The 144,179-nt window shown below is 38.6% G+C and overlaps 1 non-coding gene across 1 annotated transcript; it reads right to left on the bottom strand.

Annotated features, from left to right (window-relative positions):
• Positions 1-64,522: 64,522 nt before the first annotated feature.
• LOC111897298 (small nucleolar RNA R71) lies at positions 64,523-64,629 on the bottom strand. The gene has a single exon (XR_002852184.1). It is a non-coding gene; the product is annotated as a small nucleolar RNA R71 (small nucleolar RNA).
• Positions 64,630-144,179: the final 79,550 nt, after the last annotated feature.

Genomic DNA, 144,179 nt, shown 5'->3' with positions numbered 1-144,179 from the left:
TACCAATCATTATGAAACTTCATACAGTGAAAAAAGTTATATATGATGAAATTATCTGGCAATATATTCTATATTAAACAGAGATAAACTGAATCAGACATAGTTTATCTAATAACTTTACATATATCAGTACACGTTAAACAAGAACTAAAGATCCCAAATTATTCCCATAATAATTTGAATGGTATGATTGTTTCCTTTACTGAAATCCATATAGTTATAATTGATAAAACATCCCTTATGCTCAGCATAATACGTAAGGGGTAAAGATATTTATAAGTTTGCCAGATATTTACTGAAATACATCAATTTAAGGTTTTGAATACATTTCTATTTTGCTTGTATTCCCCCCCTGAAAACATTGAAAAACCATTGAAAAAGGGTAGGGGTATGAACTCACCAGATGAGAAAACGCGACGATTTGAATGCTAAGCGTTGGTTCGGGGCTTGATTGCACGCAAGGTTCCGATGTAATATGAAATGATATAAAAATATATCTAATTAGATTTTAAATCACTAATTAGACATGATTATATACTCCAAGACGCGAAAACACTTCAAAATAAGTGTTTGGAGTGACCTAGGTGACATTTAAGGACGTGTGGGACTTGTATAATGTGTTTACTCTTCAGGAGTAAACTCTTTATGGAGTTTTAGGCCCTAAACACTATAACCAAATGAGTTCATGGCTGTGAACTCATGGTTAAGGGTTTTATGGTGCTAAATGGCCTTATATCACTTGGGAAAATTTGCTAGGATCAAATTTAGGACATTGGAATGCATTTAACTCACTTATGGACCATTTATTGGAGTTTACGGCAGTAAACTAGGAGTTTACGGCCGTAAACTCCCCCAAAACCATTCCTTATATATTTTGGTGATACTAGGATAATCACATGTGATTCAAACAATTTCTACAAGCCTTAGAATGAATTTAGAGCACCATTTGACCTATGATTATGAGTTTACGTCCCTGGAACCTATTCTTAGGGGGTTATGTCGTAAACTCTCAAATGGATAGTTTCATCATGTTAAAGGCTTCCAAATCGATTGTGGTTGGTTCTAGAATTTATCCCAAAGCTATTGATGTGTTTAAACGGCTTTTAAACACTTGGAAATGAGTTTACTCTCCATGAGGATGAGTTTATGGCCCAAGCATGTTCTTGGGCATTAAACTCATGTTTACTCCTCAAAAATGATGATTAGGGTGTTCTATGTCCGAATTGGTTAGCCACAAGGTCATATCTAAGTCCCAAAATTGGTTTGGAGGGGTTTTAAGGCTCAAAAACCCACTTTACTTGAGTTTACGACCCAAGCATGTTCCAGGGCCGTAAACTCATTAAGATGGTCCTTTTTCAATGTTTAAGCTGGGATTTGAAGGCAAAGGAGGTTGTATAACAAGTTAGGGAAGTTACCTTGATGAATTTGAGGCCTTAATTTTGTGATTTTGGACCCTTAACTTGATTTGAGGAGAGAGGTTAGAGAGAGAGTAGTGAGAGAGAGAAAAATCTTCAAATGGAAGCTTGATCATCTTTATATAGGGTCTATGATTTGGACACGATGGAATTCTAACCGATACCGACGTTAGACGGGGCTTTTGGTCGCACCCGATTAAGTTGCCGTAACCCGATATGGTTGATTCTAAAAATCTTCCGATTACTAGAATGGGGTGTTAATGCGAGTTCTAAATGTGTTTGGACACCGATTAAGTCATAATAGAAATTTCAATTTAATGACTTAATTTAATGACGTAAACGGAAACGAAAATGAGAACGGCGAATGGATTAACAAAATGGGTTACGAAAATAATATCAAATGATGGTACGAACTTCGGGTTGTTACATTATCCCCCCGTTACAGGGAATTTCTTCCCGAAATTCAGAATTTAGATATAAATTATGGATTTGGAAAGAAATGTGAATACTTCTGTTCTGTAGGGTCATCAAGCTTCCAACTGAATTCAGATTCTCGCATGACATTCTGGGAAACCTTTCACTTTTCGGGATACGGCTTGTTTCATATGTTTAACCTCTTGATCTATGAATTTGGTTGGTTCTACCATGAAGTTCAGACTTTCGCTGATTTCAGTCTCATAAAAGGGATTACTATAGTTTCATCGAGTAGGTGCTTCTTAACGACAGAGACGTGAAGTACCAGATGGATATTACTAAGTTCTGAAGGTAGTTAGAGTTTGAAGGTTACGGAATCGATCCTAACGAGGATCTCGAAGGGTCTAATGTATCACAAGTTAAGTTTTCACCACTTTCTAAGGCGTACCATGTCTTTCAAGAGTAAGACCTCCAACAAGGGGGTATATCTTTCTGTGTCAAAATGGTTGAGGTTTTGGCGGTTCAAGAAAAATTCTGGATGAACCTGCAATAGTAGCCAGCGAGACCCAAGAATTGACGGGTTTCCGTGGATATCTTCGGTGCCGACTAATTCTCTATTGCTTTGATCCTATGAGGATTCCACACGTATGTCTTCATCGTCTACTACATGACCAAGGAAAATGGTTTGCTCAATGGGTATTACTACGAACTTATAGTGACCATATCGAGTCCTGCATACCGTCTAAGAAACATCACTCTCATGGATTTGTAGTTGATGATACCTTGACCTAAGTTTTATCTTCGAGAAGTGGTGGGTTTCCTGAAGTGTATCGAAAAGGTCATCTATTTGAGGAAAGAGGATATCGGTTTTGATGGTCAACTCATCAAGTTGATTGATTAACTCCTGCATTTCTGCTGGAGCTAAGCGATACAGAGATTTGGCTACTGGGATAGTTCCAGGGATTTGGTTGATGCGAAATTCAACCTGACATTCGGAAAGAATTCCCGAAGTTATACAGAAAATACATCAAGAAAGTCACAGACTTCAGGGACGTTCTCAAGGTCTCTAACTCCTTTTTCTCGCGGATCACATGGGCTAGAAATGCATGGCACTCTTTTCGGGGAAAACTCTTGAGTTTTGATGTACGAATGAGACAAAGGTTGGAACTGAACTTATTGTCGTAAATCAAGAGATTCTGATCAGAGAGGAGATTGAGACCGATGGATTTTTCAATACAAGAGTATCAGCACGATTTGGGACTCAACTAGTCCATGCCTCAAATAACATCAAAACTGTTTATGGGACCTAGGATAAGATCAATGGATGAAGAATGATCGTTTAAAGTAAAGGTATAATCTATGAATGTATCGATAAAGTTCTCTTTCCCACTGTTTGCCGTCTCGACGGTGAATGTTACATTTACTAACGGAGGGTTAAGATGAAGGTAATGTCTGAATGAACAGTTAACGGGTTTCTCTTTTAGCACTAGAATCGAAAAGAATTGCAGGAATAAGAGTTGTCAAAGAAGGATATACCTGCGGCGAAAGTGGGATCAACGGCTGTCTCCTCTCGTCCTATTGCTAGAACTCTTTCGGTGTTGTCAGTTGTTGCTGCCTTAGGGCAGTACCACTGGAAGTTTCCAACTTCACCACAATTATAACAGGCCTGACCGACGCCCGCTCTGGAAGATTGATTTGTTGATTTGGCTGGTTTTCTGCAGGTTCGAGCAAGGTGGCCCTTCTTGCCACAATTATCATAGAATCTTTCACGACATGTACCAGGAGTTCGGTGATGGTAGCTGCACTTTGTGCACCAGGAAGGGTACCAGTGTATCCACTGGTAGGAGTCTGGGTCGTGGATCCGACAGCAGAAACAACAACATGGGTAGTAACAGCATGGACTAGGATAATCACATGTGATTAGATTATTCACGGTGTTTTCAAACGTCATCAAACATACCAATCATTATGAAACATAATGCAGTGAAAAAAGTTATATATGATGAAATTATCTGGCAATATATTCTATATTAAACAGAGATAAACTGAATCAGACATAGTTTATCTAATAACTTTACATATATCAGTACGCATTAAACAAGAACTAAAGATCCCAAATTATTCCCATAATAATTTGAATGGTATGATTGTTTCCTTTACTGAAATCCATATAGTTATAATTGATAAAACATCCCTTATGCTCAGCATAATACGTAAGGGGTAAAGATATTTATAAGTTTGCCAGATATTTATTTAAATACATCAATTTAAGGTTTTGAATACATTTCTGTTTTGCTTGTATTCTTCCCCTGAAAACATTGAAAAACCATTGAAAAAGGGTAGGGGTATGAACTCACCAGATGAGAAAACGCGACGATTTGAATGCTAAGCGTTGGTTCGGGGCTTGATTGCACGCGAGGTTCCGATGTAATATGTAATGATATACAAATATATCTAATTAGATTTTAAATCACTAATTAGACATGATTATATACTCCAAGATGCGAAAACACTTCAAAATAAGTGTTTGGAATGACCTAGGTGACATTTAAGGACGTGTGGGACTTGTATAATGTGTTTACTCTTCAAGAGTAAACTCCTTATGGAGTTTTAGGCCCTAAACACTATAACCACATGAGTTCACGGCCGTGAACTCATGGTTGAGGGTTTTATGGTGCTAAATGGCCTTATATCACTTAGGAAAATTTGATAGGATCAAATTTAGGACTTTGGAATGGATTTAACTCACTTATGGACCATTTATTGGAGTTTACGGCAGTAAACTAGGAGTTTACGGTCGTAAACTCCCCCACAGCCATTCCTTATATATTTTGGTGATACTAGGATAATCACATGTGATTAAAACAATTTTTACAAGCCTTAGAATGAATTTAGAGCACCATTTGACCTATGATTATGAGTTTACGGCCCTGGAACCTATTCTTGGGGGGTTATGGCCGTAAAATCTCAAATGGATAGTTTTCATCATGTTAAAGGCTTCCAAATCGATTGTGGTTGGTTCTAGAATTTATCCCAAGGCTATTGATGTGTTTAAATGGCTTTTAAACACTTGGAAATGAGTTTACTCTCCATGAGGATGAGTTTACGACCCAAGCATGTTCTTGGGAAGTAAACTCATGTTTACTCCTCATAAATGATGATCAGGGTGTTCTAAGTCCGAATTGGTTAGCCACAAAGTCATATCTAAGTCCCAAAATTGATTTGGAGGGGTTTTAAGGCTCAAAAACGCATTTTACTTGAGTTTACGGCCCAAGCATGTTCCAGGGCCGTAAACTCATGAAGATGGTCCTTTTTCAATGTTTAGACTCGGATTTGAAGGCTAAGGAGGTTGTATAACAAGTTAGGGAAGTTACCTTGATGAATTTGAGGCCTTAGTTTTGTGATTTTGGACCCATAACTTGATTTGAGGAGAGAGGTTAGAGAGAGTAGTGAGAGAGAGCAAAAGCTTCAAATGGAAGCTTGATCATCTTTATATAGGGTCTACGAGTTGGGCACGATGGAATTCTACCCGATACCGACGTTAGATGGGGCTTTTGGTCGCACCCAATTAAGTTGTCGTAACCCGATATGGTTGATTCTATAAATCTTCCGATTACTAGAATGGGGTGTTAATGTGAGTTCTAAATGCGTTTGGACACCCATTAAGTCATAATAGAAATTTCAATCTAAGGACGTAAACGGAAACGAAAATGAGAACGGCGAATGGATTAACAAAAAGGGCTACGAAAAGGATATCAAATGATGGTACGAACTTCGGGTTGTTACTTGAAACCATGTATGAATTCTAATATGAACTTCAAGATGGAGAACTGTCCAAGAATACGAGTAATCACATCCTCTTGTGAACAAATTTAGAACCCAGTAAGACTTCTGTAAACAAATTGCCCTTCAGTCTAAACACGTACGGAGATACAAGAACAGTCTGGACAACTTAGCGAACTACACAGAAATAGAATTGGCAGACTAGGCTTCTCACCCTGGAGAGCTCCGGTCTTATTCCTACAGAAGTCGACGGATGGCATCATATGTACCTTGGCTATCGAGGACTCCGTCAAGGTTTTCCATTAGAAATCGCTGTCTCTGCCTCGCATAGATGAATCGGTTGAGAAAATGCAAGGAACAAGTTACTTCTCAGAAATGGACCGAGATCCGAATATCAGCAGTTTCGAGTGTTAGCGAAGGATGTCTCGAAGACTACCTTCTAGACTCGATGCGGACACTTCGAGTCCGTAGTGATACCCCTTGGATAGGACCAATACGCTCGAAGCATTCATGAGTTTAATGAATAGAGTCCGACTTTCTTACTTGGATCAGTTCGTCATTCTCCACGTAACGACTTACTTATCTACCCTTGTAGTAAGAAGGAACCCGCGGAAACATTACCCTCAGAGATACTTTTCACAAAGTTCTCTGAACACGAGTTTGGAATTGAAGAGTGAAAATTTCCCTAAGACACACTATTAGTGATGTGGAAATTCTTGAGTACTCTGTCAATTTATCATCATCGTTGAGAATTTGTCGACACCAGAGACGCTGACGGGAATTCGCCAAATTCTAGGTCTTACAGACCTACTGTCATAGATCATCCAGAACTCCTCGCAAATTACAGAAACTTTTACGACTTTGACCCGGCAGGGGGTGGCCCTTGACTGGGAAGTTTAGCAAGAGAAAGAACCTTTGGAGTCCCAAGTGAGAGACCAAATTCTTTAGGAAAACTCACTCTGGGAATGCTTAATGCGCGTCGAAAAGCGTGGAAAGCTAAATCCAAGATAGTGAGGACCCCCGAGATTCTTACCAGAATTGGTCCTCTACCTCGCAAACTAAACCTACTCCGCGAACTCAATAGCATACATTTTACCCTTCGCGTCTCGATTTTGAAACCATACCTTTCGTTAGGACTCTTGTAAGTCCACTCGTCGAGATCCTCGCCTTCGTATTAGAACCATAGTGACCCTCGACAGAGAGGTCAAGTGGACGAAGCAACACCGTTGCCATTTAGTGAAGGTTCGTTGGGATACCAACCAAGGACCTTATTTCATTTAGGAGCGGGAGAACCAATCGATTAGAAAGTTTCCACCTCATGACTCGATCATTCATGCCTACTTCCTTACCTAAATTCTAATTTCGGGATGAAATTCCCTTTAACAGGGGGATGATGTGACAGCCCAGAATTTTCATTTGGTCAAACCCTAAAAGTCAATCACTTCATATTATAAGTCAAGTTCACTTTTACTTGTTTTTAGGAAAAATAAAGTTCGTTTGATTATTTTAATATTATATTTAAACGAACGGGTGAAAGAAAGTGTCGCCTCGGGTTTTGAATTTTAAAAACCGCAAACACCTTGCGTCTTAGAAGTTCCAGGCCAAACTATTTTGTTTGGGTCGAAAAATCATCCCAAAAATCCGTAAACTCATGCTTATCCATCAGTTTACTCCCCAAGACTAGTCATTCTTTAGTTTACTCCCCAAACACCAAAAGAGTAAACTCCAAAATATCCTCTCAAGTATCATCTTAGATTTTATTTAAGATCTTCAATTTAATAAGTGTTTCTAGCCCTTTCAAGTTAGTATATCACTTAATCTAGTGATTGTACATCCTTTAATCCATCCATTTTTGTGTTTTGATTAGTTTTCCAAAAACACCAAGAACACACACTAGTGTTCTTGGACTTTAAGTTCATTTCAAGCTTCCACAATGTAAGTACTTCTATCCTAGAGTCATTTAAAGCTAGATATACATGGTTATACCAAAGAAAAGTCCCAAGAACACCAAGTTAAAGGTGTTCACAGTTTTGGGAGGTCCCAGAACCATAAACACCAAGTTTAGGGCCAAAATGGTGTGTTAAGGTGCCTAGATGCTTCACAATGCCTTAGCGACTTGTCGAGATTCAACCTTGATGAGTTTATCACACAAAAAGCACAAAAATCATACATTTTTATGTGTTTACGGTTTGGGAATCTCCCAAAACCGTAAACACCCCAAAAGATGTGTAAAAGTCCCATAAATGTCCCACGGTTGTTCCTTATGTCTAAATCTAACCTAGACTATTGCCATGTTTGAGCTAAGGACTTGAAAACACCAAATACCAAACTTATGAGTTTAAGGTAGTAAACTCATGAGTTTAAGGTAGTAAAATCATGAGTTTAAGGTAGTAAACTCATGGAGAAATGGTCCTTAGACCGTAAACTCCATTTAGGAGTGTTTTGATGCCACACAACACTTCCTAAGGCTAAATCATGAAGTAGGAATGCTTCGAAAAGCTTTGAAGACTTCAAAACAACAAATGGTCAAAAGGTTAGGAGTTTACGACCGTAAACTCAAGCGTTTACGACCGTAAACTCAAGGGGTGTTGGTCCATAGGGAGTAAAGTCATTTTAAGAGTGTTCCTTGAACCCCAATCATACTAGCCTTTCCCTACAACACTTTGATGCACCCCTTAGCACTTATAAGACTTATACAAAGTGTTTGTCATGTCCTAGAGTGTCTTGGTGTCACACCCCCAAACCAGAACGGCGGAAACGTTCGGGGGCGGAGGACGTCATATTCAGTATCATAACAGTTCATAGAAAGGAAAGTACACACCACCATACATATATAAAGGTTTTAAAAATGTTTACATCATTGTATTCATTACATGTTCACAACATAAAGTCATAAACATCTTTCAAAAGAAATAATTAACGCCAGCGCGTTAATCCCCAAAAGTTGATTTCCAAACCTGCTTAACGGTTCCCTAAGAATACAAGTTATTTCAAAGAAAAAGTGTCAACAATTAAGTTGGTGAGTTCATAAGTGGTATAGGAACATTGAATGCCATTCCAAAATGAGTGTATGTTTTCCAAAAAAAAATCCCTGATTTTCTTATAGAAGTGTGAAATGCATGAGAATATATGTATTGAATAATATAGTGAGTGAATCAAGAAAATCCCTTATTTTCCTATTAGTCGTTTGTTTTGCATACGAGGAAAATCCCATATTTTCCTAAAGTAATAGTTAGCCAAATGTCCCAGCCTAAAAACCGAAAGCAAAGGACATGCTTTAGAAAGTTGAAGCATAGATTTATATAATAAAACCTATTAGAAGATTTCAGTTTAGTAGATGAATAATAGTTTTCATAAACACTCATTCATAAACCAGAAGTACTATAATAATTGTATATCCGATGAGTTTTAAAACCATACTAAACATAATATGTCTGTAGCGACGTTCTTCAGGCGTCGTAGCGTTATGACAAACTGTCACCCCAAAGGACGGACTGTAGCTAACAGTCAGGGCGCGGGATCATGACTTCCTGTATAGATCTATACACATTTGACACGTTCTCCGAACGGGAGACTCTGGTTATAGACAGGACTTGTAGCGATACCTTTTAACAAAAGGCAGTATTTGAAGATGTACACGTCTCATGGATTCTCAACTAAGTCTGTATTAAAGTAATAGTTTTGTATGCGAAGTTTATCCTTTTTCACAATGTTTGACAAAACATAAATCATAAGTTTTTAGAATGTATAAAACGGTTTAGCAACGAAGGATACTTTGGAATTATTAAATACTTTGTATAAATATAGTGCATTAAAAGTATGACAAGAATTTTTGCATAGTAGTACTAAATCACTAGTGATTCATTTGATAAAAACGAGTAAAGTAAAATACACGATAATAATCGTATGTTTACTTATATTCCTCCCCTAAAAGAGTATAAAAGCATTTAAAATGTATTTAACGTGTGTTTGAAGGGGGTATGAACTCACTTGAAAGTTTGAAGATAGCGAGATGGAAAACCGGACAGAGTTTCGTCTCGAGAAACGGATTTCTCTCGGGATTCTCGGGAATCTCGGGAGTAAAATTGATCTTCGGGACTTGAGCAAAATGATCAGGGCTTCGGGGTAGTGCGGGCATGGAAATCGAGGCATTATCGTGAGAGAAATGAGAGAAATGGGGTGAAATTACCGGAACCCTCGCATCTCTATTTATAGTGGTCTGGGAAGCCTCGGTACGCGGGGCGTACGCTCGTACGCGTACGTCATGCATGACCGAGTCCTCGACTGCCTTGGCTTCGGATGGGACTGGAGGGGGTAGCTTCGCATAGGGGCGACGTGGACGGACTGAGACCAAGGCCTTCGCGTAAGCGGGGCGTAAGAGGCTACACAGCGCGTAACCCGGATGAGGACGCTGACTCCTCCTTCGGATATTACCCGATTTTTGATTTAAATTTATATATAATTTATTTAATAAACTTCAAAAAATCATATCTTCTTCATACGAACTCCGTTTTCGATGGTCTTTATATCCACGCGTAGGTGAGACTATGCTCTACAACTTTCGTTTAGACTCCGTTGGCAAATTATGAAATTATTTTTATTATTTATTTATAAAATATCGTGATTAAGGAATTTCTTTAAAAATTCATAACATCTTTATCTGACGTCAGTTTTTGCCAGACTTTTTACCGCTGAAATACCATTGTCGAGACCTTCGATTTTCATTTAGGTTATTCCGGCCAAAAGTCGCTCGAACTCCGATTCGAGTTTTTAGCTGACTGCTGCTAAGCCGAACTTGGAAAAATCTTAACTTCAATATACGAAGCCGGATTTGGGCATTCTTTTTACGTGCGATCCCGGTTTAATGATATTAAACATAGTAGGAATTTAAATATATAATTTTTGGTTATTTTCTTATCAAGGTTAATTTTGTTAACTCCAAGGTGTGACAACCCGATATTTCGAGGCATTATGATGGAACGCAAGTCAAATTTAGGTCAAAATTTAACTTTCCTAAAATCTTATTTGGGTTAAATAAAGTAGAAAGAATCGTATCAAGGTTTCCAAGCATATAAAGAACACTAAAATCCGAGTTATAACGAAGAAGTTATGACCATTCTAAGTTTTTCCGACAAAAAAACGGCAATACGAAGTTACGTAAAAACTCGAATCGGAGATCGAGCGACTTTTGGCCGAAATGACCTAAACGAGAATTGAAGGTCTCGTCAATGGTATTTCAGCGGTAAAAAGTCTGGCAAAAACCGACGTCAGATAAAGATGTTATGAATTTTAGAAGAAATTCCTTAATCACGTCATTTTATTAAATAAATAATAAAAATTATTTCATAATTTGCCAACGGAATCTAAACGAAAGTTGTAGATCTTAGTCTCACCTTCGCGTGGATATAAAGAACGTCAAAAACGGAGTTCGTATGAAGGAGATATGAATTTTAGAAGTTTATTTAAAATAAATATAAATTTAATTATAAACTCCCGGTATTATCCGAAGGGGAGTCATCGGATAGGACCGGAGTACGCCCTGCGTACCCTCGTACGCCCCGCGTACTCAGATCGAAGGCCTCGGATCGTCCACGTCGCCCTATGCGAAGCTACCGACCCGCCCGTCCGACCCGCCGTCCCATCCGAAGTGCGTAAGCGATGACGTCTCGTACGCGCTGCGTACCCTCGTGCGCCCAGTGTACCGAGGCGGTTCAGCACCACTATAAATAGTGATCCGAGGATCTTCTGGAAATTTGCTCAATTCTCCTCTTTTCTCTTGCGTTTTGCCTCGTTTTTCGTGCCCGTTCAAACCCAAAGCTCTGGCCTTTTCACTCAAGTCCCGAGGGTCGATTTTACTCCCGAGATTCCCGAGAATCCCGAGAAAAATCCATTTCCCGAGACGAAACTCTGCCCGGTTTTCCATCTTGCTATCTTCAAACTTTCAGGTGAGTTCATAACCCTATAATCCACACTTTTAAATGTCTTATAAATGTTTTTATATGCTTTTAAGGGGAGGGGGGGAATACAAGTAAAAAAACACGATGATTATCGTATGTTATATAAAGTTTCATTATACACTTTTTATCAACGGAATCACATGTGATTTATAACTATTATGAATAAACTTTCGTATGCAAAATGTATCACGATAACATCATATCTTTTGAAATGAAAAGTGTTGCTACTTATATACAAATCAAACACTCTACTTATATTGTAGGTATATGTGTCCACCTTCGATACTATAAACATACGATTATTTTGGCACGAAAAACATCAATATTTTGGGATACTTGTTGTTAATAAATCAATCATATGGGATTTATAACTAGTATACAAATGGATTTACTACAAGTTTAACAGTTTTACTAAACATATTACTTCAAATGACTTTCTTAAACGTTTTACATGATTATTGCTCGTTATTAAACTGTCTTACACACTGTAAGCTTCCTTTCAAACTCGGTTACAAAGGTGTTTTCAAACAATGGTTTTCCGTGTACTTAAACTGTTTTATCAAACAAAATACTTTCAATCGTTTTATAAACTGACACCAAGTCACAAATGCTTTATTAGACTTTTCAACGGATTTACAAAACTTTCTTATGCTTTGATATTATAAATTGCATGCCTCTATATGTATAGTTATATAAGAAATGTTTAAAAGACTTAGAAAGGCTATCCACCCTATTTCCTTTTCGCGCCTTGAGATGTGGTCTGGTGGGATATTGGGTACTCGTCCGAAAGTCGTTTAAATATTAGTTATATATCATGTATACATATATGGTCATAAATGTTCCATCAGTTAATTTAGTTCCGATACTCTTGGGTAGCAAGAGTGTATAAACCTACTTGGACACTCATCAATTACATTCTAGTAAACTATTATAGGAATAGTTTAGAGTAAACAAAACATTATCCCTACTACAAGAAATTACACCAGGGTCAGTTCATTCATGAGTCCAGACTACATGTTATATGAAAAAATACTCTTACATGAATACTTTTACATAGACATTATATGGCAAATTACTACTACATGTTATATAAAAGAATACTCTTACATGAATACTTATACATGAATACTTTTACATAGACATTATATGGCAAATTACTATTACATGTTATATGTCTAGATACGGTTATAACGTTCGCCTTTCTATCTTTACCTTGTGATTCAATCACATCATCGACGAGATAGATTGGGACTTTATCTCCTAGTACCACATGATACTTTGAGGGACTAACCATTCCGACAACCACTGTTAGCTGCAGAGATAAATGAACAATCTACGGATGTTTTAGGTTGATACCATCGTGGGGATACATAATGGACTAACTATTCCTAAACCCGGCTGTTAGCAACAGAGGTAAATCAACAATCTACGGATGTTTTAGGTTGATACCATTTCAGGTATACTTAAGGGACTACTAATAAGAGTTAAACAGGGAAGAACCGTCACATTTTCAAGAGATGCGTACTTTCAAAACAGTCAGGTCTAGGTAAAAGACTACTTTCAAAACATTCGAGTCTTGGTAGAAGACTATTTTTATACTAGTAGGAAATATGGGATTTTCTAGAGCTTTTCATACTTATACTAAATGTTTCATCACTCATTCACCAGTCTTTCATATCAACTAATCAAAGCAATGACATTAAATACTTATGAACTCACCAGCTTAAATGCTGATCTACTCTTTCAAAATAACTTGTATTCTCAGGTTACAAATAGACAGGTGTCGATGCAAGGTTTAGAGAAGACGGAGCAGTCAAGACTCGTCTTTTATTTTGATCAGTTATCATACTGTCTTGTACTATGAAAGAAAACACTTGTAACTAAAATTATACTATTAATGCAATGGATGATGTTGTTGCTTGTGTACTACTTTACATTTGTTGTCATGCATACATGACGTCCTCCGCCCCAGAACGTTTCCGCCGTTCGTGGTTTTGGGGTGTGACAGATTGGTATCAGAGCATTGTTTATTGTGAATTGAGTATATCAACCCATAAAAGATATGCTAACTATAAATACAACGGGATTTAAAATACTCTGACTTAGAGTTTATACTTTAAATAATAAAATATTTAAGTAAGTATACGTGCCTGCATTCATACTAAAATCAGTGTCACTAGGACAGTACAAAAGAATTACGATTGTTGGGCAACGCAAGTGGGCTTAGAGACATATGGTCAAGACTGGGAAGATATAGCCTGATAAGCTATATTATCCGAGGGTTGACTAGCATGTGCCTAAGTTTAAATTGGGTGGTTGCAACAATGCTAAAATCTTACCAACCCTACCACAATGAGAGCAATAGAACATAACATTTAAATTAAAATACTATAGGAGTATTTGGTGTTACTATAAGTACTTTATACTTGAGAACAAAAACGGGATCTTCATCACTAAGTTGATAGTTGCTAAGTGGATACACTAAGGCTATATGTAATTAGGATGTATAGACTTAGAATCTGTGAAGATTTTACTTCACCCCTATTCTGTGTGAATACGGAGTTAAGGTCACTTATTCGAAGGTCTATCCTGTTAAAATTACCCATAGCTGGTATGCACTTCACAAATAGCGATGTAACTAATGAAGGTTTTCTAAATAATTATCTAGATAGTTCGTCTAATAATTATTCTCTTACCCTTAAAAATCTCTCATAGAAAACATAGTTGGACTCCAACCCCATGACAACCAATACCTTCTGAACGAAGTCATAACTGGTTGGTTTGGAGAAGAACCATAGAATGATCATCCTATTCCTTTGGATGATCACCATGATGAAAACCTTTCAGCCGATGCTAATTCCGAACCAGAGGTTGAGAACCTACCCCGAGCAACTCCCTTTCCAATTCCTAACCCTCATCTGGCTTTTCATGGCCCGACGCCTGTGTCGGTGGAATGCTTGGAAACATGGATCCAAGAACAAGATCAGCCCATGCCATTTATTGGCGACCCAAACTTTTACGACCTGAGCAATGGGGGCTCAGCATGTAGAATCTTGGCAATCTTGGCCCGCAGAGTGGCCCGAAATGAGATTCAAGGCAGGACAGCCCTACATCAGATTGCCGAAGTTGTCGCCGATGCAAGAATGCATACCCTCCGCACCATTCATCTAGAAGATGCTCACAAGAGATCAGAAAGAAACCATGAGAACCTGTTGCAAACACTAGCTAAAAACCCGAGCCAAAGTCATAGAGCTCCAAGTACGCCAGAGAGTGTATGAGAGATACCTTTTTGATATGGAACGTCAACTAACCGAACTAAGGGTTCACCGTGAGGGTGACTGCTGCCAGTAAGAGATACCTTACTTCCTTCCTTGTTTTAAAGAACCGTGTTCTTGTCTATGTTCAGTGTAATACTTTCTATGTCGCTACCTTGCACTGTAAATACTTTGGGTTAGGTCTTTATGATGTCAAGAACTATCTCCTATGGATATGATGTAAGGCCTTTTACAAGGTCATTTTCCCAAATTTTTATGTCGTAAATATCAAAGGTATTGACAGTCGGCTAACTTCTGTGTCATTCTTTATTCAAGTACTCTTATCATGCTTTCATTGGAATCTATCTGAATCATGCTTTAGTCAAGTCATTTGACCATAGTAATTTAACTCCGGAAACATTTCCAAGTCTCTTTTAATGATTGGATCATGTTATTCACCAACCAACGATACCTCAGCTTGAACGACAAGCGTCTTGAGACCATTCTATGAACTTACTTCCACTCATTCTAGGACTACATCCTAGGGATGTAGGTCAACCCTTTATACACACACTTCCAACCAGTACTAGGACTGCATCATAGGGATGTAGGTCAATCCTTCAAGAACATACTTCTATTATTTACATGAACGATCGAACTATGTCTAGGTTCAACCATACTCCCTAACAAATTCATTTTCTTTCCGTGTAACAGAATCATGTCGCCGAAGAAAAACGATCAACCTATCTACCAAACACCAACTCTTCAGGTTGATGCAGCTACCTTTCAAGTTGCAGTCTCGGCTGCTGTGTCAGCTGTTCTGACCCACCTTAACGCTAACAACGCGAATGTTAGCGGGATCGTTAACACTAATTCCAATCCAAGTAACATTCAAGTACCTCAACGAGAAACAAACTACCACGACACCCCGAATCCCAAGCCCAAAAATAACAAACGAAAGTTCTGGGCTAAGGCTAAAGGCAAATCACCCCAAGGGGCGAGCAAAAGACAACAACCTGTGGCAACCTTCGCAGCCACGACTTATGTACCTCCTACTACCATCTCTTCTAGTATCCTAGTTATCCCTAACCCGGCCAGACAGTATGCTGGCAATCTCCCAAAGTGTAACAAATGCAACTATCACCATCATGGATTTTGTCGGAAAATGCAGTGCTTAAACTGCAATAAAAAGGAACACACCGTCCGTTACTGCAAGAGTCGGATCCAACACATTACTTCAACCACCAATGTCGAAATCTCTCGAATATGCCATCTATGTGGCGTAATGGGACACTTCAAGTGGGAATGTCCAACAGAGGAGAATGATAGTGAATCCGGAGGAGTTTGACCTCATAATGGAAAGAGACAACGAAGGACCCTACTATAGTATAGGTTCACTTCCAATCGTCAGTATTATGTATGTTTTTATAAACCATCCAAAACTAGTGCAACTAGAGTCTTATCTTTTGCGGGATCCCGTCGGTATAGGGATGCTCGTGCTGCGTATACTTGCTTTTCGAAGCATACCTTATTCACAGCAATAGTCTTGTAGAAGTCTAAAGTACCGAAACTCTATTGATGATTGCACGGTTGTGTTTTGTCTATAAACATCTTTTGTTCAAATCTAATGCCTTTAAGTTTCTTTATGATTACGACATTATCATACTACTTGATTCAATTCTATTCTCACAAAAGCAGCTTCATGCGTACATCCATTCCTCCGAAATCGTCTTTCTCGCAAAACCTTCATTCCAGAACAACAAAGTACTTGTACATAGAGCACCTCATGTTTCTCATCCTTTCCAAAGAGAAACTTAGAAAACCGCCCGAAGTACCACTCGTGCAATACGTCAAGTTCAATCCAAAGACCCGCAATTTCAAGCTTATTTATATAGGACTCGTATACCCGAGACTACGATTGGTGAACCTGGTATATGTTCTACTATGAGCTTCAGGACGGAGACTGCCCAAGATTTACGAGTGATTATGCTACCATGCGAATAAACTTAGAAGCCAACACGTGCCCTTTCTGTCGGTTGGGACAAGAAAGTCAGATAGAACAAAAGTACCTATCCTTTTTCCTTAATTCCTGAGTAATCATACTTTATTTTAGATCTTCACGACATCTAATCAACCACAAGGTTCTGACTTCATAATCAGTATGAATTGGTTTTGATCTTATACAAGAGGAAAGTTCACTGCCTATACCTCGAGTCAGCTTAAGACGCAGGAAGTTAACTATACAACACATAATCTTGAGTTAGGGACAACAATAATTATTTGGAAGATCTGGAGGCACTACTTGTAGGATACAAGATGTACTATCCTCACAGTCCACAAAAACATTCAACGTACGTTCGACCAAGAAGAGTTGTCATGACAGTAAAGTCAAACAAAAGAAGCAGAGTCGTGCCCCGATAGGGACATGTTCGCTAGAATGCCAAGCGAGGGACTGAGGTCACTTAAGAACATGAGAAGCAAATAAAACTTCTATCCGTGGCATGTTTACCAGTTCTATTTAAACTCTAATTTCGGGACGAAATTCCCTCTAACGGGGGGATGATGTGACAACCCGATATTTCGAGGCATTATGATGGAACGCAAGTCAAATTTAGGTCAAAATTTAATTTTCCTAAAATCTTATTTGGGTTAAATAAAGTAGAAAGAATCGTATCAAGGTTTCCAAGCATATAAAGAACACTAAAATCCGAGTTATAACGAAGAAGTTATGACCATTCTAAGTTTTTCCGACAGAAAAACGGCAATACGAAGTTACGTAAAAATTCGAATCGAAGATTGAGCGACTTTTGGCCGAAATGACCTAAACGAGAATTGAAGGTCTCGTCAATGGTATTTCAGCGGTAAAAAGTCTGGCAAAAACCGACGTCAGATAAAGATGTTATGAATTTTAGAAGAAATTCCTTAATCACGTCATTTTAATAAATAAATAATAAAAATTATTTCATAATTCGCCAACGGAATCTAAACGAAAGTTGTAGATCTTAGTCTCACCTTCGCGTGGATATAAAGAACGTCAAAAACAGAGTTCGTATGAAGGAGATATGAATTTTAGAAGTTTATTTAAAATAAATATAAATTTAATTATAAACTCCCGATATTATCCGAAGGGGAGTCATCGGATAGGACCGGAGTACGCCCTGCGTACCCTCGTACGCCCCGCGTACTCAGATCGAAGGCCTCAGATCGTCCACGTCGCCGTATGCGAAGCTACCGACCCGCCCGTCCGACCCGCCGTCCCATCCGAAGTGTGTAAGCGATGACGTCTCGTACGCGGTGCGTACCCTCGTACGCCCAGCGTACGGAGGCGGTTCAGCACCACTATAAATAGTGATGCGAGGGTCTGCGGGAAATTTGCTCAATTCTCCTCTTTTCTCTTGCATTTTGCCTCGTTTTCCGTGCCCGTTCAAACCCGAAGCTCTGGCCTTTTCGCTCAAGTCCCGAGGGTCGATTTTACTCCCGAGATTCCCGATAATCCCGAGAAATATCCGTTTCCCGAGACGAAACTTTGCCCGGTTTTCCATCTCGCTATCTTCAAACTTTCAGGTGAGTTCATACCCCTATAATCCACACTTTTAAATGTCTTATAAATGTTTTTATATGCTTTTAAGGGGGGGAATACAAGTAAAAAAACACGATGATTATCGTATGTTATATAAAGTTTCATTATACACTTTTTATCAACGGAATCACATGTGATTTATAACTATTATAAATAAACTTTCGTATGCAAAATGTATCACGATAACATCATATCTTTTGAAATGAAAAGTGTTGCTGTTTATATACAAATCAAACACTCTGCTTATACTGTAGGTATATGTGTCCACCTTCGATACTATAAACATACGATTATTTTGGAACGAAAAACATCAATATTTTGGGATACTTGTTGTTAATAAATCAATCATATGGGATTTATAACTAGTATACAAATGGATTTACTACAAGTTTAATAGTTTTACTAAACATATTACTTCAAATGACTTTCTTAAACGTTTTACATGATTATTGCTCGTTATTAAACTGTCTTACACACTGTAAGCTTTTTTTCAAACTCGGTTACAAAGGTGTTTTCAAACAATGGTTTTCCGTGTACTTAAACTGTTTTATCAAACAAAATACTTTCAATCATTTTATAAACTGACACCAAGTCACAAATGCTTTATTAGACTTTTCAACGAATTTACAAAACTTTCTTATGCTTTTATATTATAAATTGCATGCCTCTATATGTATAGTTATATAAGAAATGTTTAAAAGACTTAGAAAGGCTATCCACCCTATTTCCTTTTCGCACCTTGAGATGTGGTCTGGTGGGATATTGGGTACTCGTCCGAAAGTCGTTTAAATATTAGTTATATATCATGTATACATATATGGTCGTAAATGTTCCATCAGTTAATTTAGTTCCGATACTCTTGGGTAGCAAGAGTGTATAAACCTACTTGGACACTCATCAATTACATTGTAGTAAACTATTATAGGAATAGTTTAGAGTAAACAATACATTATCCCTACTACAAGAAATTACACCAGAGTCATTTCATTCATGAGTCCAGACTACATGTTATATGAAAAAATACTCTTACATGAATACGTTTACATAGACATTATATGGCAAATTACTACTACATGTTATATAAAAGAATACTCTTACATGAATACTTATACATGAATACTTTTACATAGACATTATATGGCAAATTACTATTACATGTTATATGTCTAGATACGGTTATAACGTTCGCCTTTCTATCTTTACCTTGTGATTCAATCACATCATCGACGAGATAGATTGGGACTTTATCTCCTAGTACCACATGATATTTTGAGGGACTAACCATTCCGACAACCACTGTTAGCTGCAGAGGTAAATGAACAATCTACGGATGTTTTAGGTTGATACCATCGTGGGTATACATAAGGGACTAACTATTCCTAAAACCGGCTGTTAGCAACAGAGGTAAATGAACAATCTACGGATGTTTTAGGTTGATACCATTTCAGGTATACTTAAGGGACTACTAATAAGAGTTAAACAGGGAAGAACCGTCACATTTTCAAGTGATGCGTACCTTCAAAACAGTCAGGTCTAGGTAAAAGACTACTTTCAAAACATTCGAGTCTTGGTAGAAGACTACTTTTATACTAGTAGGAAATATGGGATTTTCTAGAGCTTTTCATACTTATACTAAATGTTTCATCATTCATTCACCAGTCTTTCATATCAACTAATCAAAGCAATGACATTAAATACTTATGAACACACCAGCTTAAATGCTGATCCACTCTTTCAAAATAACTTATATTCTCAGGTTACAAATAGACAGGTGTCGATGCAAGGTTTAGAGAAGACGGAGCAGTCAAGACTCGTCTTTTATTTTGATCAGTTATCATACTGTCTTGTACTATGAAAGAAAACACTTGTAACTAAAATTATACTATTAATGCAATGGATGATGTTGTTTCTTGTTTACTACTTTACATTTGTTGTGATGCATACATGACGTCCTCCGCTCCATAACGTTTCCGCCGTTCGTGGTTTTGGGGTGTGACACAAGGTGGTTACAATACTTGACTTTTTAGGTCATTACAAAGAGTTGAAATATCGGGTTGTTACATCATCCCCCCGTTAGTGGAATTTCGTCCCGAAATTTTAATACCAAAGAGAAGTCTTAGGGGCTGAGGAAGAGGTGCGGATACTTCTGTTGCGTTTGGTCTTCCCGTTCCCATGTGAACTCGGGTCCTCTCTTAGCATTCCATCGAACCTTTACAATTGGAATGAAACTCTATTTAGTTCGTTTAACTTCCCTATCCATGATCTCGACGGGTTCTTCCACAAACTTTAGATTTTCATTTTGCTCGATTTCATCGAGTGGAATTACAAGTGTTTCGTCGGACAAACACTTTTTCAGGTTCGATACGTGGAATACTGGATGTACTTTGTTAAGCTCGATTGGAAGTCGGAGTTTGTAGGCCACTGGACCAACCCTTGAAATGATTTCGAAGGGTCCAATGTCCATAGGATTTAGTTTCCCACGCTTTCCAAAGCGTATCATGCCCTTCCAGGGTGAGACCTTTAGTAGTACGCGGTCGCCAATCTGGAATTCCAAGGGTTTACGTCTCTTGTCGGCATAGCTCTTTTGCCTATCCCTTGAGGACTTCAGTCGTTCCCGTATTTGCATGATCTTTTCAGTCGTTTCTCTGATGATCTCTGGGCAAGTGAGGGTGCTATTAGGGACTAGACCTTTTGCCAATTGCATGTCGCCCACTTCCGTCCAACATAGAGGTGATCTGCACTTACGGCCATAGAGGGCTTCAAATGGAGTAGTCTTGATACTAGTATGATAACTATTGTTATAAGAGAACTCGACCAAAGGTAAGTGAACATCCCATGCATTACCAAAGTCGATTACACATGCTCGCAACATGTCTTCCAAGGTTTGGATCGTCCTCTCACTATGTCCGTCAGTTTGTGGGTGGTATGTTATACTCATATCCAACCTTGTTCCCATAGATTTTTGCAATGATTGCCAGAAACTGGAAGTGAATCTGCTGTCTCTATCTGAGATGATGGACATCGGTACTCCATGAAGTCGTACGATCTCCCGGATGTAGGATCTTGATAGTTTTTCCATCCTATCAGTTTCCTTGATCGGTAAGAAATGAGCGGACTTGGTTAATCTACCGACGATCACCCAAATAGTGTCTTGGCCACCCTGAGTTTTGGGCAGTTTCGTTATAAATTCCATAGAAATCAGCTCCCATTTCCACTCAGGTATTTCAGGTTGTTGGAGTAGACCTGAGGGTTTCTGGTGTTCTATTTTTATCTTGGCGCAAGTCAAACACTTGCTCACATAGGTAGCAATCTCTGCTTTCATGTTTGGCCACTAGTAGAGTTGCTTGAGATCTAGATTCATCTTGTCTGACCCTGGGTGTACGGAGTATGGAGTCTTGTGTGCCTCGCTCATAACTACCTCTCTGAATCCACCAAACTTGGGTGTCCAGATTTGGTTCATGAAGTAGCGTGCTCCGTCATTCTTGATTTCTAAGTTCTTGTCCATTCCCCTAAGGGCCTCACCTGTCACGTTTTTGGGTTTCAAGGCCTCTATTTGAGCTTCCTTGACTTGCGCTGACAGGTGCGAATGGATCGACATGGCTAATGACTTCACTCTTCGGCCAAAGTACTCCTTTCGACTAAGGGCATCAGCCACGACGTTTGCCTTTCCCGAATGATAGCGAATCTCACATTCGTAGTCATTGAGCAATTCGACCCAACGTCGCTGTCTCATGTTTAACTCCTTCTGGTCGAAGATGTGTTGGAGGCTCTTGTGGTCTGTAAAGATAGTGCACTTGGTACCGTATAGGTAGTGCCTCCAGATTTTAAGAGGGAAGACCACCGCTCCAAGTTCTAAGTCATGAGTGGTGTAATTGACCTCATGCGTTTTCAGTTGTCGTGAGACATATGCAATAACCTTTCCCCTCTGCATTAGCACACAGCCCAGTCCTTGCTTCGAAGCATCGCAATACACCACAAAATCTTCGGTCCCCTCTGGAAGGGAAAGGATGGGTGCACTGCAAAGGGCCCGTTTCAATGTCTGAAATGCAGCATCTTGCTTCTCTCCCCAGTTGTATGTCACACCTTTTTGGGTTAAAGCTGTAAGAGGCTTTGCGATGCTGGAGAAATTCTGGATGAATCTTCGATAATAACCAGCAAGACCTAGAAACTGGCGAATTTCGGTTGGTGTAGTTGGTGCGGACCAGTTTTCGATAGCCTTGATTTTTGCGGGGACCACGTGGATGCCTTCCTTGCTGACCACGTGACCGAGGAAGTCCACCTTTCTAATCCAAAACTCACATTTTGAGAATTTTGCATAAAGTCTCTCAGTCCGTAACGTCTCTAAGACTTGTCTCAGATGTTGACTATGCTCTTCTTTATTCTTTGAATAAATGAGTATATCGTCTATCAATATGATCACAAATTTATCCAAGAATGGACGACATACCCGATTCATTAGATCCATGAATACGGCCGGGGCATTGGTTAGTCCGAACGGCATCACTACGAACTCGTAATGTCCGTATCTCGTTCGGAAGGCCGTTTTGGGAACATCACTCTCCAGCTGGTGATATCCAGACCTCAGATTGATCTTGGAGAAGTAGATGGTTCCTTGGAGTTGGTTGAATAAGTCGTCGATTCGGGGTAGGGGGTATCGGTTCTTGATGGTAAGTTTGTTGAGTTCTCGGTAGTCGATGCACATCCTGAACGATCCATCCTTCTTTTTCACGAACAACACGGGTGCTCCCCATGACGAGAAGCTCGGCCTGATGAATCCTTTTCCAAGTTGTTCATTCAGTTGGCTGGATAGCTCCTGCATCTCTGCCGGGGCTAATCGATAGGGTGCTTTGGCTACTGGGGTAGCTCCGGGAACCAGATCGATTCTGAACTCGACTTGTCTTGCGGGTGGTATTCCCGGAAGATCCTCGGGAAAAACGTCGGGAAAATCGCATACGTCGGGTACATTCTTGACGTCCTGGACTTCGCGCTTCACATCTACAACATGTGCCAAAAACGCGTGACACTCCTTACGTAGGTACTTCTGAGCTTGGATACTTGAGATGATACGAAGAGTGGTACTAGGTTTGTCGCCCAAGACAAGGAATGTTTCGCCGGTTGGCAGATTAAGGTGAACGGCCTTATCGTAACATAAAATGTCCGCATGATGTGAACTCAGCCAATCCATGCCAATGATGACATCGAAACTCTTAATCGAGACTGGCATGAGGTTGATTGGAAAGGGATTATCGTTTAGAGTTAGGGTGCAGTTTAAGTATATCTCCTTAGTGCCTTCGGTTTTCCCGTTGGCCATTTCTACTATGAATGGTTCACTTAATGATTGTGGTATTGGTTTTAGCATGCCTTTAAAGTCGTGACTCACAAAACTCCTCTCCGCTCCACTATCAAACAAAATGCATGCATACGAGTTATCAAGAAGAAACGTACCCGTAACAATAGTAGGGTCCGCAACGGCTTCATCTTGTCCTATTGCGAAAACTCGGCCCCTTCCGCTGGTGTTCCTGTTGTTTGCCTTCGGGCAGTCCCTGTGGTAGTGCCCCGTGTCCCCGCACTCAAAGCAGGCGCGGCTTACTCCGGTATTAGCAGTGGGGGCGGATTGTTGGGTTGGCTCTTTGCAATAGCGGGTCGTATGTCCCTTCTTATTGCACCTGGTGCATTGAAGGTCACGGCAGAGACCGTGGTGGTGGATGTTGCATTGGTTGCACTTTGGAAGTTTTCCATTGTATGAGCTTGTGGGGGCAGAGTTGGTAGGTACAGTAATCGCGTGGGTCGCTACTACTTGTTTCTTGGGGTTCTCCTGGAGGGTTTGTCCCCTCCTCTTGTTCCAAGGACTACTCTGGCCCTGAGCCTCCTTAGGTGGATTTGCGGTTGTTGCGATGGTACCCTGTTTTACTCCGTGGTCGATGAGTCGTTGAGCCAGGCGTTTAGCGCTGTTGTAGGTAATAGGGTTGGAAGCTAGGACATGCCCTTGAATCTGGGGTGACAACCCCTAAATGTACCTTTCGACCTTCTTTGATTCTGGGTTGACCATGGTAGGGCACAAAGCAGCGAGGTCGTTGAACCTAGCTGTGTAGGCGACTAGATCAGACCCAATCATTTTCAGATTCCAGAGCTCCTGCTCAAGCTTTTGCACTTCGCCTCTTGGGCAGTATTCTTCCAGTAGTAGAACCTTCAGCTCTTCCCAACTTATGGCGTTGGCGATAGTGAGCGTCACTGAATTCACATGGCTTTTCCACCAAGTGAGGGTTCGATCTATGAAGGTGCAAGCAGCGAACTTGACCTTGCTTATTTCTTGGCACGAGCAGATCTCGAAGACTGTTTCGGTCTTTTCGAACCATTGCATTAGTGCAATGACTCCTCCCATTCCATTAAAAGTCTTTGGCTTTGAGTTGGAGAACTCCTTGTAGGTACACTCCCTCACTTGACCACGGCCGGTGCCATGATTTGGATGATTCGAGCTGCTTCCTGTACCTCCATTTGCATTGGAGTTTATTTGTGAGAGAGCTGCTGTTACTGCTGCTGTGATAGCCGCCTGGACCATGTCCGGATCATACGTTGGTGGTGGAGGTGGTGGTGGCACCGTGCCTGGTCTGGGCCTTAGGTTTGGACGAGGAGGCATCGCGGTGCCAAAAGAAAATGAGAGATTATAAGTTTTGGTGATTGCGAGTTGAATGATATTAAGTTAACTCCTTTTAATAGTTTAAAAGTTTGGTTTGGCCAACATAGGGTTTTGAGCTTGATTCATAAATAATGTTTGAATAGATGTACTTATGAATTGAACGGACTACGCATAATTAAAACAAGAAAGAGATATGCCCTATATATATTAAACATATAGTTGTGTTACATCTGAGTTTAGACAAAAAATTTTGACCTTTCTAAAGGTCTCCGATTACAGAAAGTTTTTAAAGAAAATTATATTCTTATCCGAAGTCCTAATTTATAACAAAATTTGAAATCCTAGCAAGCACTACTTGCGACGTAGGTTGCGCTTGGAGCTTGACTCCGCATCTGATTTCTTCGACTCCATTAGACGCCTATCAAAAGCGGCTTGTTGTTCCCTTAACTCGGCTAGGGCTGCAATCATTTGTGCCTGAAATGCCTCAGTTTGGAGTTGGGCATGGTCCTGAATGCCATCCAGCCTACAGATGTCAGAAGTGTGAATCTGTACTTCTACGTTGATCTCGCGGATCCGGTTGGCTTGAACTCCGGATTGATAGCATTGGTTGGCTAGTTTGCCAACCATGACCGGAAGTGCTCGGTCTGCCGATCCCCCACCTCTGACATCATAAAAGTCTCGACACATGCCGTAGGGAGGGCGTAAGCTTTGTTGTTGGCTCCAATGGTGGAGGTGACTCCCCCACACAAGAGTGGGTCCTTGGAAGTTCCTCACATGGACAGGAGGTTGTGGGGCCGGTGGATTGATAAACTCTGGCTCTGAATCCGTACCAGAGTCATCTCCTTCATCCAATTCTATCGGCTCTTCGTCCTCTTCGGGATCTTCTTCGACCCATCCTCCATTACCTTGGTTGGGGTAGTGGGGGTCACTAGGGTGGTGGAATCCAGCCATTGAGTCTGTACGAGAAGAGGGTTAAGAATTTACTATAAGCTAGAGTACATGAATTTTACCCTTAAGTTTATTGGTTGTTGATAATCAAATACTCCCTTAGTATTATTTAACGATATATTTTGGTAAGTTTTAAATTTGTTGTCCACTGCAGACACTCCTCGGCACACGTTCGTCGGCTCTCGGACAGATATAGTTGATTAGGCTATATCCTTCCCAGTTCCGATTACATGTTCCAAGGCATACCTGTACTGCCCAACATATTTATAATACTTCTAAAATGGTCTGATGTGAAACTGTTATTAGTACGAAATGAATGCATGCCTACTTTAAAACTAATTAAATTTAATTTCAAAAGTATGACTCTTCTCAGAGTGTTTTTGCCCAGTTGAGTTTATAGTTGTGTACCAAAAAGAAATGGTTTTGATATACTTAATTTCCTATAAACAAAGCTCTGATACCAATCTGTCACACCCCGAAACCAGAACGGCGGAAACGTTCGGGGGTAGAGGACGTCATATTCAGTATCATAACAGTTCATAGAAAGGAAAGTACACACCACCATACATATATAAAGGATTTAAAAATGTTTACATCATTGTATTCATTACATGTTCAAAAGATAAAGGCATAAACATCTTTCAAAAGAAATAATTAACGCCAGCGTGTTAATCCCCAAAAGTTGATTTCCAAACCTGCTTAACGGTTCCCTGAGAATACAAGTTATTTCAAAGAAAAAGTGTCAACAATAAAGTTGGTGAGTTCATAAGTGGTTTAGAAACATTGAATGCCATTCCAAAATGAGTGTATGTTTTCCAAAAAAAAAATCCCTTATTTTCTTATAGAAGTGTGAAATGCATGAGAATATATGTATTGAATAATATAGTGAGTGAATCAAGAAAATCCCTTATTTTCCTATTAGTCGTTTGTTTTGCATACGAGCAAAATCCCATATTTTCCTAAAGTAATAGTTAGCCAAATGTCCCAGCCTAAAAACCGAAAGCAAAGGACATGCTTTAGAAAGTTGAAGCATAAATTTATATAATAAAACCTATTAGAAGATTTCAGTTTAGTAGATGAATAATAGTTTTCATAACCACTCATTCATAAACTAGAAGTACTATAATAATTGTATATACGATGAGTTTTATAACCATACTAAATATAATATGCCTGTAGCGACGTTCTTCAGGCGTCGTAGCGTTATGACAAACTGTCACCCCAAAGGACAGACTGTAGCTAACAGTCAGGGAGCGGGATCATGACTTCCCGTATAGATCTATACATATTTGACACGTTCTCCGAACGGGAGACTCTGGTTATAGACAGGACTTGTAGCGATACCTTTTAACAAAAGGCAGTATTTGAAGATATACACGTCTCATGGATTCTCAACTAAGTCTGTATTAAAGAAATAGTTTTGTATGCGAAGTTTATCCTTTTTCACAATGTTTGACAAAACATAAATCATAAGTTTTTAGAATGTATAAAACGGTTTAGCAACGAAGGATACTTTGGAATTATTAAATAATTTGTATAAATATAGTGCATGCAAAGTATGACAAGAGTTTTCGCATAGTAGTACTAAATCACAAGTGATTCATTTGATAAAAACGAGTAAAGTGAAATACACGATAATAACCGTATGTTTACTTATATTCCTCCCCTAAAAGAGTATAAAGACATTTAAAATGTATTTAAAGTGTGTTTGAAGGGGGTATGAACTCACTTGAAAGTTTGAAGATAGCGAGATGGAAAACCGGGCAGAGTTTCGTCTCGAGAAACGGATTTTTCTTGGGATTCTTGGGAATCTCGGGAGTAAAATCGATATTCGGGACTTGAGCAAAATGATCAGGGCTTCGGGGTAGTGCGGGCACGAAAATCGAGGCAATATCGTGAGAGAAATGAGAGAAATGGGGTGAAATTACCGGAACCCTCGCATCTCTATTTATAGTGGTCTGGGAAGACTCGGTACGCGGGGCATACGCTCGTACGCAGCGCGTACGCGTACGTCATGCATGACCGAGTCCTCGACTGCCTCGGCTTCGGATGGGACTGGAGGGGGTAGCTTCGCATAGGGGCGATGTGGACGGACCGAGACCAAGGCCTTCACGTACGCGGGGCGTATGAGGCTACGCAGCGCGTAACCCAGTTGAGGACGCTGACTCCTCCTTCGGATATTACCCGATTTTTGATTTAAATTTTTATATAATTTATTTAATAAACTTCAAACAATCATATCTTCTTAATACGAACTCCGTTTTCGATGGTCTTTATATCCACGCGTAGATGAGACTATGCTCTACAACTTTCGTTTAGACTCCGTTGGCAAATTATGAAATTATTTTTATTATTTATTTATAAAATATCATGATTATGGAATTTCTTTAAAAATTCATAACTTCTTTATCTGACATCGGTTTTTGCCAGACTTTTTACCGCTAAAATACCATTGTCGAGACCTTCGATTCTCGTTTAGGTTATTCCGGCCAAAAGTCGCTCGAACTCCGATTCGAGTTTTTAGTTGTCTGCTGCTAAGCCGAACTTGGAAAAATCTTAACTTCAATATACGAAGCCGGATTTGGGCATTCTTTTTACGTGCGATCCCGGTTTAATGATATTAAACATAGTAGGAATTTAAATATATACTTTTTGGGTATTTTGTTATCAAGGTTAATTTTATTAACTCCAAGGTGGTTACAATACTTGACTTTTTAGGTCATTACAAAGAGTTGAAATATCGGGTTGTTACACTTGGCTTGTTTATTAGTTGTTTAAAGACTAATTGTTTATATACATATGTCCAAATATATAATTAGGGTCTTCGTGCGTGTCTAAGTCTTCACTTGACACCAAGCACTTATCCAACACTTCCATCTGATCCACTCGCAATAGGTGAGTTCATACCCCTTAATCAATGTTTTAAATGTTTTTAAATACTTTATAGGGGATACAAGTAGAATCATGCTAGTTACTATAGCAATCACATGTGATTAGTAAGCAGCATTCAAATGATTGGCTACTCATTAGCCGTTTTACCAAACAGTTTCCTTCAATTGTTTTTCATAAACACTTATTACGTTTAAAAACTCCTTATTAAACTGTACATTTTACTCTGTATAATTCATTCAAACTCATTTACAATTGTGTTTCAAACAAATGCTTCTTTATACTTAAACTGTTTTATTAAACCCATGCCTTTAAACCGTTTTATAGATTGACATCAAGTCGATCTTTTCTTAGATAATAATTATGTTCAAAGGTTTTACAAAACTTATTTTATGCTTTTATACTATCAATTGGAAACCTATATATGTATAGATATATAAGAAATGTTTAAAAGACTTACGAAGGCTATCCACCCTATTTCCTTTTCGTGCTTGAGATGTGGTCTGGTGGGACATTGGGTATCCGTCCGAAGCTTGTTTAAATATTAGTTATATATCATATGTACATATATAGTCATAAAGGTCCTTCCAGTTCACCCAATGCCCTTGGGTAGCAAGGTTATACATCCATGTTCATACGTACCAGTTACATTACTAGTAAGCTACAATATGGGTAGTTTAGGATGATACTAGAACTACTACTAGAACACGATATCATACAATGAGTCAGTTCATTCATGAGTCAATACTTGCTAGATAGAGACAGAACCCACATTATAGCTAGTACACACATTACATTACTATACATGCTAGATAGAGAGAGAACACATGTTACAACTAGTACACGAAGAACATTACTGTACATTTACATAGATACATCTACATGAGTACATTTACATGAATACGTTTACATATATACACTTACATGAGTACATCTACATAGATACATCTACATGAGTACATCTTCATGAGTACATTTACATGATTACACTTACATGAGTATGTTTACATATACGATGATAGGACAGACATCACTAGGTGCTATAGCATGGAAGAGGTTCAGGATCTAACTATACCGATGAATCACAATGCAATTGTGATAGTTATATCGGGTATACATGATCATAGTAATGTTGATGTGTCACGACATGCATATATGCATGGGCGTGTAAAGGTCTCAAAATCTCTTTGACATGGGAGCATCTAGCCTGGGATCTAGCCATCACATTATACCTTATCCCTCAAATAAGGCAATAGGAGTATAGAAGTAGTTATTTATTACAAATACTACAGTACTTAGAAGAATTACCCTAGACTTGAGGTAATTGGTATGGTTGTAGTTCGACACTACACCATAGTACTATTTCATTTTCCCATTACATTCACTTCGTGAACATTCACACGAAGCATGGTAACGTAGAAACTATATTTTTGGTTAATGATAGTCAGACTTGGGAAAATACACACTCTTACAAGAGACACACACACATACACTAGATGCCTTGGTAGAAGGCTACATTTAGAACAGTTAAGTCTTGGTAGAAGACTCCCTTTTATAATAGTAGGAATCATAGGGATTTCTAGGGTTTTTCAAACGTTTACAGTTGTTTTACAAACATTTTTAATACTTACAGTTCATATACATTTTCAATACTTACAATTCATACACATACAAATACTTACATACAAATTAAGACACTAAAATACTTATGATCTCACCAGATTTAAAGCTGATACTCTCTTTCAAAATAACTTGTATCCTCAGGTCAACCATAGACAGGTACCGATGCAAGGTTTAGAGAAGATGAAGCTCGTTCAAGACTCATCTTTCATTTTGTTTATACTTTAGTGTCTATTATAATCTGACAGAACACTTGTATTAACATTATATTATTAATGCAATGGATGATGTTGTTGCTTGTTTACTGCTTTTCATTGTTGTGATACTGTACATGACGTCCTCCGCCCCCGAACGTTTCCGTCGTTCATGGTTTTGGGGTGTGACAGTTAGGAATGCACCTGACAATTACTATGGTTTCCATATTACTGTAGAAGGTGATACACTTATCAGTGATGAGACACTGGTAAGTCTGGATGAACCTGACAGCTGCATGGAAGCCCTAGCAGGCCCTGAGTCTGCTAAATGGAAAGAGACTATGGACAGCGGGATACAGTCCATGTATGACAATCAAGTGTGGAACTTGGTTGACAATGTACCAGGTTGTAAGATAGTCGGGTGCAAAGGGATCTTCAAGAAGAAGACCGACGTGGATGGTAATGTACACACTTATAAGGGGAGACTGGTTGCAATGGGCTTTTCTCAAACTCCGGGAGTTTATTATGATGAGACCTTTTCACCGGTCACAAAGATTAAGTCTATTAGGGTTATGTTAGCCATTTTTGCATTTCATGAATATGAAATATGGCAAATGGATGCCAAAACTGCTTTCCTTAATGGAAAATTGGTTGAGGATGTTTACATGAGTCGGCCAGAGGGTTTTGTCAACACAGAGTAGCCTAATAGAGTGTGCAAGCTTGAGAAATCCATCTATGGATTGGAACAAGCACCTCACAGATGGAATCTTTGGTTAGATGAGAAAGTCAAAGAGTTTGGCTTTTTTAGGGTCGAAGATGAATGTTTTGTATATGTCAAGGCTAGTGGGAGTATAGTTAGCTTATTGGTATTGTATGTGGGTAACATACTACTCATAGGAAATGACATCCCAACTCTGCAAGAAGTAAAGTCCTGGCTTGGGAAGTGTTTCGCTATCAAGGACCTCGGAGAAGCTGCCTATATCCTAGGGATAAGGATTTTGAGAGACCGGAGTAAAAGACTAATTGGACTTAGTCAGAGTACCTACTTGGATAAGGTGCTGAATAGGTTCAACATGCAGAATTCCAAGAAAGGAGAGTTACCGATCCGGAGTAACGCTGAATTCCAAGAAAGGAGAGTTAACGATCCGGAGTAACGCCAGATTGAGTAAGAGTCACAACCCGAGTACAGAGGTTGAGATAGCATAAATGAGTCGAGTACCTTATGCTTCTGCTGTAGGATCGATCATGTATGCTATGACTTGTACTCGACCTGATGTGGCCTTTGCCTTGATCATGGTGAGCAGATATCAGGGGAACCCTGGCAAGGCTCACTGGACTACGATATAGAATATTCTCAACTACATGCGGACGACTAAGGACTGGGTCCTTACCCTCGGTGGGAGTGATGACTTGAGAGTAGTAGGGTATAGTGATGCTAGCTTCCAGACTGATAGGGATAATTTCCACTCTCAGTCAGGCTGGGTCTTTACCTTAAACGGAGAGGAAATTACTTGGAAAAGTTCCATGTAATTAGTTTTGGAAATTTATGGCAAAGAGGGTATCATCGGATGAGAACCCAACAGATCCCCACACGAAGGGACTGGGTAGGGTTAAGCATCTTCAGCGTGCGAGGCGCATAGGGCTAAAGGATGATATTAGTTTTGGAAATTAGATAGCTTTGAAATTTGTAAAATGTAATTGACATTTGATGATAAATAAAAGTTGTTGTTTATTTATAAGTAAAGTGTTGCTATCTTCTTTCATTCGTTTACTATAATTTCATTTTTGCATCTTTTGACTTCAAGAATAATTATGTTATGGTATTTCATATTATTCAAATTCTCCACAGTCGGTCATATGTTGGAAGTAGATATGAATCAAGATTGTCATGAGGATGGCTTGTAGATGTCTAAGTCGTTAGACATTGCAATAATTGCTAAAACACTTCATGAGTACTCATAAGTTCTGAGTATTGGATTCAACCTGCGCTCACTTGCATCACTTCATGGAATTTATCTCGACTGATCATGTGTAACATCCAAATTTTCAAGGCAAAAAATTTCATTTTTAATTACGTTATTATAAATCGACAGTATAACAAATCATCCATAATATCACGTCATATCAAAACCAAAGTAGGAGTAATCAAAAAATGTTATCATAAAACAATATCAAAGTGTAATCTGAAAGATCTCACGTGCGGTAAACCATAGTGTGATGCGTTATGATCGAGTTGGCTCCTTTCCTTTGAAAAACGAGTACCTGAAACCGAAACTATAAACCGTAAGCATGAAGCTTAGTGAGTTCCCCCATCATACTACATAACATAGAATCACATAGCATACATACTACCGAGATTTTATGGCGTGCCCGACCTACCCAGTAACGGCCATTCTGGGGTGCCGACCTACCCGATACGGCCATTCTGAGGTGCCGACCTACCCGTGTCAAGCCATTATGGGGTGCTGACCTACCTGTGTCGAGCAATTATAGGGTGCTGACCTGCCCATGTCAAGCCGTTCTGGGGTGCTGACCTACCCTTCGGTCCTAACAACCGAACCTCGGGGAGTATTCCACCCCTACTACTGTTATCGCATATATGATAACATAAACTACTGTCAGACATATCTGGGGTGCCTGACCTACTCTTTGGTCCTAACAACCGAACTTGGGGACTATTCCCCTCCTACTACCGCTATCACATTTAACATATCATGCCAGCATATAAACATATCATCACTTACTGTCAGACATATCTGGGGTGCTTGACCTACCCTTCGGTCCTAACAACCGAACTCAACCACTATCACATAAAACATATCATTCTAACAGATAACATATCAGGTAGTAGCAAACCTCGATGATATCACAAAGACAATTATCTAACGTACAACTCCTACTGGTGGGCCGACATTGTGGCCGTAGACCCACTGTTGAAGTCCCGTAGACTCAAACCCACGCTGCTGAAGTCCCACAGACCCAAACACAACTGCTGGATGACAGATTCCCGAACTGTCAACATCAAAACATCACCCAATTAATAATTGGGTTCCAACACATAACCATAAATACATACTTGGGGTAAACACTACTTTACCCCTAACGCAACTTTATTCAAGCCGAAGGCCCAATCCAAAGGCCCAAAAGTTAACTATGAGTCAAAGCCCAACATATGGCCTAATTTTCCAAATTGGGCCCAAATCTTTATAAGGTCTTACCATAAGGGTCAACCATTTATTACAGTCCAACCTTTGACGGTCTAATGGTCAAATATTATATAATCATTAAGGCCTAACTATGGCCCAATTTTCCAAATTGGGACCAACTCCTCATATGGGCCTTACCTCAAAGCCCATTAATTATTCTAGTCCATTTGGTTGATCTTGGATGGCCTATTTAAAATCCAATCATCAAGGCCCAACAATAAACCCAAGTGAAATTAGGGTTTTCACATAAAATGACGATTAGGGTTAAGTGCTTCTCACTTAACCCACTGAGGACTTAATCCATTAAGTCCATCTTTCTTCTAAACAAGTCATATGGTGTAATTGGGCTTAATCACACAATTCCATTCCAATGGCCCATAAGTGGGTCCCGATAAGTCCAAGCCCATAAATCCAATATTTGGGTTTTTAAACCCTAATTAGGGTTTTTGATATGTGCATATTTAGTTCATATTAAGTATAGATTTTTTATCATGTATTAGCTAAATTATTGCATATCATGCACAAAAGGTACTCAAAAGTGTTTGAATTATGTTTTCAGTCCAAAAGTGAAGCTTGGAAGCAAAAGGAAGTTGGAGAAGCGGTTGGGAGCTCGGGAATTGAACAAAGAAGAAAACCACCAAAAACAATACCTACTCGGCGAGTAGGGTCGTCTACTCGGCGAGTCTGATCGAATATTCGAGAAGATAAAGAATTAAAGACCCAGAGACTTATCGCATCTAGGGATTGAGAGATGGACTCGGCGAGTCGGCACCGGACTCGACGAGTCGTTTCGCAAATATAAAGATAACTTCTCAGATCGACAAAGGAGAATTCCGGAACCTTTCTAGAGAGATTAGCAGCGATTGAAGAGCCAGAAGAGCTCTAGAGAACGAAGATACAACCTATAATCCAATTCCGAAGGAGATTTGAGGCAAATTTCATGATTCTACTTAATCTTTTGTTTTCCTTTATGGCTAGACAATTAGAATTCGTTTATTTGTTGTTATTTACTTCAATAATGAGCTAAAACTCTTAAACTTTTGTTTGGGGATACAAAATTGAGACAATGGTTTGATTATTGGTAGGATTAATTCAATCTTGGTGATTTTTGTTAGTTTTAGCTTGCTAAAGAACCTTGTGTGTGAATGATAATTAATTTTCTGTTAATAGGAAGGTAATTAAATAGTATGAACATCTTTTGATTATCAACCTCATATGTTATGTGACCACTTTATCATATGTCTAGGATTAATGAACATGAAACTAGAATTAATACGAAAATTAGGTAAATTCATGTGTGAGCTTGTGTGATGACCATCAACAAGAAGTTAACTAAAGGACCAACTTAGTTAACTATTGCAAGTCTAAATTAACCCGAATAATTAATCTAGTGAATTTAATTAAATTAGACAACTGATCACTGTTTGAGTTAGTTTATTCACTAAGGAGTAGTGTAGTGAACGTGAATCTAATCACTTGAATCGGTAACCAACAAAAGAGTTAATCCATTGCACTAATACCATAATTGAGTCGAACTAAACAGAAGTCCTTCCCATTATTGAATCTAGTTAATTCTTTGCTTTCCTAGCTTTTTAAATTACGTGATAGTTAGTAAGTTCCTAGTCTTGTAAAACTAGAGAAAACCCCTACTTATTAATCAATTTAGACAGAATTAGTTTTTAGTTTTAATTTACCGTTCCCTGTGTTCGATACCCTACTTATTTAGTTATACCACAATTGATAGGTCCACTGCCTTTGTGTGTTTATTTTATAATTAAAAGTAGGTTTAAAATTAAGTGAGTTTGCACACATAAAGTTTTTGGCGCCGTTGCTGGGGAAGTGTTCTAAAATTAACATTAAATTCTAGTTTAATCGATCCTGTGTGTGGGATTTATCTTACACAAAGTTAATTCTTAGGTAATTTAGTAATTAGTATAAGTTTTAATAAAAATCCGTTTTTAAAAGTAATTAGATTTTTTTTTGTTTTTGCCTACAACTCGCCAAGTGCACTCGTGCCGACTTGGCAAATTCATCGCTGATTCACAGTTTTAATTTTTATTTATTTTTTGTTCTTTTTACGCGTTTCTTGTTTTGCTTATAGTTATTTCATGACACGAGTATCTGATACACCTCTGGTCCCTCCTCTCGAAGACTCGGAATCCGCATTACGGAGGAGCAAAGGAAAAGCCGTTGGAGAATCCGCCTCTTCAAAGAATTCGCCACTAAAGAACCTCAAGTCCATTTTCAGCAAGAACAGGAGCAGCAAATCAGGAGCATCCAGTTCCTGTTTGACAATTGAAGACCCAATTAAGAAGACACCGAGTACGAGACCAAGGAAGAAGAAGAACCCACATACGAGCACGAATCTGATTTTGAAGACGATTTAGCTATCACTATGGCTAATATCGATGAAGTCCCCATGGGGGAATGGAAGAAGAGGATGCGCGATGACACTGGCCCGGGACTTGTGCAACCTGCAATTCCTGCTACCGCTACTTTCGAGCTAAAGGGTCATATTCACGCTCAACTCAAGGAGATTCCTTTTTATGGAAAAGACCATGTGTGACACCAGTCAAATTTTGGTCAAAATTTTTTTGAACTATAATCATAATTGGGATGAACCAAGAGATAGAGTTTGTAACAAGGTTTCCAAAAATATAAAGAACACTAAAATCCGAGTTATAACGAAGAAGTTATGACCAATCAAAAATTCGCGATAAAACCGGCAAAACAGTGTTCAGCGTAAAAAGCGAATTTTTGATAAAAGGCTTTTTAGACTTAACAATTTAAATAAAGGTTGTAGAATATGTTAAACCGAGAACGTTCATAAAAAGAACGTCAAAATCTGACTTCGTATGAGGAAGTTATGATTTTTCGAAGTTTCGGTTTAGCAGTAAACAACTAAAAATTCGAAATATAAATCGATCGATATTTAGCCGACGCAACTTAAACAAGACTCGAAGGTCTCGTCAAAAGTAGCACAACGGTAAAAAGACAGACGAAAACGGACGTCGGATGAAGAAGTTATGAATTTTTAACGGATTCCCGTCCCGGTCTGTTTAAAATAATAATATTAAAAATAAATTCAAAATTAGCCAACGAAATCTAAACGAAAGTCGTAGAGTATAATTTTACCTACGCATGCATATAAAGAACGTCAAAAACGGTGTTTGTATGCAAAAGTTATGAATTTTACAAGTTTTGGAAAAAAAATAAAGAAAAATAGCAAAATCAAGAATTTTCACATGAACAGTAATGCCACGTCACCCTCGCATGCGAGGCCTCCACGTGTCATACTCTGGTTGGACCGAAGTTTGCCGTGTCACCATCTGATTGGACCGAGACCGAGGTCCAATAGGCAGCCGACAACCCTCGCAGGAGACACCCCGCGGATGCTCCTCGGACACCCCCTCGCATCGTGGCATCCTCCCATTGGACCGAAGGTTGGTCAAGTCCGAAGCCCCCATCTGTCCGACCCTCGCACATGTACCCTTCACATGAACGATGCGTGGCTACTGACTGCTCGCCCTCGCCAGCTGTCTCCCTTCGGACCGCACCCTCGCACCCCTATATACAGGGTGCGAGACTTCTCGGATTTGAGAGGTTTTTCACCCCAAATTTCACCATCTTTCACCTTTTCACCTCCTAGACTTTCTCACGACCCCCGAAGGCCCCAGTATCACATCCAATGCCCGAAGCACGCCCTGGAGCCCCGTAATTCTCGAGGATTCATCCTCTCTCCTGTCGAAACTTTGCCCGGTTTTAGCCGGTTTTTTGTCAAACAAACTCTTTTCCGGGAATGGAAACGCTTCCCGAATCACCGCTTATCTAGGTGAGTTCAGACCCCTATAATTTACATTTTTAATGGTTTTTAAATGCTTTTTAGGGGGGAACACAAGTTTAACACAATATTAAATTGTGTTAATAACTGTATGTGATAATAATCACGCAAATAGTTTCCGTATGCTTTCAAGAATTACCAAATACATCCAAAATGACTTAAAGCCATGTTAAATCTTTAAAGTCATGTAAACTCCGTTAAATTTTTTGAAAAATGTTTTATAAACTATTTCAAATTATGAATGCCAAAAATCATGTTTATATATATGTATAAATATATAAATAAGATTTGAAGGACTTAGGACTAATGAATTATCTTATTTCCTTTTCCTTGTTTGGATGTGGAGTTAAGGTTGTGTTATTTGTCCGAAGGTCGTTTCCTTCTTAATTATATATATTATAAATATATTAGTATAAAAAGGTCACTCGTTTTGGTATCATTACCTAAGTATCAGGCTGAGCAAATGTGTTCATCCATGAGAAATCATGTTAACCAGATAGAGCATATAAATTATAATAGGTATAATTTATGATTCAAAACTAAATATACGAGTATGATTCACATTCCAAGGAAACTACCAAAACTTATTTAACTATACCAGGATATGTATAATGCCTTTAATATACGAATAACATATTAAAGAAGTAAAGATACATCATACCGGGTTTGCATTAACAAAGGTACGATACAAAGTACCAAGGTTAGCAATCACGGGGTAATAATACATCATACCGGGTTTGCATTAACAAAGGTACGATACAGAGTACTAGGGTTAGCAATCACGGGGTAATAATACATCGTAAATCTCGTTGAAACAATAAATTTGTGATACCCTTCACGGTGTACTTATCTAAGTACGAATTTAAGTCCTGACCTATTAACCAGAATCTCTTGTAGGGAGAGCGTGAATTTGTGTATAGATCTATATGGGACTGACAATCCCACACCTCTTCTGTTCGCTACTGTTTGCCCGGCAGGCCTAGGGTGTCAAATATCATTCCATTCCGACGCCTGCAGAACGTCACCGCAGGCATATCAGTCATATTAGTATGGTTAATAGAACTCACATGGATAAAACAATGAGTGAATTACTAAGTAATATACTTCTCTTAAAAAAGTAAGAAAAGATAATTACATGCCGACCAAATATACCTTCTGTAGTTTTTACTTACAGTAAAAGCTATGTATCATGAAATCAAGTCTAGTAAATATACTTGTACTTCTATTTTTGAACATTTAAAACCACAAGGCAGTATTATGGATAATATAATATTTTCCAAGATTAATACTAAGGTTTTTACCATAGAGCACATATAACTAAGAATACTTTTACAAATGAAACGGTTTATGGAATTAAACCACTTATTCAAAAGAAATGGGTTATGGGATTTAACCACTTATACAAAGGAAACGGTTTATGGGACTAAAACACTTTTACAAATGGAACGGTTTATGGGATTAAACCACTTTTACAAATGGAACGGTTATGGGATTAAACCACTTTTACAAATGGAAAGGTTATGGAATTAAACCACTTTTACAAATGAAACGGGTTATGGAATTAAACCACTTATCAAATGACACTTAGTCATTCAATCTCTGTAAACTAGTATAACATAAAAGACCTTTAGTGGTTAATTCTATAAGTCCTTAGTTATTACATTAGAGTTATATATCTGATTGACAGTGAAATGTATGACTTCCTCCTTACTTCATGTTCCTTGTTTGGTTGTGGGCTTAGGGCATATACACCCATTTCACTGTCAGTTCGATATTAGGTTATACATAATTAATATAAACTAAGTAATTACAGAGGGAAACTGTTGAGGTTATCAGTTTACCACCTCAGGAAATATAGGATTTTCTGGAGGAACCAGTGAACTTTTCCAAAGAACCTAGAGTATACTTTATAGAACTAAAATACTTATGAACTCACCAGCTTAAATGCTGATCTACTCTTTTCAAATAACTTGTATTCTCAGGAATCCAGTAGAAAGGTACACTCCCGAAGCTCTTGAGAAGACTACCTAGTACCATACCGCGACTCTTGTCTTCTACTGTACCTACTTTGGTGTTTGAATATATAATGTTTAAACACTTATGTAAAACTTATACTTATTAATGAAATGGTTGTTTGTACTTGGATTACTATATTGCATGTGTTGCGATACTTACATGAAGTCCTCCGCCCCCGAACGTTTTTGCCGTACTGGTTTGGGGGTGTGAAGGATTGGTATCAGAGCATTGTTTATAGTGAACTCAGTATATCAGTCATAAAAGATATACAACTATAAACCCATTGGGATAAAAACACTCTGACCAAGAGTTATACTTTAAATATATAACAATATTTTATGAAAGTATAAGTACATGCAGAATATATATACTAGAATGAGTATCACAAGAGGAACAAAATAAAAGTATTTGGATGTTGAACATTACAGGTAAACCTAGACAGTTATGTAATAATATTTGGGATCAATATAGCCTAATCAACTATATTCATTTGAGATATGACCAACATGTGTTTGGGAGTGATTGTATTGTTGCAACAAGTCTAAAACTGACCTAGGTACCAGATGAATTGTAGAACCAAACACAAAGGTTAAAATACTATATGAATATTTTAGGATGCTATAACAAGAAAACTGAAAACTTATCAACTTATAATAACTGGAAGTCCAAGAATCAAATACCATGGAAGTATTTTAAATAAACTTTTGGGAAATGTTAAAAAGATCTTTTCTGATAAGTCTATAAGTACTAAGTGGATATGTTAAGGTTATATATAGCCGAGATTTTATGGACTTAGAATAGGTGATTTTCACTCTACTTCCTTTTCCTTGTTTGGATGTGGTTTTAGAGTAGGATTACTTATTCGAAGGTCTATTTGATCTGGATTATATATAATCGGTACACCCCATGTGATTATAGGAGGACCAGGAAGGATCACCTTTGTAAAAATTTAAATTTTCTCATAGATTCTTTAGACATTCCCATTCTCGTATAAACCCCTTAGATAAATACTGTGGAAATCAATAGAAGAGTCAAGGAGGATCCAACAGAATTTCATTAGGGGAATCCCAAGAAAGAAACATATGAGAAGTACATAAACTATAGAAATCAGTTAGTGCCCTTACCCTATTAAGGACACCAATGAGAGATTCGCATGAACTTCAGAGATTCAAAATCTTCATTATGAAGCAATGCGGACCAGGGTCAAAATCGGAAGTAAGACAGCCCGAGAATTCAATATAGCTATAGAGGAGAAAAACACCGTATAGATACCAGGAGAGAATAAAATGGAGAACAAAGGAAAACCACGCATGATTCATGTGAAGAGTTTGAACACCATTTCATCTAAGTAATAACTAGTAAATCGGTTCAACCTAGTGAGTTAGTGATTTCATTACTCACATTAGGTTTGGAGCTTATCCTCTTTTCCTGTCATAGCTAATGACCATAAATCAGATCACGGAATCTTAATTGATGGTGATTACTTCTCAAATTTATAAGTATGTTCTATGTAGACACTGTTATGAATTGTTTTCGAATATTTTCGAAAATTGGGAAACGATATCTACCAAGCGAAGGTAACTTAGTTCAGATGATACTTGGTTCCTAACCATTCTAGAAACTTAACTATATTCCTTAGCATGACTGCATCATAGGGATGTCGGTCGAATCATTAAGAAAAATATAACAAAACGAAAGATTAATACATTGATACAAATGGTTAGAATACATCTAGAGACACGATAGTCGCTCACGAACTCATTTTCTTATCATATAACAGAATCATGCCTCCAAAGAAGTGTAACCAACCCACCAACAAAACACCAATCCTTCAGATAGATGCAGCTACGTTTCAAGCTGCGGTCACATCATCTGTAACAGTTCTCATGGCACACCTTAATGCTAACAATGCAAATGTTAGTAGTAATGCTACCAGTAACCCCGATAGTGGTGATGACCAAGTACAGCCACAAGCACCTACTTATAAGGACACCTCGAACCTTAAGCCTAATATCCTTAAACGAAAATTCGAGAACTTGAAAAGGAGTTGTTCAACTCAAGAACCTAACAGAGGGCAACGAACTGGGGCAGTCAATACCCCCATCAGCCCTGTTATTCTAGCGCCAACCAAACCGTACTTATGAAACCTCCCACACTGCAGCAAGTGCAACTACCATCATCATGGAATTTGCCGAGACCTGCATTGGAATAGATGCAACATAAAGGGGCATACCGCCCACATCTGTAGAACTCCGGTCGAGTTCATCACTTCAACTACTGATGTTAGAACCATTCCCATATGTCACCTTTGTTGTGAAACAGGACATTACAAGAGGGACTGTCCAACAGAGAAGAACTACGGAGGAGTAGGATGATTTTGATCCCAATACATGGGAAAGCATCAAAGAACCCTGCTATATTTTGGTACGCTTCCAAACCCTGATAACTATTTATAATTATGATTACTCTTCCGTTCAAAGTAAATCATAACACTTATATAAAAATTTGAAACCCTAACAGGTAAGCTATGATAACTTAGTGTATACATAAGGGTCATTTATAATTATGATTTGTAGAGTGAGAGTGAGTAATCCCGCCTCATTTTCTATTCCTTGTTTGGTTGTGGATTTAGGGCAGGGTTGCTCAGTGTAAGGTCTAACCAATCTTAATTTTATATGACTTGTATGCACCAAGCAATTATAGAGAGTCCTAGTAAGGATCATTTCATGGAAGTTCATAATTTTAAATTATCAGGACCCTCGTATTGGTAGTACCCGCCATCTTCGAATCAAAAAGGGGTTCGTAGTGATAATAACAGAATAAAACCAGAAGCGTGGAAAACTTAGATACTTAGGATATCATTCTAGTAATCATTCATCTCAGAATGACTTAATATCTATTTCATCGAGAAAATTCTGACATCCTCATTCGACATGGTTTGGCCTGGCCCTTACCATGTGAAAATTCTTAAGTTGTATAAGAGAACTTTTACTTAATCAACCGTAAGATGAAATTCTTTCAATCCATAACACAAAACCCTTAGGTTTCCTCTCGTTTCAAAACTTCAGAAGTACCCATGAGAAGAGTACCACGCCATTCTAGCCTACTTAGTAGACAGGAAACTTTAAACGAAAAGCACATAAGTAGTCTTAGAAGTCAGTAACTACTGAAATACCTCAATAGATCTCATAGGAAAATCATTGTACCACAGGTCAAGTTCAAGAATAGAGACTAAGAACTCATTAACTTGATCTATCGTTGCTAAGTGTATACACGAGGGTGGTATATAAGTTAGACTTAACAAGATTAAGGATGTGTGCTTCCGCCCTATCTCCTGTTCCTTGTTTGGTTGTGGACCTGGGGCAGAGACACCCATCTAAACGTTTTGGGAAATCTAAATTATATACGACTTGTATACACGAGGTGATGATGGATAAGCCAAGTATGAGCCTGATCAGGAACTTCGGAGCAAAAGCCAACGTCATGTATTCTACCAGGTAGAATTCAACATGAGACCACGGCAGTGTGTCGAGCTACTAAATGAATACGAATTTGAGATTCGTTATCATCTCAACAAAGCCAATATGGTAACTAACACCCTAAGTCGAAAAGAGTACCTAGGTCATAGTTCCAATCATTGACTATGGTAACCCATTCAAATCTCTCCACATAAAGTAAGGAGGCTCAACAGCAAGCCGTGAGACCTGAAAATGTGGCTAGTAAAGAAGATAACTAGAACATGTGAGAGCACGGTATGCGAATATTTGTTATCTCCACTGACATAATAGAATCATCTTCTAGTTCAGGCCGTCACTCAAAAATCTCTAGGAACTAGAGTAGTCATGATTCGATGGGATCAACTATGGTAAAGAATGGGATACCCATTTACCAATTAGTCGAGACCATTATCACACTAGCATTCAAGTTGCTCCATCCAAAACCTTATGTGGTCACAAGTACAGATCCCATCTACACTAGACTAAATTAGGTAATACGCAATCCAATTTCAACACATCACCCTCGCTGATCTGGAATTCATCCGAGAAACTACCAAAAACAAAATATGAATCGAGAAGCTCCATAAAGCTTCCAGAGTTAACCAAAGAAACTACGGCTTCGATAAATGAAAACCCTTGGAATTCCAAGATTGATGATCTTTTCATATGAAGGTCTCACTTAGGAAGACAAGATGCGCTTTATAAAGCGTGAAATACAAGACTCAGAGTACATAAGACCATTTGAGGTTATTACCAGAATCGGTCTTGTACCTTACAACTAAGACTACCACAAAAACTTAATAACATTCATCCCATCTTTCGCATATCTAATTTTAAGAGGTGTCTATCCGATAAAACACTTGTTATTTCACTTGATGAAATCAAGTTATATAAAAGTCTACACTCTGTAGAAGAACCAATAAAACAATGGATAGGGAAATCTAAAGAACCATGCAAAGTCTTATCCCGTTAGTGAAGGTTCGCTGGATTACAAACTGGGGACCTAAATTCACTTGGGAAAGGGAAGATTAGACCTAGTCCATGAGTATCACTTTAGACTTAATTTTGGGACGAAATTCCCTCTAATAGGGGGATAATGTGACACCAGTCTAATTTTGGTCAAAAATTTATTGATCTCTAATCATAATTGGGATGAAACAAGTGGTAGATTTTGTAACAAGGTTTCCAAAAATATAAAGAACACTGAAATCCGAGTTATAACAAAGAAGTTATGACCAATCGAAAATCCGCGATAAAACCGGCAAAACACTGTTCAGTGTAAAAAGCAAATTTTCGATAAAAGGCTTTTCAGACTTAACAATCTAAATAAAAGTTGTAGAGTATTTTAAACCGAGAACGTTCATAAAAAGAACGTCAAAATCTGACTCCGTATGAGGAAGTTATCATTTTTCGAAGTTTCGGTTTAGCAGTAGACAACTAAAAATTCGAAATATAAATCGATCGATATTTAGCCGACGAAACTTAAACGAGAATCGAAGGTCTCGTCAAAAGTAGCACAACGGTAAAAAGACAGACGAAAACGGACGTCGGATGAAGAAGTTATTAATTTTTAACGGATTCTCGTCCCGGTCTGTTTAAAATAATAATATTAAAAACAAAGTCAAAATTAGCCGACGTAGTCGAAACGAAAGTCGTAGAGTATAATTTTACCTACGCGTGAATATAAAGAACGTCAAAAACGGAGTTCGTATGCAAAAGTTATGAATATTACAAGTTTTGGCAAAAAAATAAAGAAAAATAGCAAAAATCGGGAATTTTCGCATCAACAGTAATGCCAAGTCACCCTCGCATGCGAGGCCTCCACGTGTCATCCTCTGGTTGGACCGGAGTTCGCCGTGTCACCATCTGATTGGACCGAGACCGAGATCCAATAGGCAGCCGACAACCCTCGCATGAGACACCCCGCGGATGCTCCTCGGACACCCCCCTCGCATCGTGGCATCCTCCCATTGGACCGAAGGTTGGTCAAGTCCGAAGCCCCCATCTATCCGACCCTCGCACGTGTACCCTTCGCATGAACGATGCGTGGCTGCTGACTCCTCGCCCTAGCCAGATGTCTCCCTTCGGACCGCACCCTCGCACTCTATATAAAGGGTGCGAGACTTCTCGGATTTGAGAGGTTTTTCACCCCAAATTTCACCATCTTTCATCTTTTCACCTCATAGAATTTCTCACGACCCCCGTAGGCCCTGGTATCACATCCAAAGCCCGAAGCAAGCCCCAGAGCCCCGTAATTCTCGAGAATTCATCCTCTCTCATGTCGAAACTCTGCCCGGTTTTAGCCAGTTTTTCATCGAACAAACTCTTTTCCGGGAAACGAAACGCTGCCCGAATCACCGCTTATCAAGGTGAGTTCATACCCCTATAATTTACATTTTTAATGGTTTCTAAATGCTTTTTAGGGGGGAATACAAGTTTAACACAGTATTAAATTGTGTTAATAACTGTATGTGATAATAATCACGCAAATAGTTTCCGTATGCTTTCAAAAGTTACCAAATACATCCAAAATGACTTAAAGCCATGTTAAATCTTTAAAGTCATGTAAACTCCGTTAAATTCTTTGAAAAATGTTTTATAAACTATTTCAAATTATAAATGCGAAAAATCATGTTTATATATATATATATATATATATATATATATATATATATATATGTGTGTGTACAAATATATAAATAAGATTTGATGGACTTAGGACTAATGAATTATCTTATTTCCTTTTCCTTATTTGGATGTGGAGTTAAGGTTGTGTTATTTGTCCGAAGGTTGTTTCCTTCTTAATTATATATACCATACATATATTAGTATAAAAAGGTCACTCATTTTGGTATCATTACCTATGTATCAGGCTGAGCAAAGATGTTCATCCATGAGAAATCATGTTAACTAGATAGAGCATATAAATTATAATAGGTATAATTTATGATTCAAAACTAAATATACGAGTATGATTCACATTCCAAGGAAAGTACCAAAACTTATTTAACTATACCAGGATATGTATAATGCCTTTAATATACGAATAACATGATAAAGAAGTAAATATACATCATACCAGGTTTGCATTAACAAAGGTACGATACAAAGTACCAGGGTTAGCAATCACGGGGTAATAATACATCATACCGGGTTTGCATTAACAAAGGTACGATACAGAGTACCAGGATTAGCAATCACGGGGTAATAATACATCGTAAATCTTGTTGAAACAATAAATTTGTGATACCCTTCGCGATGTACTTATCTAAGTACGACTTTAAGTCCTGACCTATTAACCAAAATCTCTTGTAGGGAGAGCGTGAATTTGTGTATAGATCTATATGGGACTGACAATCCCGCACCTCTACTGTTCACTACAGTTTGGCCGGCAGGCCTAGAGTGTCAAATATCATTCCATTCCGATGCCTGAAGAAGGTCGCCACAGGCATATCAGTCATATTAGTATGGTTAATAGAACTCACATGGATAAAACAATGAGTGAATTACTAAGTGATATACTTCTCTTCAAACAGTAAGAAAAGATAATTACATCCCGACCAAATATACCTTCTGTAGTTTTTACTTACAGTAAAAGCTACGTATCATGAAATCAAGTATAGTAAATATACTTGTACTTCTGTTTTTGAACATTTAAAACCACAAGGCAGTATTATGGATAATATAATATTTTCCATGATTAATACTAAGGTTTTTACCATAGAGCACATATAACTAAGAATAGTTTTACAAATTAAACGGTTTATGGAACTAAACCACTTATTTAAAAGAAACGGGTTATGGGATTTAACCACTTATACAAAGGAAACGATTTATGGGACTAAACCACTTTTACAAATGGAACGGTTTATGGGATGAAACCACTTCTACAAATGGAACGGTTATGGGATTAAACCACTTTTACCAATGGAAAGGTTATGGGATTAAACCACTTTTACAAATGAAACAGGTTATGGAATTAAACCACTCATCAAATGAAACTTAGTCATTCAATCTCTGTAAACTAGTATAACATAAAAAACCTTTAGTGGTTAATTCTATAAGTCCTTAGTTGTTTAATGAGATTTGGAATCGAGTTTGAATGTAATTCGAGTATGAATTGAATAAATGATTTCAAAAGAAGAAAAGAGAAGTAAATAGAATATTTGATCAGCTCGTATTATGCTTTTCAGTTTACAGAATACAATGACTAAACTGTAAATCTTCGTTCTAGACTCCGTTGAATACTATTACAGACCCCTATTTATAGGAGAACAAAAGCATAACAATACTAAGGACTAAGAGTTAAGACTTGACTTTATAATGCCTTAGTAAAATAACAATACATCTGAAGACCTATATATACGAAGACAATAGATACTTCATAACAATCAAACTGACCCTTCGACTATTACAACATTATAGCCCTTACAATCTCCCCTTTGGAATCAAGGTCGAAGTCTTCAAGACGTCAGTGATTGAACAACATACATCAACACTCTTCGGATTTCCATATACCATGAGATAACTTTCTTTATCTCTTTCTTGTCTCCTTCATTGTTTTTCTTAATCTGATTCATACGAACAATTAAATTTGTATATTGCGAATTTGAGTATCTCTCTACTTCACAAGTTTGAAATAAAAATCTTTTAGCTCTTCCAGCTTTATCTTTTCCTGCAAAAACAATCCCCAGTGGCTTTAAACAAATTTCACCATCTTCATACTTGTTCAGCTCAGTCTGTTTCTTCGTTGGTGCCATTGGTGCAGTTATGTCGAAGCCTTTGACAGTAGCAAGTTCGACATCTGTTTGAGCCAAACAGTTAAAGTAATTCTCCAAAAATATTTTGATGTGCTTGCACCCAATATTAAAAACATCTGGCTCAGTGTCTTGAAGAAAAGAAAATGATTTGTGTTTGAGCATCAAGGCGATATTGATTAGATCATACGTATTCATCAAAGGAAAGTCCGCCACTGTAAATTCTTTCATCTTTCCACTTGCTCTTGGCACAATATACTTGAGATTTTCAAACATCCCTTCGAATACAACATCCCTTTTGATGGATATCACCTTTTTAATCTTCTCTAAAAACCACACTTCTTCATGAGCTTTAGCCAACACTGCATGAAATCTTATTTTCATCTTCTTTCCCTCTTCAGTTTCCAATGATTTCATTTCAGCTTTGAATTGTGGCATAACAAACATCATTTCATTAACAGAAAAATCAAGTTGACCAAAATCTGTGTTTGTAACCACATAGCTCTTTTTAGGGACCTTCTCAAAAGAATACATGTGATCAAACATCACCCTAGATTCTATTATTTCGTAGTTGTAAACTTTCGAAGGATCATCCTTGTCAACTTTTGAATTATCCAAAGCTCTTTGTCTCATTATACTTTGAACATGTCTCATTCTTTCAACCTCGGCTGCCACCTCAGCTTTCTTGTCTTTATTTGACTTCTTAATTATAATTCCTTTTCCCTTGTATTTAATGTTTAACGAAGCCATATTCTTTGAAGAAGAGACATCAATTTGTTTCTCAATTACAATACCTTTTGATATAGGTTTTGAAATTGGAACTGTTGTGATCACAGTCGAAATGACTGGATCAGCTGAAACAACAGTTGGCTTTACTACCACTTTCGAAGGGTATACTTTTCCGACTACCTTCGTATCTTTGGTTGTCTTTATTTGTTCCCCAGCCTTTGTATGATCAATCTTTTCTCCCCCTTGCACCCCTGTGAAAGCAGGTGGGGCATCTGATACGTTTGGTAAAAGGCTCGAAATGCGAAGTAGTGGAGCCGAATTCTTGTGTAAGATGGCTTCGAATTGAGAAAATTTTTGAGACAGAAATTCTTGAGAAATAATCGAAGAGACATTCTTCGAAGAAAAGTCTTGTAATTCTTTCAGTAACCTGACCAATTCTCCAAAACTATGTTCTTCTTTGGCAGAAATAGTTGTCAGTTGTGGATTTATCTGCTCAAACATTTTGACACATTTGACAACAGCATCACAAATGATGTCAATTTTCTTATTTGCTAAAGCATAATCCTGCTGAGCAGTCTGAATTTCCTTCTGCATGTCTTCGCGAAGTTCTCTGATCTGTAAGTTGACATCTTCTCGTACTTTCTTGACTTCTTGTACGAAGAGCACATGACGCTCCTTCGTAACCATTTTAAGATCTTCCAACTCTCGTACAAATTCAGATCTCTGAGAATTAATACGATTCTCATTCGAAACATCATGCTGATCAACTTTTTCAAGAACACGACTATCTGAATCCCGAATGAGCCCAGATGCCTTCGAAATCACACGGCCTTCCATCATTTTGATTAAGGAATCAACTTCCAAACTTGTAACCCCACCACTACCCACATCAGCTTGTGATTGCAAGATTGAATTCAATTTTGAATTCAAGATCTTGAATTGCTTCATTGTCATCAACATGTGGTCTGGAAAATCTTCTTCGGCATGATCAAAATGAAGAGCTTCGAATGTACATCCAAAGCCTTCAGTATCACTTTCATCATCAGCAGCCATAGTTTCATCAATTGGGGATGATGGGTTTGGTGGACCAGTTGATTGTGTTGAAAATATGGTAGTGAATGGTTGATCCATGATAGATTGAAAAGTAGGAGAATCAGTAGTCGATGTAACCTGAGGTAATGAAACAACAGGACTTTGTTCAGTAGGCTTCGAAAGACCAACACACACACTGGTCTTTGCTTCTTCATGAATTCGAATCTCCGGTGTTTCAGGAACTTGCTGTACATATTCTATTCTTTGATTCTTCTTTAGAAACTTTGCAAGATCTTCATCCCTTCGCTTTTTGGATGATGGAGACACCGGAGCTGGAATTTCCCTAACAATTACACCCTGATGTGTAACTTGTGTTTTCTTAACAAGCTGAGACGAAGACTTTCGCTTTATTTTCACTCGACGAAAAACTCCTGTCTTTGATGGAATAGTTTCTTTCGAAGGGGATGCTTCAATAACAGGTGTATCAGCAACTGTTGTTAAAATGAGAGAAACACCTTCACTTGTAGCAGATTTACTTTGTGGAGATTTCTTCTTCTTCTCATCCTTCACCACTTTTTCCGAAGACCCAACATCTGTCTTCTTCGATTTCTTGGATTTCCTCTTCTCTTCTTCATACAACATTCCTGTCACAACTGTTGTGTCAATTGATTGCAAATATGACACCAAAACTTCATTTGTTGGATCCACCTTCTTTGTCACAACCCAAAACCGAGAACGGCGGAAACGTTCTGGGGCGGAGGACGTCATGTATGCATCACAACAAATGTAAAGTAGTAAACAAGCAACAACATCATCCATTGCATTAATAGTATAATTTTAGTTACAAGTGTTTTCTTTCATAGTACAAGACATGATGATAACTTATCAAAATAAAAGACGAGTCTTGACTGCTCCGTCTTCTCTAAACCTTGTATCGGCACCTGTCTATTTGTAACCTGAGAATACAAGTTATTTTGAAAGAGTAGATCAGCATTTAAGCTGGTGAGTTCATAAGTATTTAATGTCATTGCTTTGATTAGTTGATATGAAAGACTGGTGAATGAATGATGAAACATTTAACATAAGTATGAAAAACTCTAGAAAATCCCATATTTCCTACTAGTATAAAAGTAGTCTTCTACCAAGAGTCGAATGTTTTGAAAATAGTCTTTTACCTAGACCTGACTGTTTTGAAAGTATGCATCTCTTGAAAATGTGACGGTTTTTCCCTGTTTAACTCTTATTAGTAGTCCCTTAAGTATACCTGAAATGGTATCAACCTAAAACATCCGTAGATTGTTCATTTACCTCTGTTGCTAACAACCGGGTTTAGGAATAGTTAGTCCTTATTTATACCCACAATGGTATCAACCTAAAACATCCGTAGATTGTTCATTTACCTCTGTAGCTAACAGTGGTTGTCGGAATGGTTAGTCCCTCAAAGTATCATGTGGTACTAGGAGATAAAGTCGCAATCTATCTCGTCGATGATGTGATTGAATCACAAGGTAAAGATAGAAAGGCGAACGATATAACCGTATCTAGACATACAACATGTAATACTAATTTGCCATATAATGTCTATGTAAAACTATTCATGTATAAGTATTCATGTAAGAGTATTCTTTCATATAACATGTAGTAGTAATTTGCCATATAATGTCTATGTAAAAGTATTCATGTATAAGTATTCATGTAAGAGTATCCTTTCATATAACATGTAGTCTAGACTCATGAATGAACTGACTCCGGTGTAATTTCTTGTAGTAGGGAAAATGTTTTCTTTACTCTAAACTATTCCTATAATAGTTTACTAGAATGTAATTGATGAGTGTCCAAGTAGGTTTATACACCATTGCTACCCAAGAGTATCGGAACTAAATTAACTGATGGAACATTTATGACCATATATGTATAGATGATATATAACTGATATTTAAACGACTTTTGGACGAATACCCAATATCCAACCAGACCACATCTCAAGGCGCGAAAAGAAAATAGGGTGGATAGCCTTCCTAAGTCTTTTAAACATTTCTTATATAACTATACATATAGAGGCATGCAATTTATAATATAAAAGCATAAAGAAGTTTTGTAAAACCGTTGAAAAGTCCAATAAAGAATTTGTGACTTGATGTCAGTTTATAAAATGATTGAAAGTATTTTGTTTGATAAGACAGTTTAAGTACACGGAAAACCACTGTTTTGAAAACACCTTTGTAACCGAGTTTGAAAGGAAGCTTACAGTATGTAAGACAGTTTGATAACGAGCTTTAATCATGTAAAAACGATTAAGAAAGTCATTTGAAGTAATATGTTTACTGAAACTGTTAAACTTGTAGTAAATCCATTTGTATACTAGTTATAAATCACATAAGGTTGATTTATTAACAAGAAGTATCCCAAAATATTGACATTTTTCGTGCCAAAATAATCGTATGTTTGTAGTATGAAAGGTGGATACATATACATACAATATAAGCAGAGTGCTTGATTTATATATAGATAACAACACTTTTCATTTCAAAAGATATGATGTTATCGTGATACATTTTGCATACGAAAGTTTCTTTATAATAATTATAAATCAAATGTGATTCCGTTGATAAAAAGTGTATAATGAAACTTTATATAACATACGATAATCATCGTGTGTTTACTTGTATTCCCCACCTTAAAATCATATAAAAGTATTTATAAAACATTTGAAAGTGTGGATTATAGGGGTATGAACTCACTTGATTGAAGTGGTTGATTTGAAGTAGTCGAGAGAGGAATCGAGCAGAACTTCAACATGAAGAGTTGAAAACGCGGGAAATCTCGGGATTCTCGGGAATATCGCGAATCTCAGGAACACAAAACCTTCCTTCGGGACTTGAAGGTGAAAACCGGGGCTTTGGGAGGGTCTCGGGGGCTTAAACGCAGAGTTTCGGCGCGAGAAAGACAGGAACTGAGCAATGGAACTCGGAGCCCTTGAAATCTATTTATACGACATTTTTTGGGTGTGCCACGTCCTGGCAAGTGATGGCCACGTCGTGGGGAGTCAAACCTATCCTCTTCCATTGATTGGACGCCCTCAGTCACTTGCCGGGTCGCGGCAAGCTTGTGCCACGTCGTGGGGGCCTGATAGCCTCGGATTTTGGACCCCGACCTTGTAAAATCCATAACTTTCGCGTACGAGCTCCGTTTTCGACGTTCATTATATGCACGCGTAGCTAAAAACATGATCTATAGCTCTCGTTTAGACTTCATCGGCAAATTCTGACTTTATTTTTAATTATTTATTTTTAACGGGCCGGAACACGAAAAGTCCGTTAAAATTCCATAACTTCTTCATCCGATGTCCGTTTTCGTCAGACTTTTCGCCATTGCGCTACTAATGTTGAGACCTTAGATTCTCATTTAGTTTGTTTTGGCCAAAAGTATCTCGAGCTCTATTTCGAGTTTTTAGCTGTCTACTGCTATACCCGAATCTTGGAAAAATCATAACTTCCTCATACGAAGTCAGATTTGGACGCTCTTTTTATGTACGCTCACGGTTTGAGGTTATCTATAACTTTCATTTAGATACTTAAGGGTATAAACTATTGTATTGAAACTTCGCGTTTTTCGTTTAATCGGTGTTGCCGGTTTTGCCGAGAATTTTCGGTTGGTCATAACTTCTTCGTTATAACTCGGATTTTAGGGTTCTTTATATGTACGAAAACCTTGATACGATTCCTACTACTTTATTTAACCCAAATAAGATTTTAGGAAAGTTATATTTTGACCTAAATTTGATTGGTTTTACATTACATTGTCTCGAAATATCGGGTTGTCACATTCTTGAGCATCGCATCCAGAATACGAGCTATGGATGTAAAAACCTCAGGATCATCAACAACTTCCTTCGGACTTCCATACATGTGAAACACTGCTTTTTCTTCAAAATCAGGAACTTCGATCTTCTCCTTGTTGTAAACATATTGAATAATCATACTCTAATATCGAGCACATGAGATTCCCTGCTTGGCACTTGTCTTGGAAATACTTGTTAAAAACTCTGTCCACAACTGTTTAGAGTAATCAACATTCAGATCATAATAAATCCCTGCCACCATTGCATAAACTTCCATTCGTCCTTTGTCAAGACCTACGTTTCTTCCAGTAAGACATCGAAGAAAAATGTAGAACAAGAAATTCCATACCGTAGGTAATCCAGACTTCTTAAAGTCACTGATACACGTCAATGGAGGTTGATGTCCCATTTCGTTGAACATGAACACTACTTGGGAAGATGAAATTTCGTCATACGTACCAGTATTCGGAATCCCCAAAATTTTTCAAAATAACCACTTAGATACCCTAATACGAGTATCATTCACCATTGTAAATTCCACGCAACCAGTCTCCTTTTTGTACGATGCAGTAGAAGTAGCCTTTGATAACCACGACATAGGAACATCAAAGAAATCAAACATAGCTTTGGACAGAACTGAATTCTGTAAAGCAACCACCAACATTTTGAGTTAATCCGGATATTTGGATAAATCCGACTCCACTTGGTAATTTGAACCTTGGATCTTCAAGATTGGAACACTAACGACTTCTTAAGTTGTTGGTGATGACGTAACATTGTCTTGTTTGTGAGTCGCCATTGATGATTATGATGAAGATGATTGAAGAAGATAAGTGTTTGACAGATAAATTGTAAAGAGAACTTGTATGACTGATAATTTTTGATCGCGTAAAGTGTTATAGCCCTCTGAGTTCCCTTTTTATATGTAACCCTAGAATTTTGAATTTGAAGCGGGATTCATTAAATGCTTGCTGACATGGCGCCTTGAAAGACGGGTCGTACTCATCAAAAAGTAACAATCGTAAATGTCAGCACGCCTAAAACTCGTATCGTATACCATACGTCACCAAGAGACAAGACTGTTTGATATTCCCCAAAAGAAGTGTAACCGTCGGATTCCTTCGAATAGAGGTAAGGCTCTTTCGCTTTTGGGTTGAAAAAACGAAGTCATATGCCAGAGATTTGAAATCATCAGATTGAGTTGGTAATACTCAAACCTCAAGGATTTCGTGTGTGTTGTGTTCCAAAAAAAAATTAGAGAAGAAACAAATAAATTTATTTTTGAAACCTGTGATGTCAAAAATTTAATTTGACACAAAACAATTGAATCCCGGGCAAAGATTTCTTCGAAAAATATCAAGAGAGATAATTAACAGCTTGCTTGGTTTCCCGTGAATTACAATCGATAACTTGTAGAGAAGTTTCGAAGGGTTTCTTTTATAAGGCATAAGAGTGGCTTCGAAAATTTCGTTACATATCAACCTTAACATAAGATGATAAATTGTAACCGAAATTATTTGTGTGACCAATGTAGTCAGTGACAAATTGGTTTCGAATGATATTCAAAGTAACTAGGATTTTCGAATTATACTCACACAGAAACCATATTCATACAAAAAAAAATTTATGCTGGATCTTGTTGGGAACAAACATCGTAGGTTTCGAATGTTTGATTAAGATCACTCAAAAGAAATGAATATGATTTTGAGTATAAAAGGTACTGAAACAAATGTGTCGTAAGATCTGGAACATAGTTCCCCGTCAATTCCTTAAGGTTTATGATATTTGGCTTTCACCTCCATCACGGACTCATGATGTTAGATCATAAACACAGACTTGTAATTTGTCTAAGTTTTGATTTGTTTGATCAAAGACCTCAAGGACAAATCTCTTCAAAAATTTGGATTAAAAGAATTGTTTGGTATAAAAAGATTGGATAAGAATCGAAATGTACCTCTGTTATAATGGACAAAACAGAAAACTCTTAACTCATGTGAGAAGAGTAAGGTAGCTCTTGTTGACTTATGCGAATACAAGCCTTGTTGGGAAGAAATTTTCATGAGATAATTTCATCAAGGCTTTCATTTCCCACACATAGAGTCATATGAGGCTTGAGGCAACATGCAGCAGCATGCTTCTAGGGACGTCCTAACTAGTACACAATTTATCAAAATCATACCTTCCCATAGAAGACACAAATATGAGCTCTTCGCATTTTAGCCCTGTATTAAATTCTCAGCACACAAAGAACAAAGAAAACAAAAATATTTTTGTGATTTTTGATTTTTGACTTTTTTTTTAAAATTAAAAAACATAACAAAATAAAATCTTTTTGGATTTTGATTTTTCAAAAAAAATTAATCAAAAGAAAATATTTTTGACTTTTCAGGTTTTTTTTTTCGAAAGCGAAGAAAATAAAAAAAACGAGAATTCTAATCTTAGTTGAGATATGTATTATCTTCTAAACATACGAACACGAAGCATCCGAAACGTTGACTTGGAACATTAGTCTCTGAATATGAACTGCAACATTGAATAAATCATACGAATGCGAACCATTCGAAGCGTTGACCATGAACACTTAATCACCCAGTCCGTCAGTTCACCAAATCATTCAGACCCATCACTCTTCACTTTTATCACATGTAAGTGAATTTCCATCAATCATACCCAATCCTTCTAAGATACGAAGAAATGATTTTTCATCCAATGCCTTTGTAAAAATATCTGCCAACTGTTCCGTTGTTTTCACAAAATGAACTTCAATATTCCCTTCTTCCACATGATCTTTTATGAAATGATATCTGAGATCAATGTGCTTAGTCTTCGAATGCTGCACAGGATTATGAAAAATTCTTATTGCACTTTGTGAATCACAATATAAAGGAATCTTTTTCATATTTATAGCATAATCACGTAATTGACTTTGAATCCAAATAATTTATGATGTACACGCAACTGCAGCAACATATTCAGCCTCGGCCGTAGATATCGAAACACATGTTTGCTTCTTCGATTGCCAACTGACCAATTTTCCATCAAGTAATTGACATCCACCAGTTGTGCTTTTTTGATCAAGACTGCATCCTCCAAGATCCGCATCTGAATAAGCTTGTACAAAGAAACCTGTTTTCGAAGGGTACCACAAACCTAACGAAGTAGTGCCTTTCAAATATCAAAAAATATTTGTCACTGCTGTTAGATGTGGTTCACATGGATTCGATTGATACCTTGCACAATTACAAATAGAAAACATAATATCAGGTCGACTTGCAGATTTATCTAGCGAAGAAGTTAGCTTTATGCCCGTTGCCATTGGTATTCGTAACCTTGTGCTATTCGTCATTCCAAACTTTTGTAACAAATTCTTCGTATATTTCTCCTGATTTATGAATATGCCTTCTCTGTTTTGACGTATATTCAAACCCAAAAAATTATTGATTTTGCCCATCATACTCATTTCGAATTTGCTTTTCATCAAGTCTTCAAATTCTTTAGATAAAGTAGGGTCAGTAGAGGCAAAAATTATATCATCAACATAAATTTGAACAAGCATCAGATGAGTCCCAACTTTCTTTCGAAATAAAGTGGGATCAACTGATCCTTCTTTAAATTTAGATTGTTTCAAAAATGATGTTAATGTTGCATACCATGCTCGTGGTGCTTGTTTCAACCCATACACAACTTTATCTAAAATATAAACATGATCAGGATGTTCGTTATTTATAAAACCTAGTGGTTGTTCAACATAAACCGTTTCTTCGAGTTCACCATTTAAGAATGCACATTTGACATCCATTTGATAAACGTCGAAATCTTTATGAGCTGCATAAGCTAGAAAAATACGAACAACCTCGAGTCTCGCGACAGGGGCAAATGTTTCTTCATAATCAATTCCTTCTTGTTGAGAATATCCTTTAACAACAAGTCTGGCCTTATTTCGAATAATGTTTCCATCTTTGTCAGTTTTGTTTTTAAAATTCCATTTAAGTCCAACAATTGAAACATCAACAGGTTTAGGAATTAATCTCCAAACTTTGTTTCTTTCAAATTCAGACAATTCAGCTTGCATTGCAACAACCCAATCAGAATGTTCGATTGCAACCTTAACTGTCTTTGGTTCGATTTTGGAAATAAAAACATTAAACATGCACAACTCTTGGTGAGTATTTAATACCTCATTTCTTGCATGAAGTTGAGCCCTTGTCAATACTCCCGCTTGTGGATCTCCAAGAATTTGTTCTTTTGGATGATTTCTTGTCCATTTATCTAATGGTGGATAATCAGGATCAAAATCCAAAGGTGCATCTTCAAACATAGCATCATTTTTTGATCCATTTATTGAACATGCATCCTCAGCATCATCAAAATATTCTTCTTCAAGAATTGGATCCTTCTCAAGTATGGGCTCCCCCTCGATGATTGGCTCCCCCTCGATTATTGGCTCCGCTTCGATGTTTGGCTCCGCTTCGATGATTGGCTCCGCTTCGATGATTAGCTCCGCTTCGATGATTGGCTCCCCCTCAACATTAACATTGGTTGACATTACTTCTGCTTCGTAAGAATGTTCCCCTTCAACAAAAGTATTCGAATCCAAGTGCTCCCCCTCCATTGGACCATCATATATTGCATTTCTGTTTTGATTCGAACACGAAATTGAGTCATTATCAAGCTTCGAATTTTCTGATTGTTTATTATCTATCGCATTTCTCTCTGCATCAATTGCTTGATCTGAAGTACCAAAAATCGATTCATAATTAACATCATCCATTTCAATTGGTTCATTATCATTCAAAGAATTTTGCAAAATACGATAATTTGCAAATTGATGATTAGTCTTTTTAATGTAATTATCATCAAATGTCAAATTGAATGTTTCTTCCACTTTGCGAGTTCGCTTATTTAACACTCTATAAGCAATAGAATTATGTGAATATCCCAAGAAATTCCTTCATCAGCTTTTGTTTGAAACTTCGAAAGATTATCCTTAAGATTCATTATGAAACACCTGCGTCCAAAAACATGAAAAAAATTGACATTAGGTTTTCGATTATTGATGATTTCATAAGGAGTAGCATTAAACCGTCTATGAATGAATGATCTATTCTGAGTAAAACAAGCAGTTGAAACAACTTCGGCCCAAAGATATTAAGGTAAATTTGAATATGCCAACATTGTTCTTGCAGCTTCGCATAATGATCGATTTCTTCGTTCAACTACACCATTTTGTTGTGGCGTATATGGAGATGAAAAATTATGCGAAATACCTTTTTCCACCAAAAATGAATCTAAAGCCCGATTTTTGAATTCAGTTCCATGATCACTTTTAATTTTTCGAACTGGCTTCTTCAACGAAATTTCCATTTTCTTGATAAAGTCAATCATCATTTGTGAAACTTCGGATTTTAACCTGAGAAAATAAACCCAAGTAAATCTTGAAAAATCATCTACAATTACTAGAATGTACCTTTTCTTGTTAAGAGTAGCAATTGTTGAAGGACCACATAAATCAATATGCAAAAGTTCGAGGGGTTCAACAATCTTCGAATCTATTGTGATTGGATGATCTTGTTTGTGTTGTTTTCTTACTTCACAGGCTGCACACAAACTGTCGTTATCATATTTAAGAATGGGTAAACCTCTTACCAGATCTTGTACGACAAGTTTGTTGATGTTTCGAAAATTGAGATGTGATAACCTCCTTTTTCGTTTTAACTTGAGTAAAACTTCATTTGTCTCAACATTCGAAATAACACTGGCTTCGTCATTAAAAAGAACTTGATTTACCGTGCCCACAACAAGTTGTGAAACACTTATCAAATTATGTTGTAAGCCTTCGACAAATGCAACTCGATTGACAATGAATCTTCCATTCGTTATCTTTCCATAACCTTTGACTTTGCACTTGTGATTATTGCCAAACTTAACCACTCCACCATTCTCTAGACTTCGAAAATCTCTTAAGTTTTCCTTCTTCCCAGTCATGTGACGTGAGCAACCACTATCAATATACCACTTGTTATCATATTGCTCGTCACAAAGTACCTGCAATTATTGAAAAAATTTAGGTACCCAAAACTTGTTGGGTCCATTCATATTAGATGTATTTTTCAATTGTAAAGTACAACCATTAACCCAATCACAAACTCTTGTTTTGAAACTGTCAAATTTAACATTTTCATTCAAAGGGTCAGATATATGAGTTTTTATTGTTTTCAAATCTTCACTGATATACCCCTTCGCATGCTGAGTTTGTGATATGTTGCTTTTTTCTTTTGAGACTGGTTTCCAGGCTTTAACTGTAATGTTGGATTCCTTGGATGATGAACTGCCATTCATTGAAGGATTTGCATACTTGTCATACGCCTCATGTATCTGTTCTTTTGAAAACTTACTTGATTGATACATTTTTCCCTTTCCTTCCAACCAATGATCAATATTTCTTTTAGTTGTTATACCCTTCGCATATGATACTTTGTCAGCTTGTTTCTTCGAAGGATTATAACATTTTGCTGAACTTGGATCATAATCCACTTTTGGTTTTAAAAGATATGATTCATGATAAGACGTATTGAATTGTGATTTTGAAATCTGTTTTTCAACCTTTTCCTAAAAACTTTTTCTTGGAAGTATTGTTTTTGTTTCATTAGAAAAGTTTGTTTGAATATTTGAAAATGAAGTATTTTTTTTTCAAAATTTCGAGTCTTTGATTTTCCTCTAAAAACTTTTCCTCCTTTTGAAAAATTTAATGATTTCTTATTTAATGACTCAATAGTTTGCCAAAAAAATTTTGTTCTTGCTTGACGTTTAGAAATATTATTTTCTTTTGAGAATTTTTCAACTTGTGCTTTAAAATCTTTTGAATTTAATTTTATAGCTTTGTTGACTTCTTTAATTTCTGGTTTAGCATTGTCGTGCTTTGTGAACACATTTTCAATTGTGTTAACTATCTTCTTTTCAAGTTTCGACTTTTCAACCCATATTCGTTTTGGTTTTTGACGGTGAAAGATATATGAATTCTTTGTTAGATTGTTTTCAACTGTGCTTTGATTCGAAAAGAAACCCTCATCAGAAGTTTTCTTATTGTCTTCCTCTACCAAATTTTTGAATTCAGGCTTAATATTTTCAACATTACCTGTTGTTACGAAGATTTGGTTTGGGAATACAATATCATCAGTGCATTTGAAGATTGGATAAACCACAGTATTCGTTTCAAGATAATGAGCACCTTTTTCACTAAGAATTTGCTCAAACTCTTGTGAATCCATATAAACTTGATCAACAACCACTCGAGGAATTTCAACTTCTTTCGAACTTTTATTTGTCTTCGAATTTGTACTTTCTTCCTCATTATCACTATCATCTGTTTGACTATCATGTATTTCCACAAATTCCATATCACAAACTTTCGAAGTTGAAGGTTGATCAGTGTCAATTTTTACCAATAAATCTTCACATTTATCTTTCCCTTTAAAAGAATTTGCTACATTTATTACAGACAATGGAGAACAATCTACATCCTCTAAATCACTAATTTCACTAATATTATCAAAATTATCTTCAATATCAACGAAATTAGATTCTGAATTAGATGTATAATTCTCAGTCTTTTTCAAAATTTGAATCTGTTCAGATTTAGTTAAGGTTTCATTCACAATGTTTACTAAATCATTAGCATCAAGACAATTTTCGACTTTAGCAATTCCATATCTAAACCTATCATCTGGAACTTTGTTAAAATCAGAAATTTCTTTTTCACAATCATATGAAATACTATCTACCTTAGCTCTGTCATAAGCTAAAAATGGTAGCAATTTTCTATGTTGTTCCTTACTTATCTCACTTGAATGGTGTAATTCAGTTAATTTTCCATATAATCTTTTTGCAGAATTACAAAAAATATTTCTTTGAGCTAACAACAAATTTATTTCTTTTGAAAAGTTATCCCTATCTGCTATAATATTCGATACTTGCAATTCTAAGTAATCAATCCTAGTGACTTTTGAATCTAACTTCTTTCTTGTCTCTAGTAATTGATCACTTAACTTTTTCGCTTCATTGCTAGCAGACACAACAATTGAATCAAAATAAGTAACAGTTTCATCAAAAGATATTAATTCAGAATTATATGCAGAAACAGGAATATTAAAGGATTCAAGAATATTACGTACCTTTGTTGTCATCGGCGACCTGTCAGTAGACTTTGATACGAAGCATTGCCCACACACTTCGTAAGTCTGTTCTTCGTCTGAATCGTCTTCCATCTTTGCAAACATGGCTCCATGTGATGGATTTTTCATCTCTTCATCATCAGAACCTGAAGACCAAATTTAATATGTACCATCCGATTCAGTTTCTCCATGAGTTAACAGAGATAAATTCTTTGCCTTTAATTTCACTTCCTCCAGCTTCTCTGTATAATAAGCTTCATCCTTTGTTTTATTTTTCTTTTCTTCCTTCTTTCTTAACAAGCAATCTACTGCCAAGTGATTAGCACCATTGCAATAATGGCAATTAATCCCCGTATCACCTTTTAACATCTTTTCCATTTTCTCCATTTCGCTCTTCGAATCCTTCTTTACTTCTTTTACCTTTTCATCCACTCTGTTTTTGTTTTCAAAATTACCCCTCGAATCCGATGACTTGTTCTTTGTATTAAATGGTTTCTTAAAAAATTTCTTTACTCGATTGTTTGAGTAAAATGCAACAGCCTCATCTTCAGAATTCATCAGAAAACCTTCTTCTTCATCAGACTTTAATTTTTCACTCTCTCTTTCTGAAACCTTCGAAATGAGTGCCAATGGTCCACCAAGACTTGCCATTGTTTCCTCAGCTATTTCATTAACCTCATTTTCATGAGATTTCAACTGATTGTACAAGTCATTTAATGTCGAAGTGTCAAAACTCTGCTGATTTTTCACCATCATACTTACACTTCTCCATTCCTTTCGAAGTTCCATTACAAAAATCAAGTTGAACTCCATTGATGACCTTATGATACCATAACGATTACAACAGTAGATTAACTCGTTGAGTCGATGATAGTAAACTTCAATGGATTCAGATTCCTTCTGTTTGAAATCCTTGAGTTCCACTAGACATTGTTTCACATATGTGATCTTTGTCTTTTCACTGCCTTGAAATTTGTCTTTCAGATTGTTCTAGATTTCTTTAGCTGTTGTACACGTCCTGACATAATTGTACACAATAGGAGGCAAAGCACCTCTTAATTCCCTCATGCATTTCTTCTCCAGTTGTTTTAAACGATTAGATTGATTTTCAACCTCTAAACTGCTTGAAGATGCACTGATTGACTGAACTGTTGCAGGTGGATTTATTTCACCTGAAATGCAATTCCATAAATCCTTATCCAGTCCGTTCAAGTAGTCTTGCATACGATCTGCCCACTGATCGTAATATTCTGGAATTAGCATCGGAATCTTTGTGGACGATCCAAGTAAATGAGAAAATGATGTCATTGAGTTAAGATTGAATGACGCCATTGTTGTATGGAATAAAACTTCAACAATAATATGAAAACTTTGAGAATTTGAAATCAAATTGTATATTTCAGATTAGAATCACACTACAAACAATCGATTCACAAAAATATTCGCAGAATCAGATCCTAGACCTACATCAAGAAGAATTTTCACATATAGAAAGAATGGAAACTTTTTGAATCAAACAATAGATTCAAAAATCTTTTTGAACATATGAAAATTAGATCACAGAAAGGATTCCTGCTCTGATACCAATTGATGAGATTTGGAATCGAGTTTGAATGTAATTCGAGTATGAATTGAGTAAATGATTTCAAAAGAAGAACAGAGAAGTAAATAGAATATTTGATCAGCTCGTATTATGCTTTTCAGTTTACAGAATACAATGAGTAAACTGTAAATCTCCGTTCTAGACTCTGTTGAATTCTATTACAAACCCCTATTTATAGGAGAACAAAAGCATAACAATACTAAGGACTAAGAGTTAAGACTTGACTTTATAATGCCTTAGTAAAATAACAATACATCCGAAGACCTATATATACGAAGACAACAGATACTTCATAAAAATCAAACTGACCCTTCGACTATTACAACATTCTAGCCCTTACATTATTACATCAGAGTTATATATCCGATTGACAATGAAATGTGGGACTTCCGCCTTACTTCATGTTCCTTGTTTGGTTGTGGGCTTAGGACAGATACACCCATTTCACTGTCAGTTCAATATTAGGTTATACATAATTAATATAAACTAAGTAATTATAGAGGAAAACTATTGAGGTTATCAGTTTATCACCTCAGGAAATATAGGATTTTCTGGAGGAACCAATGAACTTTTCCAAAGAACTTAGAGTATACTTTACAGAACTAAAATACTTATGAACTCACCAGCTTAAATGTTGATCTACTCTTTTCAAATAACTTGTATTCTCAAGAATCCAGTAGACAGGTACACTCCCGAAGCTCTTGAGAAGACTACCTAGTACCGTACCGCGACTCTTGTCTTCTACTGTACCTACTTTGGTGTTTGAATATGTAATGTTTAAACACTTATGTAAGACTTATACTTGTTAATGAAATGGTTGTTTGTACTTGGATTATTATATTGCATGTGTTGTGATACTTACATGAAGTCCTCCGCCCCCGAACGTTTCCACCGTTCTGGTTTGGGGGTGTGACACAACGAGGACGCCTACAAGCACTTGGATGAAGTAAATGATGTGGCTGATTACGTCAATGTACCAAATGTGCCACGTGAGACCCAACTACTTCGCACGCTTCCAATCACATTTAAGGGTGCTGCAAGGGATTGGCTCAAGTCACTTCCTCCCGGATCCGTCACCACATGGGCCAAGATGAAAGAAGAGTTTATAGACCACTTTTGCCCGCCTTCCAAAATAGCTAAGTTGAATAAAGCCATCGCCAACTTCGAACAACTACCCGGGGAGTCTCTTTATGAAGCTTGGGAAAGATACAAAGGTCTTCTTAGAAATTGCCCACACCATGACCTCAATAGCCAACAAGAGGTCTCCATGTTCTATGATGGAGTCAATGTCACCACAAGGCAATTGCTCGATTCACAAGGCCTACTCACGAAGAAGGCACCCCCAGTAATCAAGGAGTTAATTGAAGAATTCCCTAAGCATTCTAGAGAATACCACGATCCAAAAAATGAAGTAAGTCGGGGTGTAGTGAACTCGACACATGTGACAACCCTATATTTTTCCAAAGCAGTGTAACGCTCAAATGTCAAATATAACCAAAACTATTTGGAACCAACTAAATTAACCTCGAAAATGAAGTGTTCAAATATCTAAGTTAGGATGCATCAAATTTTAGATAACGTGCCAAGGTTTCCAGAAACATGAAGAACGTTCAAAACCAGGTTATATTGAAGAAATTATAACCACTCATATATTTACGACACGCCGTTAAAACGCTATTTAACGTAAAAAGTGAAATTTCGATAAATGCATTTTTGCCATAAAGTATCTAAACAAAAGATGTAGAGTCCGCTAAACTGTAAATATACATAAAAAGATCGCACAATTTGGACCTCGTATGAAGAAGTTACAAATTTTCAAAGTTTTGTAACAGTAGTAGAGGGCTAAAAACTCGAATTGAAGATCGAGTGTTAATTAGCTAACGCAACCTAAATGAGAGTTGAAGATCTCCATAATAGGAGCAAATTGGTAAAAAGACAAACGAAAACTGACGTCGAATAAAGAAACTATGAATTTTTAACGGACTTTAGGAGTCCCGGTCTATTAAAAATATATCATTAAAAATAAAGTCAAAACTAGCCGACAAAGTCTAAATGAAAGTTGTAGAGCATAATCTCACCTACGCGTGGATATAAAGAACGCGAAAAACGGAGCCCGTACGCGAAACTTACGGAATTTAGAAGACGGGAGCCGGGATTAAGCCCCGCGTAATATGGGAGTACGCCCCGCGTACTAGACCCAGAGTCGAGTCCCATCGGTTGCACCTCTACGCTTAGCTAGACTGGAGTCGTAAGCCATGACACATTGTTACGCCCTGCGTAACCGAAGTACGCCCCACATACCGAGTACGCCCAGCGTACTCCGGTAGTACGCACCACGTACGAGGAATTTCCAGCCTATAAATAGAGAGGTTAAGCTTCGAGTTTTTGCACACATTCTCAAATCCTCAGTCACTCTCCCATACTTCTAAGCCCCAGAGATCATCTCGACGCCCTCAATTTCTGCACTCGAGCCCCCGACGAAAGATCTACGCTGCAGAGATCCCCGAAGAGCCTGAAGACGCAACTTTCCGTGATCGAAGTTCTGCTCAACTCTAGCCTCTCTCTCTTCAAACCAAACGAGTGAGTTCATACCCCTACCTTTCAATTCTTTTCATGTTTTAGGGGGGAAATACAAGTACATTACAAGTCAAAGTATCATTTTATAAACACAAGTATAATATCTATCTTATAGAGTATTGATACAAACATCTTTATGTTTAAAGGGCTATTATATCACTAAGTTATTCTTACTAAATGGAAACATACTTTTTGAGAAACTATAATGAGTATAGTTAACAAGTTATTCATACATTTTACATATACATCTTGACAAATGAAATACTTTAAAATGAAGTAAAGTCTTTATTATCGTAAATCTGTTTATACCAAGCAATGTGAGATAATCAAACTTCGATGTACTCGTATGTATGCATTTCAAGTCCTGTTTTATATACCATAATCTCTTGGAGAGAGAGCGTGATACTTGTGTATGGATCTATACGGGATTGACAACCCCGCACCTAAACTATTAGCTATAGTTAGACCGGCAGGTCTGGGGTGACAAATGTCATAACACTACAACACCTGAAGAATGTTGTTACAGGCCGTCAGTGTCAATAGTATGGTTATAAAACTCACATAAAAGTATAAAAAAAAAGTTTTATTTACGAGATTCATATATGCATTAGTTTTCCACATTATTTTTAGCACAAAGTTTATCATTATTATTCAAGTATGGAATATACTAATGCACTCTAACTCTGGAAAGTTTTCAAACCATTTATAGAAAATATTGGATTTTCTGAAAACCTCGTTCATCGATTTACTACCAAAAGGACATACTTTTCAATGCAAAACACTTATTAACTCACCAACTTAATTGTTGACACTTTTTCGAAACCACTTGTATTTCTTAGGGAATCAGTAATACAGGTAACCACCGGCTTTTGAAGAAGGAACGCTAAGGACGTTTATCATTAAACATTTATATCATCATATTGTAATATTCTTTTGCAAATATGTATAACGCAACAAGATACGTTTTTATTATATATATGATGGTTGTATTACTTTCTTTACAATATTCAATTGTTGTGATACTACGTGAAGTCATCCACCCCTGAATGTTTCCGCCATTCTGGTTTGGGGGTGTGATAGATTGGTATCAGAGCATTGTTTATAGTGAAATAAGTATATCGAACCACATAAGATATACAAACTATAAATGCAATGGTATCAGAGCATTGTTTATAGTGAAATAAGTATATCGAACCACATAAGATATACAAACTATAAATGCAAAAGGGACCAAAAACCCTATGACAAAACGTTTTCATGAACAATATACTTCCTTTTAAAAATATACATTTTACTAGCATGCATAAATCTCGTATCATGACAAGTTTTCTAAAAAGTATTAAGGCAAGTTACGACACTACGATTGAGCCTCGGGGTATATAATCAGGTCGAGAATAAATATAGCCTGATCAACTATATTTATCCTAGATTTGACCAACGTACGTCGAGGAATGGTCATAGTGGACAACAAGCCAAAAACTTACCAAATACAAGTTATTTTAGATTCGCCAATTTGAAATACTATAGGAGTGTTGTTAAAAATAGTTGTACAATAAAATATTTGTGCTCCGTAAAAATATAGTTAAAAATAGTAAGTCGTTAAATAAAAAATTCTTATAAAATTCTCATACCTCTATCCTAGTACAGACAAACGGCCGGATTCCATTTACCAGGAGATCCTTACTACCTAAACCAAGGCAACGACAGTTGGATAGAAGAAGACCCACAGGAAGACCCATTGGAAATCGAAGAAGAGGCCGAGGAAGAACCCGAAGGGGTTATTGAAGAAGAATTCGAAGTCGAAGTCAGAGAGGAATTCGATGTCGATGAAGAGGTCGAGGAAATTTCTAGTGGAACAGACTCCGAGCCGGAAGTAATCCACCCTCCCATCCCTTATCCTCCCGAAATCAGACCATATCAACCGGGACCCATTCCCATGTGGGGAAGTCACCTCTACTACAGGAACCGCCAGCAAGGTGTACGCCCTCCCTTCGGCATGTGCCGAGATTTTTACAATGTCAGTGGGGGAGGCTCAGCTGATCGAGCACTTCCTGTTATTGTGAACGCTATAGCTACCCAGAACTACGAAACAGACAGGCAAGCAGCCAGAGTTCGCGAGGTCAATGCTGCTACTCAAGGTAACGACGCAGACATCCGTCGTTTGGAAGGACTACATGAGAGTACCCAAATCTACACAGGAACGCTTCAGAATCAAATGATAACGGCACTAGCAGAAATAAAAGAGATGAAGGAACAACAAGCAGATCTCGAGAGGCGCCTGATGGGAGTCAAACAGTCGGATGCCGAATCTAGCTCCAAACGTGCAACACGCCGCAAGTAGAGCTTGTTCAAACCCCAACAATTTTGTTATAAAATAGGATTTCGGATAAAAGTTTTTCCCTTATTTCCTTTTGTATCTGTAATAGAAGACCTCTTGGTAGGTCAAATTTTCCAAACAAGAAGCGTAATGTAACACACCTCAGGTGTGACCTATATATATGAATATGAAGTACTTGTTTATACCTCTCGGAACTTATGGGTGTTAACAAAAATTACTATGCCTACCTTGGAACCATAAACTAAAGTCAAAACAAATTACAAGATACAACTAACACACGATTATCAAAACATTAGAAACTTATAGTATTCATTCTTATTTTTCTCTACCAGAACATGCCTCCTCGTAGATCAACACGCAGAAACTCAACTTCAACACCACCTCCACCACCTCCTCAAGCTATGGATTCCGTTATGTTCCAGACTGCTGTAACCGCTGCTGTAACCGCAGCGATGGCTCAAATGAGCAACAACGGATCGGGGGGAGGAACAAACAGCTTTACAAATGGCCAAGGTCAAGTCCGTTCAGGAGTATGCACTTACAAAGACTTCACCAACAGAAAACCTATTCCCTTTTATGGGACTGGGGGAGTATTGGCTCTATCTCAATGGATAGAGAAAATGGAAGCTGTATTCGAAATCTGTGCATGCCCTGAAGAAAGCAAAGTAAAGTTTGCTGCTTTTACTTTCTCTGAACGCGCCCTGACATGGTGGAACGGCCACGTCCAAACACTAACCCTAGTGGTGGCGAACTCCATGGGTTGGGAAAACTTGAAACGAATGCTCCTTCGAGAATACTGCCCAACAGGCGAGATTCAGAAGCTTGAATAGGAACTACGGAGCCTTTCAATGGTAGGCTCGGACATAGGAGGTTACACCAACAGGTTCAGTGACTTAATAACACTTTGCCCAGGGATGTTAATGATGGGTTTTGAGCATTCTAACACTTCCTAAGTGTACATGCAACCCTAATAAACCTTGGATCTATGTTTGTCTAAGATACATGCAAATAATTATTTTTCCAAGGCTTATATCCTAACTAGCATGGCATGGGGAACTTGAATCAAATAAATCTAGTAAAGCTAGTAGAAACACTTACCTTGTAGTTGTAGTTGATTCCTTGGAGTTTTAGAGCCTAGCGCCAATAATGTGGATGCCTCAAATGAAAGTCACAAATCACCACAAACTTGGAACTTTGAGAGAATAGTCACACTTCTCTTGAAATCGGCCCTCACCTCAACATGTGTCAACTAGTGTTCACTAGCTTGATTTCTAGAGCCAAAGCCTCCTTTATATAGTGTGGTGGATTAGGGTTACATCCATGTAAACCCTAATACCCATGTCTCTTCATTTCCATGAGATCCATGGGTTAAAGCTCCATGGAGTATCCATGGACTTCTCCATCCAAGCCTAGCCCATTCCAAATAAGCATAAGCCCACACTATATAAATATAGAAGCCCATATTTAATTAGTAATATCTTTGATCACTAAATTAATCCTAGATTAATTATAGATCACTACTAATTAAATAATATGATCTTATATTAATATATTAGAACTTATAATATATTAATAAATCATAACTTGTACTATTCTCAAATATTATCCATAAATTGTTCGGGTGTAGTGCAACCCAAATGGACCATGCCGGGTCGGGTCAAGTATATACCAAATATAGTTATGGGCTTAGACACTATATCCAACAGTCTCCCACTTGGATAAGTCTAGTAACTATATTTGCAAGTATAACTTCAGGAACCGATCCGCAATCGTAGCTCTTTAAACTCTGTTGAACTAGAACAAGCCATTTAGATAAGTGATCATATAATCCTCTGTTCTAGATATCAGCCGGACAAACACATGGAACATTGTCTTGCTTATTGTCCAGCATTTGTTTCCCGATTTCCGATTTGTTTGACATAGAACTCAACTGAACACATCAATTTAGTTCTGACCGGGCCCGGTACATAGGTCAAAACAAAATCATCGAGGGGCCCAGATATCAGCTTCTAATCCAAGAGGGAACAGATAAACTTCGACTCATATGTTTGTTCTACCACTCATTGAATTACACACAAAGGCACGTTTTATAACATCGAGTTACCAATGCGTTTACGTACAATCAATGCATAACCAACTCGTAAGTAACAAATCATATCTCTAGGTTTGAAGACTTATATGATATTACCGTCTCACGATCACTCGAGATAAAATTCCATGAAGTGATTCTAGTGAGCGTGGGTTGAGTCCAATGCTCAGAACTTATGAGCACTCATGATTGTTGTAGCCATGTCCAACACCTTAGACCTCTGCAACCAATCATGACAGTCTTGATTCATACCTACTTCCGACATATGACCGACTGTGGAGGTTTGAATAATATGATATACCAAACATAATTATTCTGGAAGTCAAAACATGCAAAAGAAATATAGTAAAAGATCGACAAGAGATAGCAACACTTTACTCATAAATAAAACACCTTTTATTCATCATCAAATGTCAATTACACTTTACAAATTTCTGGGTTATCTAACTACTAAAACTTATATCATCCTTCAGCCCTATGCTCCGAGCATGCTGGAGATGCTTAACCCTACTCAGTCCCTTCGTGAGGGGATCTGCCGGGTTCTCATCCGATGATACCCTCTTCGCCATGAGGAGTCCTTCTTCAATTCGATGTCTGATAAAATGGTATTTTCTGTCGATGTGTCTGGATCTCCTGTGATCCCTTGGTTCCTTGGCTAAGGCAACCGCACTATTGCTGTCACAGAAAATCTCCATTGGCTCTTTTACAGCTGGAACAACTCCAAGGTCTCCGATGAAGTTCTTTAGCCATATCGCCTCCTTTGCTGCCTCGCTTGCTGCTATATACTCTGATTCACAAGTGGAATCAGCCACTGTCTCCTGCTTGGAACTCTTCCAAGAAATTGCTCCTCCGTTTAGGGTAAAGACCCAGCCTGACTGAGAGCGGAAATTATCCCTATCAGTCTGGAAACTAGCATCACTATACCCTACAACTCTCAAGTCATCACTCCCACCGAAGGTAAGGACCCAGTCCTTAGTCCTTCGCAGGTACTTGAGGATATTCTTTACCGCAGTCCAGTGTTCCTTTCCAGGGTTCGCCTGATACCTGCTAACCATGCTCAAAGCAAAGGCTACATCAGGTCGAGTACACGTCATAGCATACATGATCGATCCTACAGCTGAAGCATAAGGAAATCGACTCATTTCTGCTATCTCTGCCTCAGTACTAGGGCTTTGTGTCTTACTCAATCTAGCGTTACACGGAATGGGTAACTCACCTTTCTTGGAGTTATGCATGTTGAATCTTTTCAACACTTTGTCCAAGTAGGTACTTTGACTAAGTCCGATTAGACTTTTACTCCTGTTTCTCAAAATCTCTATCCCTAGGATATAGGCAGCTTCACCAAGGTCCTTCATAGCGAAACACTTCCCAAGCCAGGACTTTACTTCCTGCAGGGTTGGGATGTCATTTCCTATGAGTAGTATGTCATCCACATACAGTACCAAAAAACTGACTATGCTCCCACTAGCCTTGATAGAGACGCAAGATTCATCTTCACTCCTCGAAAAGCCAAATTCCTTGACTTTCTCATCAAAGCAAAGATTCCACCTGCGAGGTGCCTGTTTCAATCCATAAATGGATTTCTTGAGTTTACACACTCTATTAGGGTACTCGTTGCTGACAAAACCCTCTGGCTGACTCATGTAAACATCTTCAGCCAACTTTCCATTAAGGAAAGCGGTTTTGACATCCATTTGCCATATTTCATAGTCATGAAATGCAGCTATGGCTAACAGAACCCGAATAGACTTAATCTTGGCTACTGGAGAAAAGGTCTCATCATAGTCCAGTCCAGGAATTTGAGAGAAGCCCTTTGCAACCAGTCTCGCCTTATAAGTGTGTACTTTACCATCCATGTCGGTCTTCTTCTTGAAGACCCACTTGCACCCTACAGTCTTACGACCAGGTACATTCTTAACCAAGTTCCAAACTTGATTGTCATACATGGATTGTATCTCGCTATCCATGGCCTCTTTCCATTTAGCAGCCTCAGGGCCTGCCACGGCTTCCATGTAGCTGTTAGGTTCTTCCAGACCTACTAGTGTCTCACCACTAATAAGTGTCTCACCTTCCGCAGTAATATGGAAACCATAGTAATGCTCAGGTGCATTCCTAACTCTCGTGGAACGCCTCAGAGGTACAGGCTCATCAATTGGCTCAACAGGAGTTTCCTCCTCAAGTTGAGGGCTAGTGTTTGAAGTTCCTTCACCGCTTGATTCTTGAATTTCTTCAAGATCAATTTGCCTCCCACTGTCTCCTTGGCTTATAAATTCTCTCTCTCGAAAGACTCCTCTTCTTGCTACAAAGACCACATTGTCACTAGGTCTGTAGAAGAGGTAACCAAAGGATTGCTGTGGGTAGCCGATGAAAATACACCTCTCGCTTCGAGGTTCGAGCTTATCATGAGTCTCGCGTCTCACGAAAGCCTCACAACCCCAAATCTTGATGTGGTCTAGCTTAGGTACTTTGCCAGTCCACATCTCGTGAGGAGTTTTTGCAACTTTCTTTGTAGGGACAAGATTAAGAATATGGGCGGCAGTCTCTAAGGCATACCCCCATAATGAGATTGGTAGCATAGCTCGACTCATCATGGAACGAACCATATCCAACAAGGTTCGATTATGCCTCTCAGCCACACCATTCAACTGTGGTGTCCTGGGAGGTGTCAATTGTGAGACAATCCCACATTCCCTAAGATAGTCGAGGAACTCTGAACTAAGATACTCACCTCCTCGATCGGATAGAAGCATCTTAATGTTCCTGCCCAATTGATTCTCAAATTCCTGTTTAAATTCCTTAAACCTCTCGAAAGTCTCTGACTTATGCTTGATTAAGTAGACATATCCATATCTACTGTAATCATCAGTAAAAGTCAAATAATAACGATTAGCATCCCTTGTGGCATGTTTGAATGGTCCACACACATCCGTGTGTATAAGGTCCAACAAACCTTCACCCCTCTCACACGAGCCTGTGAAGGGTGACTTTGGCATTTTTCCAAGTAAGCATGATTCGCAACTATTATCTGACTTTAGGTCAAACGACTCCAAGACTCCATCCTTTTGGAGTTGGCCTATGCGTTTCTTGCTTATATGTCCAAGACGACAATGCCATAATGATGCTTTATCCAAGTTATTATTATTAGTAGAATCAATACACAAAACATTATTTCCCAAGTTATCTACAACAGATACAGCTTCATACACACCATCACAAGGTAATGCTTTAAAATAAAAAACATTATTATAGAAAACATCTATAGAACCAACTTCATTATTAAATGAAAAGGTAAACCCTTGTTTGTACAAAGCATGAAAGGAAATAATATTTCTTGCCATTCCTGGCGAATAACAACACTTATTCAAATCTAAATTAAACCCACTACTTAGCGATAAAGTATAAACTCCAATCTTGGTAACAGGTAAAGCTTTCCTATTCCCCATGATCAAGTTTATTCTTCCTTGCTCCACATTCTCTGTGACAACCTGAAATTTCCAATTGTATAAACATCATCTATTCAATAGAAGCTAGTTCAGTTTCTGTGATTTTTCAAGCTTTTCCGATCAAGTTTGTGTACATTAGGGTTTATGTTTTAGATGATATCAGGAGAGTGGATACTCCTGGTTTTGTGAAACTTGGGCATTTCAAGTTTCATAATGTTACAGTCCAACGTCAGGAATAAAAATATTTTCTGCCAAAATATTCCAGGACTATAAATAGTTTCTGAATGAAATTAATTCATTATTTACAATTCCAAATAGAGAAAAGCCATATTCTCTCTGACGGATCTTCGGGTTTTCATCCCAGATTGTGAGTCTACTTTTCTATATGTGTTTCAATACTTGTTTAATGCTTATTAACAACAATAACATGTTTAGATTTCAAGATCCGGGAGTTTACCGCCCAAGAACGTTCTTGGGGAGTAAACTCCAAAATGGAACTTTAATGCTTTCTAGACCCATCCACATGTTAGGGGACTTATCAAGGACATTGTGTATGATCTTTATAGCCTAGAAATCATCCAAGAAACATAAGTTCTAGGAGTTTACGGCCAAGGAACTCCCTTGGGCCGTAAACCCCTTTTCAAGGGCTTAAATGCCCTAAAACTATCCCCAAATGCTTAAGGAACTTAACCACTAGTGCTTGTGCTTGTTTAGAACATCAAAAGACCATAAAAACCATAAGTTTCTAGGAGTTTACGGCCAAGGAACTCCCTTGGGCCGTAAACCCCTTTTTATGGGACAAAAATCATTTCAAGCTACCCTTAAGCCTTTAGACAATTTACCTTGCACCTTTGGGACTAGAATGGAGAGTAGAACACATAGAACTCACTCTTTGGAAGGAGTTTACGGCCAAGGAACATGACTTGGGCCGTAAACTCCAAGTGAAGGCACCAAAGTGTGCCTCTTGTCCCCATTAGCCTTAGATAAATTCATGGATGCCATTCTTGATGTTTAAGTGCCTCAAATCAATTAAATTCCTAGAGTTTACGGCCGTAAACTCTAAGGTGAAGGACCTTAGGCCGTAAACTCCCTTATGGAGTGTTCTAGAGCCTTAAAACTACTTCATGCATTATTCCAATAAAGATAGGAGTGTCCTAGATGCAAGATAACACCACAAAACATCCAAAAACACCATTTGAGGAGTTCACGGCCATAAACCTATGAGTTTACGGCCGTAAACTCCAAGGTGTGGGGTTTGTTGGGTGGTGAACTCCTATACAAGGCTATTTGATGTTTCAAACCCTTTTGCCTTGTCCCGTAGCAACTTAGATGCAACCATTTGAACCCTAAACACTCATAAAAGTGTTTAAATGTTTTCTAAGTATCTTAACTTATTTATTTAAGTTATTATATGTCTAATTAGTTATATATATGCTTATTATATGATAACTAGGCTCGTGCGTGCAAACCAGTCTCCGTTTGTCACCTAGCACGGTAGCCGACACTGCAATTCAAACGACTCACCACAAGTGAGTTCATACCCCTTGAATCAACCTTTGAAATGATTTTAAGTGTTTTAAATACTTTATGGGGGGGATGTAAGTCAAATACTTATAGTTATTGCTTCAATCACATGTGATTGCATTTAATCACATGTGATTAATAACTAGGAAAACAACGATTTTTACCACTGTTCAAACTGCTTTTCAAACTGCTTTACTATTGAAACATTTTACAAACTGTTTTACTATCCAAACATACTTATAGACTGTGATTCAACAAATGCTTCTTATACTTAAACTGTTTTATCAACTTATGCCTTCGAAATGCTTTATAGATCGACATCAAGTCGATCTTCTCTTGAAATTATATTACTGCTTCAAATGTTTTATGAAAACTTATTTATGCTTTTATATATCCAATTGCATGCCCATATATGTATAGATATATAAATAATGTTTAAAGGGCTTAGGAAGGCCATCCGCCCTATTTCCTTTTCCTCGATTTGGATGTGGTATGGTGGGACTTCGGGTGACCATCCGAAGGTCGTTTCCATATTACTTATATATCATATATACATGTATAGACATAAAAGTACTTCCATATTCATATTCATCAGTACATCATTAACTGGTTACCATCGGGGTAACGCAGAAACAATACATATACAGATATACTAGAAACAATACATATACAGATATACGAGAAACAATACATATATAGATATACTAGAAACAATACATATACAGAAATACGAGAAACAATACATATACAGATATACGAGAAACAATACATATACAGATATACGAGAAACAATACATATACATGAATACTTAACAATTGTGATCCACTGTATCGGGCATGCCTTAAATGTCATGGCCCGAGTTGTAGCCAGAATTCTCTTGGAGGGAGAGCGTGAGTTTGCGTATAGATCTATACTGGATTGACTATCCTACACCTTGCTGCTAGCTACAGCCGGACCTGCAGGTCTGCGGGTGCCAAACGTTATTTCTTTATTACGACCATTCATTATGTCGTTGTTACCAGTCGATAGCATGGTGCAATTTATCACAATATACCTTAATATAAATCCGGTTTAAGGTAGTAGTATTTAGTACAGCAGTAGTCTTATTATACAAAGCTACAGTACTACAATGATTTACCCATTACATATTTTAGTGATAACATCACTTAAACATTAATGTACAAACTATATTTTTAACAAATGATAGTTATACTTGGGCAATTACACACTTTACAACAGACAAGTTTACAAAACAGTCTAGCCTTGTTAGAAGGTTACTTTTATAGAAAATATAGGATTTTCTGAGAGATTCAAACTTTTACAAACACTTTCAAACATTTACTTACATTTTCACAAACTTATACATTGAGACAGGTTCAAACGTTTTTACAAGAAACATTGACACTAAAATACTTATGAACTCACCAGCTTAATGCTGATAAACTCTTTCAAAATAACTTGTATTCTCAGGTCATCAGTAGACAGGTACCGAGGCCAGCTTTTGAGAAGATGGAGTGCATTCAAGACTCACCTCATATTATTTTGTGTTTCATTATTTTTGGTGTCTATAACTGTACAGAACACACTTGTATTAAAATTATATATATTTAATGCAATGGATGATGTTGTTTCCTTATTTACATTTACTGTGTTGTGATACTGTACATGACGTCCTCCGCCCCGGAACGATTCCGCCGTTCTTGGTTTTGGGGTGTGACAGATTGGTATCAGAGCATTGTTTATAGTGAATCAAGTATATCAACCCATAAAAGATATACTAATCTATAAACCCAAAAGGGACTAAAACACTCTGACCAAGAGTCTATACTTTAAATAATAAAATATTTAATTAAGTATACTAGTCCGCATTCATACTAAAATCAGTGTCACAATGACAAGAACAAAAGTGTTACGATTGTTGAATATCACAAGTGAGCAAGGGGATGTATGGTCAGTCCTGGGAATGGCATAGCCTGATCAACTATGCTGGTCCTAGGAGTGATTAGCATATGCCCTAGAATGGTTGTGATATGTTAACAAGTCAAAAAACTTACCAACAATACCACAAGAAGATCAGTAGAACTTAATACTTAAAATACTATAGGAGTATTTTGTGCTACTAGTTACACGTATACTATATTCTTATACCTCTCTTCTCGCGTAGATCTAAATGGCTGGATTCCATCATGGCGACCCGTACTTTCCCAATGAAGGTAATGTCGGGTGGATCGATGAAGAGCCCGAAGATGATCATCCAATCCCTTTGGATGATCACCTCGCAGAAGGCTTTTCGGATGGATCCGACTCTGAGCCTGAAGTCAACAACCTACCGCTTGTAGGTCAAGCCCCGAACAACAACCCTCGACCAGCGTTTCCAGGTCCTACACCCATGTGGGCAAACAATCTGAATCGCTGGAGTGATGACCAGGGTTAGCCCTTACCATACTTTGGGGACCGAACCTTCTACAACATCAGCGATGGTGGCTCTGCTGACAGAGCTCTGCCGGTGATCATCCGCAGAATAGCTCGTAATGTCGAGCAAGGTCGAGCAGCCATCGACCGGGTCATGCAGATTGATGCCAATTCAGGTGTCAATACAGTCCGCATTCGCCGTCTCGAAGAGGACATGGAACGGACCCGGAGAACCAACGAAACTCTGCAGCAACAGCCGGCTGCCTCCCGTGCTGAAGTCTTAGAACTTAGAGCTCGTCAGAGAGCTCTGGACCGACACCTTCAAGAGGTGTTTCGTCAAATGTTCGACCTCAGGGCTCGCCCGAGGAATTCCCATCGCCATTAGATGATGTCTAGTACATCTCTGTCTTTTGATTTACGGATAGCCTTGAACCTATGTGCTCTAAGTAGCACTTGTCTGTAAAATATTCCTAACTTTTGGTACTCTAATTAGGAATCTAGGACTGTCAGTATTGTCCTTATGGTATGATGTAAGACCTATTGTTAGGTCGATTTTTCCTTGAACTTAATACATCAGTAATACCCGTACTATTGAAATCTATATAATCTGTGGAAAAATTTGTACACTTATGTATTCCTACTAATATTTCTTATGTGATTTCAAACACTCGTTCAAACTGTTGGGCTATGGTTAGTTAGTCCATGGATCACTCTCACGTTGCTTACCAAATTGATTCTTAACATCCTTCTTGTCTTTATAAACTTATAGCTGAAGGATGCCTCCTCGCAAAGCTCCCAGGAATAGGAATAATCCTGTACCTCCACCGCCTCCTCCACCTGCGGTCATCGATACTGCAGCTCTGAATGCTGCTGTAGCTGCAGCAGTGGCTACTGCCATGGCTCAGTATCACTCATCGGATGCTAGCAGAGGTGGAACCCCTGTGGAATCTATCCCAGTTGAAATCCCTGTGCGCTCGAGGGAGTGCTCTTACAAGGATTTTACAAACTGCAAGCTGAAGCCTTTCTATGGCACCGACGGAGTCATTGCTCTCTCGCAATGGTTCGAGAAGACTGAATCAGTCTTCGAAATCTGTTCGTGCCCTGCAGCATTCAAGGTGAAATATGTCGCGTGCACCTTCGAGGATAAAGCCCTAACGTGGTGGAACGGCCACGTCAAAGCCCTAACTCTTTTTATGGCTAAAGCCATGGGCTGGGAAACAATGAAGGACCTCATGACTGAGGAGTACTGCCCTAGGGGCGAAGTCCAGAAGTTGGAACATGAACTCTGGAATCTGACCATGAAGGGCACCAACGTGATCGCTTACACTGCCCGCTTTAGCGAACTGGTGGCCCTATGCCCCAACATGGTTCCCACTGAAGGGAAAAAGATTGAGCGGTTTTATATGGGGGCTAGTGCCTCCGTACCAGGGGAACGTCTTAGCATCCAACCCTGCTACTTTCGATAGTGCCAAGCGATTGGCACAAAGACTTATTGACCATGGAGTCAAGACCCCTGCAACTACAACCACCCTAGCCATCCCAGAACCCTCTAAACCCGCTGGCAACAAGCGGAAGTTCTGGGATGAGAAGAAGAAGCAGCGTACTTCAAAGAAACAACAAATCGTAGCAGTACATGCTGCGGTAGCCCCCACTGCTGTTACTGCTCCGGGGAAGCAGTATTCTGGAAGTTTGCCGAAGTGCAATAAATGCAACTTCCACCATAACGGCGCCTGCCGTGAAATGCAGTGTAGCAACTGCCACAGAAAAGGACACACTGTCCGATTCTGTAAGTTCCCGGCGCAACCGATCTCCCAAGTTCCTGGCACAGGCGCGAGCCCAACTTGTTATGGATGTGGCGAAACAGGCCACTTTAAAAAGGGACTGCCCTAAGGCGAGGAATAGTGGAGGAGCAGGGAGGGTACTAGCAATAGGCCACGGGGAAGCAGTTGCTGACCCAACAGTGGTGACCGGTACGTTCCTCCTTGATAACTCCTATGCATGCATTCTGTTCGATAGTGGAGCGGAGCGAAGCTTCGTAAACCACAAATTTGCTCGCATGCTTAAGCAACAACCACACGCACTTAATGAACAATTCACAGTAGAAATGGCCAATGGGAAGACTGAAAGTACTAATAGCATATACTTAGGTTGTCTTCTAACCTTAGATAACCATTCATTTCCAATCGACCTTATGCCGGTCTCAATAAAAAGTTTCGACGTTATTATCGGCATGGATTGGTTAAGTCTTCATCGAGCCGACATCATGTGCTATGAGAAAGCAGTCCGTTTAAACCTCCCATCTAACGAAACCCTTATAGTCTACGGCGACAAACCTGGTGCGAGTCTTCGCATTATTTCTAGTATTCAGGCACAGAAATATCTGCGCAAAGAATACCACGCATTCCTTGCTCACGTCGTCGACACGAACCTGGAAGCGAAAGAACTAAAGGACCTCCCAGTAGTGAGCGACTTCCCTGACATTTTTCCAGAAGAGTTACCCGGGTTACCTCCACAACGACAAGTCGAGTTCAGAATCGACTTGGTCCCAGGAGCTACCCCAGTAGCCAAGTCGCCCTACCGTTTAGCACCAGCCGAGATGCAAGAACTCTCTAGTCAATTTAACGAACTGCTCAGCAAGGGCTTTATAAGACCAAGTTTCTCACCTTGGGGAGCACCGGTCTTGTTCGTTAAGAAGAAAGACGGATCATTCCGTATGTCTATTGACTACAGAGAACTCAACAAGTTGACGATCAAAAATCGTTACCCTCTGCCGCGCATAGATGATCTACTCGACCAACTGCAAGGGGCAAACTATTTTCCCAAGATTGATCTGAGATCCGGATATCACCAGTTACGAGTGCTCGAGGAGGATGTGCCAAAGACAGCCTTCCGAACTTGTTACGGACACTACGAGTTCGTGGTGATGCCATTCGGATTGACCAATGCGCCCGCAGTCTTCATGGATCTGATAAATAGAGTATGCCGACCTTACTTAGATCAGTTCTTCATCGTTTTCATTGACGACATCCTGATCTACTCCCGAAGTAAGAAAGAGCATGATGATCATCTGCGACAAATTCTAGATACATTACGAAAAGAGAAACTTTATGCGAAGTTCTCGAAATGTGAATTTTGGATCCGAAGAGTCGAATTCTTAGGACACGTGGTAAGCGAAGAGGTAATCCACGTGGACCCATCCAAAATAAAAGCCATTGAGAACTGGTCAGCACCAAAGGCACCTACAGAAATTCGTCAATTTCTAGGTCTCGCTGGCTACTATCGCAGGTTCATTCAGAACTTCTCCCGAATAGCGAAGCCTCTTACGACCCTGACCCAGAAAGGCGTGGCCTTTGACTGGGAAGAGAAGCAAGAAAGAGCGTTCCAAACGCTCAAACGAGCCTTGTGCACCGCACCGATACTATCCCTTCCAGAAGGAATAGAAGACTTCGTAGTCTATTGCGATGCATCCAATCAAGGACTCGGATGTGTTCTGATGCAACGAGGTAAGGTCATCGCCTACGCCTCGAGACAGTTGAAGACACATGAGGTTAACTACACGACCCACGATCTTGAACTAGGAGCAGTAGTGTTTGCTCTGAAGATCTGGAGACATTACTTGTATGGAACGAAGAGCACTATCTTTACCGACCACAAGAGCTTACAGCACATTTTCGATCAGAAGGAACTCAACATGAGACAACGACGGTGGGTCGAGCTACTCAGTGATTACGAATGCGATATTCGTTATCATCCGGGTAAAGCCAACGTAGTAGCAGACGCCCTAAGTCGGAAGGAATATTCTGGTCGCAGAGTCAAGTCATTATCAATAACCATCCATTCACACCTGACTAAGCAAATTCAGGCGGCTCAACTTGAGGCCATGAAACCTGAAAATGTGTCGAGTGAATCCCTTAGGGGAATGGACAAGAACTTCGAAGCCAAGGGTGACGGAACTTTATATTTCATGGACCGGATCTGGACACCGAAACATGGTGGTTTCCGAGACGTAGTCATGACCGAGGCTCATAACACTCGGTATTCCGTCCACCCAGGTTCAGATAAGATGTATCTGGATCTGAAAAAGCTATACTGGTGGCCTAATATGAAAGCAGAGATTGCTACCTTCGTAAGTAAATGCCTTACTTGCGCAAAGGTCAAGGTCGAGTACCAGAAGCCCTCTGGTTTACTGCAACAACCAGAGATCCCAGAATGGAAGTGGGAGCGGATCACTATGGATTTCATAACCAAGTTACCCAAGACAACGGGTGGACTTGACACCATATGGGTCATCGTTGATAGATTGACCAAGTCTGCACACTTCCTGCATATCAAAGAAACCGACAAGATGGAGAAACTTACGAGAACATACATTAGGGAAATTGTACGGTTGCATGGTGTACCTATTTCCATTATCTCCGATAGAGATAGTAGGTTCACTTCAAGATTTTGGCAATCCCTACAACATTCCCTGGGAAAAAGGCTGGACATGAGCACAGCCTACCATCCACAGACCGACGGACAGAGTGAGAGAACCATTCAAACATTGGAAGACATGTTGCGAGCCTGTGTGATTGATTTTGGGAAGGCATGGGATACTCATTTACCCCTTGTCGAATTTTCTTATAATAACAGTTATCACACGAGCATCAAGGCTGCTCCATTCGAAGCTCTCTACGGCCGCAAGTGCAGATCCCCTCTGTGCTGGGCTGAGGTTGGTGATACCCAATTAGCAAGAGGGCAAGCTTCCGACAGTACTCTCACTGGTCCGGAAATCATTCGGGAAACGACAGAGAAGATCGTTCAAATCCGTGAACGATTGAAAGCCTCTAGAGACCGACAGAAGAGCTACGCCGATAAACGAAGAAAACCTTTGGAGTTTCAGGTGGGAGACCGAGTCCTTCTCACAGTCTCACCCTGGAAAGGCTTAATACGCTTCGGCAAGCGTGGGAAGCTTAATCCGAGGTACATAGGGCCTTTCGAGATTCTTGCCAGAGTCGGCCCCGTAGCTTACAAACTTGATCTACCCGACACACTGCGTAACGTGCATTCTACATTCCACGTATCTAACTTGAAAAAGTGTCTGTCCGACGAGACTCTTGTAATCCCACTCGACGAGATCGAGATCAACGAGAGCCTCAACTTCGTGGAAGAACCTGTAGAGATCATGGACCATGAGGTCAAGCAGACGAAGCAAAGCCGTATCCCTATCGTGAAGGTTCGCTGGAACGCCAAGCGAGGACCGGAATTCACTTGGGAACGCGAGGATCAGATGAAGTTGAAATACCCTCATCTTTTCGCTTAATTGTTTGTAACTTTTATTTGCTTAAATTCTAATTTCGGGACGAAATTCCCTCTAATAGGGGGATGATGTGACAACCTGAAATTTCCAATTGTATAAACATCATCTATTCAATAGAAGCTAGTTCAGTTTCTGTGACTTTTCAAGCTTTTCCGATCAAGTTTGTGTACATTAGGGTTTATGTTTTAGATGATATCAGGAGAGTGGATACTCCTGGTTTTGTGAAACTTGGGCATTTCAAGTTTCATAATGTTACAGTCCAATGTCAGGAATAAAAATATTTTCTGCCAAAATATTCCAGGACTATAAATAGTTTCTGAATGAAATTAATTCATTATTTACAATTCCAAATAGAGAAAAGCCATATTGTCTCTGACAGATCTTCGGGTTTTCATCCCAGATTGTGAGTCTACTTTTCTATATGTGTTTCAATACTTGTTTAATGCTTATTAACAACAATAACATGTTTAGATTTCAAGATCCAGGAGTTTACCGCCCAAGAACGTTCTTGGGGAGTAAACTCCAAAATGGAACTTTAATGCTTTCTAGACCCATCCACATGTTAGGGGACTTATCAAGGACAATTTGTATGATCTTTATAGCCTAGAAATCATCCAAGAAACATAAGTTCTAGGAGTTTACGGCCAAGGAACTCCCTTGGGCCGTAAACCCCTTTTCAAGGGCTTAAATGCCCTAAAACTTTCCCCAAATGCTTAAGGAACTTAACCACTAGTGCTTGTGCTTGTTTAGAACATCAAAAGACCATAAAAACCATAAGTTTCTAGGAGTTTACGGCCAAGGAACTCCCTTGGGCCGTAAACCCCTTTTTGTGGGACAAAAATCATTCCAAGCTACCCTTAAGCCTTTAGACAATTTACCTTGCACCTTTGGGACTAGAATGGAGAGTAGAACACATAGAAATCACTCCTTGGAAGGAGTTTACGGCCAAGGAACATGACTTGGGCCGTAAACTCCAAGTGAAGGCACCAAAGTGTGCCTCTTGTCCCCATTAGCCTTAGATAAATTCATGTATGCCATTCTTGATGTTTAAGTGCCTCAAATCAATTAAATTCCTAGAGTTTACGGCCGTAAACTCTAAGGTGAAGGACCTTAGGCCGTAAACTCCCTTATGGAGTGTTCTAGAGCCTTAAAACTACTTCATGCATTATTCCAATAAAGATAGGAGTGTCCTAGATGCAAGATAACACCACAAAACACCCAAAAACACCATTTGAGGAGTTCACGGCCATAAACCTATGAGTTTACGGCCGTAAACTCCAAGGTGTGGGGTTTGTTGGGTGGTGAACTCCTATACAAGGCTATTTGATGTTTCAAACCCTTTTGCCTTGTCCCGTAGCAACTTAGATGCAACCATTTGAACCCTATACACTCATAAAAGTGTTTAAATGTTTTCTAAGTGTCTTAACTTATTTATTTAAGTTATTATATGTCTAATTAGTTATATATATGCTTATTATATGATAACTAGGCTCGTGCGTGTAAACCAGTCTCCGTTTGTCACCTAGCACGGTAGCCGACACTGCAATTCAAACGACTCACCACAAGTGAGTTCATACCCCTTGAATCAACCTTTGAAATGATTTTAAGTGTTTTAAATACTTTATGGGGGGGGATGCAAGTCAAATACTTATAGTTATTGCTTCAATCACATGTGATTGCATTTAATCACATGTGATTAATAACTAGGAAAACAACGATTTTTACCACTGTTCAAACTGCTTTTCAAACTGCTTTACTATTGAAACGTTTTACAAACTGTTTTACTATCCAAACATACTTATAGACTGTGACTCAACAAATGCTTCTTATACTTAAACTGTTTTATCAACTTATGCCTTCGAAATGTTTTATAGATCGACATCAAGTCGATCTTCTCTTGAAATTATATTAATGCTTCAGGTGACCATCCGATCCTCGCGTTCCATAGATCGACATCAACCTATTTCCTTTTCCTCGATTTGGATGTGGTCTGGTGGGACTTCGGGTGACCATCCGAAGGTCGTTTCCATATTACTTATATATCATATATACATGTATAGACATAAAAGTACTTCCATATTCATATTCATCAGTACATCATTAGCTGGTTACCATCGGGGTAACGCAGAAACAATACATATACATATATACTAGAAACGATACATATACAGATATACGAGAAACAATACATATACAGATATACTAGAAACAATACATATACAGAAATACGAGAAACAATACATATACAGATATACGAGAAACAATACATATACAGATATACGAGAAACAATACATATACATGAATACTTAACAATTGTGATCCACTGTATCGGGCATGCCTTAAATGTCATGGCCCGAGTTCTAGCCAGAATTCTCTTGGAGGGAGAGCATGAGTTTGCGTATAGATCTATACTGGATTGACTATCCTACACCTTGCTGCTAGCTACAGCCGGACCTGCAGGTCTGCGGGTGCCAAACGTCATTTCTTTATTACGACCATTCATTATGTCGTTGTTACCAGTCGATAGCATGGTGCAATTTATCACAATATACCTTAATATAAATCCGGTTTAAGGTAGTAGTATTTAGTACAGCAGTAGTCTTATTATACAAAGCTACAGTACTACAATGATTTACCCATTACATATTTTAGTGATAACATCACTTAAACATTAATGTACAAACTATATTTTTAACAAATGATAGTTATACTTGGGTAATTACACACTTTACAACAGACAAGTTTACAAAACAGTCTAGCCTTGTTAGAAGGTTACTTTTATAGAAAATATAGGATTTTTTGAGAGATTCAAACTTTTACAAACACTTTCAAACATTTACTTACATTTTCACAAACTTATACATTGAGACAGGTTCAAACGTTTTTACAAGAAACATTGACACTAAAATACTTATGAACTCACCAGCTTAATGCTGATAAACTCTTTCAAAATAACTTGTATTCTCAGGTCATCAGTAGACAGGTACCGAGGCCAGCTTTTGAGAAGATGGAGTGCGTTCAAGACTCACCTCATATTATTTTGTGTTTCATTATTTTTGGTGTCTATAACTGTACAGAACACACTTGTATTAAAATTATATATATTTAATGCAATGGATGATGTTGTTTGCATATTTACATTTACTATGTTGTGATACTGTACATGACGTCCTCCGCCTCGGAACGATTCCGCCGTTCTTGCTTTTGGGGTTTGACATTCTCACTTCTTCTTAGTCCCTGCAAGTCACAACAAATATGAATACCACAACCGGTATCAAGGACCCAAGACTTAGAATGGGGTGAGTTATTAGAAATGATAGTGTAAGTACCTGCATGGTTGGGTTTGACTTTCCCATCCTTCACATCCTGCTGGTACTTTGGGCATTTCCGCTTCCAATGAGATTTTTCATGACAATAGAAGCATTCAGCCTCTTTTGGGTCAAAAGAAGGAGTGACGAAACCTTTCTTGGTTCCACTTGAAGAAGAGCCATCAAGGGTCCGAGCCTTGGTACCCTTCGAGGATCTCTTTCTCTTCCTCCATCGATTTTTCCCAATTGCCAAAACGGGAGTTGAGTTTGGAGTAGGAGTGATAGCAACCGACTTCCCCTTAAGACCTGATTCTGCGGTCTTGAGAAGTCCCTGAAGTTTGCTGAGTGTGACCTCTTCCTTATTCATGTGATATGTCATGCGGAATTGATCATAGCACGATGGTAAGGAGTGCAAAATGATATCTATTGCAAGATCCTCAGGGAAGTTCACATTAAGCTTCAGCAAACGATCCACATACCTTTGCATTCTCTGCATGTGGCTCGTGACGGATTCCCCGTCCTTTATCATGGTTGTTATCATGGAGCAGATGATTTCATACCTCTCTTGTCTTGCACTTTGATGGTCTCTTTCCATCAAATCTTGGTGCATTTCATAAGGGTAGAAATCCTCATAAGACTTTTGGAGTTCCGCTGTCATCGTGGCCATCATGATGCAAGCCACTTTCGTAGCATCCCTTTCATGTGCCCAAAATTCAGCGATCTCCTGAGGAGTTGCAGTGGTCTCATCAATCTCCTTCAACTCCTTGTCAAGAACATATTCTTTGTCCTCGTAGCGGGTAATCATCCTGATGTTTCTGATCCACTCATTGAAGTTGGATCCATCAAAGGTGACTTTCCCACACAAGTTCATAAGGGTAAAGGAGCCATTAGGATTAGAGCCAGAAGCAGCTTTGTTTGAAGACATCTAAAAAGAAGAGAACAAGATTAGTTTAGATATAAGAGAGTCCTTAATAAAACACCCAAATGTAATATTAAGGCTAGGATCCAATCACAATATAATATAACTTAGAAGAGGTATGCCGTAATCTAAGCTATACCATATTTGAAAGGTAGGTGAATGACGATTCACCAATTTCCACCACGAAAACCGAAATATTTAAGTATTAGGCTTTGATTGATTCTTAGAAATTCCTAGATTCTTTGAGATTCAATGAACTTTTCAAAGGCATGTTTCAATCTCGAGTGTGCCCTCCAGGTTTTGTTACTGGGATGCCGAGGATCACAAAACGAGGTGTGAAGTAACCATGCAAATCACTTGGTACCCTTTAAAGTTTATCACTCAATCGATGTGCCGGTAAACCACACACGCTCCATCGATACTATAATAAACCTTTAAGTCACCCTTTACCTACCTTGTTAAGTCCAAGTTAGTGTGCCGGTTAACCACACACGCTCCACCAACGACTTAAACAAAGTGTAAAGTGTAATTTCATGGATTAGCACCTTATTCACATTTTTCCTAAAGTAACTAAGATTGGGAATTTAATAAAACATTTAGTTACTTTATAATATTCATCATACTTTGAATGAGAATTTATAAGTCCTTGTCTTACCCGTTCGGCTAACGACCCTCCACCAGTCAAGCAAGCGGTGGGTGAGACTGGACACCCATTAAGTCACCATTTTATAGGCAACAACCTTATACCCACCTTATAGATCGGCTTCGTGAATGAGGCGTACTAGCGGTAAGACGACTTTGTTCTTATACATATATATATATATATATATATATATATATATATATATATATATATATATATATATATATATAATTATTAAATCATAATAATATAAGTATAAGGGTTGAATTTTAACTTTTAAAATTCTAAGGGTTGGAACTAAAGTTTTAACTTGACTTTACTTGTTCCAAAACTTGAGGGCAAGTTTTGTAAACTTTCAAAACTTTTCATCTCTTGTAACTTATGAGTTTAATAGAGTAATAAAATGAGGACTTTTCATTTTTCTAACTCTTGTGTTCTTTTAATGGTTTTTTTAATCCAAGAGACTTTTGGTTTTCCATAACTTGAGGACAAGTTATGGACTCCATTAAAACACATTATGATCAAGAATTAAACTACCACATAGGTTACAAATAATTCCTATGATCTTCTAAACTTCATAAGAACAAGAACATAAATATGAACACTTTCAAGAATCAAAATCACATTAAACTTTGTAATTTTGATAACTAGTTGTTGTAAATGAATTAGCAAAAACATTACACCAGCTAAAACAAGTTTTCAAGTACCAAAACAGTTTAGGGTAATGTTTCCAATCCATTTCCAGCAACTAAAGTCGAAAATCTGCACTCTGTCGACCCTACTCGCCGAGTGCATAAACCCACTCGCCGAGTAGGTTGAAGATACAAGTGAACTCGACGAGTCCCCCCATGGACTCGCCAAGTCCGTTCGTCAGACAGCAAGTTTTTCGACTTTTTTTCCAACTTTTAATCACAAGTATCAAACAAACAGACCTAGGCTCTGATACCACTGATGGGTTTTGCGCATTTTAACACTTCCTAAGTGTACATGCAACCCTAATAAACCTTGGATCTATGTTTGTCTAAGATACATGCAAATAATTATTTTTCCAAGGCTTATATCCTAACTAGCATGGCATGGGGAACTTGAATCAAATAAAGCTAGTAAAGCTAGTAGAAACACTTACCTTGTAGTTGTAGTTGATTCCTTGGAGTTTTAGAGCCTACACCAATAATGTGGATGCCTCAAATGAAAGTCACAAATCACCACAAACTTGGAACTTTGAGAGAATAGTCACACTTCTCTTGAAATCGGCCCTCACCTCAACATGTGTCAACTAGTGTTCACTAGCTTGATTTCAAAAGCCAAAGCCTCCTTTATATAGTGTGGTGGATTAGGGTTACATCCATGTAAACCCTAATACCCATGTCTCTTCATTTCCATGAGATCCATGGGTTAAAGCTCCATGGAGTATCCATGGACTTCTCCATCCAAGCCTAGCCCATTCCAAATAAGCATAAGCCCACACTATATAAATATAGAAGCCCATATTTAATTAGTAATATCTTTGATCACTAAATTAATCCTAGATTAATTATAGATCACTACTAATTAAATAATATGATCTTATATTAATATATTAGAACTTATAATATATTAATAAATCATAACTTGTACTATTCTCAAATATTATCCATAAATTGTTCGGGTGAAGTGCAACCCAAATGGACCATGCCGGGTCGGGTCAAGTATATACCAAATATAGTTATGGGCTTAGACACTATATCCAACAGTTAATCCTAGAAAGCCAAAAGGTCAAGAGATACATCTGGGGACTATCACCCCAACTTCGAGGAAGTGTGTTAGCTTCCAAACCCATGACCTTCGCTAGCGCCAAGGAACTAGCGCAATCTCTCGTTGATCATGGTGTCTGTCAAGGAGTCACGGCTATCATGGTTGAACCAACCAAAGGGAACAGCAACAACGAGATCAATGCCAACAACAACAAGAAGACGAAATTCTGGAACAAGAGAAAGGGGCAAACTTTGCAAGAACCTTCAAAGAAACAAATGGTTGCGGTTCATGCTGCTACTACCCCCCACCACAAATCCTGCTACCCCTGCGCCAACAAAACCATATGCGGGGAATCTGCCCAAGTGCAACAAGTGCAACTACCATCACCACGGTAATTGCCGCGAGATGCACTCTAAGAAATGCGACAAGAAAGGGCACACAGCTTGTTTCTGTAAGGCGCCAGCACGACCAATCACTCAAGTTCCTGGTACAGGGATAAGCCAGGCATGTTATGGGTGTGGAGAAACTGGGCACTTCAAAAGGGACTGCCCCAAGACAAGGAACGTTGGCAGCATGGGGAGAGTGCTGGCAATAGGGCAGAATGAAGCGATAGCAGACCCCACGGTGGTTACGGGTATGTTTCTACTCAACAACATTTATGCATGCATACTCTTTGACTGCGGTGCGGAGAGAAGTTTTATGAGTCATAAATTCAAACACCCCAACCACTCAATAAAATATTCACTATAGAAATGGCAAACGGTAAAACAGAAAACGCGAGTGATTTGTACGTAGGGTGCACACTAAATTTAAACGAGTACTTGTTTCGAGTAGATCTTATGCCCATCTCCATAAGAAGTTTTGATGTCATCATCGGTATGGACTGGTTGAGCCTTCACCATGCCGATATACTTTTTCACGAAAGGGCCGTTCGCCTAAATCTTCCAAACGGCGAAACCCTTGCCATTTATGGTGACAAACCTAGTTCAAGTTTACAAATCATCTCCTGTGTTAAGGCACAAAAATATCTTCGTAAGGAATACCATGCCTTTCTAGCCCACGTAGTAGACCAGAAACAAGAACCAAAGGACATTAAAGACATTCCAGAAGTATGCAACTTCCCAGATATTTTCCCAGAAGATCTTTCAGGAATTCCACCAGAGCGCCAAGTTGAGTTCAGAATCGACTTAATCCCCGGAGCTACCCCAGTAGCAAAGTCGCCTTACCGATTAGCCCCAGCCGAGATGCACGAACTGTCCAGTCAATTAAACGAGCTGCTAAGAAAGGGATTCATCAAACCGAGCTTCTCACCATGGGGAGCACCAGTCCTATTCGTGAAAAAGAAGGACGGATCCTTTCGTATGTGCATCGATTATCGGGAGCTGAACAAACTGACGATCAAGAACCGATATCCCCTACCGCGCATAGACGATCTGTTCGACCAACTACAGGGAGCAAGCTACTTCTCGAAGATCGATCTAAGATCTGGTTATCACCAACTGCGAGTGCTGGAAGGAGACATCCCCAAAACAGCTTTTCGAACACGTTATGGTCACTACGAGTTTGTAGTAATGCCCTTCGGATTGACAAATGCTACAATGATGTTCATGGACTTGATGACCCGAGTATGTCATCCCTTCCTGGATAAATTTGTGATCGTGTTCATAGATGATATACTCATCTATTCTAGAAGCCAGGAAGAACCCAGCCAACACCTCCGCCAAGTTTTTGAAACGTTGAGGGTAGAGAAGCTTTACGCAAAATTTTCCAAGTGCGAATTTTGGATTCGGAAAGTGGATTTCCTAGGACATGTAGTAGGCAAGGAGGGGATACACGTGGATCCTTCTAAGATCAAGGCAATAGAAAGTTGGACGACACCAAGGACCCCTACGGAAATCCGACAATTTTTGGGACTTGCCGGGTATTACCGAAGGTTCATACAGAATTTTTCGAAGATTGCCAAACCACTTACCACCCTAACGCAGAAGAGTGTGACCTTCGAATGGGGAAAAAAACAAGACGCCTCGTTTCAAACGCTAAAGCGAGCCTTATGTAGTGCGCCCATCCTAACCTTGCCCGAAGGAACGGAGGACTTCGTGGTCTATTGCGATGCATCAAACCAAGGACTTGGGTGTATCCTAATGCAACGAGGGAAGGTCATCGCCTACGCCTCAAGGCAACTAAATACGCACGAAGTAAACTACACAACGCACGATCTTGAGCTAGGAGCAGTCATCTTTGCTCTGAAGATATGGAGACACTATCTCTACGGCACGAAATGTACGATATTCACCAACCATAAAAGCCTCCAACATATCCTCAACCATAAAGAACTCAACATGAGACAAAGACGGTGGGTAGAACTACTAAATGATTATGAATGCGAGATTTGATATCATCCCGGAAAGGCTAACGTGGTGGCCGATGCACTCAGCCGAAAGGAATACTTGGGCCGCAGAGTGAAGTCTTTAGCCATGACAATCCATTCACACCTGTCCACACAAATCAAGGAAGCCCAGATAGAAGCCTTAACATCGGTAAATGTGGCATGGGAAGCCTTAATGGGAATGGATAAGAAGTTTGAGGTCAAGAATGAGTTCTAAACGCATTGAGACACCCATTAAGTCATAATAATAATTTCAAATTAATGACTTAATTTAATTATGAAATCAGAAACGAATTGCTAAAAACGGGTCTTACGGACGAATTGGGTTTCGGCGATGGATAACTTCGGGTTGTCACAATTTTTGAAGCCAAGAATTTGTCAAGGCCTAAAACTCGATGAGTTTTGGTACAAAACTCGACGAGTTCATGTATTAGAGCATGAACTTGACGAGTTCCATGAAGAACTCGGCGAGTTTGGCCTCCAGACAGCATATCTTCGTGTTTTTTGGCTGGAATTGGACTAGGAACATTACCATAAGCTGTTTTTGAACTTATAAACTTGTTTTTGATATGGTAATGTTCATGCTAATCCAATTTTAAAGATAATTGTCAATAGATTCATGTTTTGTATTAGTTTAAAAGTTATGCTAATTACATGAAAAAGTTTGATGTGAATTATCTTTGTTCATATGAGTTGCTTAGATTAATAGATAAGTTAATTGATTATGTGTTTTCAATCCATTTTAATCTAAGAGATGATTCTAAAAGGTGTTTGTGTAACTTGTCCTCAAGTTACATGAAAGGTCATATTTAAGTATCTTAAAACACATAAAAGATGGCAAAGGTTACAAAATGGAGAGTCTTATTCTCATTAAATGGTTTTATGACTCCATAACTTGTCCTCAAGAGTCACTTCATTAATTAATAAAATGTGTAACCTTAATTAAATCCATAAGTTACAAAATATAGAAAAGTTACATTCTTTTATTAGTTTAAAGTCTTCCAGAACTTGTCCTCAAGTTATGGAATGTGACAACCCGATATTTCAACTCTTTGTAACGACCAAAATGGGTCAAGTATTGTAACCACTTCTGAATAATAAAAATTTACTTTCATAATAAAATGTACAAATAAGTTCTATTTAATTTCCTTCTATGATTAAATGTCTTTGAACCATGATCGTACGTGAAAAGAACGCCCAAATCCGACTTCATATAGCGAAGTTATGATTTTTCCAAGTTCGGCTTAGCAACAGACAGCTAAAAACTCGAATCGGAGATCGAGCGACTTTTGGCCGGAATGACCTAAACGAGAATCGAAGGTCTCGACAATGGTATTCCAGCGGTAAAGAGTCTGGCAAAAACCGACATCAGATAAAGAAGTTATGAATTTTCTAAGAAATTCCTTAAACATGATGGGTTTTTAATAAATAATAAAAAAAATAATAATTTCGGAATTTGCCGACGGAGTCTAAACGAAATTTGTAGGGCGTAGTCTCACCTACGCGAGGATATAAAGACCATCAAAAACGGAGTTCGTATGAAGAAGATATAAATTTTTGAAGTTTATTAAATAAATTAATTATTTATTTTATTCAAAATTCGGATATTATCCGAAGGGGAGTCAGCGTCCTCCTCCGAGGTACGCGCTGCGTACACCTGTACGCCCCGCGTAACCGAGAGGATTGGCCTCTGATCGTCCTTGTCGCTCTATCCGAAGAAACCGACCCGTCCGAAGCCCCGACCCGTCCGACCCGCCGTCCCATCCGACTCGCGTACCCAGCAACCCGTCCCATCCGAACCGAGGCAGTCGAGGCTTCGGTCATGCATGACGTACACGTAGGCGCTGCGTACGAGCGTATGCCCCGCGTACCGAGGCAGACCAGCCTTACTATAAATAGGATGCGAGGGTTTCCAAAGAAAGGGCTCATTTCTCTTCTCTCTCTCTCAACTTTGCCTCGTTTTCCGTGTCCGTTCAAACCCGAAGCTCTGGTATTTTGGCTCAAGTCCCGAAGGTCGAGTTTACTCCCGAGATTCCCGAGAATCCCGAGGAAAATCCGTTTCCCGAGACGAAACTCTGCCCGGTTTTCCATCTCGCTATCTCCAACACTTTCAAGTGAGTTTCATACCCCTTAATCAACCGTTTTAATTATTCTAAATACTTTTATATGCTTTCAAGGGGGGGATTACAAGTAAAACACACGAGTATTATCGTGTGTTACATAAAGAAACTCTTTTATATATTGTTATATATTCAAATCACATGTGATTTATAAACCTTTAAGGAACTTTTATATATATATAACATATGTTACAATAGCATTCGAACTTTTAAAATATAAAGTTGTTGTAATGCCTGTATAAAACTAAACTGTTCTTAGATTATTCTTTTCTATCTTAGACTCTACACCAAAAATCTATGCTTTCATAAACAAGTGATTCTTTTTCTAGGTATTTCTAAACAAACAAGACACACTTTTTGAAACCTATAATAGGTATAGTTTACGAACAGATTTCTAACTCTTATGTACTAAAAAACATATATTTCAAGAAGTTTACTTTCGTATACAAGAACAAACGTAACATTTTAACAAGTAAATCTGTTTTTATACCACGGTTTTGTGAGACACTAACTTCATGTACGTTCGAGTACACATTTCAAGTCCTGTATTATATACCAGAATCCCTTGGAGGGGGAGCATGGTGTTTGTGTATAGATCTATACGGGCTTGACAACCCGCGCCCTGACTGTTAGCTGCAGTCCACCGTTTGGGGTGACAAACGTCATAACATTCCAACGCCTGAAGAACGTTGTGTATAGGCATTCAGAGTCAATAGTATGGTTATAAAACTCACAAGGGGTATTAAAAATGCATTGATTTACAAGGTTTTCAAACTCATTGGTTATTTTACATTTACATACATTTTGGAAACAAACATTGGTCTTGAGTGAAGGCTACTTTTATACTAGTAGAAAATATAGGATTTTCTAAACACAAACAAACAAAGATAAAACATTTCATTTCATTCAAACATTGTCACTTAAATACTTATGAAATTCACCAGCTTAAATGCTGATCTACTCTTTCAAAATTACTTGTATGTCCCAGGAAATCAGTAATTTCAGGTATTCATTTCGCTTTTGATGAAGGGATGCTGCGGCGCCAGTTTAATCTCGTATTTTGACATCATACTGTAATTGGGTTTTGAACATGTAACTTTTGACAAATGTAAACTTTCAATTATATATATGATGGTTGTATTGCTTTCTTTACTATGTATTCATTTGTTACGTTACCACATGAAGTCATCCGCCCCCGAACGTTTCCGCCGTTCAGGTTTGGGGGTGTGACAGATTGGTATCAGAGCAATGTTTATAGTGAACTAAGTATATCGAACCACATAAGATATACAAACTATAAATGCTTAAGGGACTAATACTCTCTGACAAAACAAATTTTCTTTTTACACTTAAACAGTATTTCGTTCAACTTAAATTGATAGTTCATTTAAGTACAATTACATGCATACCACAAACTATTTTCATGTTATACAACTATACAAGTATTTAGACAAGTTGACACTACGATTGAGACTCGATATATGTAATCAGATTTTGGACAAATATAGCATGATCAACTATATTTGCCCAAGATTGGACCAACGTATATCGAGGAATGATCGTAGTAAGCAACAAGTCAAAACTTACCAAACCATTACAAGAATCAAACACAAGAATTTAAATACTATAGGAGTATTTGCTATCTAAACTAGTTTAACTTACATGTTTTACATGTTCCGACTTTATTCAATTCTTATAACCCTATTTCTCGTACAGTCAAATGGCTGGATTTCACCACCCTGGCGACCCCTACTTTCCCAACCAAGGCTACGGAGGATGGATCGAAGATGATCCCGAAGAGGACGAGGAACCCATAGAAGTGGGTGATGACTCCGGTACCGACTCAGAGCCGGAAGTTATCGATCCACCACCCATTCAACCTCCCGTCTTCGTAAGGAACTTTCAAGGACCGACTCCCGTCTGGGGAAGTCACCTTCACCATTGGAGCCAACAGCAAAACCTACGCCCTCCCTACGGCATGTGCCGGGACTTCTATGATGTCCGCGGCGGAGGTTCGGCTGATCGAGCACTCACGGTAATGGTGGGAAAGTTAGCCAATCAGTCCTATCAGTCTGGAGTACAAGCTAGTCGACTCCGGGATATCAACGTGGAAGTGCAGGTTCACACTTCTGACATCCGTAGGCTGGACAAGATGCAAGACAACGCTCAATTCCAAACCGAAGCGTTTCAAGCGCAAATGATTGCAGCCCTCGCCGAACTAAGGGAACAACAAGCCGCTTTCGATAGGCGTCTAATGGAGTCAAAGCAATCAGATACGGAGTCAAGCTCCAAGCGCAACCTTCGACGCAAGTAGTGCTTGTCAAGGACTCAAATTTTGTTATAGCTTAGGACCTCGGCTAAAAGTCTTTAAATTTCTCGAACTTTGTAATCGGAGACCCTTATAGGGGTCAAATTTTCATGATCGTTGTAACAACTTTTATATTAATATAAGTGGCACTATTACTACTATGTTGAGTATTTCGTTCGAACCTTGAATGGTCTTTGTGAACCCAAATACTTGTTTCATACCTTCAGTCTTACAAATAACTTTCATTCTTCTATTTTAAGACTCATACTATCATCTGTTGTTGAACTATAGCGATTTAGTTCATGAGACACATACATTTTCCATTCTATGAAATTCTTATCCTTGTCTTTTCAATCTATAGTTGAAGGATGCCTCCGCGTAGGAATCCAAGGCGAAACAACGGTGAGGAAGCACCTATACCACCACCACCTCCACCACCCCAATTTGATGTTGTAATGTTTCAAGCAGCAGTCACCGCAGCGGTGGCAGCTGCCATGTCACAGATCAATAACTCAAGTGCTAATGGCTCGGGATCTAGCACACACCCATCCAACCATGGCGAGAGTCATGGACCACCTCGAGAATGAACCTATAAGGACTTCACTAATGCCAAGCCTCGGATGTTTTATGGTACTGGTGGTGTGATGGCCCTAAGGCAGTGGACTGAAAGAACGGAGGCAGTCTTTGAAATCTGCTCTTGCCCCGAGCATAGCAAGGTCAAATTTGCAACTTTCACCCTTCTCGATAAAGCTTTAACTTGGTGGAATGGCCACGTTAAAGTAATTACCCTAATCGTGGCAAACTCCATAAGCTGGGAGAGCTTGAAGGCCATGATGATGAGAGAATACTGCCCACGGGGAGAAATTCAAAAGCTTGAACATGAGCTATGGACTCTCGGAATGGTGGGTACCGACATCGCTACTTATACCAATAGATTCTGCGAACTGGCAATCCTTTGTCCAGATATGATTGCTCCCGAGAGCAAGAAGATAGAAAGGTACATCTGGGGACTGACGCCCCAAATGCGATCAAGCGTGTTAGCTGCTAAACCTGACACCTTTGAAAGTGCTAAGGAACTGGCACAATCTCTGATCGACTACGGAGGTCATCAGAACTCAACCACTTCTGCACCAGCACCACAGAAAGCAAACAACAACAACTACAACAACAACAACAACAACAACTACAACAACAACAACAACAACAACAACAACAACAATGGCAGGAAGAGAGTGTGGATTAAAGGGAAGGGTGGGTCTTCCCAAGAATCCGCAAAGAAACAACTGGTGTCAGTAAATGCTGCCATTGTACCTGCTACAGCCCCTACAAATACCTACCCAACAAAGCCCTATATAGGCAACCTTCCAAAATGCACCAAATGCAATTACCACCACCATGGACCTTGTCGAGATATGCAGTGCGCCAACTGCAGCAGGAAAGGACACACAGCCCGTTTCTGCAAGGAACCCGCAAAGCCGATCACTCAAGTTCCCGGTGCGGGTGTAGGGCAGGCTTGCTATGGTTGTGGCGAGGTGGGCCACTACAAGAGAAGTTGTCCTAAGGCAGCAGGCACCGGAGGTGTGGGACGAGTTTTGGCAATAGGCCATGACGAAGCTGTAGCTGACCCAACTATAGTTGCTGGTACGTTCCTTCTCGATAATTCATACGCATGCATATTATTCGATAGTGGAGCGGAGAGAAGCTTCGTGAGTCAAAACTTTATTCATTTACTTAAACCTAAACCTAGCAAGTTAGAAAATTCATTCACTATAGAGATGGCCAATGGAAAAACCGAAAACACAAATTGCATATACATGGACTGTACGTTAACATTAGACGGCCATTCTTTCCCAATCAATCTCATGCCGGTTTAAATTAAAAGTTTCGACGTCATAGTCGGCATGGATTGGTTGAGTCTTCTTCGCGCCGACATCATGTGCTTTGAGAAAGCAGTCCGTCTTAACCTCCCTAACAACGAAATATTAGTTATCTACGGCGACAAATCTAGTGCAAACCTTCGCATCATTTCGTGCATCCAAGCTCGAAAGTGCTTGCGGAAGGATTGTCGAGCATTCCTTGCGCACATCGTCGATACAAGTCAAGAACTGAAGGACATCAAGAGCATCTCAGTAGTACGCGACTTTCCCGATATCTTTCCAGAAGAACTACCAGGATTACCACCGCAACGCCAAGTCGAGTTCAGAATCGACTTAATTCCAGGAGCTACCCCAGTAGCGAAGTCGCCTTATCGTCTTGCACCAGCAGAGATGCAGGAACTTTCCAGTCATCTTAATGAACTCCTTCACAAAGGATTCATAAGACCAAGTTTCTCACCTTGGGGAGCACCGGTCTTGTTTGTAAAGAAGAAAGACGGATCGTTCCGCATGTGCATCGACTACAGAGAGCTGAACAAACTTACTGTCAAGAACCGCTATCCTCTACCCCGTATTGACGACCTATTCGATCAACTTCAAGGGGCAAACTACTTCTCCAAAATAGACCTGCGATCCGGATATCACCAATTACGAGTTCTAGAGGGGGACATTCCAAAGACAGCCTTCCGAACTCGTTATGGACACTACAAATTCGTGGTGATGCCGTTCGGATTAACCAATGCACCAGCAGTATTTATGGACCTAATGAATAGGGTATGCCGCCCTTACTTGGATCAGTTCGTCATCGTCTTTATCGATGATATACTTATCTACTCTCGAAGTGAGGAAGAGCATAGTCAGCACCTACGAAAAGTCCTAGAAACACCGCGAACGGAGAAACTCTATGCGAAGTTCTCTAAATGCGAATTTTGGATTCGAAGTGTCGAATTTTTAGGTCACGTTGTTAGCGAGAAAGATATACACGTGGACCCCTCCAAAATTAAGGCTATTGAGAACTGGTCGGCACCAAAGACACCTACAGAAATTCGTCAATTTCTAGGTCTAGCTGGCTACTATCACAGATTCATAAAGAACTTTTCGAGCATTGCAAAACCTCTTACTTCATTAACCCAGAAAGGTGTGGCCTTTGACTGGGAAGCGAAACAAGAGAAGGCATTCCTGACACTAAAGCAGGCCTTGTGCACCGCACCGATACTATCCCTCCCCGAAGGGATAGAAGACTTCGTAGTGTATTGCGTTGCTTCAAATCAAGGACTTGGTTGTGTTCTTATGTAGAGAGGGAAGGTTATCGCTTATGCCTCCCGACAGCTTAAGACACACGAAGTGAACTATACGACACACGACCTCAAGTTAGGAGTAGTGGTATTTGCTCTGAAGATCTGGAGGCACTACTTATACGGAACAAAGAGTACGATATTCACCGATCACAAGAGCCTTCAACACATTTTCGATCAGAAGGAACTCAACATGCGACAACGACGATGGGTTTAGTTACTGAATGACTACGAATGCGAAATTCGTTATCATCCTGGCAAGGCCAACGTAGTAGCCGACGCCCTCAGTCGAAAGGAATACATTGGTCGGAGGGTCAAATCTCTGACCATGACTATCCATTCCCACTTATCCACACAAATTAAGGAAGCACAAATGGAAGCTTTGCAACCTAAAAATGTGGTGGGTGAATCCCTGCGAGGAATGGAGAAGAATTTAGAAGTCAAGGGTGGTGGAGCCTACTATCTCATGGACCGAATCTGGACCCCAAATCATGGTGGTTTCAGAAACGTAGTCATGACCGAGGCTCACAACTCAAGATATTCCGTTCACCCAGGTTCAGATAAAATGTATCTGGATCTTAAGAAACTGTACTGGTGGCCTAACATGAAAGCAGAAATTGCTACCTTCGTGAGTAAATGTCTTACTTGCGCTAAGGTTAAGGTCGGGTATCAGAAACCGTCAGGACTACTACAACAACTAGAGATATCGGAATGGAAATGGGAGCGGATTACTATGGACTTCATAACCAAGTTACCCAAGACGACAAGTGGACTCGATACCATATGGGTCATTGTCGACAGATTAACCAAATCCACACATTTCCTACCCATCAAGGAGACTGACAAAATGGAGAAGCTTACAAGAACTTACTTAAGGGAAGTAGTGCGACTGCATGGTGTTCCGATATCCATTATCTCCGATCGAGATAGTAGATTCACTTCAAGATTCTGGCAGTCACTACAAAGTTCCCTGGGAACTAGGCTAGACATGAGTACAGCCTACCACCCACAGACAGACGGACAAAGTGAGAGAACAATACAAACTTTAGAAGACATGCTGAGAGCCTGCGTGATTGACTTTGGAAAGGCATGGGATATTCATTACCCCTTGTCGAATTTTCATACAACAATAGTTATCATACAAGCATAAAGGCTGCTCCGTTTGAAGCTCTCTACGGTCGAAAGTGCAGATCCCCTCTGTGCTGGACTGAAGTTGGCGATACCCAGTTAGCTAGAGGAAGAGTTCCTGAAAGCACTCTCACAGGTCCAGAAATCATACGTGAAACAACAGAGAAGATCGTTCAGATTCGTGAACGATTGAAAGCCTCAAGAGACCGACAGAAAAGCTACGCTGACCAAAGGAGGAAACCTTTGGAATTCCAGGTAGGAGACCACGTCTTATTAAAGGTGTCACCATGGAAGGGTTTAATACGATTTGGAAAGCGTGGGAAACTAAATCCAAGATACATAGGGCCTTTCGAGATTCTTGCCAAAATCGGCCCTGTGGCTTACAAGGTTAACCTACCGCGCGAACTTAGTAACATCCATCCAACCTTCCACGTCTCAAACTTGAAAAAGTGTCTGTCCGACGAGACTCTTGTTATTCCACTCGACGAGATCGAGATCAACGAGAGCCTCAAATTTGTGGAAGAACCAGTAGAAGTCATGGAGCGAGAGGTCAAACAAACAAAACAAAGTAGCATACCCATCGTGAAGGTTCGCTGGAACGCCAAGCGGGGACCCGAATTCACATGGGAACGCGAGGATCAGATGAAACAAAAGTACCCTCATCTCTTTCTTATTCACTAGTATCTTTACTACTTTAAATTTCGGGACGAAATTCTCTCTAACGGGGGGATGATGTGACAACCCGATATTTCAACTCTTTGTAACGACCAAAATGGGTCAAGTATTGTAACCACTTCTGAATAATAAAAATTTACTTTCATAATAAAATGTACAAATAAGTTCTATTTAATTTCCTTCTATGATTAAATGTCTTTGAACCATGATCGTACGTGAAAAGAACGCCCAAATCCGACTTCATATAGCGAAGTTATGATTTTTCCAAGTTCGGCTTAGCAACAGACAGCTAAAAACTCGAATCGGAGATCGAGCGACTTTTGGCCAGAATGACCTAAACGAGAATCGAAGGTCTCGACAATGGTATTCCAGCGGTAAAGAGTCTGGCAAAAACCGACATCAGATAAAGAAGTTATGAATTTTCAAAGAAATTCCTTAAACACGATGGGTTTTTAATAAATAATAAAAAAAATAATAATTTCGGAATTTGCCGACGGAGTCTAAACGAAAGTTGTAGAGCGTAGTCTCACCTACGCGAGGATATAAAGACCATCAAAAACGGAGTTCGTATGAAGAAGATATAATTTTTTGAAGTTTATTAAATAAATTAATTATTTATTTTATTCAAAATTCGGATATTATCCGAAGGGGAGTCAGCGTCCTCCTCCGAGGTACGCGCTGCGTACTCCTGTACGCCCCGCGTAACCGAGAGGATTGGCCTCTGATCGTCCACGTCGCGCTATCCGAAGAAACCGACCCGTCCGACCCGTCCGAAGCCCCGACCCGTCCGACTCGCCGTCCCATCCGACCCGCCGTCCCATCCGACCCGCGTACCCAGCAACCCGTCCCATCCGAACCGAGGCAGTCGAGGCTTCGGTCATGCATGACTTACGCGTATGCGCTGCGTACGAGCGTACGCCCCGCGTACCGAGGCAGACCAGCCTTACTATAAATAGGATGCGAGGGTTTCCAAAGAAAGGGCTCATTTCTCTTCTCTCTCTCTCAACTTTGCCTCGTTTTCCGTGTCCGTTCAAACCCGAAGCTCTGGTATTTTGGCTCAAGTCCCGAAGGTCGAGTTTACTCCTGAGATTCCCGAGAATCCCGAGGAAAATCCGTTTCCTGAGACGAAACTCTGCCCGGTTTTCCATCTCGCTATCTCCAACACTTTCAAGTGAGTTTCATACCCCTTAATCAACCGTTTTAATTATTCTAAATACTTTTATATGCTTTCAAGGGGGGGGGGATTACAAGTAAAACACACGAGTATTATCGTGTGTTACATAAAGAAACTCTTTTATATATTGTTATATATTCAAATCACATGCGATTTATAAAACCTTTAAGGAACTTTTATATATATATATATATATATATATATATATATATATATATATATATATATATATATATATATATATATAACATATGTTACAATAGCATTCGAACTTTTAAAATATAAAGTTGTTGTAATGCCTGTATAAAACTAAACTGTTCTTAGATTATTCTTTTCTATCTTAGACTCTACACCAAAAATCTATGCTTTCATAAACAAGTGATTCTTTTTCTAGGTATTTCTAAACAAACAAGACACACTTTTTGAAAACTATAATAGGTATAGTTTACGAACAGATTTCTAACTCTTATGTACTAAGAAACATATATTTCAAGAAGTTTACTTTCGTATACAAGAACAAACGTAACATTTTAACAAGTAGATATGTTTTTATACCACGGTTTTGTGAGACACTAACTTCATGTACGTTCGAGTACACATTTCAAGTCCTGTATTATATACCATAATCCCTTGGAGGGGGAGCATGGTGTTTGTGTATAGATCTATACGGGCTTGACAACCCGCGCCCTGACTGTTAGCTGCAGTCCACCGTTTGGGGTGACAAACGTCATAACATTCCAACGCCTGAAGAACGTTGTGTATAGGCATTCAGAGTCAATAGTATGGTTATAAAACTCACAAGGGGTATTAAAAATGCATTGATTTACAAGGTTTTCAAACTCATTGGTTATTTTACATTTACATACTTTTTGGAAACAAACATTGGTCTTGAGTGAAGGCTACTTTTATACTAGTAGAAAATATAGGATTTTCTAAACACAAACAAACAAAGATAAAACATTTCATTTCATTCAAACATTGTCACTTAAATACTTATGAAATTCACCAGCTTAAATGCTGATCTACTCTTTCAAAATTACTTGTATGTCCCAGGAAATCAGTAATTTCAGGTATTCATTTCGCTTTTGATGAAGGGATGCTGCGGTGCCAGTTTAATCTCGTATTTTGACATCATATTGTAATTGGGTTTTGAACATGTAACTTTTGACAAATGTAAACTTTCAATTATATATATGATGGTTGTATTGCTTTCTTTACTATGTATTCATTTGTTACGTTACCACATGAAGTCATCCGCCCCCGAACGTTTCCGCCGTTCAGGTTTGGGGGTGTGACATGGAACTTGAAGAGTTGTTTAAATAAAACTACTTTAAACACCTAAGTTATAGAATTAATTAGTTTTGAATAGTTTCAAAACTTGCCCTCAAGTTTTGGAATTTGAAAAGTTTTCAGTTATGAATACTTTAATTCCAAGTTAGCTCTTAGAATTTTAAAAGTTCAAATTCAACCCTTATGCTATATAATATTATAAGTTAATAATATATATATATATATATATATATATATATATATATATATATATATATATATATATATATATATATATATATATGTATAAGAGTAAAGTTAGTCTTACCGTTAGTAGGCCTCATTCACGAAGCCGATCTATAAGGGGGGTATAAGGTTACTGCCTATAAAATGGCAGTTTAATGGGTGTCCACTCTCACCCACCGCTTCCTTGACCGGTGGAGGGTCGTTATCCGAACGGGTAGGACAAGGACTAGAATGCTCCCTTCATTAAAAGTATTAATGATAAATACTAAGTAACTAAACTCTTATTAATACCCAATCTTAGTTACTTAGGAAAATGTGAATAAGGTGCTAATCCATTAAATTACACTTTGCACTTTGTTTAAGTTGGTTAGTGGAGCGTGTGTGGTTAACCGACACACTAACTCGTATTTAACAAGGTAGGCAAAGGGTAAATTAATGCTTATCATAGTATCGATGAAGCGTGTGTGGTTAACCGGCACATCTATTGAGGGGTAAACACTTAAGAGTACCAAGTAATTTGCATGGTGACTTCACACCTTGTTTTGTGATCCTCGGCATCCCATTCAAAAAACCTGAAGGGCACACTCGAGATTGAAACCTGCCATTGAAATGTTCAATGAATCTCAAAAGAATGTAGGAGTTTCAAAAACCAATTAAAACCTAATAATATATTTCGTTTATCTTGGTGGAAATTGGTGAATCGTCATTCACCTACCTTCAAATATTTTTTTTAGCTTGGATTACGGCATCCCTCTTACGAGTTATAAAAGTATTGTGTTGGGTCCTAGCCTTAATATTTCATATTGGGTGTTATATTAGGGACGTTAAATCAACTATCTTGAATATCTCCCAAAAGATGTTTGCTTTAGACATTTATGATCTTCCCAAATATCTTGAAACAACCTTTCCTAAATGAAGATGGTGTCCCATGGAAATCATACTTCTTTCACCTCTTCCAAATTATCCTCCCTAACCCACAAGTTCTTGAAAAGTTTAAGGTCACTCAAGCCCTATTGGCAAGCAATGGTCTATGTGTTATCAGATATTGGAGATGTAGTCACATATCGACAAGCCAAGAGTGTTGGGTGTCAAAGTCTATAGGAAGTTGATGATCAATTACTTTCTAAGTCACATAGTGATTTCCTTTGGGACTCCTATGAAACAGACTATGACAAGACCCTGAATGATCTTATCTATTTGCTAAGATCAACTTCCTGAAACTTTATGGACATTCATAATGATGACATTGGATATCCAGTAAAGCTCTTTCTTCCCAATGGAAAGGGATCGGCCATTGTCAACTCGGTTGACCAAATGGTAAAGAGAGAGGCTAAGTATGAGATAGTCTCATTATCAAGGGTCCATAAGTAACTATTGCCAAAGGAAGGGGCATTGGTTGCGAAGCTGCCAAATTTACCTAAGGATGTTAAAGTCAATAAGTTTGACTCTACTTCAGGTAAAGTCCATTGTCTAACTCTATTAAGTTCCTACTTGGAGATTCTTATTACATGATGTGACTGGGTCACATGTTGGTGGTTAAGAATCAATGGAAAAGTGTAGAAACTTAAAAGAAGTATATGCAGATTCTAATCGCGAAGATGGATTTCACTCGCATGGTTCGGTGATCATAATTTTTTGGCTGTTACTTAAGAGTTATGATATATATTGCTTAGGAATAGATAACAACAAGTTTCATATGGATTGTAAGGACAAGTTTTTCCAAAAAGTTTTAAAATAAATTTTTGATTTTATTTATTTTAAGTATCCTTACAATGGCATTTGTGGAAAAATTGTTGCTTATATGATTCCATTGCTAGCAATATTGGAAAGTGAATTTGATTCTTTCATTTGTGGTAATGTCTAAATTTACAAAATAAGGAAAGATTCTCGTCACCCAAGGTTTCAATTGGACCGAGACATGGAATCATGCAAGTTGTATAGCATGATGATGAGAAATTTCAAGCATTGGAAAAATTAAGACTAACTGCTTGTTCACATGGATGTGTGAGTCAAATAAAGTACTAAGAGATCGAGTACACATTCTTGTGCACTGGTTAAGTCCACCATCAAAGATCGATAAAACCATTCGTCATAATTTACTATAGCTCAGTAAATATGGTTATATTTACAAGCTTAAGTGTAATTCTGAGAAATTGGAAAAGGTTCCAATGTATGGCAGAGCGAATAAGAAGAATCAACATAGGCAGAAAGATAAAAGTTTCTCAAATCTTAAAAGATGGGAGAGTACTTTAGTATCTTGTTTTAAGACCATCTTAATGATTGTGAGAACTTATCACAATTCATCCTCTAAGTGCATTCTACTAGTTAAGAAGAGGAGTTATGAATTGTTGAAGTGGTTAAATCAAGAAGATGATTCATACTTTCTTCCGAAAACAATTCTTAAAGTTATACTCTAAGATTTTAACTTATGTGACATGTCTTAAAGAAGGTTTAAAACACTTGTCAAATGTAAGAGTAAAAGTTTTCTACTCCTGTACATTTGAAATTGGTAAGTTGTGATGTTTTGGATAAAACAAAGACCAACTAAGGCCAATTGTGTGAAGTGGTTATCTTGATAAAGAATCCGCACTATCTCTTGAATATCTGACAAGAAAGTCTTATATGTCAAGAGGATAGTGGGAGTCTTAAAGGTCTTGAAAGTCTCATGAACTAATCAATTATAAAACCAGAAGTTCTTCACTAGCACACGACTTGAGGTTTATAACCTACCGTGTTGACATATTCTGTCACACCCCAAAACCACGAACAGCGGAAACGTTCTGGGGCGGAGGACGTCATGTATGCATCACAACAAATGTAAAGTAGTAAACAAGCAACAACATCATCCATTGCATTAATAGTATAATTTTAGTTACAAGTGTTTTCTTTCATAGTACAAGACAGTATGATAACTGATCAAAATAAAAGACGAGTCTTGACTCCTCCGTCTTCTCTAAACCTTGCATCGACACCTGTCTATTTGTAACCTGAGAATACAAGTTATTTTGAAAGAGTAGATCAGCATTTAAGCTGGTGAGTTCATAAGTATTTAATGTCATTGCTTTGATTAGTTGATATGAAAGACTGGTGAATGAATGATGAAACATTTAGTATAAGTATGAAAAGCTCTAGAAAATCCCATATTTCCTACTAGTATAAAAGTAGTCTTCTACCAAGACTCGAATGTTTTGAAAGTAGTCTTTTACCTAGACCTGACTGTGTTGAAAGTACGCATCTCTTGAAAATGTGACGGTTCTTCCCTGTTTAACTCTTATTAGTAGTCCCTTAAGTATACCTGAAATGGTATCAACCTAAAACATCCGTAGATTGTTCATTTACCTCTGTTGCTAACAGTCGGGTTTAGGAATAGTTAGTCCCTTATGTATACCCACGATGGTATCAACCTAAAACATCCGTAGATTGTTCATTTACCTCTGCAGCTAACAGTGGTTGTCGGAATGGTTAGTCCCTCAAAGTATCATGTGGTACTAGGAGATAAAGTCCCAATCTATCTCGTCGATGATGTGATTGAATCACAAGGTAAAGATAGAAAGGCGAACGTTATAACCGTATCTAGACATATAACATGTAATAGTAATTTGCCATATAATGTCGATGTAAAAGTATTCATGTAAGAGTATTCTTTTATATAACATGTAGTAGTAATTTGCCATATAATGTCTATGTAAAAGTATTCATGTATAAGTATTCATGTAAGAGTATTTTTTTTATATAACATGTAGTAGTAATTTGCCATATAATGTCTATGTAAAAGTATTCAAGTATAAGTATTCATGTAAGAGTATTCTTTTATATAACATGTAGTAGTAATTTGCCATATAATGTCTATGTAAAAGTATTCATGTATAAGTATTCATGTAAGAGTATTCTTTCATATAACATGTAGTCTGGACTCATGAATGAACTGACTCTGGTGTAATTTCTTGTAGTAGGGATAATGTTTTGTTTACTCTAAACTATTCCTATAATAGTTTACTAGAATGTAATTGATGAGTGTCCAAGTAGGTTTATACACTCTTGCTACCCAAGAGTATCGGAACTAAATTAACTGATGGAACATTTATGACCATATATGTATACATGATATATAACTAATATTTAAACGACTTTCGGACGAGTACCCAATATCCCACCAGACCACATCTCAAGGCGCGAAAAGGAAATAGGGTGGATAGCCTTTCTAAGTCTTTTAAACATTTCTTATATAACTATACATATAGAGGCATGCAATTTATAAAGCATTTGTGACTTGGTGTCAGTTTATAAAATGATTGAAAATATTTTGTTTGATAAAACAGTTTAAGTACACGGAAAACCATTGTTTGAAAACACCTTTGTAACCGAGTTTGAAAGGAAGCTTACAGTGTGTAAGACAGTTTAATAACAAGCAATAATCATGTAAAACGTTTAAGAAAGTCATTTGAAGTAATATGTTTAGTAAAACTGTTAAACTTGTAGTAAATCCATTTGTATACTAGTTATAAATCTCATATGATTGATTTATTAACAACAAGTATCCCAAAATATTGATGTTTTTCGTGCCAAAATAATCGTATGTTTATAGTATCGAAGGTGGACACATATACCTACAGTATAAGTAGAGTGTTTGATTTGTATATAAATAGCAACACTTTTCATTTCAAAAGATATGATGTTATCGTGATACATTTTGCATACGAAAGTTTATTTATAATAGTTATAAATCACATGTGATTCCATTGATAAAAAATGTATAATGAAACTTTATATAACATACGATAATCATCGTTTTTTTTTACTTGTATTCCCCCCTTAAAAGCATATAAAAACATTTATAAGACATTTAAAAGTGTGGATTATAGGGGTATGAACTCACCTAAAAGTTTGAAGATAGCGAGATGGAAAACCGGGCAGAGTTTCGTCTCAGGAAACGGATTTTCTCGGGATTCTCGGGAATCTCGGGAGTAAAATCGACCCTCGGGACTTGAGCGAAAAGGCCAGAGCTTCGGGTTTGAACGGGCACGGAAAACGAGGCAAAACGCAAGAGAAAAGAGGAGAATTGAGCAAATTTCCTGGAGACCCTCGCATCACTATTTATAGTGGTGTTGAACCGCCTTGGTACGCTGGGCGTACGAGGGTACGCAGCACGTACGAGACGTCATCGCTTACGCACTTCGGATGGGACGGCGGGTTGGACGGGCGGGTCGGTAGCTTCGCATAGGGCGACGTGGACGATCCGAGGCCTTCGATCTGAGTACGCGGGGCGTACGAGGGTACGCAGGGCGTACTCCGGTCCTATCCGATGACTCTCCTTCGGATAATACCAGGAGTTTATAATTAAATTTATATTTATTTTAAATAAACTTCTAAAATTCATATCTCCTTCATACGAACTCCGTTTTTGACGTTCTTTATATCCACGCGAAGGTGAGACTAAGATCTACAACTTTCGTTTAGATTCCGTTGGCAAATTATGAAATAATTTTTATTATTTATTTATTAAAATGACGTGATTAAGGAATTTCTTCTAAAATTCATAACATCTTTATCTGACGTCGGTTTTTGCCAGACTTTTTACCACTGAAATACCATTGACGAGACCTTCAATTTTCGTTTAGGTCATTTCGGCCAAAAGTCGCTCGATCTCTGATTCGAGTTTTTACGTAACTTCGTATTGCCGTTTTTCTGTCTGAAAAACTTAGAATGATCATAACTTCTTCGTTATAACTCGGATTTTAGTGTTCTTTATATGCTTGGAAACCTTGATACGGTTCTTTCTACTTTATTTAACCCAAATAAGATTTTAGGAAAGTTAAATTTTGACCTAAATTTGACTTGCGTTCCATCATAATGCCTCGAAATATCGGGTTGTCACATATTCTGTAACCATTCCAATTAAACTTGGCTTTGCATATGAGTTCTTAGAGTTCTCAACTGGTTGCACAACAACTTGGAAGCAATGGTAGGCCCTTGAGCTGCCAGATGGCAAGAAATTAAGATTGAGTTCAGTCCATATAAGTTTGAATTTTTCATTATCCTTGTCTTGTGATTATGGTTTTGACAATTCACATGGATAAGAACACATACACCATTAAATCTAAGTATCATACGGTTTCTCTCCGATTCATGAAAATGATGGTGAGGAAATACTTTCACTAAGTAGATTTTAGCTAGATAGCAATTGTGATATTTCCATTCTTAAAGTCCTTAGTGGAGCATGTGCGGTTAACCAGCACACTAACATGGACTTGTGAGAAGTGGCAAAGGTCTAAACAGTCGAGACTATGATTACTTCATCCCTCTTCATTGTTCTTAAAATTGTTTAGACACACCTGTGAGCTATCTAAGATAAGGTGTATCATATTGATAAAGTTTTATCAAAGCAATCTAGTATAAGAAATCTGAACTTTGGTAAGAAAGTCAATAAAGTATTGATTTCTAGAAATCTAGATGATTTCTGAGAACATGTCAAGGCTAGTGGGAGCATAAGTGTTATGCTAATAATTATCATGTAAGTGGGAGCATGATAATTAGGATAAAGGTTGCAAGTTAGCAATGTTAATTATAGAAAAAAAAAGGTTTCAATTGGGAAAGAGTTGTTTTGCTATAATTAAGGGAGGTGAAATTATACTTCATTTCAATTGTAAAAGCTTATACTGAGATTTTAATCAAATTTAGTCAAGAATATATATGAATTTCATGTTGGAATGGCTCAACATAAGGAAATTCTATATATGGGCTCATTATTTGCGTTCTTAAATTCGATTATGATTACGACATCCTTTTTCATAATCTGAATTATGAGAACTTGGCAAATAGAAATAGAAATATTATATAAAAAGACTGGTCTAGTATCATGTCTTTATGTGAAACATCATGAATCGTGTCCCATTTGCTTTGGGTACAGGATCGATTGCATGTGCTATAATATTTATCAATTCTAAAATTTTCCAAATGCCTGGAGCATTAAGGAGGGAAAAGGTCTAGAATTGGATATGACTAAAGTGATTAAGCAATTGTCGAGGGCAATCTAAGGTTTACCAAAGATTGGTTGCTCAGGGACAGTTGGAAGTATAGTGTTAATTTTGAGAGGATCTTATTGACATATTCTAAAAAAGAGGGAACTGTTGTTCAGAAATGATAGTAAAAAATGGGAATATGGAAATGTTTCCATAGGTGGAAGCTATTAACTTTGTGTTACATTAGAAAAACATAATGTAAGAAAGATGTTTCCATGGAGTTGATCTCCATTGGAATACTCTGTATTGTATGTTGACAAGTCGTTGTGACTTTGTGCGTATTCATTACAAGAGGATCAATGCATATAAGTTTAAAATCTAACAGATTTCGGTAATGATAGGAATTTGGAATTCTTACATTTTTTGATAAGGACTTGGGAGTGTGAAAAGAGAATCATTGAAGTTATGTTCAATCGATCTAGTTCACAAAGTAAAGATCATAGAAAAACATAGAGTGCATACTTGGTGTATGGCAAAGCTATTGTTTAGAAGAACGTAGTGTACATGCTTGGAGCATGGGACAACTAGTGTTTTTAATACAAGTACAAAGTTGATAAAACCAAAACAATGAATAATGAGTAATCAGTATGGTGATAAATAAAAGGTGTTTTATTTATATTCATAGGTTTTGAGACCATATTGGATTCAACTATTCTTGTGTTTCATTTTGCATGTTTTGACTTCCTGAATAAACTAGGTCATTCTTCCCGAATGACTAAGTTATTAAAACCATCCACAGTAGGTCATATGTTGGAAGTAGATATGAAGCAAGACTGTCATGGGTTGGCTTGTAGAGGTCTAAGATGTTGGACAAAGGGGCTACAACACTCATGAGTTCTCATAAGTTCTGAGTATTGGATTCAACCCGCGCTCATTTGAATCATTTCATGGATTTTATCACGAGTGGTCATGAGACGATAATATCTTATATTCTTCAAAGCTAGAGATATGAGTTGTTACTATGAGTTAGTTGTACATTGATTGCATGAAATCGCATTGGTAACTCGATGTTATAACACGTGCCTTTGTGTATTATTTAACAAGTAGTAGAACAAGCCATATGAGTCGAAGTTTATCCATTCCTTTTACCTTCGGGATAAAAGCGATATCTGTGGGCCCTTAGATGATTTGGTGATGAAAAATGTAAGTGCTCGGTCGGGCCTGGACTGATTTGATTTGTTCAATTAGTCAGTCGTCATAAATCGGAAATCGGGAAACAACAAATGGACAGAGAGAATGATTATAATCCATGTCTCAGTCCATATGATATCTATAATGGAGGAATATATAATCCCATGTCTAATGGTCAAGTCACTGACAAAGGTCAGAGATCATCGGCAAGGTCGGAGTTCGACAAAAGCTTTTGAGAGCTACGATTGCCAGTCAGTTCTTGAAGTCATACTTGCAATAATAGTTATAGGCTTATCCAGGTGGGAGACTGTTGGATTAATGTCTAAGTCCATAACTATAATTGGTAGGACTTGACCCGACCCTACGTGGTCCATTTGGGTTGCATGGCATCATGCATTTGGATAGACTATAATGAGAGAAATAACACTTAAGGTTTGTTAATATATTATAAGTTCTAACATCTTAATAAAATTATTTAATTAGTATTGATCTAGAATTAATCTAGGATTAGTTAAGTGATCAAAAGAAGACTAATTAAATATATGGGTTGATTGTGTAAATCATCCATACTTGTATAGTAGGCTAAGACTCCATGGATTATCAAGTTAGGCTAAAACCCATATGATGCTCCATGGATGCTACATGGTGTATTTGAACCCATGGATCCAAGGAAATGGAAAGCCATGAAAATTAGGGTTTACCCTAATTGTGACAGTATATAAAGATCTTATTGGTGTCGAAATCGGCACTGGAGGATATGTGAAAGGGCTAGCCGATTTTTATGAAGTGAGGATTTCTCTCTAATCTATTCCAAGTGTATTTGGTGTTGTGTGAACCATTTGAGGTGTCACACTTGGGGCACTAGGCACTCAAGCTTCATGAAGACATTCTACATCAAAGAGGTATGTAATTCTAACTTTATATATTCATATGAATCAATGATATTATGCTAGTTAGGATGAATACCTTGGAAAGTTCATTTTTGCATGTATAATAGAGAAAACATAGAACCAAGGTATTTAGGGTTGCATGTACACTTAGGAGTGTTAGAATGCTTTAAACCCAACAAGTGGCAGCCACCACCTCATGATGGTGGTAGGGTTGTTCCTTGGTTTTCCGACTTCACACCCATAAAACACGACTCTTGCTTGGAATTGGAAACCAACCACCTATTTGATGGCGTATAGCAGCGACAATGGTTCCTAGTGGTTCCTAGTCAAACAGTCGTACCCACACACGAGCATTGGAGCCAAAACACACCCATACAAACTCAGGGCCAATCCTATGGTAGCTGGTGGTGACGATACAAGGCAGTGATGATGGAAATGGAAAGAAACAGCAGCAGGAGGTGGTTTTGTCATGACAACCACCACCTCATGGTGGTGGCGAAGGCTCTTCTTGGTCTATTCCCATCAGCCAGTCAACACATGCACTGATGGAGCACACCTGAATCTCCGGCGACATCACCTTCAATGGAAACGGGCGGCAGTGTCGAGAAAATGCGGCTGAGGTGGCGAAGGATGATGGTGGTGATTACTCACAATTGCTCCGACCTTAGAGACGTCTGTTGCAGCGCTGGTCGTCTTCGATCATCTCGGTCCTTCGGTGGTTTGGTCAATCGGAGAAACAAGGGAGAATGGGGGGGGGGGGGGGGGTGGGGGTGGCGGCTGGTCCCTCCTTCCCGTTTTCTTTTCTAGATAAATCCGAATTTTACCCTTTAAACCCTCAACAAAAAAATCCATTACAAGTTAGGTACAAAAATTTACCCATTACATCTCTATTTCCATAATTCCTCTCAAATTAAATCCCTAGTTTACCAAACAGCCTCTTAGCCTCCAAAATCTCCTCAAATGAAGTCCCATAAATTACCATTTAGTCCCTGAATTCAATAATGCTTACAAATTAAGTCTGGATTTTACACTTTTCACCTCCAACTTCTAAATTCTTCACAAATTAGTCCAGGACTTACATTTATTAATTTATTTAAATAAATGGTGCGTTAGAACTTGTTGGATTAATGTCTAAGTCTATAACTATAATTGGTAAGACTTGACCCGACCCGACATGGTCCATTTGAGTTGCATGGCATCATGCATTTGGATAGACTAAAATGAGAGAAATAACACTTAAGGTTTGTTAATATATTATATGTTCTAATATATTAATAAGGTTATTTAATTAGTATTGATCAAGAATTAATTTGGAATTAATTAAGTGGTCAAAAGGAGACTAATTAAATATATGGGTTGATTGTGTAAATCATTTATTCTTATATATCTGGGCTTGTGATCCAAGATTCCTTATGTTGGACTAAGTCCATGGGGGTGACCCATGGATGCTCCATGGAGGTTAAAATCCATGGAGCATAAGGAATAGGTAAAGTCATGAGTTACATGGTGTAACCCTAATAGCCACCATATAAAAGAATCCCATGGCTCAAGAAATCGTACACTATGTGTGAGTGTGAGGGCTAGACGAATTCAAGGGGTGTTAAAGTTTCTCTCAAGTTATTCCAAGTGTATTTGGTGTTGTGTGAACCATTTGAGGTGTCACACTTGGGGCACTAGGCACTCAAGCTTCATGAAGACTTTCTACATCAAAGAGGTATGTATTCTATCTTGTTATATTCATTGTTTTGTATGCTAGACTAGGATAATACCTTGGAAGTTCATATTTGCATGTATAATAGAGAAAACATAGATCTAAGGTATTTAGGGTTGCATGTACACTTAGGAGTGTTAGAATGCTCAAAACCCAACAGTGGTATCAGAGCCACGGGTTGTTTTCTGTTATATTGATGCAAATATTTTATTTTCAAAGTTGAAAAAAAAGGAAAAAAAAACATGAAGTTTGTCAAAATTTAAGATAATTACTTGTTCTTGTGAAAAACTAATTATTTGTAAAATTTGAATAATTTGCTTTATGAGTTGAATTAGATCAAATTTAATAAAAGATAAAATGATATGATTATTTTATTAGTTTAAAAGTTTGATCTAAAGAGTTTTATTTTTTGAAACCTCCATAAGTTATGGATATGAAAAGGTTTTAAAAAAAATTGATTCAATTTTTTTATGGAGTTACAAAATTTGGTGTTAATGTTTTAAAGGATTCCATAACATAAGAATAAGTTATGGATCACCAAAAGTTTTTTGTGTTACCTTGTTTTATGAGTGAATTTAGATTAATGAATAAAATTATGTGATAGTTTGTCACACCCCAAAACCGGAATGGTGGAAACGTTCTGGGGTGGATGACGTCATGTCAAGTATCACAACACATATATTATAGTAATCGAAGTACAAAAAAAATTTGCATTAATAATAATAATTTTACATGATTACATTACAACAATTCAAAGTATACAAGTAATAGAATAAATACAGCGTGGTACTAAGCTATCTTCATCAACAGCTCCGGGGTGTACCTGTCTAATGCTAACCTGAGAATACAAGTTATTTGAAAAAGCGAGTATCAGCATTTTTACAAATGCTGGTGAGTTCATAAGCATTTAGTGACGTTTTTATACAAATAACTTTAATAAAAGTAGTAGTTTAAGTGTTTACTGTGTATTAGAGTTCTTTCTAGAAAATCCTATATTTTCTTTAATAAAGCAGCCTTCTACCAAGACTGGTCAATGTTATGTGGTAAAAAGTGGTTTTCCCTAAATTGCTATCATTATCAAAATACTGAATTTGATTATTAAAGAAAGCAAGAGACAACATGAAAATAACATATGCCTCAGCAGTGAGGACTGCTGACTAAGGCAAAGGAATCATAGACTCCAGGAGAGTATCAAACCAACGACACGCCTGGTTCAGTCTATCAAGTGGAGACGTAGACCCTAGAAGGTACCAAATGAAAGGTACAGATGGTAAGGTTTAAAACAGTGAAAGACAGACCCCAGACAGTATCAAATGAAAGATACGTCTTGTAAGGTCAAAACAGAGAAAACAGACCCCAGACAGTATCAAATGAAAGATACGTCTTGTAAGGTCAAAACTAAGAAAACAGATCCCAGACAGTATCAAATGAAAGATATGTCTTGTAAGGTCAAAATAGTGTGACTCTGAAAATGAACTACCAGCATACAGTGTAAATTGCTGGCGAAATACCATTACCTTAAAGCCATTAATTATAAGGTAACCCAGGATACTCGTAACCATATTGACTAGAGTACCAGACGCCCTACAAGCGTCTAAAATGTGACATTTGTCACCCGTTGGCTTGGTAGGCCGGGACTGTAGCTAGCAGTCTGGGTGCGGGGTTGTCAATCCCGTATAGATCTATACACACAATGTCCTCTCTCCCTATAGGAGATTCTGGTTACCAACTAGATGACGAAGAATGCCGTGTCCTGAAGATGCATCCCAAATAGTGGGTAGAGACGTCCAAATAGTGGGTAGTGTGTAAGTATTGAACTAGAGGTAGAGACTTCCCAATAGTGGGTTTCTAATGTAAGTGTAGACTAGATGTAGGGACTTTTAACTGAACTGACTAGAGAATTCCTATATGTCCCTACTCATATACATAATATATAACTAATGAATCAAACGACCTTCGGACGACCATCCGATCCCACCAGACCTCATCTCAACGAAGAAAAGGAAATAGGGCGGACGAGCCTTCCTAAGTCTTTCAATCATTACTTATATGTACCAATATAAGCACCGACATACATCTAACTACGACTGAGTGTGTATCAAGTAGAAGTGATTCTTGTGAAGTAGGAGTGTCTAATAAGTGAAGTAGGAGCGGTCGCAAGTGAAGTACGAGTGTCGAACAAGTATAAGCGTATCACGAAGTAGAGACGACAATAAGTGAAGTAAGAGCGTATCGAGTATAAGTGAAGTAGAGGCGATATCAAGTATAAGTGAAGTAGAATTATATCACTAAGTAAGAGTGTGGATAAGTATAAGCGTCCATCAGGTATAAGTGTATCACGAAAGAATTGTGTTATCAACTAGGAGTTTTAAATAAGTAAAAGCGAAGTAGCAGTAATAAACAAGTAAAAGTATACATCGTGAAAGGAACTTTGATGAAAACCTTGGAAACCTTTATATTTAGGAAAATCGCATTTGGTGTTCTTGGTAAAAGAAGTTTGAAAGCCTTTAAAATCCTTTGAACCTTTATAAACCAGTTTAAAATGAATTTAGATAAAACTGCATAAGTAAGAGTTTTGAAACAATTGAAATCCCTTTTGAAATCCTACTCGGTAAAACAGTGTACAGTGTGGTAAAATCTTGAGCATGCGGGTTATCAATCACATGTGATTGATATGATAACTGGCATGTTTAACTTGTATTCCCCCCTATAAAACATGTAAAAACATTAAAAGGTTCATTCAGGGGTATGAACTCACCTGGTGTAAGTAGGTCCGACGAAGGTGCCGTTTGGGCGTTCGGTGCCACGCAAGGACTCGAACACACACAATGACCTATTTAACATATGATAACACATGTTCACATACAATTAGTATATTTAATACTAATTTAACAAATATACGTGCTCAAAGGAGCGGAAAACACTTTGGATAAGTGTTTGGGTGTCCCGGGTAGCGTCTAAAGGTGTGTGTGGCTTAGGAATGGAGTTTACTCTCCAAGAGTAAGCCCTTAACATGTTTTTTACAGCCAAGGGACTACTCACCACGAGTTTACGGCCGTAAACTCATGGTGAAGGGTTCTAGTGTGTTTAAGGCTTCTAGCTTGTTCATGGTATTTTTCTAAGTACATTTCCAAAAAGGCAAGAGTGGGTTTATGGCTTCTAAGGTCATCATATTGGAGTTTACTGCCTAGGGACAACTCTCAAGGGATTTTACAGCCGTAAACTGTCATATCATGGATTTAATTAAGTTTTAAGCCCCTAACTCACTTCTAGTAATTATTCAAGGCTATAGGGGTGTTTGGGGTTCCAAAAGGGCACCCCTTTAGAGTTTATGGTCCAAAAGACCAATCCTTGAGAGTTTACGGCTATAAGCTCTATGGCTTGGCTGTGAACTCTCATACACCCACCATTCTTTGAGTTTAAGCCCTTGTTTCAATCCTAGCTATTTATGGTAAATGTCTAAGGCCATTTGGGGCGTGAAAACCAACATTTGGGCATGTTTTGGGGAGTTTACGGCCTAGGCACTTGCTTGGACCGTAAACTCCATGTTACCCCATATTTCCTTGTGTTTAAATGTTCCAAACCTTAAATAGCATGTCCTTATTTTATGTCTTAAGCCTATGGGTGGTTTGGGAGTGTTTGGAACTTGATTTAACAAGTTTAGAGGGTGTTTACGGCCTAAGCATGTGCTTAGGCCGTAAACCCTCTTTTATGCCACAAATCTTGTTGTTTTGGGGTTCAAACACTCCTAGGCTAAATCCCCTAATAGTTTCTAAGCTTAAGGGTGAGTTTATTGCCGAGTTTGGCATCATTTTAGGGGTGTACGGCCCTAGAGTGTTCTTGGGCCGTAAACTCCTTACTCCTTGCCTTCTTGGATGATTTTTGGGGTATAACTACAGCTAGTAATGTTTAGAACAAGCTAGGGTAAGCGGACTTACAATTTGGAAGCGTTTGGTTGCGGATTCGGGGCGAAAACGAGTCTAGAGAGAGAGTATAGAGAGAGAGGGTGGAAAGAGCTCAAATGGAGTTTACTCCCCCTTATATATGGGTGGGAGTTGGAGCTCAGTGAAATTCTACCCGATACTGCCGTCATACGGGGCTTTTGGTCGCACCCGATTTAGTGGTAGTAATAATAAAACTTAACATTTTCCAAATAAATGGAAATGTGTGTTATGTGTTTTTATTCCCATTTATCATGACTTAACGACATATTAAATGTAAACAAATGAAATTTTTATTAAATTGACGACCTCTAATTAACGGAACTTTCATAAACTGGAATATTCCGTTAACAGTAACGGGGAAATGTAACGGAACAACTTGGGTTGTCACATCATCCCCCCGTTAGAGGGAATTTCGTCCCGAAATTCAGGTCTAGGCAAGGAAGTAGGTATGAATGGCCAGGTAGAGGTAAGAGAGTACTTCCTATACGGTTGTCCTCGCCTTCCTAAGTGATCTCTGGTCTGTGTTTGTCATTCCGACAGACCTTCACGTACAGGTTGCGGATTCCGTCTAGTGTAGCTAGTGGGTTCCAACTGGTGTATCTACAAGATTAGGGTTCTCAATGGATTCTATCAAGATGAGTGAGGCACAAAGAGTGTTGTCGGGAAATCACATATCAAGTCTAAGAAGTGGATCGATCGAGTGTGAATCTTGTGGTATATCCGAAAGTAGTAGCGGCCTGAAAAGGGTTGGACCAAGTCTTCATGGGGATCCTCATATGGTCCTAAGCTCTCAGAATGGTAGAGGTTTTCAGCACTTGGAGCATAGTGTACTTCTATGGCAAGATCATCACTGGCATGATCGCTATTCCAAAGTTCCTAACGTTCTCTACCGTACTGGTAGTGTAGTCCTTCAGGTTGGTTCTTAGAAAGCTCGGGTGGTCTTTGGTTTCGTGTTTCCTGTCAACTTGGCTGATAAAGACTTTCTAGATCGTCCAGTGGGTTGCGTGACTATGGTTATTCGTTTGCTATAGAGTGTCTATCTCAAGCTTGTGCAAAATGAATATGCACTAAGGGATCTTGAGATACGGAAACCTTAAGGGTCGGGGAGATAGGGTTTCACCAGACGAGTGTTGGACTATCTCAGGAGGTGGTTCTACTATTTCTGGGTGAGATAGTATTCGTGGAACACCTAATAGTCCAATGAATCTCTAAGACTTTGGTTTATTCTAGCGTGGACAGTGCATGCTCCTGCATAACCCTTCGACTAACACCAGGGCTGGTGTCAAGTCTATAACCTCTTCGGGATCCAGATCATGAGGCTTAACGCAACTACTTTCGCACTTTGATAAAGTATTCTTAGCTGCGAAGGTTATCCTGTGGTTCTCGGTATCCTAGTGTTCACTTTAGAGAGTGAAGTCTATCGTCTACAGGGCGACGACGATTTCCTCCATGCAAGAGGGTGGAGGATGATAGGCACTACCTGTTTACAACAGGGTGGGTAAGGTGCCTGAGTAGTGCGAGCATATACTGCAACTACTCTTCCCAAGGTTCTGAGTGTCTTCGGTCTAGGTCAACTCAAGTGAGTATAGGGAATCATCACTCGGAACTTTACTAGCTCAACCCGCAGTGATTCTCTTGACTCCGGCTCCTATTTTAGGGAATAGGGTGAAGATTTTTTTTTCTAAGAGGTTCGTGGTAGAGCTCATGCTTCGTCTAACCACAAATATCGAGTGTACGCAGGCAGTATACAATTGAGGTCGGTAGGATGTTCAGCTGTGCGACTCCACCCCAAACCCACAACCCAACAAGGAACAGGGAATAGGCAGGAAACACACACCTTGAATCTTTTTTATCTCAATTATATGCCACCTTTACGCATATACCTAGTTATAGTGGTCAGTCTCATGAGTTCTAATCTCTATGCTTACGAACCTGACGTGCGAGGTGCGAAGGGTCTCCCGGGGAAATCTACGAAGTATGCTTCGGTTGGTTATCATCTTCTGGAGTATGTACAGTATCTTTCACCTCGGCTTCCATCTAACTACAAGGGGTCGGTCAACGGCGCGGGGTACCCTCTCCTGGGTACTTCGGAAGGGTTGAGATAAGAGGGACGATTGACGGATCACATTAGGCTTAATCATTTGTTTTATGTTTAGGTTCGGAAGAACCTTTATTTGCCGACGAGGCTACGGAGAAAGTTCTATTTACACAGCACTAAGGATGTACGCATGGTTGCACGAAGTCGAACCATGATCAATAGATTCGTCGAAGTTGGCATACTCCGACATGATATATAATGAAGATCGATAGAGTCATGTGCCGAACATGCACACAAGTTCTAGGCGTCTCAGGTTTTGTCCTGTGTATCACTACCGCGGATACTTGGACCGATAGAGTCGACGCGGAACTATGGAAAGTCCTAAGTGGTTCCGAATAGAGTACCTTTTAAGGAGTGGATTCTCACAAGGCATTTCTATAATCGCCTCACATATACTAGTTATGTATATTTAAGGTGGGGAGGACTGTTGACTGAGCGACCCCGCCCTAAATCCACAACCAAACGAGGAACAGGAAATGAGGCGGCATTCACTCACTCTAGGGCTATCCATCTTAAATATACATGGTCATAACGTATATGTTTAGCCATTATAGTTTTACCTGATGAATCTTTAAATTTTATAATAGTGCTGCGACTTTCGCCTTACTGGGAAGAATTTACATTTGAATTAGTCTTTTATTTTTCTTAGTTTAGTTATCCGAGATCAAGAGACGTACCAAAATCTAACGAGTTCCTTGCCGCTTCTCCCTAAGCAGTAGTGTCAGGCTCCTTCTGTGTCTTTTTCTTTCCCTTCGGTTGGGCAGTCCTTCTTGAAGTGTCCCATTTCACCACACAGGTGGCAAACTGTACGGGTCGCCACATTGGTGGTTGATGTAATGAACTCAACCGGGGTTCTGCAGACGCGAGCAGTATGCCCCAACATGTGGCACCTAGCATAATAGAGCTCTCGGCAGACACCATGATGATGGTAGCTGCACTTGCTGTAGTGGGGAAGGTCTCCTAAGTATGGTCTTCTTGGAGTCGGGAGGGAAGGATTGACAGGGGTATAGACTGCCTCAGCTCGTTGCCCTTCGAAAGGTCCTTGAGCTGAGGTACTTCCCTCCTCAATCTTGAGTTTTCTCTTTAGTGGGTTCGGTGAAGGTTCTCGGGTGACTGGGTATGAAAGTGTTGGTTGCTGTTGTCCATCGCCAGGATTGGAAATCCCGATAGCGCCCTTGCTAACATTGGCGGTGTTAGCATTCAGGTGAGCCATGACAGCTGCTACGGCTGCTGAGACTGCAGCTTGGAACGTAGCTTCATCGAATAAGAGAGTAGGTTTCTTGCTTGTGGATTGGTTACGCTTCTTCGATGGCATGGTTTTCCTACACGGAAAGGAATACAAGGTAATGAGAGACGATGGTTAACCCTGGACATTTCTGTCCTGAACGTATTAGGCATAAATTTTTCCCGTACCTTGGGTACTGGTCGTCTGAGTGTCGACCTACATCCCTATGATGTAGTCCTGGTAATCGAAGTGGGTGTATGAGTATCGGAAAAAGGCCATAAGATGCGAGTCGTTCCTACTAAGTTACCTTTATACTGGGAAACGTTTCACTCTCCGGCCTGGAGAGATGTGAGAACGGTTCGGAACGAAACTGCGGAAAGAGAGGCTCACAAGGGCAGATGGCTAAAATTCTCTCCATAGAGATGCGGGGATCTGCCCTAATCGTGTATCTGGCAACGGGAAACGATGATTTACCTAACACATAGCGTGAGTAGTGTAGCCACTAACTCAGTAAATTGTATTATTTTATGGGTGTATTAGCGTGACACACACGAGGAAAAGACAATTCCCGGGTTCCATGTACTGGCTCCCTCGGTCTGCCTCGTATCTTTGACTGGAGTCGGTGTTGGTTTCCTTCGGGTATTTACCTAGGGTTCTTTTCTCATGAAGACACATTGAATTTCTACTCCGCCTTACTTCCGAATCCGTTTCCAGATGTCATCACTTCATGATGGATGACGGGAATCTCGGAAGTTTAGGCGAATTTCTCACCGATGTCCCTAAAAAGACTTAAACACTTGGTGAATTCAATAGTCTCGACCCAGTTCATTTATTTCCGAATAGGAAATCTTCTCGATGAATCTCTTCGAGGTCGGAATCAACTCTTCTGTCAAGCACTGAAGTGGGTAGGATTTTCTACAGGGTTCGTGCGAGAATGGAAATGTCTAAAGAATCCTAAGAGAGTATTAACATTTCACTGTATGATCCATATCTAGTCCTGCTACGCTTACATAGGGTATACAAATCATATATAGCTTAGATCCGATAGGCCTTCGAATATGTGATACTACTCTAGAACCACATCCCAACGAGGAAAAGGAAATAGAGCGAAACCACACATTCTTAGCCTATGGGATCCTTATTATATATAACATTGGGAGTACACCCTCTGTAGTTGTAGGTATATCAATAAGGATCTTTTTAGTTCTTCACACAAGGTTAGTTATTGATCCTAGAATACCCCTATGGTATTTTAATTCGTGTTTGTTTCTTATCTTCTGAGTTTCATTCTGGGATAAGTGTGCATCTTTTAGTGTTCTAAAATACTCCTATAGTATTTTAACTTTATGTTTGGCTCTAGCACTCCTAGTTAGTAAGTTTCAGACCTGCTCCACACCACTATCACTCCCGAGCACACGTTCATCGCATCTCGGATAAATGTAGTTGATCAGGTTACATTTATCCCAGCTTACGATTACATAACTGCCCAGGTTTGACGGAAATGTTCAACATCCGAAGACTTATTCTTGTTCTTTTTGTGATACTTTTGTTCGGGTATTTAGATTCTGGATGTTATTATACTTTGCTAATATATGGTTATATTTTAAAGTATAATTCTTGGTCAGAGTGTTTTATCCATTTGTGTTTACAGGTTGTATATCTTTTATGAATTGATATACTTAGCTCACTATAAACATTCTCTGATACCAATCTGTCACACCCCAAAACCGGAACGGCGGAAACGTTCTTGGGTGGATGACGTCATGTCAAGTATCACAACACATGTATTATAGTAATCGAAGTACAAAAAAACATTGCATTAATAATAATAATTTTACATGAATACATTACAACAATTCAAAGAATACAAGTAATAGAATAAATACAGCGTGGTACTAAGCTATATTCATCAACAGCTCCGGGGTGTACCTGTCTAATGCTAACCTGAGAATACAAGTTATTTGAAAAAGCGAGTATCAGCATTTTTACAAATGCTGGTGAGTTCATAAGCATTTAGTGACGTTTTTATTCAAATAACTTTAATAAAAGTAGTAGTTTAAGTGTTTACTGTGTAATAGAGTTCTTTCCAGAAAATCCTATATTTTCTTTAATAAAGCAGCCTTCTACCAAGACTGGTCAGTGTTATGTGGCGAAAAATGGTTTTCCCTTAATCGCTATCATTATCAAAATACTGAATTTGATTATTAAAGAAAGCAATAGACGACAGGGATATAACATATGCCTCAGCAGTGAGGACTGCTGACTAAGGCAAAGGAATCATAGACTCCAGGAGAGTATCGAACCAACGACGCGCCTGGTTCAGTCTATCAAGTGGGGACTAAGACCCTAGAAGGTAACAAATGAAAGGTACAGCTGGTAAGGTTTAAAATACTGAAAGACAGACCCCAGACAGTATCAAATGAAAGATACGTCTTGTAAGGTCAAAACAGAGAAAACAGACCCCAGACAGTATCAAATGAAAGATACGTCTTGTAAGGTCAAAACAGTGTGACTCTGAAAATGAATTACCAGCATACAATGTAAATTGCTGGCGAAATACCATTACCTTAAAGCCATGAATTATAAGGTAACCCAGGATACTCGTAACCATACTGACTAAAGTACCAGACGCCCTACAAGCGTCTAAAATGTGACATTTGTCACACGTTGGCTTGGTAGGCCGGGACTGTAGCTAGCAGTCTGGGTGCGGGGTTGTCAATCCCGTATAGATCTATACACACAATGTCCGCTCTCCCTACAGGAGATTCTGTTTACCAAATCGACAACGGAGAAGGCCGCGTCCTGAAGATGCATCCCAAATAGTGGGTAGAGACGTCCAAATAGTGGGTAGTGTGTAAGCGCTGAACTAGAGGTAGAGACTTCCCAATAGTGGGTTTCTAATGTAAGTGTAGACTAGAGGTAGAGACTTTTAACTGAACTGGCTAGAGAATTCCTATATGTCCATACTCATATACATAATATATAACTAATGAATCAAACAACCCTCGGTCGGCGATCCGATCTCACCAGACCACATCTCAACGAAGAAAAGGAAATAGGGCAGACGAGCCTTCCTAAGTCTTTCAATCATTACTTATATGTGCCTATATAAGCACCGACATGCATCTAACTACGACTGAGTGTGTATCAAGTGGAAGTGATTCTTGTGAAGTAGGAGTGTCTAATAAGTGAAGTAGAAGCGGTCGCCAGTGAAGTAAGAGTGTCGAGTAAGTATAAGCGTATCACGAAGTAGAGACGACAATAAGTGAAGTAAGAGCGTATCGAGTATAAGTGAAGTAGAGGCGATATCAAGTATAAGTGAAGTAGAATTGTGTCACTAAGTAAGAGTTTGAATAAGTATAAGCGTCCATCAGGTATAAGTGTATCACGAAAGAATTGCGTTATCAAGTAGGAGTTTTAAATAAGTAAAAGCGAAGCAGCAGTAACAAACAAGTAAAAGTATACATCGTGAAAGGAACTTTGATGAAAACCTTGGAAACCTTTATACTTAGGAAAATCGCATTTGGTGTTCTTGGTAAAATAAGTTTGAAAGCCTTTAAAATCCTTGGAACCTTTATAAGCCAGTTTAAAATGAATTTAGATAAAACTGCATAAGTAAGAGTTTTGAAACAATTGAAATCCCTTTTGAAAACTATTATAGTGTCCTACTCGGTAAAACAGTGTACATTGTGGTAAAATTTTGAGCATGCGGGTTATCAATCACATGTGATTGATATGATAACTGGCATGTTTAACTTGTATTCCACCCTATAAAACATGTAAAATACATTAAAAGGTTTATTCAAGGGTATGAACTCACCTGGTGTAAGTAGATCCGACGAAGGTGCCGTTTGGGTGTTCGGTGCCATGCAAGGACTCGAACACACACACAATGACCTATTTAACATATGATAATAGATGTTCACATACAATCAGTATATTTATTACTAATTAAACAAATATACGCGCTCAAAGGAGCGGAAAACACTTTGGATAAGTGTTTGGGTGTCTCGGGTAGCGTCTAAAGGTGTGTGTGCCTTAGGAATGGAGTTTACTCTACAAGAGTAAGCCCTTAATATGTTTTTTACGGCCCAAGGACTACTCACCACGAGTTTACGGTCGTAAACTCATGGTGAAGGGTTCTAGTGTGTTTAAGGCTTCTAGCTTGTTCATGGGATTTTTCTAAGTACATTTCCAAAAAGGCAAGAGTGGGTTTAAGGCTTCTAAGGGCATCATATTGGAGTTTACGGCCTAGGGACAACTCCCAAGGGATTTTACGGCCGTAAACTCTCATATCATGGATTTAATGAAATTTTAAGCCCCTAACTCACTTCTAGTAATTATTCAAGGCTATAGGGGTGTTTGGGGTTCCAAAAGGGCACCCCTTTAGAGTTTATGGTCCAAAAGACCAATCCTTGAGAGTTTACAGCCGTAAGCTATATGGCTTGGCCGTGAACTCTCATACACCCACCATTCTGTGAGTTTAAGCCCTTGTTTCAATCCTAGCTTTTTATGGTAAATGTCTAAGGCCATTTGGGGGGTGAAAACAACCATTTGGGCATGTTTTGGGGAGTTTACAGCTAGGCACTTGCTTGGGCCGTAAACTCCATGTTACCCCATATTTCCTTGTGTTTAAATGTTCCAAACCTTAAATAGCATGTCCTTATTTTATGTCTTAAGCCTATGGGTGGTTTGGGAGTGTTTGGAACTTGAGTTAACAAGTTTAGAGGGTGTTTATGGCGTAAGCATGTGCTTGGGCCGTAAACCCTCTTTTATGCCACAAATCTTGTTGTTTTGGGGTTCAAACACTCCTAGGCTAAATCCCCTAATAGTTTCTAAGCTTAAGGGTGAGTTTAAAGGCAAGTTTGGCATCATTTTAGGGTTTTACGGCCCTAGATTGTTCTTGGGCCGTAAACTCCTTACTCCTTGCCTTCTTGGACGATTTTTGGGGTATAACTACAGCTAGTAATGTTTAGAACAAGCTAGGGTAAGCGGACTTACAATTTGGAAGCGTTTGGGTGCGGATTCGGGTTGAAAACGAGTCTAGAGAGAGAGAGGGTGGAAAGAGATCAAATGGAGTTTACTCCCCCTTATATATGGGTTGGAGTTGGAGCTCAGTGGAATTCTAGCCGATACTGCCGTCATACGGGGCTTTTGGTTGCACCCGATTTAGTGGTAGTAATAATAAAACTTAACATTTTCCAAATAAATGGAAATGTGTGTTATGTGTTTTTATTCCCATTTATCACGACTTAACGGCATATTAAATGTAAACAAATGAAATTTTTATTAAATTGACGACCTCTAATTAACGGAACTTTTATAAACTGGAATATTCCGTTAACAGTAACGGGGAAATGTAACGGAACAACTTGGGTTGTCACATAGTTGGTTTTAATCCAAATTAATCTAAAAGAAGTTCATAAAATGTGTTTATATAACTTATAAGTCACATTTATGAATCTTAAAACTCATAAAAGTTGCCATAGGTTACAAAATGAAGAGTCTTTTTCCTCATTAAATTGTTTTATGACTCCATAACTTGTCCTCAAGTTATGGATGTTCAAGAGTCACTTCATTAAAGTTTTTAAAACTTTAATTAAACTCATAAGTTTGGAAAATCCAAGAGTTTTGAATAGTTTCAAAACTTGCCCTCAAGTTTTGGAATTTGTAAAGTTTTCCCCATGAATACTTTAATTCCATGTTAGCCCTTAGAATTTTAAAAGTTAAAATTCAACCCTTATACTTTATAATATTATAAGTTAATAATATTTATATATATGTATAAGAGTAAAGTCAGTCTTACCGTTAGTAGGCCTCATTCACGAAGCCATTCTATAAGGGGGTATAAGGTTACTGCCTACAAAATGGCAGTTTAAGGGGGGTCCACTCTCACCCACCGCTTCCTTGACCGGTGGAGGGTCGTTAGCCAAACGGGTAGGACAAGGACTAGAATTCTCCCTTCATTAAAAGTATTAATGATAAATACTAAGTAACTAAACTCTTATAAATACCCAATCTTAGTTAGTTAGGAAAATGTGAATAAGGTGCTAAGCCATGAAATTACACTTTGTACTTTGTTTAAGTCGGTTAATGGAGCGTGTGTGGTTAACCGGCACACTAACTCGTATTTAACAAGGTACGCAAAGGGTAACTTAATGTTTATCATAGTATCGATGGAGCGTGTGTGGTTAACCAGCACAGCGATTGAGGGGTAAACACTTAAGGGTACCAAGTAATTTGCATGGTTACTTCACACCTTGTTTTGCGATCCTCAGCATCCCAGTCACAAAACCTGAAGGGCACACTCGAGATTGAAACATGTCATTGAAAAGTTCAATGAATCTCAAAGATCTAGGAGTTTCAAAAGCCAATTAAAACCTAATAATACATTTTGTTTATCTTGGTGGAAATTAGTGAATCGTTATTCACCTACCTTCAAATATTTTATAGCTTGGATTACGGCATCCTTCTTCTAAGTTAGAAAATAGTGTGTTGGGTCCTGGCCTTAATATTTCATATTGGGTGTCATATTAAGGACATTAAATCAACTATCTTGAATATCTCCCAAAAAGATGTCTAGTTTAGACATTTATGATCTTCCTAAATGTGACAACCCGAAATTTCCATTTGTACGAACAATATCTATTCAATAGAAGTCAGTCCAATTTCAGTGATTTTCAGACTTTTCCGAACAAGTTAGTGTACATTAGGGTTTACACTTTAGGAGATATCAGGAGAGTGGATGCTCCTGGGTTTGTAAAATTTGAACATTTCAAGTTTCATAATGTTACAGTCCAAGTTCGAGAATAAAAATATTTTCTGTCAAAATATTTCAGGACTATAAATAGTTTTCTGAATTAAATTAGTTCATTATTCACAATTCCAGCTAGAGAAAAGCCATTTTCTCTCTGACAGATCTTCGGGTTTTTATCCCAGATTGTGAGTAACTCTTTCTAGTAGTGTTAGAATACATATTAGATTCTTAAAACATCATTTAGATGGCTAAATCATGAGATCTAGGAGTTTACTCCCCAAGGTGTTCTTGGGCGGTAAACTCCCGAAACAAAGCCAAAACTGACATTGGTGCTAGGATAAGGCCTTAGAACATTAGGTATACATGTTAGGGACATGAAAACACACACAAAACCACCCAAGATTGGGAGTTTACGGCCCAAAACTCTCTTAGGCCGTAAACTCCATTTTCTAGCCCTAAATGGTGATTTGAGGACTTAAGGACTTTAAGGCTTGCATCTAGGTTATTTTCCCAAGTAGCTTAAGGTCTTAAACACATCAAATGACACAAATGAAAGTGAGTTTACGGCCCAAAACTCTCCTAGGCCGTAAACTCCATGTAAATGATCACAAAGGGTGTTTTCATGACACCTAAGGCCTTAGACCTTTACAAGAAATTGTACCCACTAAATGGAAGGACCAAACCACACCAAAATCACTTAAACAAGTGAGTTTACGGCCAAGACATGGTTCTTGGGCCGTAAACTCCTAAAAAGGGCACTAAGTGGTGCCTAATGCCTTCATATGCTAGGAATAAAAGTCTAGAACATATCCCACAAGTGCAAGAGGCTTGAAAGCAACCAAGGAATCACCCCAAGGGAGTTTACGGCCGTAAACTCCAAGGGGAAATGTCCTTAAGGCCGTAAACTCCTAATTGGAGTACTTCTAGACCTTAAACCCTTCCAAGGACATAGCCACTAGGCTAGAATAATTCTAGAAAGCATTTGGGACTTCAAAACACACCAAACACACATGTTTGGGAGTTTACGGCCGAAAACTCAAGAGTTTACAACCGTAAACTCCATGTGTGATGGTTTATGGAGAGTAAGCTCTCATATAGGGTCCTTTGGAAACCCTAAACACAAGTACCTTGTCCCACAATAGCTTAGATGAAGTCCTTACGGCTTAAAACACTTATATAAAGTGTTAACTATGTCTAGGATGTCTTAAATATTATCAGTTAGTCTTTTGTGTCTAATTGAGTGCATATATGTGTGATTATATGTTCATTAGGATCGTAGTGTGTGTACAAGTCCTCGCTTGACACCTAGCAATCCGATACCATCCAATTCATCCCAATCACCAACTACAGGTGAGTTCATACCCCTAATGAATGTTTCATATGATTTTAAATGCTTTAATGGGGGGAATACAAGTAGAAAAAAACATGTTATTAAATCATTGATATGTATTTTATAACTGTGTTTGTCAGTTAACAGATTTCACATGCTACAAAATGTGATGCATGAAATGGTTTTACATCTTAAAAGCACATTGTTACCAAATGTTTTACTTTTGAAGTGTTTATTCAAATGACATCAAGTCATTGTTATTTATTGTTCAAAACCCATAAGATGTCTTACAAAACCATTTTTACATTCTTGAATTAAACTATGCATATACACTTATATTCTTATATATGTATTGATGTTATAGTTTGCATCTTTCATTTAGTTTCTCACACCCTTGAGTAGTAAGAGTGTGTAAACTTACATGATCAACTAGTTATATTACAGTAGATTATCATAGGGATAATGCGAAAATATCAAACATTACTTCTATTACAAGGAGTCACAAAAGAGTCAGTTCATTCATGAGTCTATACTAGTACATTACCTGATACATGAGTACTTATAGATGTTTACTTGATACATGAATATGTTTACATATACTTACCTGTTACATGGACACACATACATGAACACCATACAGGAACACTTTTACATAGGTGCATTATCCTGTATTCACTTACCTGGATACTTGTACTTAGGACTATGAGGATGATTTTGTAGTACTTACTGTGTAAATTGTCTTTCTTATCCCGGTTCAATGGGAATAACTAGACGGGACTTACCATTCCGAACCCCACTGTTTAGCACCAGTGGTCGATGACCATCTTCGGAGGTCTAAGGTTACTACTTATATTTGGAAATCGATTTGGGACTAACCCTTCCACCCACCTGCTGCTGCTACAGAGGACAATTGGACTATCTTCGGATGTTCATTAGGTTATACATTTCGCTTAATGCGATGTAGTGTTGGTCATAGTACCCAGTGACAACACTTACAATATTATATTTTTCCTGTTTACCTTATTTTGTGACACATTCACATAAACAATGAGTTAGACTAAGCACTTTTAGTACTAGTCTACACAAAGGAAAAACTATCATTTTTCAAACAGAACATTCGGGTCTTGGTAGAAGACTACACTTCATACTTACAAAACATTCGGGTCTTGGTAGAAGACTACACTTCATACGTACAGAACATTCGGGTCTTGGTAGAAGACTACATTTCATACTTATAGAAAATAAGGGTTTTTCTAGGGATTTCATACTTACATCAACATTTTCATTTAAACGATTTACATGGCCTTCATAACAGATTTTCACAAACAAGGCAATGACACTTATATACTTATGAATTCACCAGCTTTAAAGCTGATACTTGCTTTCAAAATAACTTGTATTCTCAGGTCACCAGTAGACAGGTACGGAGGCCAGGTTTTGAGAAGACGGAGCAGACAAGTCTCGTCTTTTATTTTTTATTGTATATTTTTGGTGTCTTACTACAATTAAAGAACACACATGTATTAAAACTTTACTTATAATGCAATGGATGATGTTGTTACTTGTTTATTATATTACACTGTTGTGATACTGTACATGACGTCCTCCACCCCTGAACGTTTCCGCCGTTCGTGGTTTTGGGGTGTGACACTAAATCTCTTGAAACAAGCTTTCCTAAATGAAGATGATGTCCCATGGAAATCATACTTCTTTCACCTCCTCCAATTATTATCCCTAACCACAAGTTCTTGAAAATTTTAAGGTCACTCAAGCCCTATTGGCAAACAAAGGTCTATGTGTGATCACATCTTGGAGATGTAGTCACATATTGACAAGCCGGGAGAGTTGGGTGTCAAAGTGTTGAGAAAGTTGGTGCCTCAACTACTTTGTAAGTCCCATACTGATATCCAGTAAAGCTCTCTCTTTCCAATGGAAAGGGATTGGCCATAGTCAACTCGGTTGACCAAATGGTAAAGAGAGAGGCTAAGTCTGAGATAGTCCCATTATCAAGGGTCCATAGGTAACTCTTGCCAAAGGAAGGGGCATTGGTTGTGACGCTGCCAAATTTACCTAAGGATGTTAAAGTCAATAAGTTTGGCTCTACTTCAGGTAAAGTCCATTGTCTAACTCTATTAAGTGCATGCTGATTCTGATCGCGAAGATGGATTTCAATCGCATGGTTTGGTGATCAGAATTTTGGGCTATTACTTAAGAGTTATGATATTTATATTGCTTAGGAATAGATAACTACAAGGTTTTCATATGGATTGTAAGGATAAGTTTTCTGCAAAGTTTTAAAATAAAAGAAAAAGGTTTTGATTTTACTTATTTTAAGTATCCTTACAATGGCATTTGTGAAAAGTTGTTGCTTATAAGATTCCACTGATAGCAATATTGGAAAGTGAATTTGATTCTTTCATTTATGGTAGTGTCTAAATTTACTAAATAAGGAAAGATTCTCATCACCCAAGTTTCAATTGGATAGAAACTTAGAATCATGCAAGTTGTATAGCATGATGAATGAGAACTTTCAAGCATTGAAAAAAATTAAGACTAACTACTTGTTCACATGGATGTGTGAGTCAAGTGAAGGACTAAGGGATCGAGTACACAATCTTGTGCACTGGTCAATTCCACCACAAAATATCGATAAGACTATTCGTCATGGTTTACTAAAGCTTAGTAAATATGATTATACTTACAAGCTTAAGTGTAACTCTGAGACATTGGAAAAGGTTCCAATGTATGGCAGAGCGAATAAGAAGAATCAAATTAGGCAGAAGGATAAAAGTTTCTCAAATCTGAAAAGATGGGAGAGTACTTTAGTATCAGTTTTGTGATCATCTTAATGATTAAGAAACCATAGCACAATTAGTTCTCTAAGGAAATCTTAGTGCATTCTTATGACTAAGAAAAGGAATCTTGAATTATTGAAATGGTTAAATCAAGAAGATGAGTCATAGTTCGTTCCAATACAAGTCTTAGAGTCATAATCTAAGATTGTAATTCGAGTGACATGTCTTAAAGAAGGTTTAAAATACTTGTCAAATGTAAGAGTAAAAGTTTCCTACTCTTGTACATTTGAAATTGGTAAGTTGTGATGTTTTGGATAAATCAAAGACCAACTAAGGCCAATTATATGAAGTGTTTGTCTTGATTAGAATCCACACTGTCTCTTGGATGTTTGACATGGGAGTCTTATAGGTCAAGAGGACAGTGGAAGTCTTAAAGGTATTGAAAGTCTCAAGAACTAATCAAGAATAAAACCTGAAGTTCTTCACTAGCACACGACTTGAGGTTTATACCCTATCATGTTGACATATTATGTGCCCATTCCAGTTAAAGTTGGCTTTGCATATGAGTTTTTAGAGTTCTCAATTGGTTGCACAACAACTTGGAAGCAATAGCAGGCCCTTGAGCTGCCAGGTGGCAAGAAATTAAGATTGAGTTCAATCCATATGAGTTTAGATTTGTCATTATCCTTGTCTTGTGATTATGGTTTTGACAAATTCATATGGGTAGGAACTCATACACCATACAAATCTAAGTGTCATAAGGTTTCTCTCCGATTCATGAAAATGATGGTGAGGAAACACTTTCACTGAGTAGATTTTAGCTAGACAACAATTGCGATATTTTCATTCTCAAAGTCGTTGGTGGAGCGTGTGTGGTTAACTGGCAATCTAACCTGGACTTGTGAGAATTGGAAAAAAGGTCTAACCATTATGATTACGACATCCCTCTTCATAATTGTTTAGACACACCTATGAGCTATCTAAGGGAAGGTGTATGATTTTGATAAATTTTTATCAAAACAATCTAGTATCAGAAATCTGAACTTCGGTAAGAAAGTCAGCTGATTTCTGAGTACATGTCAAAGCTAGTGGGAGCATAAGTGTCATGCTAATAATCATCATGCTAGTGGGAGCATGATAATTATGATAAGTATTATAAGTAAGCAATGTTAATTATAGAAAACAAAAGTTTCAATTGGGAAATACTTGTTTTGCTATAATTAAGGGAGAGGAAATTATACTTCATCTCAAATCTAAAAGCTTAGACTGAGGTTTTAATCGTATTTAGTCAAGGATATATATATGAATTTCATGTTGGAATGGCTCAACATAAGAAAATTATGTATATGGGTCCATTATTTGCGTTCTAAAATTCAATTATGATTACGGCATCCCTTTTCATAATCTGAATTATGAGAACTTGGGAAATAGAAATTGAAATGTTATAGCAAAAGACTGGTTTAGTCATTATGTGAGACATCATGAATCGTGTCCCATATGCTTCGGATATAGGATCGATTACATGTGTTATATTCATCCTTTCTAAAATTTTCCAAATGCCTGGGGCATTAAGAAGGGAAAAGGTCTAGAATTGGATATGACTAAAAGGATTAATCAATTGCCGAGGACAATCTAAGGTTAACCAAAGATTGGGTGCTCAAGGACAGTTGGAAGTATAGTGATAATTCTGGAAGGACCATATAGACATAATCTATAAGGAGGTAACTCTTGTTCAGAAGTGATAGTCAAAATGAATCTAGAAATGTTTCAAAGTTAGAATTTTCAATCTATGTAAGATTAAGGAAACTTAATGCAAGAAGGATGTTTCCAAGGAGTTGATCTCCTTTGGAATACTTTGCAATGTTTGTTGTCAAGTCCTTGTGACTTTGTGCATAATCATTACAAGAGGATCAATGCATATAAGTTTAGAATCTAACAGATTTTAGTAAATCGCATGAATTTGGAATTTTTGCATTTGCAGTTAGGATTTGGGACTGTGAAAAGACGATCATTGGAGTTATGTTCAATTGATCTATTTCACAAAGTAAAGATCATAGACAAACATAGTATGCATACTTGGTGTATGACATGACTAGTGTTTAGAAAACATAGTGTACATGCTTGGAGCATGGGACAACTATTGTTTTAAATTCAAGAATAAAGTTGATAGCTGAAACAATATACAATGAATAATGTGTAATCATATGGTGATAAATAAAAGGTGTTTTATTTATGTTCATAGGTGTTGATACCATATTGGATTCAATTATTCTTGTGTTTCATTTTGCATGTTTTGACTTCCAGAATAAACTAGGTTATTCTTCCGAAATGACTAAGTTATTCAAACCATCCACAGTCGGTCATATGCTGGAAGTAGATATGAATCAAGACTATCATGGGTTGGCTTGTAGAGGTCTAAGATGTAGGACAAAGGGCTACAACACTCATGAGTGCTCAGAAGTTCTGAGTATTGGATTCAACCTGCGCTCATTGGAATCACTTCATGGATTTTATCACGAGTGATCATGATACGATAATATCTTATATTCTTCAAACCTAGAGATATGAGTTGTTACTATGAGTTAGTTGTACATTGATTGCACGAAAACACATTCAGTAACTCGGTGTTATAAAACGTGCCTTTGTGTATGATTCACAAGTAGTAGAACAAGCCATATGAGTCGAAGTTTATCCATTCCTTTTACCTTCGGGATAAAAGCGATATCTGTGGGCCCCTAGATGATTTGATGTTGACAAATGGAAGTGCTCGGCCGGGCCATGACCAATTTGATTTGTTCAATTAGTCAGTTGTCATAAATCGGAAATCGGGAAACAACAAATGGACAGAGAGATTGATTATAATCCATGTCTCAGTCCATATGATATCTAGAATGGAGGAATATATGATCCCTTATCTAATGGACAAGTCATTGACAAAGGTCAGAGTTCATATACAATGTCAGAGTTCGACAGAAGCTTTTGAGAGCTATGATTGCCAGTCAGTTCTTGAAGTCATACGCAATAATAGTTTTAGACTTATCCAAGTGGGAGACTGTTGGATTAATGTCTAAGTCCATAACTATAACTGGGAAGACTTGACCCGACCCAACATGGTCCATTTGGGTTGCATGGCATCATGCATTTGGATAGACTAAAATGAGAGAAATAACACTTAAGGTTTGTTAATATATTATAACTTCTAATATATTAATAAGGTTATTTAATTAGTATTGATCAAGAATTAATTTGGAATTAATTAAGCGATCAAAAAGAGACTAATTAAATATATGGGTTGATTGTGTAAATCATTCATTCTTATATATGTGGGCTTGTGATCCAAGATTCCTTATGTTGGACTAAGTCCATGGGGTGACCCATGGATGCTCCATGGTGGTTAAAATCCATGGAGCATAAGGAATGGGTAAAGTCATGAGTTACATGGTGTAACCGTAATAGCCGCCATATAAAAGAATCCCATGGCTCAAGAAATCGTGCACTATGTGTGAGTCTGAGGGCTAGACGATTTCAAGGAGTGTTCAAGTTTCTCTCAAGTTATTCCAAGTGTATTTGGTGTTGTGTGAACCATTTGAGGTGTCACACTTGGGGCACTAAGCACTAAAGCTTCATGAAGACTTTCTACATCAAAGAGGTATGTATTCTATCTTGTTATATTCAATGTTTTGTTTGCTAGATTAGGATAATACCTTGGAAGTTCATATTTGCATGTATAATAGAGAAAACATACATCCAAGGTATTTAGGGTTGCATGTACACTTAGGAGTGTTAGAATGCTCAAAACCCAACAAAACTCTCCCCCACTTAAATTACATTTCATCCTCAAAATCATTTCTTACCATTCCTTACACGCCCAACCACTCTAGTATCATGGTTACCATCTTAGGCACACCCTAGCCTTCCCAGTGCAACCAAAGCTATCCCTCACAAAGTTCTAGAACCCTAAGATGAGCGAATTTTTCACATTACAATCACATTACTCACTCTGAAATTTGTAGTCCCGAGATCTTCTAACTCCCTGACAGATTGCACACACTGAATCATTATTGCGGAACCCATTTCACTTGTCTCACAGCTGCCTACTCATCTCCTGATAACTCAAGGTTCCCACTATAAAACAGGGTCACAGATCCAGTTATCCTTGTAGACCACCTATACTTGGCCAAGGCTCAGATCTAATCCATCTGGGAAATTACGAAATCCAATCTGTGGATTTCCATATCTTCATTACTACACCCAAACTGGAGGGTACTACTGTTCCATCCACGTCCTAACAACGCGCTCAAGCAATCTACAAATCTAGTGAATGCTACGACTACACCCGCAGGCTTACAACACTCTATCGCTATCTGGATGCTAATGAATGCTATGGCTACACACGTAGACTTACAACACTCTAATACTAACTGAATGCTAGTGAATGCTACGGCTACACCCGTAGCCTGAGAACACTAACACTATCTGCCTGCTAGTGAATGCTACGGCTGTACCCGCAGACTTACAACACTCTAATACTATCTGACTGCTAGTGAATGCTACGGCTACACCCGCAGACTTATATAACTAACACTATCTGGATGATAGTGAATGCTACGGCTACACCCACAGACTTATAACACTCTAACACTATCTGGCTACTAGTGAATGCTACAGATACACCCGCAGACTTACAACACTTTCCATACTGGGTCGAACACACACTAAACTGAACTTGAATTCTAACCGGAACTCTAACATGGTTCCCAAGACCTGCTATCACGTGACCCCACTATATCAGTACCGCCCCAATGCTCGTGATCGAAGCGTCACGATAAACCACGAAATCATCTATACCCTCTGGCAGGGTGAGAATCGGTGCCTCGTACAACCGCTGTCTGAGATTCTCGAAGGCTGCATGCTGCTCAAGCCCCCGTCGAAAGGCCATCGACTTTTTGGTCAGTCTGGTCAAAGGAACCAGAATCTCGGAAAAGTCCCGTATAAATCTCCGGTAATAACCTGCTAGACCCGGGAAACTCCGAATCTCAGATGGAGACCTAGAAATCTCCCACTACACCACAGCCTCTATCTTGGCCGGATCGACTAGAATACCCTTATAGTTGACAAGGTACCCAAGAGATTGCACCCGCACAATCAGAACTCACATTTGGAGGACTTTATAAAAAGTCTCTCCCCCACTTAGATTCAACCAATTCTTCACAGCACGTGAGAATTGAAGGATTCCCAATCCTTCTCGCTCTCTAGTATCCCACTGATGACAACCTGTGCTCACCAATTCTAGCGATCAATCACCGGTTAAACCTTAAGATCGCCCATACTCGGAAATCTTGATGAGTACTCTTGAAATCTGGTCCAGTATGACACCTCAATCCACCTCCCATGCTGACAAGTAAAGGCTCAAATCTTCACGTTGGCTGACGAGTCCTTGTTCACACTTCCAATCTCGCAGCATCACTGAACCCTATCCGTACACAGCCCATGCGAAAATACAACTCTCTTGAACATCCGATGACCAACCACTTATACATCTATAACCCGCAACTGACACTACCTCCTTCATGATAGCAATCCTATCCTGGAAAGGGTAGTGCCTTGAACTCCAAAATTCATCCATAGACAATTGTCGACCACACCTAAATAATGATAGAACCCGTAACGTTGTTCACGGGAGAACTATCACTCTAACCCTTACCGAGGATCTTCCAAACAATACTCCTGCACAGATCTCGAAAAAGATCCAAAATGGTAATGGTACACGTGGAACCTACTCTGCAAGGTAGGTCCCTCTGTGGGTTCATCAAGGACCTTTCGACATGCAGGATGGCCTATATGATCCTTGATAACCCAAACACTAGCAGTAAAACAATCTGAGATCTAACTTACCCAAACTCACTCACAATCCCAAAGCGATACGTATCCCGAACATTCATCTGTCAACAGAAGAAGATGACATACCCACAACATTTGGAGGAATATTGATCACCTTCAGCTGATTTAATCAACCCTGCCACACCTGTAGTAGCCTAAACACTTGGAGCGACCAACTCCCTTGTGCACTTTCTCGTACGTGCTACACTGACTCCGGCCCTGATGGCCTTTCACCTGATGATCAAAAGTCATGGGTCTCTTCCCGGGACCCCTTACTATACACACCTAGCACAAACCCCTCTTCTGAAAGTGCTCCAAATCGATCTCGCATCTACAACTTCTTGGAAATCACATCCCTCGGGGTCTGACACCCTGCCACGCTCACTAAATCACTTGCCAATGGCTAAGGTGCAACAACTGGAACATCCTCTGAACCTAAACCAGGTCACAAACTCTTCCCTGAAGCTTCTCAGATTCGCCAAGACTCTCACTGATTCGAGTATGGATCCTGTGCTTTCAGTAGTACGGGCCCAATACCACTTTCCACACCTATCCATAGTTTCTTCAACATTCCTCCCGAATCCTCCAAGTCACTTCCTCAATCTGGTACACATAAATCTCATTGAACCTCACTACTAACCCACTGAATCATATCCTAGGCTTTCCTAGGCTCCCGTACCCACCTAGTCCTCAGCTGCTGAAAGATTCCTAACAATGTTAACAAGTTACCTCATGAATATAGCCACATGCAACATAGATCAGATAATCCTTCGAGTAAGAGATCCATCCCTAGAACGGTTGGACTCAAACAAGAGCTACGTAATAGGGTCAAGTCCATCACTATGAGATTATCCGGACTGTGTCCCATGTGACTTAGCATATTCAGTTAGTAGCTAACTCACATCACAAAGAGTCCCACAAAGCGCAAAGCAAACATCATTAAGACAATGGAAAATCTAACCATCATAATCCAATCAAACCATTATATCCTCTAATCAGGAATCTGTACATGTAATTCAAAGGCTCATCCAATCAGGCATAACCTAAACAGGCTATCCTATCACTGACTTATCAGTACTAGCATGCAAGTGTACAAGAACATATAATTGGCATATAAGGCATCCCCCTAGATCCTTAGCTCTAATCTGGCATGCAGTTCTCATAATCATATCATAACATAACATAACATATCGTAACATGTATGTGTATCTTGGGGAAAACTTACTTGACCTCTGCTGATTGCACACATCACACACCTTGTTCTTTTCAAAGTTCTTTTCACTTTTCAAATTCTTTCCAAGCTTGTTTTTATAAAAGGGTTTTACTTTGAAAATTTTCATACCAAGTCCTTACTTTGAGTTCAGACACACCCGGGAGTGTGCCCGAATCCCTCAAACCAACGCTTTGATACCAACATGTAACATCCTAATTTTCAAGGCAAAAAATTTCATTTTTAATTACCTTATTATAAACCAACAGTATAATAAATCATCCATAATATCACGTCATGTCAAAACCAAAGTAGAAGTAATCAAAACATGTTATCATAGAACAATATCAGAGTGTAATACCAAATATCTCATGTGCGGAAAACCATAGTGTGATGCACTGTGATCGAGCCGACTTCTTTCCTTTGAAAACGAGTACCTGAAACCAAAACTGTAAACCGTAAGCACGAAGCTTAGTGAGTTCCCCCATCACACAACATACCATACAATCACATAGCATACATACTGCTGGGCAATTCTGGGGTGTCCAACCTACCCGGTATGACCATTCTGGAGTGCTGACCTACCCGTGTCAAGACATTATGGGGTACTGACCTACCCGTGTCGAGCCATTCTGGGGTGCTGACCTGCCTGTTTCAAGTCGTTCTGGGGTGCTGACCTACCCTTCGGTCCTAACAACCGAACCTCAAGGACTATTCCACCTCCTACTACTGCTACCACATATATCATAACATAAACTACTATCAGACAAATTTGGGGTGCTTCACCTACTCTTCGGTCCTAACAACTGAAATTCGGGTCTATTTCCCTCCTACTACCGCTATCACATATAAGATATCATGCCAGCATATAAACATATCATCACATACTGTCAGACAAATCTGGGGTGCCTGACCTACCCTTCAGTCCTAACAACCGTACTCTACTACTATGACATAAAACATATCATGCCGGCATATAACATATCAGGTAGTAGCAAACCTAGATGATATCACAAAGACAATCATCTAACGTACAACTCCTACTGGTGGGCCTGCATTGTGGCTGTAGACCCACCGCTACTAGAAGGTAATTCACCTCACACTGCTGAAGTCCCGTAGACTCAACCCCACACTACTGAAGTCCCGCAGACCCAACCTCAGCTGCTGGATGACAGATTCCCGAACCGTCAACATCAAAACATCACCCAATTAATAATTGGGTTCCAACACATAACCATAAATACATACTTGGGGTAAATACTAATTTACCCCTAACTCAGCTTTATTCAAGCCCAAGGCCCATCCAAAGGCCTAAAAGTCAACTATGAGGTAAAGCCCAACATATGGCCCAATTTTCCAAATTGGGCCCAAACCTGTACAAGGACTTACCATAAGGGCCAACCATTTATTCTATTCCAACCTTTGACAGTCTAATGGTCCAATATTATATAATCATTAAGTCCCAACTATGGCCCATCTATGGCCAAATTTTCCAAATTGGACTCAACTCCTCATATGGGCCTTACCTCAAAGCCCATTAATTATTCTAGTCCATTTGTTTGATCTTGGATGGCCCATTAATAATCCAATCATCAAGGCCCAACAATAAACCCAAGTGAAATTAGGGTTTTCACATAAAATGACGATTAGGGTTAAGTGTTTCTCACTTAACCCATTAAGGACTTAATCCATTAAGCCCATCATTCTTCTAAACAAGTCATATGGTGTGATTGGGCTTAATAACACAATTCCATTCCCATGGCCCATAAGTGGGTCCCGATAAGTCCAAGCCCATAAATCCAATATTAAGGTTTTCTAAACCCTAATTAAGGTTTCCAACCCTATCTTAGCTCAATAGGCCCAATTGATATGTCTTTTGATCAATTAAGGTTCATTAGGCCCATTAAGGTTTCACTAGGCCCATTAGTCCTCTGTTTGGGCTTTTAGGTCCATAAATATTCATTGGGCCCAATAGTTTTTATTAGTCCCATTAAGCCTCATTGGGCCATTAGGGTTTGTTAGTCCCTTTGTCCAAACAACCAAACAAGTCACGATCCAACAAGGCACACCGCCACCCGACAAGGCGGCCGGTGGCGGCAGGAGGCAGCCTGCCGCCACCACCCTAAGGTTGTGGTTTTCAGTTTCTTTCCATTATTCAATTTGTAATTACACTTTACAATGTCGAATCTCAAATAAACACACACACCTACTAACACACACACATACACATGGTGGCACATGGTGGCAGCCACCACCTCACGGTGGTGGTGGGATTATTTCTTGGTTTTCCGACTTCACACCCATAAAACACGACTCTTGCTCGGAATGGGAAACCAAGCACCTATTTTTTGGTATATGGCAGCGGCAATGGTGATTTCACTTTGGCGGCCACCACCTCATGGTGGTGGCGGTGGTTCCTAGTGGTTCTCAGTCGAACAACCACACCCACACACGAGCATTGGAGCTGAAACACACCCATACGAACTCAGGGCCACTCCCATGGTAGCTGGTGGTGACGAGACAAGGCAGCGATGACAGAAATGGAAAGAAACGACAGTAGGACGTGGTTTTGGGATGACAGCCACCACCTCACGGTGGTGGCGAAGGCTCCTCTTGGTCTTTTCCCATCAATCAATCAACACATGCATTGATAGAGCACACACGAATCTCCGGCAACATCACCTTCAACGGAAACAAGCGACAGTAGAGAGAAAACGTGACTGAGGTGGCCAAGGGATGATGGCGGTGATTGCTCATAGTTGCTCCGGCCTTGGAGACTTCCGTTGCAACGCTGGTCGTCGCCGGTTATCTCGGTCCTTCGGTGGTTTGGTTGGTCGGAGAAACAAGGGAGAATGGAGGGGGGTGGCGCCTGGTGATGGGAGGCATTAGGATGGAGATGGTGGCTGCTTAATATCGCTAGGGTTAGGGTTTATCATGTAGAATAAGGTGACGGGTTTAATACTGTTACACCCCAAAACCAAGAACGGCGGAAACGTTCTGGGGCGGAAGACATCATGTACAGTATCACAACAATGTAAAGTAGTAAACAAGAAACAACATCATCCATTGCATTAATAATTTAATTATTATACAACTGTGTTCTATCAAATTTTGATAAACACTAAAGCATAAATGAAAATGAAAGATGAGTCTTCAACGAGCTCCATCTTCCCTAATCCTTGCATCGGTACCTGTCTAAGATGACCTGAGGATACAAGTAATTTTGAAAGCGAGTATCAGCTTTGAAGCTGGTGAGATCATAAGTATTTTACTGTCTTAATTTGTATGTAAGAATTTGTATGTAAATGAATTGTAAGTATTGGAAATGTAAATGAACTGTAAGTATGGAAAATGTATGTGAACGGTAAGTCTAAAAATGTTTGTAAAACAATTGTAAACATTTGAAAAACCCTAGAAATCCCTATGATTCCTACTATTATATAAGGGTGTCTTCTACCAAGACCTAACTATTCTCAATGTAGTCTTCTACGAAGACTTAACTGTTCTAAATGTTCGTTTCTTGTAAAAGTGTGTAATTTTCCAAGTGTAACTATCATTAACAAAATATAGTTTTTACATTTAATGTTTAAGTGAAAAGATCACTAAATATATGTAAAGGGAAAATTAATGTAGTACTGTAGTGTTGTATTATACGAACTACTGTTGTACTAACTACCTTAAACCGAATTTATATTAAGGCATCATGTGATTAATTGTACCATACTATTGACTGGTAACAACGACATAAGAATGGTCGTAAAAATGAAATGACGTTTGGCACCCGCAGACCTGCAGGTCTGGCTGTAGGTAGCAGCAAGGTGTAGGATAGTCAATGCAGTATAGATCTATACGCAAACTCACGCTCTCCATTCAAGAGACTCTGGCTACAACTCGGGCTATGACATTTAAGTCATGCTCCGATTCATATCACAATAATTAACGTATTCATGTATATGTAATGTAAAGAACTGTTCTAGCTATAATGTACGTGCTCTCTACCTAGCAAGTATAGTAATGTACTGTAATGTACTAGCTGTAATGT

Source organism: Lactuca sativa, chromosome 5, assembly GCF_002870075.4.
Source record: "Lactuca sativa cultivar Salinas chromosome 5, Lsat_Salinas_v11, whole genome shotgun sequence".
Lineage (NCBI taxonomy): Eukaryota > Viridiplantae > Streptophyta > Magnoliopsida > Asterales > Asteraceae > Lactuca > Lactuca sativa.
This window is presented reverse-complemented; position numbering and strand designations above follow the sequence as displayed.